Genomic DNA, 121,896 nt, shown 5'->3' with positions numbered 1-121,896 from the left:
CGAGCAATGGAGACCGGGGTGGCAGGAGAGCTTCGAGGCGTGTCCCCACTGGAGAACCTGGGACCTGGCGGATTCAGGCACAAACAGACGGTTAGGAGGACCATTACCTGGGTCTGGCTGGGTGCGTTGCGCTTCTCGGACTACATCCTCCACCTCCCACGTAACTGCAGCAACCACACAGGAGGAGGGAAGGATGGTCTCCGGCTCAGAGGTAGACTTCGAGTGCAGACTGGCGGGAGAGGGCATCAGGCTTAACGTTCCGGGAACCAGGGCGATAGGTAAGGGTGAAACTGAAGCGGCCAAGGAACAATGCCCACTGAGCTTGGCGAGAGTTCAGTCGTTTGGCAGAACGGAGAGGTTCTTATGGTCTGTCCAGACGATGAAGGGATGTTCGGACCCCTCCAGCCAGTGTCTCCACTCCTCCAAAGCCAGAACCACAGCCAGGAGCTCTCGATTACCCACATCATAGTTACTCTCTGCAGGAGAGAGACGTCGGGAGAAGAATGCACAGGGATGTAGTTTCATGTCATCTGCCGCACGCTGGGAAAGCACAGCCCCCACTCCCGAGTCAGAAGCATCCACCTCCACCACAAACTGCCTAGAGGGGTCTGGGTGAATCAGGACCAGGGCGGAGGTAAAGAGTCTCTTGAGGTGGTTGAACGCGGTATCAGCCTCAGGGGTCCAAGAGAAGAGAGAGACTGGGGAAGTTAGCCGGGTTAGGGGAGCTGCAACTCTGCTGTAGTCTTTGATGAAACGCCTGTAGAAGTTAGCAAACCCCAGGAATCGCTGGAGTTGTTTCCGGGTAGTGGGTCTCGCCCACTCCGACACTGCCTGGATCTTGGCCGGGTCCGTCTTCACCTGTCCCCGCTCAATGATGTAACCCAGGAAACTCACAGAAGACTTATGAAACTCACACTTCTCGGCTTTCACAAACAGTTTGTTCTCAAGTAGGCGACGGAGCACTAACCGCACATGCTGGGTATGTTCCTCCATGTCTCGAGAAAAGATCAGGATGTCATCCAGGTAAACGAAGATGAAGCGGTTCAACATGTCTCGGAGGACGTCGTTGACGAGAGCCTGGAAGACGGCGGGAGCGTTGGTTAAACCGAAGGGCATAACCAGGTACTCGAAGTGTCCCAGGGGGGTGTTAAACGCCGTCTTCCACTCATCTCCATCTCGAATCCGTATGAGATGGTAAGCATTCCGGAGATCCAGCTTGGAGAAGACTGTAGCCTGTTGCAGGGGCACAAAAGCAGAGTCAATGAGAGGAAGCGGATACTTGTTCTTTACCGTTATATCATTGAGACCACGGAAATCAATACAAGGACGCAGGGTGTGGTCTTTCTTTGCCATGAAGAAAAACCCCGCTCCTACGGGAGAAGAGGAAGGGCAAACAAGTCCGGCGGCCAGGGAGTCGTGAATGTACTTCTCCATGGCCTCTCGCTCAGGACGTGACAGGTTGTAGAGTTGACTAGAGGGCAGAGGAGCTCCAGGTAACAGATCGATGGCGCAATCATACGGCCGATGCAGAGGTAAGGTGAGGGCTCGCTGTTTACTGAATACCTCTCCCAAATCATGGTACTCAGTGGGCACAGAGGAGAGATCAGGAGGCTCAGGTGATGGAGAAACAGCGGACTCCCCGGGAGCCAGAGCAGATTGGAGGCAATGGGAATGACAGAAGACACTCCAACTCACCACAGTTCCCGTAGACCAGTCTATATGCGGGTTATGCAACTCTAACCAGGGCCGACCCAGAACCACAGGAGCGAGAGGAGAGGAGATCAGGTGGAGCTGAATGGACTCCCGGTGGTTTCCAGAAATTAGGAGGTTGAGGGGTACAGAGCGGTGGGTGACCCGAGCCAGGAGTCTGCCATCCAGTGCATTAGCGTCCAGCGTGGAAGGAAGAGCCTCAGTGGAAATACCAGCTTGGGATACCAGATTGGCGTCAATGAAATTAGCATCGGCGCCGGAATCAACTAGAGCAAGCACAGGGATGGAATCTTCTTTCCAGAGCAGGGAACTGCATACGAGTGCGGGGAGTTGAAGAGATGGTGGTATGGCTCATCAGTACCCCCACTGTCACTGACGAGCCTCCTCTTTTGGCCGGAGCGGACATGCTGCCAGGAAGTGACCGTCCTGGCCACAGTAGATGCAGGCGCCGGTCCTCATCCGTCGTTGACGTTCCGCTGGGGAAAGACGGGTTCGACCCAACTGCATGGGCTCATCCACGGCGACTACAGACGACTGGCTAGCAGTAGCACCGAGGGAGGCTGACTGGTTAGAGCTGCTACGGGAGGGGTATCTAGGGGTGCAACTAGGAGATGAAGCGGAAGAGCGGCTAGCTTTCTCCCTGCGGCGCTCTCTAAGGCGATTGTCAAGCCTAATCGAGAGGGAAATGAGGGAGTCTAAACTGGTTGTCTCATTCCTAGCCGCAAGCTCATCCTTAAGACTCTCGCTGAGACCGTTGAGAAAAACTCCCTGTAAAGATTCCTCATTCCACCCACTCTCTACCGCTAGAATTCTGAACTCTACTGCGTATTCTGCTACAGACAGAGAGTTTTGACGGAGAGAAAGGAGCCGTTTAGAGGCTTCCTTGCCTTGAACGGGATGGTCGAAAACCTTCTTCATTTCTGCTACAAATCTATCATACGAACTACAAATCTCAGACTGACTTTCCCAAACAGCTGTGGCCCAAAGAGAAGCTTGACCACTCAAAAGCCCAATGACATAGGCAATACGGGACTTATCTGAGATGTACGTGGAGGGTTGTTGTTCAAACACAAGGGAACATTGCAGGAGGAATCGACAGCAAGTCCCCAGGTCTCCTGTGTAGCGCTCCGGCGCCGGGACGAAAGGTTCCCTAGGGAGCGGAGCCGGAATGGCTGGCGGCGGAGGAGGTGAGGGACTGGCAGAGGATAGGACTGCGGTCCCGGTCAGGGACCGCAGTAAAAACTGTGCGGCGACTTGGTCCATTTGTCCAGTCAGCTGGGACACACTGGAGGTAAGTGACCGCAGGGTCTCTATCACGTCCCGGAGAGTCTGGTCATGTTGGCCCACGAGAGCACCCTGGTTAGCGATAGCTTGACGGAGGGTGTCAGTGTCTGCTGGGTCCATTCTTGGCCAGATTGTTCTGTTAGGGTGGTTGTTTTCTTGGACCCAAATGCAGACATGGACAGTGAGTCGGAGAAAAAGGAAAAAGGTTTATTGGAGGTTGGAATTGGGTGTAGGGGGATGAAGGCAGCCGGTCGGAGTAGAGGAGATGATCCGGACTGGGCTGGCTGACGAGCAGACGAGCTGGCGGGTTGGCAGACGAGCGAACAGGCTGGCTGGAGCTCGGGTAGGTGTGTGGTGAGCAGGCGGACAGGCAGGTAAGCTGAGAGACTGGCAGATGTGGCATGGGCAGGTGGAGAGACTCATAGGGAAATCCTGGACACAGGAGAGATACGATCAACACGTACAGAACTAGGTACACAAGAATAGTCCAGACATGAAAATGCAGAGCAACCGAGAGTGTGTCTACCACGGAGTTGGTGGAACAATCTGGCGACGAATGGAAGGTACGCCGGGGTAGATATACTGGAGGTGATGAGTGATGAGGTTCAGGTGTGTAGGTAATTCTGGAGCCCAGGAGCTGGGAAGGAGAGGGAGCCACGCCCACGCCACACACGACAGACACAGACAAACACAGAGAGACAAACCAGGGAGGCGGAGACACACAGGGGGCAGGGAACAAAGAGAAACACAAGGAAAACTAGAGTCATGGCACAAGCTCTTGCCGTGACAAATAAGGGAAGTATCAAATTCTTGCACAAGAAATCACGAGGGTACACCCTGGTGATATTTTCAAAAGCACGAAAAACAAGTATGATTTCGCAAATGCAAATACTGGCACACACTAAAACAGTGACTGTGTTTATCAAGCAACAGAATAACATTGCAAGTTGTTTCCATTGTTTGCCTTGAAATGTGTTTTGACCATCCACCGATGTTTCTAGTATTTCCTTTTATGTGTGCGGGCTTACCGTAAATTTAGTGCATGGATAATAATTAATATGTTTTCTATCCAGGTCATTTTTTTGATAATGGGGTGCCAGGAGCCTGAAGGTTTGGAAATGTGTGGGAAAAGTAAAGAAGGTTGAGTCCAATGTCGACAAAAAGTAGATATTCAACGAAGTGTCACTTGCCAATTTGCTGCATCTCTTCAGACTACGTGACTTTAACCCTGACCCCATTTTATTCCTAACCCCGACCCTAAAATTAACCTTAACCCAGATGTTCCATATCTAATTTTCCACATTGGTCACTGGTTTCAGAGCTTCTGCCTCTTGAGGACACTCAGGAGTCAAGCACCTACCAGTGATATTTTTGTCTGATTAAAAGCAAGGCTGGCAATACCAGGCTATTCCTCCTGTTCAGTTCTACAGCAGACAATTATTTCCCCTCATACATTCTCGTGATATTTGATTTAAGCATTCAAACCAAATTCTACTACTGTGCACACATAGGCCTTTAGATGTTAGCAAGACAAGATTTATTCAGGCAGGTCTACTAGTTTGGAGCAGATTTTGAATTAGTTTGCAGCAAATTCCATTGTATAGAAATTGATATCTTGCATTTATATTAATTTATATTTGGGGTCACCTTATATTATAATTGGATCCCTTCAAAAAATTAAAATGATCAAGACTATAATAATATCTGGCTGTTATTTAGAAATGAAAAACTGCTTTCAACGGCTTTTGGGCTGCACAGAAGCCATTGTCAAAGCCATGCATGACATTGAAACCTTTAAAAAAAACTGTAGCCTACTTGGAAATGTTCTTGTGATATTCCTGTGGTAGTTGATTTAGATATGCAAACCAAGTTCCATGGCAATGTACCACAGACCAACACACGGCATCATTTGTATAGCCTAATAATAATAATTGTAACCATGCTCAATTAGAATATTAATAAATAGGCAGCTAGCAGGAGAGCTAACCAATGTATGCAGCGGCTAATTTATGTAAGAAATATTATGGTTAGGAATATTCATTACTAAAAAAAACAAAATCTGACATCCCCAGACTACATTTAAATGAACGTCAAGGTCTCACCACGCTACTGGTAGCTCATTAAGACGTTAAACATCACGCTGTATAGCTAAATTAAATAGAAAACAAGATATTAGAGTGAATGTGAGACGCTCGCGCTGACTCCAAGCTACAAACAAACGGTTTGTGCGCTCACACCCTCAGCAGTCGTCGCTAGGGGGCGGGGCGTTCAAGCAGCGCTGCAGACATCATGTTCGGTTGTGGCCAATATATCAAGTTTGTAGTAGAGCTATTCGGCCTGTGACAAGCATGATCAAATAAAAAAAAAATCCACGTTTTCCTGAAAAATATACCTAGTCTGTATTTCATAAGATAATGCATCATCATCATGCAATCATTGGGGTCCTAATGATTAATGTTTGCTGACTGGGTCAAGGAGAGTTCCTGGCTTCCAAAGAATGGAGAAGTGACCAATGATTATTTTGGCCAAAAAGTAAATGTTGTGACACATCTCTCTACATGTACACACTGAGCTCTTCTAAGGCAGAGTTTGGAGTTAATGACAAATATTATCAAGGAATTAATTTATACAAAGGATCACTAATGTTGACAAAACTACAGCTTGGTTCTTAGGCTGAATTCATTGCAGGTGGTTGTTGAAGTTTTCATTCAATTTCAGCAGACATTATGCTAATATGCACCCCAACACACACACACACACACACACACACACCACACCCTCACAGCCCTACTTGGTTCCCCTTTAATTTATTGTTCATGAGCAAGTATGGAAAAATTGAAAAAATAAATAAATAAATAATCTACAGTATAAATGCCAAAAATTGAGCCAATATTTATACTACCACTACTACTACTATTGGTATTACTGCTACTACCACTACTACTACTGGTACTACTGGTACTACTACTACTACTACTACTGCTACTGCTACTACTACTACTATAATAATAATAATAACAGAAGATGTTGATGTCTGTATATTGACGGCGAAGAGTGTGGCTCAATTCAGAGTGTGATTCAATATGGCATTATCAGTATGGGAGTCAATGTAGCATTCAGCCCACAGGTGAGAGGCCATCTCTTAGTCAAAGACATGAAGCGACATCTCACTAAGCGTTACCTGACTGACTGACTGACTGACTGCCTGACCTGAATTTGCCTCATGATGCCCTCGGCTGCGCTGTGGGAATTACCTTAAAAATAAATTCTTGAAGTAATAATACAATAATATAAACTTTTATTTTTCGACCCATTCAGACACCTATCCAGAACTACTGAGGTTGATCTTTATGGCTAGATCAGAATCGAGTATGTTTGCACATACAAGGAAAGTGACTTGGTGTGGTTGGTGCATAGGCACATAAATATAGCAAGTACAAGAAATATCAAAATATTAACAAAATATTAACATATATACAAAATATATACGATGTATTGCACATGTTAATTGTATGGTGAGGTGGGAGATGTTGGTGTTGCAGGAACAACAGTGCATGTGTGTGTGTGTGTGTGTGTGTGTGTGTGTGTGTGTGCGCGTGCGTGTGTGTGTGAGTGTTTGTGTATGTGTGCAATGTCGTTTGGGTCAGCGGCAGAGTCAGTGAGAGGCAGGGGGCTTGTTTGTGAGCCCCACTGCCATGGGGAAGAAACTGTTCAGGTGGCGTGAGGTTTTGATCTTGATAGACCGGAACCTTTTGCCGGATGGAAGTCTTTAGAAGAGGTGATGACCAGGATGGGAAGGATCAGCGATGATCTTTCCCGCTCTCTTCCTGGTCCTGGAGTTGTACAGGTCCAGTAGAGACGGCAGGTTGCGGCCGATGATCTTCTCAGCTGACCGGATGATCCGCTGCAGTTTGCCTCTGTCCTTGGCGGTGGAGGCAGCGTACCAGACGGTGATCGATGAGGTGAGGATGGACTCAATAATGGCCGTGTAGAACTGGACCATCGTTTTCTGCGGCATTTTGAGTTTCTTTACTTGCCGCAGGAAGAACATCCTCTGTTGGGCCTTCTTGGTGGTGGCAGTGATGTTCTCCTCCCACCTGAGGTCCTGGGAGATTATTGTTCCCAGGAATCTGAATGACTCCACAGTGTTAACTGGGGAGTCACACATGGTGAGGGGGGCAGTTGGGGCTGGGCTCCTCCTGAAGTCTGTAACCATCTCTACAGTTTCAGAGCATTCAGCTCCAGGTTGTTCTGGCTGCACCAGGAAGCCAGGTGGTCAACTTCCTTCCTGTAGGTGGACTCATCCCCGTTGGTGATTAATCCAATGAGGGTTGTGTCGTCCGCAAACTTCAGGAGTTTTACAGAAGGGTGGCTAGAGGTGCAGTTGCAGATAGTGGTCAAACGTTTACATCAGACACCTTGGACACATCTGTAAATAATCTATTAACGGCACAGTGCCATTTTCTATTTAATGTAGACACTACGTCATTTATAACCTTCCCATTCCATTTGGGAGCTCTTGAATGGCAACCCATCATCAATCAATACCCACTGTGTAAACTCAACTAGTGTGGCAGGTTTTTGCTGCTGTACAACCTTTTTTATTTGGAATTTTGCCTTTATTTGACAGTTCAAAGTAGAGATACACAGGAAAGATTGGGGGATGACATACAAAGGTCAAAGGTCCCAGGCCGGATTCAAACCCATGACTTAGCTTTTACATGGTACATGCCTTAGCCCACCAGGACTGCTCCTTGTATGACCTTTTTAATGGAAAATAAGGGAAAATAAGGGAAGTATCAAATTCTTGCACAAGAAATCACGAGGGTACACCCTGGTGATATTTTCAAAAGCACGAAAAACAAGTATGATTTCGCAAATGCAAATACTGGCACACACTAAAACAGTGACTGTGTTTATCAAGCAACAGAATAACATTGCAAGTTGTTTCCATTGTTTGCCTTGAAATGTGTTTTGACCATCCACCCATGTTTCTAGTATTTCCTTTTATGTGTGTGGGCTTACCGTAAATTTAGTGCATGGATAATAATTAACATGTTTTCTATCCAGGTCATTTTTTTGATAATGGGGTGCCAGGAGCCTGAATGTTTGGAAATGTGTGGGAAAAGTAAACAAGGTTGAGTCCAATGTCGACAAAAAGTAGATATTCAACGAAGTGTCACTTGCCAATTTGCTGCATCTCTTCAGACTACGTGACTTTAACCCTGACCCCATTTTATTCCTAACCCCGACCCTAAAATTAACCTTAACCCAGACGTTCCATATCTAATTTTCCACATTGGTCACTGGTTTCAGAGCTTCTGCCTCTTGAGGACACTCAGGAGTCAAGCACCTACCAGTGATATTTTTGTCTGATTAAAAGCAAGGCTGGCAATACCAGGCTATTCCTCCTGTTCAGTTCTACAGCAGACAATTATTTCCCCTCATACATTCTCGTGATATTTGATTTAAGCATTCAAACCAAATTCTACTACTGTGCACACATAGGCCTTTAGATGTTAGCAAGACAAGATTTATTCAGGCAGGTCTACTAGTTTGGAGCAGATTTTGAATTAGTTTGCAGCAAATTCCATTGTATAGAAATTGATATCTTGCATTTATATTAATTTATATTTGGGGTCACCTTATATTATAATTGGATCCCTTCAAAAAATTAAAATGATCAAGACTATAATAATATCTGGCTGTTATTTAGAAATGAAAAACTGCTTTCAACGGCTTTTGGGCTGCACAGAAGCCATTGTCAAAGCCATGCATGACATTGAAACCTTTAAAAAAAACTGTAGCCTACTTGGAAATGTTCTTGTGATATTCCTGTGGTAGTTGATTTAGATATGCAAACCAAGTTCCATGGCAATGTACCACAGACCAACACACGGCATCATTTGTATAGCCTAATAATAATAATTGTAACCATGCTCAATTAGAATATTAATAAATAGGCAGCTAGCAGGAGAGCTAACCAATGTATGCAGCGGCTAATTTATGTAAGAAATATTATGGTTAGGAATATTCATTACAAAAAAAAACAAAATCTGACATCCCCAGACTACATTTAAAGGAACGTCAAGGTCTCACCACGCTACTGGTAGCTCATTAAGACGTTAAACATCACGCTGTATGGCTAAATTAAATAGAAAACAAGATATTAGAGTGAATGTGAGACGCTCGCGCTGACTCCAAGCTACAAACAAACGGTTTGTGCGCTCACACCCTCAGCAGTCGTCGCTAGGGGGCGGAGCGTTCAAGCAGCGCTGCAGACATCATGTTCGGTTGTGGCCAATATATCAAGTTTGTAGTAGAGCTATTCGGCCTGTGACAAGCATGATCAAATAAAAAAAAAAATCCACGTTTTCCTGAAAAATATACCTAGTCTGTATTTCATAAAATAATGCTACCACATGCTTCTGACATTTGTATTTAAGCTAGTAGCACAGTAAATTTAATTTTACTACTTCTACACTGTACAGTAGGCCTAGTCACGCTTACCAGAAATCCCTACTATCTCTGACACCTTCTGCCATGCATCATTTTTTTTTGTTTATGTCTCTGTAAACGAACAAGGACGGGTCATACAGCTCCGGGAAACCGGAGACCGCAACAATCAGTTTCTCCTCCATTGTCAGTATGGAACAAATATTTGCTAGGAACTTCAGTACATAGGGAGACGTTTACAGCGGGAAGAAAATCAAATCCCGATCTGCAATTGGTTGCTGCTTCAGCGCGTCGCTGCTAATTTGCATAAGGTTCACCTCAGCTCAACTTCAACTCGTCGCTCTGGTCGCTGGCATCGCGCCGCTCGCTGCTGCCACGGCGTCGGACGCCTCTCGTCGCCAGCTCCCATTGAAAATGAATGACTGCCGGCCGCTTTTGTAGCTCATGACGCTTTTGGTGTGAGCGCACAGGGGATCCAAGCGTAGGCGGAAGTAGGTAGACGTGAAGCCTCCCGCTTCGCTTGGATACTCTCTGCTTCAGTCTCGCTTCTTGTCGCGATATCACTGTAGATGAGGGGGAGGCGTGATGGTGTTTTTATGAATGTCATATGGTTGTATCTAGACTATTACGGGTATCATAACAGCAAACAGCACTATAAACAGCGAGCCCTGACCTGTGAAGCAATACATTTAATCGGGCCGGTTTCTTCTGAAGTTATCTGCGCTGAAGGATTTGAGAAGCCTAATCTTATTTAACAAACCAAATCTTTGCTGTTGAAGAAGGTAATTTATCTTTGTTGAACGCGGTTGAGAGAATCTGGACTTTTAACTTTTGGTAGATGCTTTTCGTTTTTCAAGGTTTGCCTAATCTAATGTGCTTTGCCCAGCCTGGATATATATTTACATATTCATATTGCTGCTTCTGACTCGTCGTACAAGGGTCTATTGTGTGTACAACAGTAGGCATTTTTTCTTATTTCTTTAAAAATCACTATAGCCTACTAGTGAGTTGACGACTTTATCACATTGTTATTTCCTATGGTATCATATTCCTGTTATTGTGGTGTAATAGTCTTGCTGTGATGTTTGTATAGTATTCATCTAAATGTTGTTATAAGATTACTGTTTTTTCTTTCGTAAGGATGACGTAACTATGGTCCACTCTTCATTTAGTTCACATTCATCGCAGTTTATCAGTGACAACTAACTGTACAGGCCTGTAGGATAGCTGCATAACAGTGACTTCACCTGTTGCGTAACACCAAAATAACCCTGTAAAGTGGACTATGGACATTGGGTGGCGATAGATAGCGCAGCATTTCACTTATGCAAACCTGTTGCAGCTTTCTTTTCTCCAAGGATCTCTGTTCAACTTAACTGCTTTTAGGTGGTGTGTCTGAGTAATCTGCTGTCTTCTCCGCTCCAGAACATGTCCCTGTGCGGCTGGGTGTGTGTGGTGACCGGGGCCTCCAGGGGCATCGGCAGGGGAATCGCTCTGCAGCTGTCTGAAGCTGGAGCCACTGTCTACATCACCGGCCGCCAGGAGAAGACTCTGAAACAGACCGCTGCAGAGGTGAAATATGGGGCTTTTTTACCTATACTATTGACCGCTGGCATTCTCCTGTTACCATCCATCAGGGATCAATAGGTTAGACTTCTAAAAATGCCAAACCTTCCCTTGAAGTCCCTTTTTGGTGGATGTATTGGTCAATACTGGGTGTTTTTGCTGCAGTAGTCATGCTTTTTCAGTCAGGCTTTGGCCCTGGTATTCACAGCTGATTTGCGTTTTTTCTCAATACAGGTGAAGGAGAGGGGTGGGAATTGTGTGCCAGTTGTCTGCGACTCTTCAAAGGCGGAAGACATCGAAGAACTGTTTGAGCGGATCAAGCGTGAACAGAACGGCAGGCTGGACATCCTTGTTAACAATGCCTATGCAGGGGTTCAGGTGGGTGTCATCACACACATGTAGTGTTTACTGTATAATGAGGCTATGAAGGGAACATCGGGGACGGAGCACCAACTATAAATTGCCCACTGTGTGATTTACCTGAGAGCTAACTGTCATCATGACACTTTATTCCAGGCTATCTTTGAGAATATGGGAAAGAAGTTCTGGGAAACGGATCCATCCATATGGGACTCCATAAACAACACAGGCCTCAGGTAAGTTTCTGTGCTTAGTCATGTCTGATTAGTCATGTGAACTTACCGGTAGTCATGGCCAGCTGACTGCTTAGTCATTTCCTCTTATCTACTGCCAGTTTCCTGGACTTATTATGCAAATTTGTTTAGTTCAGAGGGAATTCACTCTCTCAGTACTAGTTCTTACAGGTAGCTGACAACATTCTTTTAATATTTCCTCTACTGCCAGGGGCCACTATTTCTGCTCAGTGTATGCCTCCAGGTTGATGGTGGCGCAGGGCCGGGGTTTGATAGTTGTCATCTCGTCTATGGGAGGGCTGCGATATCTCTTCAACGTGCCGTATGGTGTCGGTAAAGCCGCAGTAAGTTCTCTGCTCGTAAAGTCCTAGATGTATGTAATCGAGAGCCAAGTTGGGCCGCAAACACAGCTAATTTAAATATTCTACTTCACTGTATCTCTCTGTGTTATAAGTCTATTTTTTTTCCAGTGTGACAGGCTCGCGGCAGACACGGCGGTCGAGCTGAAAAGCAGAGGGGTGGTGTCTGTCAGCCTGTGGCCGGGGGCGGTGCAGACAGAGCTGGTGTCCCAGTTCATCGTGGAGAAAGACACGCCACAGGGCGTAGATCCTAAGGTAGACTCTTGTTGACATGCCGTTACCCAAAGTTATAGCTACTTCCGTCTCTCCATGTTTGTTAATGTACTGGATTCCCTTTTCCTCAGTTCAAGGAAGTATTTGCCAGTGGAGAAACCACGGAGCTGAGTGGGAAGTGCATTGTCGAACTGGCAACAGGTAGGATTTTAAGAGACGGCTTTCACCTCACAGTCAGTTTGTTTAAAGTAGACTGCAATGAAATGCAACTCCTGGAGTCCGCTGCACTTTAGTCACAAGGGCTTTGTAAAAGAGGATTTGAGTAACTGTGTGGATACGTTTGGTCTGCGCATGCCATGCATTGTAATAAGCCTTAGGAAACTGATGTCCTTGTTGAGAAACACTCATCTGTTCAGCTGATTATTTTACATAATCATACCAAGTTTTATTTGCAAAGTAGGCCTAATCATCTAGCCATTACAAGAATTGACTTGCGTGTGATTTCTCTCTCTCCCTGAAAGATAAAAGTCTGATGTCGCTGACTGGGAAAGTCCTAATGACTTGTGACCTGGCGAGGCGCTATGGGATACAAGATATTGATGGTAAATTTATAAATGCTTCCTCAAGATTTGAACTTACCATTGTGTGCGATCACTGAATTCTAATATTTTGTTCACTGTTTTATTCCCAGGTCGGAGTGTGACTGATTACACCTCCCTAAAGTTCCTCGTGACCCAGGTCCCATACCTCTCCTGGCTCTCCGTTGTTGTGCCCTCATTCCTACGGGTGCCACGCTTTATGCTCACCCTTGCAAGTGGGCGATTCTAAACATGTCCTATATCAATGCTTCAGTGGCAGTAATTATATTGTGTTTCTACTGACTCTTATGGAGTTAATTCTATCTAAACCTATATCAGCCTAAAACGGGATAATAACACTATCATCTCCAAACAGATGTAAAAGACTTAGACTGGCCTAGATATGAAGGAAGGAATCTTGTTTTAATTACGTTTTCATTCACGCTTGTGTGATTACAAATTAATGTGATTCTATAGTATTTTATGTAAACATGAAGGATGGTCTCTATCATATTTTTTGTATTTTAACACTAATACTAATGTCAGCTGTGGGTGAAGCCACAGAATGTGAAAATGGGAATGTATTTTATTCATATGTAATCTATTTTCTAAAGCAGTATTTCTATCTATATCCAGATTCACTACGTAAAGGTGTTTGAATAAAGCTAATAGAGACAGATTTCAGAGAAATAAGACTGGCTTGTGGTTTGATTTTTTTCTGGAATTTTGTGCTTTCAAACTAAATATTTGTGTCTAATGTATATAATTGTTAAAATGCCATTTCAAGGTGGATTCTGTCATTGCAGTTTATAAAGTGGAGGATAGAATCCCATGCAGATGCGTAATATCTACATCTTATACATGTCCTATTGTGCAGGATTCATTAAATGTCAAGATAAAGCACACAGTCGCTACTTCTGATATGTAAATTACTCAGATAATTAAGATAAAACCACATGCTTAAAGCTGCCTGTAGTTTTAGGAAGAAAACCTGAACCTCTGAACCTATGTCAAAAAATAATAATAATAATGTGATACTTTACAGATCCCCATAGGGAAAGTATCTTTTCTCTTGTCCCCGCTTGTCCCCCTCCACTGGGAGGTCAGAGGTCAGAACAACATCCCTGAAGCTGGTAGGCATTCAGTGTATTGCTCAAGGACACTTCAAGGCACAGGGCCTTGCACCCATGTCCTCTAGTTGAAGGGCAGCCTCCTTGCTCACTATGCCACCCTCCTGCCGCCCAAAAAAGGTTTGAAATAAGCTATTGAACTGAGTAAATTGGAAACTGTATCACTGGAACACTGTGTGGTGGTTCTACCCTTCTACCTTATTTACACGACAGAACATTTTTCTTGGTTTACTGTTGGTTGACTTTGCCCAAAAGGTGATTTTTTTCTGATGTGTATTCCGATTTGAAATCAGTTATTAACATTTGATCTTTTTTTCTTGTTAAAACTCGACGATGTAGCTTTAAAACCTCTCTGAGAGTGACCTTTTTTTTTCTTTTTCTTTTTTAAGCTCAGTGGTTCCCATAGTGGGCTCCAGGGAGTCTCAGGGGTCCTTGAGGAGGCTCCAGTGGGTCCCTAGGAAAATGAGAAATAGTTTAACTCCTCTATTATTTCATTTCATTTTAAGTTAGAGCAGGATAGAGGAATGTTTATTTTGGATCAGAGGATTCACTATCCCCACCTACAGTGTAGACAGTTGTGGACAAAACCATATCCAACAACAGCGTCTCCGACAAAATCATATCATGGCCCTAATGTGCATCTATTTGGGGGGGGGGGAGCATGAAAATGTTTGGGAACCCCTGCACTAGCCTACTGCCAGGGCTTTATAATACAGGCGCCTCCCTCCTCCAATCCCTGGCCTGCTTTTCCGGGCTGGCACACCCTCCCTGCCGTCACTGTGGAGAGTCACTGGGGCCTGCTGGGTTTCCTGGTCCTCTCAGCTCCGCCTAGCCTCGATCTGGCCGGACAGGGGAAACACTTCTCAGTTTCAGAACAAAAGCAACAACGGACGGACCGAGGAGGACGAAGTAACGGCGACTCAAGTTCAGACCTCAACCCCGCGGATTAAAGATTTCGGCCCCTCTACGACAAGAACCGGTCCCGCGGCTCAACTCGCGCGAAAGGCGACAAACTTGGCCGCCTCGCATCTTTGTATCCCGACCGTAATCCCGTCGAGGTGCTTGATAAATAAGACAAGGGTCAAACAGACAGACGGTATTGTTTCCCTGGGCTTTCTCTTAACTTCAGCCATAAAAGGCGGACTGGTGGAGGGGGAAACTCTGGATTTCTTTTGTTTTCTTCTCGCCCGCGCGGATCTCTGGAATAAAAGGTCGCTTTGGCATTTTCGGTAAGTTTATTTTTATGTTTCAGTGAAGCGTGTCTGACGGCGAAGTGCGCCTGTGCAGTGTGAACCGTTTTAGTTAGTACGCCACAAAGGGGGAGACACTGGACTGTTATTGTCACTGGCACAGTGAGCAACTTTTGAGCTTTTTGTTACATTGTAGCACTGATACACAATAAACATTTGTAGTATGCGAAATTACAAACTGGCGAGGAAATTATCGGTGATATCTTCCCCGTTGTCGCCAACCTATAGTAAATGAATCATAATTGAACTTGTTGATGGTGATTATTAGCCAATGGCCCCTTGGCACACTTGCGTGGCACAAATGGCCTAAATAATCGGCCATGGCGTAATCTATTCACTGAATGTGCAACATTTCCCCTGGTGTCCTAAATAAATAAAAAAAATCTCCAAACACAAAGAGAACAGACTTATTTGTAAGGCACTGCCGTGTCGGTTATATTCTAATACCTGATTCATATAATTAGCTACTAATTGCAATGGGGCAGAAATAGCCATAAACACTATGGTTCAGAAGTAGAGTTGGATTATAAATTACTTGGATTTACTAACGCACAGTTTGTCATTTCATTTGGGATGTGTTCAAGTGTTGTCTATACTACACCTGTTGCATAACATATACATCAGACAACAGTGACACAATAGTGTTTGTTTTTCACTAGCCATTTTTCCACCAGGAATATTTCACATTTATTCACTGAATGTACTTTAATTCTGTTGCGTGCCTGACTCAATTCCTTGCCTACTGAGTATGACTAATGCAAGCTCATTGTCTCTTTCCGTAGGTTTCTTCTGTAGTCGTTTGCCTTCGTGAAGAGGCTACACTTGAAACTTTGAGGACTGAGAACTTGGAAGTGGAACAAAGCCAGGACTGGGAAGGGGTGAGAAAGTAGACTGTGATGGATTTCTTATGGACCCCCATTCCCCAAGTCCCCCACCCCACCCTACCCCACCCTTTGCCACCACTCCCCCACTCTCACAAAACAAAAGTCAGTCACCACACTTTGGTTCCAGGGGGGAGGGGAACTCAATCTGGACAGAGAGTATACGACTGGTTTCATTGCAAGGTTCAGAATAAGGAGTGCAAAGTAGGGGGGAAGGGGAAACAGCTGTTAGATAATTGACTTTGAGAATACAACAGAAAGTTTGCAAAACATCATGTCTGTTGGTTGCACTCTTCAGCATCAATTTTCCTGTTCCTTTTTTAATGTGTGTGTGAAGTTCATATAGTGACTAATGTTAAAAATCAAAACAACTTGGCAGTTGAGACGAGCAAAAAGCATCAAGAGCTAAATCAGTGATTTTTTTTGTTTGTTTTTTGTCTTTTCTAGGTAAAAGAGACCGACTTTGATATCCCAGATGGCGGCCTACAGTGAACGAAATGGTAGAACAGGACTAGGCGTGGACATGAAGGAGCCTTTTGAAGGCATAGTGACAAAGACAGAATGTGAAGGAAAGCGTGCGGGTCAGCGCTCCTCCAAGGATGTGCACCACTCTGCCAGCGCAGCTGATAGCAACACAAGCGGTGTGGCTAGTTTCAGCACAAACCACAACTCTGTCGTGTGCCTGCCTCTAGTGTCAGAGGGACTGAAGTTGGTGTGGACGCAGTCTGATCAGACTCGTGAACTTGACAGCATCCCAGAGCTGGTCCAAGCCTTTAACTTGTTTCCGTACCCCACATCCCGTGAGGTTAATGCCTTGGCCCGGGTGTGTGCCTTGCCACTGGACAAAGTCAAGGTGTGGTTTATGGTGCAAAGAATTAAATATGGTATCAGCTGGGCCTCGGAGGAGATAGAGGAGACACGGCGGAAGCTGGCAGTACCTGAGCTTTCCGGTGATGATACTGAAACAAAGGAGGAAGCCAAGATGAACAGCAAGAGGAAAAGTTGTGAGGAATTGATAATCGAGGACACGGACAGTGATCAAATAGAAGGTGCTCTCTCCAGCTTGGTGCCCCAGAAGAAGAAACCAAAGTATGAGTCACCAGAATCCTACAAACCAGCTAAACCCACTGTCCCATGTTTCAGCTCCTCTCTCCCACCACCTCAGGATTCATACTACTACCGCCCCCCAGTGGACATGCCAGCAACTACTGCAGCTGATGTTTCCCTAGACCTCTCGGAGCCGTCTTCACAACAGCGCCGTCACGGACGCTACAAAAAGTCCAAAGCTCAGCTCGCTGTCCTCCGCAGCAGCTTTCTGAGAGAGAACTGGCCTGCGGAGGCAGAACTTAGACGTTTGCAGGAAGAAACGGGGCTGAGCCGCAACGACATCCGTAAATGGTTCAGTGACAGCCGTTACCAGCTTAGGGTTGGCCGAGGAACCCTTGCGGCAGCCCAGGTCTACTCTCACCATACTGCAGCTGGAGTAAAAGATGATCAACAGCTTCAGCCTCTTCCACTTATTACTCAAAAGACTCGTCAACAGCTTAACGGTGTAAAGGCGCACGAGGGAGCCCGTAGCAATGGGATTAAAGACTCACATTTCTTTCAGACTTTTCTGTCAAACAGCCTGGAAGCATTTGGGGAAAGAGTGGTAGAAGTGGAGGCAGAAGGATATGAGGCTGTAGAGGAGATTTCTGGCAATGGGGACGATTTTAAAGATGAGGAACAAAGTGAAGAAAAACCCTTGCAATTGACCAAGACCAGCAAGACTGAGCCAGATGTTCCACAGCAACCATCAGGTATATTAAAAGCTTCCCCCTGCTCTTCCCCCTCTGGCACCCCACCACCAACAGCCTCACCTAATAAACGAGTTTCAGACCGCATGAACACATCAAAGAAGTCTGCTCACTCTGCCAAAGCCAGTTCTTCACAAACACCCCAGCGCCTCTCAGGGGCTTCCTCATCCACATCCCCCGCCCTCACGCCTGCTGGACGACCACGGAAGACCAAGGAACAATTGGATGTGCTAAAGCAGCACTTCTTACGCTGCCAGTGGCCAAAGAGCGAAGATTACACTGAACTTGTTAAACTTACAGGCTTACCCCGGGCAGATGTTATTCAGTGGTTCGGGGACACGCGCTACGCTGTTAAAAACGGTCAGTTGCGCTGGGTGCAGGGGGTCCGCGAACAGTTCTTGGCTGAACTCGCTACCCAGCAAAGTGGCAGTGGTTTAACTAATGGAAGTGGCTCTGGGGCAACCCCTAGGGGTGGGGGAAGCCGCAAACGAAGATCTCAAGCAAATGGAACAAGTGCCCAAACAGATTCCCCTGATATCCAACCACTGGTAGCGTATCACCGTTTGACGGGGACACTACATGAAAAAGACCTTGACACCCTATGCAAGAAGTCAAGAATGAGCTACCAGCAAGTGCGAGATTGGTTTGCATCTCAGGAGAGTGAAGAGATTGACCAAGAGCCTAATGTCACTGATTGAGTAAAAGACACTGGAACCAAACGTACAGAGATTTTTGGAAGTTAGTGGGGTGTTCCTTTTTTCATGGCAACAACTGTAGTTATTACTTTGGTTAGCATTGCTTTAATTGGAGCAGGTATGTAACATCCAGTCTTCCCAGTACAAGCCAAAAGCGAGGCTTCTTGTTTTATATGCTGCATTTCCTGCTTATCCTACAGTTTTTTACAATCACTTTGGCACTAATTTCAGAACCTTGTGGTCATTTTTCAAAACTCTAGACACAAAACTCAAAACGGTCATCACTTGTAACACAGGCTGTCCAATGTTCAAAACATTGCATTGTGTATTCATATCTTTAAATAAATCTTGCACTTGCAGAATCATTGGTTCAAATAACTAATTTATCATTAAATACCATAGGAACATTAATTTAGATCACCCACACACAAGATACAGATAGTTTCACTGTTTAGTTCGTACAATCATTAAATATTGTAGTACAAAATATGTGATACATGTTTCATTATGGTACTACACGTAAATACATCACTGTAAAAGGACTAGTGGAGAGAATACTACAGACAGTGGAATCATTTAACAAAATCTGAAATTTATTGATGAAATACAATAAAATCACAACATAGGTTTCTTTGAATCAAAGCAAAAATACAGTAATTAGCTACAAAAAAAAAGAAAAAAACTACAGTACTGTAAAACGTCAACTGCAGTGTTCCTCACCTGGCTTACTGTAAAAAGCAAAACAAAGGATTGATTACTGTACTTCAATATTTCCATCAACCCTGTCTTGTGGATTTGGCCACAGGTTCTCATCCACATCACAATGGATGTTTTCATTAGCCAAACATCTTGGGAAGAATCTTCGGGCATGGCGAACCCAGGCCCGACACTGGTCTTCCGTGATGTCATTGCATGCGTCATCCATGTTATTGCTATGTTGTTGTAGGTGGATACCACTCATTTCACCGTATACTCGTACCACAAGGTGAAATCAATCATCAGTAACAAGTTGGCAGTATTGGAAAAGCAATTACAAGGGCCTGCATACATACAGTAATGTCAAATCTGAAAATATGGTCTGGAAAAGAGGTACATGGGACCATAGAAACAGTGTCTGATACAGTAAAGAATGATGATGAAATATTACATCCATAGATAATGTAGTCCAATTGGTTCATGTTCCAGGGTAATTGTCAATGGATCTCATTATCCTGAAACTTTCATGATCTAAACATGGAATATTGTTCGTCAGTTTCCATAAAACAATGCATTAAGAGTAATGCAACAGTTACTTATCATTTTGAGCAGCTGTATCAATTGATAGATCATTGTAATGAAATGAATAGACAGTCATCTCAGATGTAATGTGTGAATTGCATTTTGAAATGGTAATACTTTGATGTTGTGTCATTTTGAACAGGTGATTTTAGTTCAATGAACAAATGATCTTAGGTTTATGTGTATTGTATCCAAGCATTGGAAGAAGTGTTAGAGTTTTGAAAAATGTGCATTTTGATCATCGGTTGTGAGTTTTGTGTCTAGAGTTTTGAAAAATGACATCAAGGTTCTGAAATTAGTGCCAAAGTGATTGTAAAAAACTGCAATATATTTGGACTTGAATTATACTTGTGCTGCCTATGTTGCTGTAAATAGGACAGTACCTTGTACACTGGTTTGATATATTTTTAGGCTTATTATTTCTGTTTAGATTATCTATCACTACTACAGATTTTTTTTAGTATGTTATTGTAGCAGTATAATTTATATTGGTTGTACTTCTGGTACTTCAGTGTAGCAGACAAGAAACTGCTCTGGGAAAATTATGACTATGATGATGAAATTGTTGACTGATCACTGTGTATAATCATTCCTTTACAGCCAATAATTCCTTTTCATGAAAAGCACACTGGACATCTACACTTTAATTTGGCATGTTGCACTTGGGTTTTAGAGCCTGCAGCCATTATCGTCATTAAATACATTTCTTTCACAAAACATGAATTCCTAACTATACAGTGTCATTCATTGATCCCTTAATATTTAAACCTTTTACCATGCTGTTTTCAAAAGGCATGGCACAACCAGCAAATACTGTTAAATCTAATTGTAATTCAAGTTAATGCAAGCATATTCCTGAAATGTATTTCTTGATTGTGTTTAGATGCTGTGCCTAAATACTTGATTTACACGTAGTTTGCATTGATCTGCGCCATTCAACAGTAAAAGTCAGTAATAACTAACAAATCAGCATCCACATCAACATCCGTGCAGATGACACAAGTTGCCAACCTTAATTTGGATTTGCACTCAGTGATTCAATCCATGTCAGTATTTTAGTGTCTCTGCCTTGATTTTTAATCTTTGTAGGTATGGGGGGGTGAGGGGCTGGTTATGGTTTCAACACATTCACCTACTGTAGATGAAACTGTCATAGTGAGGGAAAGTGACCTAGGTTTGAGGAGGAAAGGAGTTCTGGCAACAGCAAGTGTATAATCTAGACAAATTAAAAGACAGTGAGGGCCCATAAGTAACTAAGTAAAATAGGGTTTGATCAAAGAATCCAAAGCAAAATTAACATGCTAGTTCTATCAACTCAGAAAGCACAAATGTGTCACATTCAGGTATGTCAGCACATGTATTTAATACAATTATTTCTACCTTGCTGTTTGTTATTCTATTAGCCATGAAAAGTCAATGCAAGTATTATGTGTGGAAAAGTCCAAAAGACTTAAATGTCTTCCTTTGCCTCAGTTGTAGATATCTTTACAGTAGTTGTTCTCAACTTAGTTTTTTTTTTTTCTTATTTGTAAAAAAAAAAAAAAATTGGGAAAAAAATGGCACTCATTTAATGTTACTCTGTCTCATTTGCACAATTGTGTCACTGGAAACCAGTAAAAGATTTGCCTTTATAACCATATGTGCAAGCGATTTCTTTGTGTACTTTTAATGAATCCACTTTTTTGATTTAACTGATTTTGATTCATCAAATGTAATATTCATTAGAAGATGAATATTGATTCATGCAAATATTCAGTGTTGCAAGCAAAAAGCAATTGGCTGTGAAATTATTCAACAGAAACATTTCTGAAGTGTCCAAATTGCTGCTAAAATTTATTGGCAGAAAAAAGGAAATGAAATTCATTCAGGAAATCCATTCATTCAAAGGCCTTGTTCAAACTAGGATCATATGGCAGTTTAATTCCTCAACAGATGTAGAACAACTCGTAACATTAATACACACATCCATATAGGCAAAACAGATACAAACCACCATTACTCAACAACAGTGCAGGACATACAGAATCTTGTGTGCGCTGTTTCTGGGCAAAAACATAAGTCAAGAATGTGTGTTTTCCACAAAGGCTTGACAGCCCTAATGGCCAATGACTCCTAAAATGAGAAAAATCATCCAGAATCGTTAGTGGCCATTTCTTAAAGGCCTGGGTGACTGCAGTGATGATCCACTCAAGAACTGGAAATGGAAGATGCTTGGAGTCTGATGCGGAGTCCTGAGAATGAGAAAAATGGACAGATTGTACAATGTACAAATGTCATAAAATGGTTTATGGCAGAAGGTACTTGGAAAGTATTTCCTACCTGGTTGGAGTGCTAAAAGACATGGGTGTTCCTTTTTAAAATAGGGAGGGATTTTCTAGATGAAGTGCATTTCCTTTCCAAGTTGATTAAATATAGTGTATCTAGTGTAATTACATACATTATGTGCTACAGATACAATGTTTGCAACAACACTTACTGAGTCCACGTTCAAGAAGAGAACTATGGCTGGACATAGAGGTAGCTGATCCAGGTGGAGTCTGAGGAGAACAGAAAGAAAAGATGGCAAATGTTTCATTCATTTGGTACAACAAAAGTTAAAACCAAATGGAGAGATCTATTCAAAAATGCGAAATAGCCTATGTATTGTGGACAAGAATTATGACCGGATGTTCATCACTTCATGTGTTTAACATAGAGGGTCCAGTCGATGAATGTGGAACTTTGAACACAAAAGACTTGAAAAGTAGCGCTATTGTTAAAATTAAAATTCTTCAATTACAGTTCCCAAATCATAAAAATTAAGTTGGGCCTGAAAACAAAAGGTGTAGCCAATGTAACTAGGAGACTTACTGTGAGGGAGAGTCTCAGACCTCTGTCTGTGGCCCTCCCCTGGGATTCAGCTGAGCCTGGGTGACTGAGGCACAGACGGCATGTTAAAATATTCAAGCAACAGATGTTCTGCAAGGCTCCGTAATCTGATTTGTTTTTTGAGGATCAGTGTTTTGATATAGTGTAGATATGTGATGATGCAGCAAACAAAGAATGAAATCCATGTCAACATGACTTCGCTTGTATCATACCTCATACTTCGTGAGCGAGGGGTGACTGGTGAATGAAAACATGCATGATATGGCACAAGTAAGTTTACAAGCCTCTTAAACTTGAATCAAACGATATGAAATGGACCATCCAGTACAAAAAATACATAATCACAGCAAATCCATATTAATCATTAAGCCTACCTGGGGAGGTGACAGCCACTGGGAGTGACATCCTTTGAGCACTATATATGTGGCAAACAATTACTTCTCAGTCATTTTAGTAATTCTAACATAAATACTGGAAAGTTTGTCATGAAACAGGATGTACTGAAATGTAAGTTGGCCTTTACCCGTTTGTTTGGAATTGTCCTGGTGAAACCTGTGGTGGAGCAGGAGGTGTGCAGGTCAAATTAGATATCTAGTGTATTATCTGTACATTGGCATTTTAGGCAGTATCTTTTTGTTGTTATCAGCCTCTTGCAACACTTACCCTCCTCTGAGAAAGGGGCTTTTTTAATTCAGCATTCTCTCTTTTCAGCTCTGAAATTTGCCTACCGAAAACAGAAGTGGGGAGAATAGTAGCTTTGCAATGCAGGGTAACGCATACACCGGGGCAGAGGAACAGCAGTGAGTGTTAAAATGTCACCTGTAACCCTGCTCAGTGACCTCCTTCAGACGCCTCTCCAACTCCACAGATTTATGCTTGAAGTAGGCGGTGACTCTCTCCTTCTGAGTCTGCTGAAAAAGTGCAATCTGTGGGAGATGAAGGCCTCACTGTTAAATGTTTTTTCAGTGAAAATAAGTATGGGCCTATAAGAAATCACCTCTAGCTAATGGATAATAACTCAGGGCTTCACAATGACATGGTGATGCTGAGGTGATGCTTTCAGTGTTGTCAAATATCAATTGAAGCAATCCAGTGTAGACTGATTAACCGACTGACTCATCTGAAGTTGGGCATAGTAGTGCAGCGAATATTAAAAAAAGGTGGTGCAGCAGGAGAGCTTGGGGTGAATGCTGGAAGGAAGAAACACACACACCTGTGCTATGTGCTCCAGACGTGACTGAATGAGCTTCACAGGGTCTTTGAAAAACACTTTTTCCTGAGGCTTCATCTGAAACAGAAATTTGAGAAGATGTAATATGTTGACTATGTATAAAATAGGAGGGGCATCTCTGTTTCCAGCATCATAACCACCAATGAATATTCTACAAACAGACCAACCTCATCTGTGATGGGCAGATAATTGCAGCTGGCTCCACATATGTTGCACTGTTCTGTGGGAAAGGGCAAATGGGAAACGTTGTCTCACACTGTGTCAAATAAAAGAAAGCTGATGCTGAAGAATAAAAGTTAGCAGGGTTTTAGGCACAAAAGTAAATTAATGTTATGGCAAGCAGAGCAGATATAACTGTCATACTAGGGTTGATGCATCCTTCACAGCAGATATGGCCACAGCTGGATACAGCAAACTTCTGCCCTTTCCTCCTGAAGCACCGGTTACAGTGGAACCAATCCATTTTCAGTGCTTCTTGCTTCTCAGCCTGGAATTAGAGAAGTCCTGAGTCAGCTAAATAGACAGATCGCTGATAAAATAGGTTTCCCCTGCATATTAAGCTTTTAAGTGTTGTGATCACTGATACACAAATCTGATTAGGTCACAAAAAAAGATTTAGCCTAATGTCTTAGCAAATGGATTCTAGATGAGTTTCAGTAACAAGCTATTCCTTGCACTGGGGCTTCAGAATGATTTTTTTGGCCATAAACATCATGTAGAGTCATCACACCCTCATCCCTGCATGAAGTCAACCACAACTTCAAAACCACCTAGCTTAACTTAGCTACAACTGAAAGCCAAAGTCTCTCTCTCCCTCTTTCTCTCTCTCACTCACTCACACTCGCGCGCGCTCACACGCACACAAACAGAGAGTTAGAAGTTCAAAAGTCATAAGTTTAGGTCACTCATTAGCTCCAAAATGCTAACGTTAGCTACCAAACTTTTTGCTAGCTGCAATATAATATAATGGGGAAGAAATGTAGCAGCGTGTTTCGGATACAGACAAGAAGGTAAGAAACAGACGCTAACCTTGCATGGCATGGTGGCCAAAAACATTTGTGTTCTTAATCGTATTAACTTGCTAACATTACCTGTTGCCCTGCTCAGATAGTGCTATAACTGGCAGTGGCGGGACCTTTCAACAGTGCTGCATCCATGTCAGTCAACGCACGTGCTTCTCTAGCGTAGTAGCTACTCTAGGATAAAAGGATAGTTCCACTCCTCAGTTCTGATTGGATAAATGATGTTTGAAGGCATTGTAAAATTGGTAAACACACACCTGTGACCACATAACAGTAAAATTAACAACTGATGCAACCAAGAACTATACTGCTTGGCGGAAGAATAATATTTTATTAGTATTAGTATGTAACAATTTTCAATGACATACAATACAGTTATTGAACATTTTATGGAACATCTTTTTTTTTTTTTTTTTTTGTCATTTTTCTTGCCATTTTCGCCATTATTTGACAGTTCACAGTAGAGAGAGACAGGGAATTTGAACATCTTTTCAAATACAGTGGCCTTCACCTAACAACACTTATTGTTTTAAAATAACTGTCAATAGTACTAATCAATAGTCTCTCACAAGCATGGCCTCTTTCTTGTTGTTTAGACGAGGAATGCTTAAAACAGGTATCCTACCTTACTTTTGGCAGCGCTAAATGGAGTGAAGTTGCCCCTTGATACTGATTTGAAGTTACGTTTGCAGTTGATCAGCAGAAGTGTAAAAATGGTCTGGATTTCATTTGGCCAAAAGGACCCATCCCACACCATGTGATAGGCCCGCCCAGCATCTCTGACTGTGTCGGAACTGGAAAGGCCAGATGTTTGCATTTGGACACTGAAAGATGGATGATGACATCAAAACCATGACCTAGGTCTTTTGGGGCTAGCAAAGCTGATCCTTCCCAGCACCCTATGTCTGCCAGTATGTGTACTCAAGAAATCCAACATGTATCATAGTCAAGAAAGAGTGGAAAAACACTATGTTCACCTGTTCCACTCCATGCCATTGCCAATAATATAATCCATGGTCATTTTGTGTTAGATCCAATTTAAAACTGTAGTTTAATCATTAATCCTAGACTGTCTCTGTGGGAAGTCAGAAATACAGAATTGGTGATGTTGTAGGTCTACAAGTAGTATCCATTTTTTATGCTCGTGTCTCTGCTGCTTTGACGGAGCAGAAGGGATGGAGGGATAAAGAGGGGGATACAGCTCAGGATCAGCAGGCATTTGAGCAATAAGGCACCAGCTTGACATCAGGAATGAGCTGAAAGATTGGAGAGATTTGTTGGTTGAGCTAAGAATTGAACTCAGATACACAAAGACTGAGTTTGTCGATATGGAAGCCAGGCAGAGGACCAGTGCATTCATACATCACATTATGTACTGTGTACATTTGAAAGATAATCCAATAATCCAATGAGTGTCGTTCACAGACTCCCTTGTGCGCAGGTTGAATCATAATCTTCTTGATTCATAGCTCATGATGTTTATCTGGAAAACATGGAGGTCAGACAGAGTGTAGGAGAAACTCAGTTCGACCTGCTGGAAGGATAGGAGCTTTTATAAAGTGAATGTATAGATACAGGTTACATTTGTTTTGATATATTGATCGGTGTCATTTTCAGCTATGATATCCTCAGACTGTACTGAGAGCCAGTGAAAGGCAAGACAGAGTTAGTCAAGCTCTCAGGTAATATAGGTTCATAGGAACCCAAATTAAATTACTCTAACCTTTGATTGAATTCTTGAAATTAGATTCTGCTAATTACTTAATGTTCACAGAAACACTGTCCTTATTTAACTGGCCAAATGTTCTATTGTAAACTATATCAATCTACAGTAAACCGTCTTCCTTCACTTGTACAAGAATGTTCACACTATCAGGACGAGGTCTATTTGTGAAGACTGACAACCCAGTCACGGACTGTCCGTCTTGATTGGTGCATGCAAGAGGAGAAACGCCAGGATATGTAGTACTTGCAAGTTTAAAAAGGAAATAAGGGATCATCAGGATTACTCATCCAGTGCAGCTGGATGTGGGAGATGTTGCTTACAGAAACATCCCACTGCGCCTCAAGGTCAGCAAAATTGGTCAAAATACCTCAGTGGTTTTCTGCTGTCCTCAATGAGTCCAGCAGAATCAGTGCAATTTTGCACATTTTATAATTAAAAAACCAAAATAAAAAAAAGAAAATGGGCACAGCATATCGTCCTCATCCTTCTCTGGCAGTGATTGTTTCAATTATCCCAAGTCTTCAGTATAGGAGCTTCTTTCAAAAACTGCTACTTTTGATTTTTTGCACAGACATGTTTTGAACCCCCCCCCCCCCCCCCAAAAAAAAAAAACCCCAAAAAAAAAACCCCATGCGATTGTGTTGAGTAAATTACTAAAAAGATTAAGTGTCTAATCTGAATACTTTTCAGAGATTAACAGCTCACTTCATTAAGATGTTAATTATGGACAGGTATAGAAATGTTGGCATTAGCAACACTACATATCACCATGTTTTAGAGCTGCCATAACCAAAAAATGCCTTAGTTCGATTGTACCAGGTCTTTTCCATTCTTAGGTTAGGACCACATTCTTTACCAGTGATGCCAGACGTTCTGGTGTTTAGCTAATGAATCACTAGTGAAACACTAGTGTTTGTGAACTAACCAAAAGGTACCACTTGTATGTACAATTGTCCAGGCGCAGAATGATAACTGTAGATGTACATTGCTTAACAGCCCAGCCACAGGTTGTGTCAAATTGAGCCTCAAAGTTTTAAGTACATATTTAATACCTATAGCAGCCACATTTTGAATTTTGCATTTAGAAACAAGGGAAATGAGCCTTAAAACATTCATTTCAAAAGTTCAACATTTTATTGCCAAACAAGAGTAAAAGTCAGACTGAAGGAATGTGGGAACCAGACCACAAGGAGATGGATCCATTCCTGAAACAAAAGCAGTTTAGGAAGTTATTGTCAAATGTTTGATGAGACAAAAACTGCAATGGAAATTTTATTATGTTGCTTACTTGGGTCATCTTCAAGCATTCAAGTCAGTGACAGTAAGTGGCCCAAGGACTGCATTGTGTGCTATTCTGCGAGTGCCTGAAAAAAAAAACATTTTTAGTCGGTAGTATGAGACAGTTTAATATGGTAGACATGCATCCAAGTCATTTTGAAGAGCATTTCAGTACCTGATGCAACACTCCTTGTCCTCCTGGACTTGCAGCTGGAATCACAGCAGTCACACAGACTGCTGTGTGAAGGGTTATCTAGCAGCTCCCAGCTGTGTGCATGCAAGATTGGATATATTATAAGTTTTACATACTTCACAAGGCAGATGGACAAGCAAAGTTCCAAGTGATCTTTTTACCCGTGCTCTTTGACGTAGTGGCAGGCCTTCTTACTGTTGTCAAGACCACTGGGATCCCAGGCCACGAGCTTGCAGTGGATAAACACCTGTTGCAAGGCAAATTCAAACAGTCAAGTCTTTAATCCCTTGAGATGTTCTTTCAAGTCCACTCCTGACTCACAGACTGGGGAAATTGCAAGAACTAGAAAGTAATGCAGAAAATATGCAATATGACATTACCTCCTCTCCCAGAGCAAACTTAAAGGCTTGAAGGGACATGTGAATCTCTGATGATTTTTGTCTTGGTTCAAATTTTGAGCGCGTCGTCTTGCTGTCCACAAGACATCTGGATGGTAGAAAAACGTGAGTATTGTCTATGAATTTCACTGCATGAACACAAAGTTCAATTAGCCAGCGCTGACGTTTACATAGTATTCTTACCCCTTATTGGTGATTATGGTGAACATTTCGCTTTCAGGCTGCAGCTCCGGTGTATTGGCGGCCACGCATTCCTCGAGAAGCAGCAGCAAGGGCTGATGGGACGTCTGCTCCACGCTGGCCATGATGGGGATGAGGGAGCCGAGAGGGAAGGCAGTGGATGGAGCCGGGCCTGAGAAGTCGTCTAAAGCAGCAGACACAGGTATGGAAGCTATAGGCGTGATTGGCATTTTCAGTAAAAAGTTAGTACAGTGTGTAGTAAAGAGTTAGACCCACCATTCATAAGTCCCATGTGGAATACTAGATCTCCTAGGCCGTATGTATGAGGCACAACTGGGTCATACATGGGAGGGTACCACTCTCTGGGCCTGGATGAAACCAAAGGAGGAGAAAGCCACTTGTTTGCTGCAACACCTGACACATTGCCAATTTGCCATAGAGTTCTATGAACAAGAATCATTATGCTCAGCGTTAATTAACACTCAAATGTATAAGAAGCACATCCACCTCTCATAGGCACAGACAACCGGCTCAGTGAAGGGCAGCATGAGGGAATCGGGAGAAGAAATGTAGGTCAGGTCATTGGTGTACACAAGCTGATCCCCAGTCACCTATAGAGAGATCACACAAATATCACACAGCTGCACAAAAAACATTGATTATGAATAGTAACCAGCTGCCAATGTGAAGTAGGCTTCTTACCATTCTCCTGAAGTGACAGTCACTGAGCTCCACATTGAAGGTGGCCTCCTTAGCAGAGACGCTGGTGGGAAGACAGTTACCCAGACGGATAAGCGAGGGATCGTCCTGGGACCTGGTGTTCGTCCATGACAGCGAGACAGAGTCGGGTCTACAGTCCAGTTTCATATCTGTAAAGGGACACGTTAAAAAGTCAAGTTTCTACTGATGAAAAAGGACTTGACTGACTTCGATTTCCCACATTTCGATGCAATGATGTTACCTGCATGGACTGACATGGCAGCTGCCAGGCTCAAAAGCGCTGCACCTTGCCAAAAGAAAGCCATCATGACTGAACTCAGAGCTTCAGCTGCAACAGTTTTTTATTCCCTCTGACTGGGAGACAGCAATCAAGCAAATCTCTTTCACCTGGTCCACGCCAACGACTTCAGGTGCAGAAACGACCTACCTAATTATAACAAGCTTCAAACAAATTAATACCCTTAAACTCTTATTACATCATACATCTATTACATCTTATTACATCCATCTCTTTTCAATATTCTATAGTTTGATCTGCAGTAGTACATGTAGGCCTAAATGTGTAAGGATTATCCAAATAACACTTTTCATTGTGAAGTGATGCATTGAAATTGTATTACAGTTTTCTGTAATACAAAATGGAAACATGGCTTGCCAGAAACCCTGAACCACTATCCTTGGAATCATGTTGCAGACTGATGATGGAGGTAGTGTGAGAACTGTCATGCAAAAAAGCTGCAGTATTCATCAGAGCTGTATTTGTATCAGTAAGTCAATGTGCAGCTAATACAGTTAGGAAATATTGTTGCCTGCCAAGAGCATTCTTTATGGCAAACCTGCAAATTCCCTTTTAGAAAACCATACAAACTAGAGGGCACTCAAGAGTGCAAGCTTCTAACGCTGAACAATTCTCCAACTTGCTGTCAATTAAATTTTAAGTTAAATTGATTTCTTGACCCTGTGAACACACCCTTAGGATTTGGAATAGAGTCTCTATACAGCAGTTTTATAGTTGTGGCTAAAAACCACTAATCGAATGGCAGAAATCCTAGATCACCACCAAAATCTAATCAATTGTTCCTTGGCCCAAGGCCCCTCTGTACAAATTTCATCAGGTTGAGATGTCCTGCTGACAAACATGAAAACACTATAGAATTATAAGATACTGCTAAAACTCCAAAGGAGCAGAATCATCACATGAGTTTACATCAGGTTTATTTTTGCATCATAAAGTTTATATGTATGGAATTATTAGCAACAAGCAGCTAATTCACTTTTGCTCTGCAAATGACTGATTCAAGTGGACACAGATTGTTTTTTGAATTATTATTAAAACCACACAGATACACAAGGTTGATGTCCCAAAGCCTTGCAAGTCAGGAGGTTGAGGCCATCAGCTATTGCCACTTTTCTCTTGAGCAGGATCCATCGGGCTTCCCACAGCAAGCTTGGACTGGGCTTTTCCTGGAACAGATTGAGAATGACAATGAGAAACACAAGTCCATGTATCACATGCATTTGTTTTGGACAAAAGACCTTTACACCATCCAGTCAGCTGTGGAAAGATTAAGACGACAATACAGTCTTTGGCAAAGACTTCAATTACATCACTAGACAAACAATTCACACTACACCAACCTTGTTCTGCAGTCAAAGACTTGACTGACATGTTGTGGGTCCTTGTGTCAGAACGATCCACTATGATCAGGGGGCCGAACACAGAACTTTGAATCAGGCCCTGGGATTCTTAAGAGGGGAAAAAAAAACAAAAAAAACAATGACTTCATGGAGGAAAACGCACAACCCAAAATATCCCAAGTTGGTGTGAAAGTGATACCCGATTCAACTCCTCTCTTGGACCGGGACTTGCAAGTTGAGTCACAGCAGCTACAAAGGGCGTTCTGAAACGGGTCATCGAGGAGTTCCCATCTGAGAAAGGGGATCATCATGTCAGCACGGTATCGACTAAAGAATACTGACTCAACAGCCATTGGAAAGTTAACCCACGATTACCTTCCACTTTCTTTTACGTAATGGCAGGCTTTCTTGCTTTGATCAAGAAAATCAGGATCCCATGCCACCAGTTTGCAGTGGATGTACACCTGTGGGTACAAAGAAATGGAGTCAAAAGATTGGATTAAAAACATTGCTCAAAAGGAATAACTAGTATTCACCCTCTCACCTCTTCTCCGAGACCAAACTTGAAGGACTGCAGGTACAGGATGATTGCGGAGGAATGGTACCGAGGCAGGAACCTGGAGTTTCCCCTCTTGCCATCCAAAAGACACCTGGAGAAATCATCCAAACCTCACGGCTTCGCAGTAAAGCTCCTAGATTTGTCTGCGTCTTCGAAATTAGCATGATAAAGAGTTCTTCAATGTAAAGACTCAGTATGAGAACCCTACCCCTTATTGGTGATGATGGGGTAAACCTGGCTGCCCGGCTGCAGCTCCGGTGTGGTGGCGGCCACACATTCCTCCAAGAGCAGCAGCAAGGGCTGATGGGACTTCTGCTCCACTGCTGCCCATATTGGAATGAACGAGCCCAGGGGGATGATGTTGGTTGTTGCTACGCCAGATAGCTCCTCTGTAGGGAAGAGAGAACAATCACGGCTCAGAATTTGTCTTTGAATGTCAATCTATGTTGTGTTTTCTGCAGATACGGCAACAAAGTGAGAACTCGCCATTGAGGAGCGCCATGTGGAAGACCAGTCCGCCATGACCTTCTGCCACGCCCGATCCTGGGCTCAGGAACGGAGGAACCCACCCCTCTGGTCTGAAATACACAAGTTTGTTCCATTGTTTCTCACATTTCAGCAAGAATGAGCTGGAATTTCAAGTCCAATGTGAGCCTTTACCTTTTATAAGCACACTCAATGGGATATGTGAAGGCTGCAGGTTTTGGCTTTGCTTGCGGCCTGAAAGTCAACTCATTTTGATAGAGGAGGCGTTTTCCTTTCATCTGTGGGAAAAGGGTTATGACAGGTCATTAGGACACTGAAGTGGCTGAAAGTTATTGTGGTCAGGTACAGCATTTACATTACCAGTCTTCTGAATTTGCAGTCGATGAGTTTGTAGGTGAACTGGGCTTCCCCCTCTCCAGTGGACAGGACAGACAAATGGGACGGCATGCAGTTTCCAAGGAAGAGACGAGCTGCATGCGGCACCACCTCGGGGCTGACCTTCCATGTGATTTTTACCGAGTCTTTTAAACAGTCTACACCGATATCTGCAAACAAAATGTCACGATTCCAGTTTCTGTAAATTAAATTACAATTTGAAAATGTACATATGGTTGATAAATGTCTATTTTGACATGTGTGGTGTGAAATATACCTGCATTAGCAACGTTTGCGGCTACAACAGCCAAGATTGTCACACCTAGGCAAAGATGAGTCACCATGACTAACTGATCCAGAGAACAATGGAACTGACTCATTTTATAGACTCACCAACTAATTAGCTGAATGATCAACATCTGTGTGGAAATTGGACAAACACAAACTGAGTAGAGGTCGCAGACACCCATAGAGAATTTGTCTGTGTTTTGAAAATTTCACACATCTTTGTCGCGTTTATTTTGACATTTTCCAAATGATAGCTGCCTTCAGTTTAGAAAAGGTTGATTTGGACCGGAATCACTTTCTCATGCAGCACGACTACACACGGACAGTTGAGTATGTTACACAGGAAGTAAAATCGAGTCAGCTAGACGAGCAGGTTGTTGTTTGCCAGTTCACAGGGGGTGTATCGTTTAATAAATAGTTCATATCGTCTTGAATCGTATTGTATGCTTCATTCAACATGCTGATTAAAGTTAAGGTGAGACACGTTTTTGTTTTTTGAGACACATGCTAGGTAACGTTAGCCTACAGTATATCTGCAGTGCAGCGCCGGCTAAGCTTATGTTGTTGGTAGCTTGCTAACATTAACATACATGGCTCATTAATTCAGGGCCGGCCAATAATGTATTTCACGTTTATCTCAAACTAGGCTAAAACATTTGTTAATTTTTGTTGTGTTTATTGGCTCATCATTAATGTGAGCTGTCGAGTCAATTCATTAGCATGCTGCTCTTTGGGAACTATCTTATTCAGCATACTGTTATTGTCCTGTATAAGTTAGCTAGGATAATGACCATCACGTCAGAAGGTCAGTTACATTCGTGTGTGGGAAAAAATGGATTCGTTGTTTTGTAGATTTTGCCTTCTATTGATTCAACAATGCTCGCAGGGAAGGAAGAAGGGCGTGTAATGCAGAGTAATGTGTAATTTATGCGTTATGTGGAACAGAAACCAAACCTGGCGAGGATGTGATCGTGTTAACGTTGTGTTTCAGACTCTCACTGGGAAAGAAATAGAGATCGACATTGAGCCCACAGACAAGGTGAGGGCATGACATGAATCCAGTCCTTCATGAGATGAAAATACAGTAATCTAAATGTCACTGACTCTTATGGCACTGTGTAATTTCTTACTTTCTTGTCTCTGTATCCTCTCCAACCTACTGCCTGATGCACATCTTGTAAATCAAGGTGGAGCGAATCAAAGAAAGGGTGGAGGAGAAGGAGGGGATCCCACCTCAGCAACAAAGACTCATCTACAGTGGAAAACAGATGTGAGTTCCTCAACACTGAACCGTCTCACCCCGCAGACTGTCTTTATTTCTACTCTTGACATTTTTCTCTAAACTGTCTTCCCCAGGAACGATGAGAAGACGGCGGCGGACTACAAGATCCAGGGCGGCTCGGTGCTTCATCTGGTGCTGGCGCTAAGAGGAGGACTAATGTTCCACAGCCCCTGCATACACCTCGCCTCCTAGTCCCGAGTCCCCGTTGTGGCGGGGGCCAGCCGAGTGCCAACTCTTTCGGGTGTCAGTCACTGTCTCACCATGTTAACAAAACAGAGAGATCTGAAATCCCACGCTCCCGGGCCGAAGCAAATTAATCAAACCCACCACCACCACCACCAACAAAAAAAAAGGACTTTCTGCTGATTCCTTTGTAGATGTTTTTGTAACCCACCTATGCTTTTTTTTTTTGAGTTTCACCAGTAGACCCACCCAGTACAAGAGAGCAAGTTTGAGAACACTGTGGTTATTTTTGCTTGTGAATAAATGGTGAAGTTGATTTGAAAGTGTTGTTCTCGAATGCCTGTAGCTCAGGTACGAAGGCGAGTCACCGCTGAGGAGTTTGAAAACTGATTTTTTTTTTATTAGAAAATGACATGAGACAGAGGATTCAAAGACAACGTACACAACAAACTGAATTCTCCTTCTGGTCTTTTCCGTTTACTTTCTTAGTTAAGAGTAGTGATCTGGAAAACGGTTGGTACAGATTGCACTGACAACCGTTTAGAGTGCTATTGCTCACATCCAGTATCAATGGAGTGAATGATGTGTTCAGGAGAGGTCAGTGATGGTGACACTGCTGTTTAAGAAATTAGATGTTATCAATTTACTGATAAGGTAATATACTGTCTTCATCTGGAGGTGTTTTTTTTTTTTTTTCAACAATACTCATCCAAGTGTGTGGAATTTGGTCAACGAAGGGTTTCATAGGGGATTTTTCAAAGACCTAGACTCTATTCACATTGTGCTTATATACTGAACAGCTAAAATATATGTTTTGTAGACAGTAATCATATGCATTATTCCTCCTGTATCACTATACAGGCTTCAGACCAGAAAAAACACAATTGTTTTCATTCGATAACCCAATAAGAGGGACACTGTAAACAACAGACGAGGAGATACTGGTCGGGACGAGCGAGTGTCGCTTGGTTTGGAAACAAAACACGTCTATGACTACACATCATTCATAGGTAAAACAATTCTTTGACCTCAAAAAACAAAGAATAAAATTACATTTTTTTTCTTGTACGTGAGAATACCTCAGCTGTTGAGGGGGAACAAAAGGCACGGGGGGGGGGGGGACAGGCAGCTGAGAAGATGAGTGGATAAAAGAGGTAGGAAGAAGAGAGGAGCAGAGAATGACACACAAGGTCCTGCTTGAAATCCAACACCCTTCACTCTCAGGACCACCTCGTGTTTCCCCAATAGATCCAAAAGCATTGGATCAGGATAAACAGCATTTCTTGGTAGCCCGACTGTGGTCCTCATTCGTTACACCGATCCAGTGATTTTTAAATCAATACAGGGGAGCGTGAAGGCAACAACGTCGGGGAGGAAAGCTGGAAAATCAGATTGAAGGGAGTGTGCATGGAGTAGTGTGGGATGAAAGCTGATCAAGTGGCTCATATTGACCCACAGGAGCCATAATGAGCCACGTGAAAGGTTATTGATCAAATACAATCAGCAACAGTAGCTTGTTAGTCAAAGAAAACAAAAACTACTCACTGGATGGTTCTTACTGGGCAACGTTTGTATGATTGCACAATTCCCAGAAAAAAATATATCAATATTTCAATATGATACCTGCAGACAGGTGACAAGCTGATGAAATTGATGACCACCTGAACTTGATTCCAAAGCCTGTGCCATATCGAATAATGCCATCGATCTCATTTATACTCTGGGGGGTTTCAGAAGAGGGGGGAAAGCTACGGGGAATAATGTCTGGCTGAGTTCACACGCGAGGCTTCGCCGATCCTGTGAAAGAACAGTGTCCTACAGCCATATAAACACCAACAAAATCAGAGTTGTTTGAGAAACATCAGCTCGGACTGACGAGAACGTCGTACTGTAGTGTGGCTGATGTAGTGTAGCGGGGGGTTGACGGGAGAGGCGCTCCTTCAGCGAGGGGCGACGCCTGCCGATTCATCCACAGACTTGGACTTTTGCCGTAGTCTTGTCGGACCGACTGACGGCTGTCAGTGGCAGGCGGGACCGGGGAAGGAGTCGATCTGGATAGTATCCTGAAAGGCCGCTCCTTGGCTGGTGTAAGACATGCGGACCCTCATCTTCAGGTTCACCTGGAAGAGGAAGCAGGATGTAGATGGTATGTTACAGCTAGAATGGACTCTCCTTCATCTACATATGTGATGGGAAGAAAAAAAACGAGTACAGATTCTCTCCAGGCCTATGCCGCATTTGTGGCGAATTCCGTACATTTACAAGAGGATTGTGGGAGTGGTTTGAAAATTTGCAGCTAAGGTGTGAAGATTCATTATAATGTTATATTTTCACAAAAATCTAGCGTTTACTTCCTTTTATTAATTAGATACTGCTCAATAAAGAAGACTTAATGACTGCAGCAAGAGACAACTTTGCGTGTGTGTGTGTGTGTGTGTGTGTGTGTGTGTGTGCACGCCCACTGCAGACCCACCTTGTTTGGGTTGTTGAGGAGCACCGTCTGGGTCACTTTAGCCGTGCTGCGCGCAGGGAGAAAGTCCCCACTGGGGGCCTTCATGTGTAACTGCACACTCTGAGGGGGGGGGGGGGGGGGGGAGGAGGTGGCAAAGGTCAAATACAACTCCAAAGTTAAGAGCATCAAAACACACACATGGACGATGAGTCCCGTTTACTGCCCTAACACCTACCACTGACAACCTGACAACGGGGGCTGAAATTAACACCTGCCAAGCACCAAATGCTGGTAAAAGTGGTCTTCGGTGGGTCAGGGGTCACCCGCCACAGTGGGTGCTAACTTACTGAGATGATGACACTTGAACGCCTCGGTTATACACAGTCTTTAGTCTTTGCCTGTTCTCAAACTTTGTCCCTGCTGACCACCGTATACAAACTTTTCCCTCTTTCTCTGCTGCCTGGATGATTACCAAGTGTAACATTAGTTGAAACGCAACTTTATTCCCATGTGGCGAGGCGGTTCATGATGAATTACAAACTTGATCTATTGTGCGAGTGAGTGAGCCAGTTTTAAATTAAAACGCTACATCTGCTCCTGTCTCTGCACTGGATGCTTCACACCGCGCCTGATGCCACGCATGGAAAATGGGTAGGGCGATGTATTAGCATGAAAAATGGATATTAATTATTTTGGCCAGTAAAAATTATTCTTGGCAGGTGAGCCCAAATGTTAATTTCAGACACTGGAAGCTGACCAAGAAAGCTGGCTTGGCAGCGGACTTATCTTTTGGATAATTAACATAATGTGCATAGCGTGTTCCATTTAGATCGGGCTGGTAGTGGGACAAACCTTGGGCACTGCTGCCTGCAGGGTGAAGCTGCTGATGTCCGACTCAGTGGCGTTGGAGGCTGTGAGTGTGACCGTCAGGCCCGAGTCCGTCTCTTTTTCACACTGGAGTGTCAGAGTCACACCGTTCTTCTCGTACACCGTCACTGCGGGCGCTATGGAAAATACACACAGATACTGTTTGTTGTATGGGTTTAAAATCCCATATTACACCCATAAATATGTGGTATTTTGGTATTTTGCTGATGCCCTTATCCAGAGCAACTCACATGAGTCTTATTCTGCACACTCTCCCAAATCTCACATCCTCTTGTTTACTCGTCGTTTATTTCCTCTTTCTTCATTTCCTCTTTCCTTCACCTACCCTTTAAAGCGGTCTTATTCTCAACTACTTTGTGTGTGTGTGTGTGTCTCTGACCTGGTGCGAGGGGTGTGGGCTCCAGGCCCCCCAGCAGGTCCAGCAGGTCTCCTCCTGCGGTGCTGGCGGTGCTGCTGGCCGGGCCGGGTGCCATGCTGCCCTGGGCCGGGCTGGGCCGCAGAGGCTCCTCAGAGCCACCCAGCAGGTCCAAAAGATCACACACCTTCAGCAAAACCACAAACGAGAGGGGAAAACTTCAACTTGATTCGTCCAATTTAGACTGCTGCATTTTTATGCGTTTTTAAATCAGCAGTAAGCAAATGTGCCCACAAAATATGACATGAAAGAACGAAATAACAAGTGCGCTAGTGCTTTTTAGGTGCTTGGGTGGGAAGGTATGCATGACTGGAGTGAGTAAAACTACGCTGACTTTCAACTGATATGGGGGTGCGTAGATAATGAATTTTAATTTTGGGGTGAACTATTCCTTTAAAAGTTATCAGTGAAACCTTAAAATCAACAGGTAACCGATGAAGAGAAGCCAGAATCAGAAGGGTGTGATAGGTAAACGTATTCACATGAGGTATCAGTTGAGTCTTGACAAGAAGTTATTGCCAAATATCTCAACGTATTTCCATCATCATCATCATCATGTACCTGGTTAGCAGGCTCTTGGGCCGTCACTGGCTCTCCCTGCTTGAGTTTGGTCGGCTCGATCTCCTTGAGCCCCCCCCCTGCCGACTCTCCGTTGGTATGACCCGGGGAGTTCTTGTCCATCACAGGCATCCTCTCCAGCACCGCCGCCCTGGGGACAGAACAAACATCTCTCAGGTGGATGTATAGCCACTGTCACTGGTAAAATGGCTCACAGCTGTAGCCATAATAATACACATAACATCAAAATAGTTGCAATTCTAATTTTCTATGAGAAAAACACACATATCGCATAATCAGATATATCTGATTATGCGATATGTATGTTTTTCAGTACATGATGTTGCGTACCTCATGTGGTCATATTTTTTGAAGAGAGCATTGTATTCAACTGCCCTCTGCTGGAGCTCCACGTCTATACAGCTGCCATAGATGCTGACGATGCTCCTGATCCGACTGACAAGAGGTGGAGAGATGGGGGGGGGGGGGGAGAGAGGTAGTTAGGGGACGGACGGATGGGGGGCTGCAGCCACTTAGATGTTGTCTGTATCAGCAATGTAGAGAGCTCATAAATTCAAGAAAGAAAGAAAAAAAAACTCAGCAAGCAGCTTTGTAGTTGTCTGATATCTCCTTGACTCAAGCCCCTGGTGTCATTTTTAAAATACGTTTCTACGGTCTGGAAAGTGAGTTTTGAAAGCCTCAGCACCTGGCGAAGTAATCGTTGAGTCACTGATATTAATCAACATCCCTATCAACCCCCCACAGATAAGTTATGGTCATTTTGAGCTCTGCGGCAGAAAAACTATTACTACTGTGCTGTAGGGTGCAGCCGCTCACTGTGTGCTGCGAGCGACAGAGGTGATGCTTACTCCACATTGTCAGTGATGCGTGTGCTTAGCTTCATGGTGGCCGTGAGAGCGAAGCCTCTGGTCGCCGGGGACGACATGTGGGACTGTAGCACCGTTTCCAAGGCGTCCAGGACGTCGTCTTCAGTGACCTGAATGACAGATGGGAGAGGTTATGTTATTTGTCACAGTGCAGGCTCTGAACGTCGGCAATCAATTCTAACATTTACTTTTCTCATACAAAGACTAGGAATGCAGCAATGCCACCTTTTAGCTGCCAATACTAATTATGAGTACTTTAAGTATCAGTAGATATGGAGTGCTGAGATAAAGATGTAGACGTTTGTTTTGGGGTCACTGATCAAAAAGGACTGAGAGTTAATGCGTGTTTATCCATCTGAGGGATTTTTTCTTTCATGTATAAAAGAGGCCAAAAAAAACAAGGCACTGCATTTATTTCTGACATGTTATACGGGACTCTTGGTATCGGATTTTAGCACTGGGGAAATTCCCTGACACCGATGCCATATTTCAACCTGCTTTCAAGCGGGTATCAAATACCAGATTAAAGGAAGCTGGGCCTTTGCCATCAGGACATGTACTCTTTAAACAACCTTCGACTGGCAGTATCAGTGTCATCTTTTAAATCACTTCTTAAGACGGACTTCTAAAGACATGCTTTCATGTAGTGATGTTTCTCTTTCCGCTATATTTTGTTATAACCTTACCCTCCTGCTCCCCTTTCAGGAATCGCAGCCTGTATCCCACCCCCACCCTTATGACTATGTCTTTGTTTTGCCGCTGCCCTCTTCTTTTCTTGTGTAACCTCATTTCTTTGTCTTTCGTCTTCATTGTGAAGCACACTGCACATTTGTTTAAAGAAAAGTGCTGTACAAAGGATGTCATTATTAAAGTTATTAGCTGTAAGCAGCTGCATCCCTGACATAGATATTCTGAAATGATATAAAGTGAAAAGGGGCATTGTTGTACATAGCTAAAGAGATAAGTGCTGTATGTATCAATCAGTGATAGAGAGCAGCAAAACAGACATTTACTACTAAAATGTCGCAGATTATTACTTTAACTACACTAATGTGTACCTGAACCGGCTCCGTCTCGTCACACTCTCCTCTCAGCAGCAGGTCTCCGTACTCTCCTATACACCAGCACGCCACCTGCACCAGGGATTGCTGCACATGCACACAGAGCAAAAATGACACTTACACAACTGTGTATGCCCATTAAACTCACGCTGAAATATGTACTCTTAAAGGAATACACCAAGTCTTTGGTAGATCAGCTTACTTGTTAAGTGATGGGAACACTGACACCAAAAATACCCATGTGCCCTTGGTAGATCATCCATGCTAACACTGTAGCATACACTATGCTGAGTGATAGTAGGCGACTAGCAGTATCTAAAAAATGAGAAAATGAGCACTAATGCTAAATGGTAAGTAATCTTAAACACATGGATGATTTTGGTGCCTATGTTGTTATCACTTAATGGGTAAGCTGACCAATGGGCCGATCAACCAAAAACTTGTATTCCTTTAAGAGCAGGAACTGCACACACACACACCTGGGAGATGTCAGTGACCAGCGCCCGGTAGAGCTTGTGGACGGTGTAGGAGTGCAGGTCCGAGGCGGTGGTGATGAGCTGAATCAAGTTCGGCACCGTCTCGTCTCTCACGTCGCCCCCTGCCTGGCAGAGAGGGAATCAAAGTCACACACACGCACACACTAGTACACACACACATACAGAACTACAGTAGCTAGACAGCTGGGCCAAGTATTTGGGTCGTCCTACATTTCCACCCAGACACCATGACCTAACTTAAGGGTAAATTCCATCAAAGTTCGTGGAATTCATAAGGGGCCATTTACCGATGTGGATTAAGCCTTAATTTGTCCCAGATCTGTACCCTTACCCTTTCTCTACACTTGTCCATCCCTCTGAGAGAATAAAGCAAAGGATTAGTGTAAGCATTAACGTTTACACCCATCATGTGCTTTTTTATGTATTCCCTTACCTAGAGGGAGTGGGAAATGAACAGTGAGAATGGTACAGAGTGCCAAATGGAAAGCATTAGTCCGGGATAAAAGGCTTAATCAGGACCTGGTACATACACTTCACTGTGGCATAGTGCATCTATGATAGCATAAGACGACTCCAAAAAAGGTGGGTGCGGGTGCGAGACCCATCTAATAAGGTGGCAGGGAGGCAGGGTGGGTGGCACAGTGGCAGTCTGTATTTACCGTGGTGAGGACATGCAGGATGGTGTCAATGTGCCAGCGCTGGGAGGGCGCATACCTGACAGAGACACAGAGACACACACACTCAGTGGCGCTCGGGGGGCGGATCGGAGACATACACACAAACGCGAATCCGACCCCCGTCCTCTCCCTGCTAACATACACACACACATAGACCGGTGCATCAAGTGCTAAAGTGCTATACAGTAATAGACAGTGAAACAGAGAAGGCTATTTATACTCACAGTGCCATTGAAATAGACATGGGTGTCGTTGAGAGTGGAGACAAACACGGAGCAAGACATATACACACATACACAAGCTTCCAGGAAAGACACTTTCTTGTTATGGCCTTGTCACATCGAAATAGCCTTGTCACACTTTTTCCCCATTTCTTCTTTTTTTTTTTTTTTTCACACTGTCAATCCGAGCTTAGCGGAAGAGTGTGCACAATGCACTCCCATGCGCATGAATGTGTGTGTGCTCGCATGCGTGGATATGTGTTAACGCGGTGCATTCATGCATGTGCACATTCGCGCGTGTCGGCGTTTTTCCCCGTTACCTCTCGGCGGCGTTGAATATGCCGCAGGCGGCTTGGGACTTCAGCTCGGGGGGGCAGGAGGAGAGGAAGAGGAGCAGCTCCTTCATCATGGAGCGGATGTTGACGGCCGACACCAGGGCCAGGGAAAGCTCCAACGCACGGCTGGACGGTTGAACACGGGGCAGAGGAGACTACTGTTAGTGACTTTACACATAGTGGGCCGTCAGTGTGAAACCACCTGCTATTACTGTGAATGTGGGGCCGCTCAAAACACACATTAAAGTGTACATCAGAAGAGCACTGCCTCACAGTGTCAAGCTTATTGAGCATCAGTGGGGTAATAGCTGTGCTTGACGAGCAGAGAGAGGTGAGAGGGGTTCTGTTACCGTTTGACAGAAGCATCCTGGTCCTTCAGACAGTCCACTATGGTGCCCCGGTGGCGCTGCACTGCATTGTGGTCCGTCACAACGATCTTCTGAAGAGAGGTCATGGAAATATACCTGGACATGGGAACAATAACAGCCAGAAAATGAGGACATCAGCATTTAAGTTTCATACAGCATTGTTACGATGAAGCACTGTGAGTAAGCAGAATTCATGAAGGTCTACTTTGGTCAATTATGTTTGTTAGATTCTAAGTGTGTAGTACTATTTAAAATCAACAGAAGCAGGTGAAATTAGTTTTTCCATTTTGTTTAAATCAGCAGCTAACAATTTCACACAACAATTTCCTTTTGAGTGCTGCACAAATGTAGCTTTCTCAACTTGACAAGCCAAACAGTTTTCCTTCCCCTTGAAATGTCTTAGCCTCATGAGCTGATCAACTATTTCTGTGTGCACAGGGGAGATCTTATCTAATCAATACAGGCCTGGCAGCGGCAGGTCTCCTGAGGGATAAACCCGTCCTACCACTGTCACAAAGCCACGGGGAGAGCCAGGCAGCCTGCAGGTAAAACCAGACGAGCCTGCCAGGCCACATAGCCCCTATGGACACAAACCCGAGAAATAGTACCATAACAAAACCCCAAGGACCAATAACAGGCCTCCAAACTGGCTGATGAAAAAATGACATGGCCTGTAATTGAGAGATCAGCGTTTTACAGACAGGCAGCGGCCTTCTGGTGTGGCTCTGGAGAAATGGTTCCAGGGAAAGTGATTAGTGAGCTCCGACTGATAACAGCCTGTCTAGAGGGTTCTCCCTCGCTCTCTCTGGCTACACAGAGTTTAGCCGACGGCCTTGTGGAATGGAAACGGTAAAATGACCCTGAGAGATAAGAGAGAAAGGGGGGAGGTGGGAGGGAGAGACATAGGGAAAGAGAAACAGACATTCAGGGAGGCAGGGATGCAGAGTAAGGGGAAAAACGGCACTAACCGAATGTTCCTATCGTTGTTGAGGAGAAATCTTCCCAGGATGTTCACAGCCAGGACCTGTGACATACAGACATGAGAACAGAGGTGCATGGATATTTACTCTTTTTTGCCTACAACATAGAGACATTATTCAGTAGGTCAATATAGAACATTCATGATATGGATATACACAGTGACAAGCGATGCTAGCTCCTCACCCTGAGGCCGCTCTCTGACTTGATGTCCATCACAGTGAGAACAGTCTCATACAGCACAGCGCTGCCTGCAGTCTTACTGCTGTCTGTGTTAGTAGCCACCTGTATGGCAAGCCACAGACACACATCAGTACATCACTTATAGTACAGTATAGTATAGTATATCAGTTATACAACAACCATTCATCTAACTGATTCATTTATTTGCACGGACCAGATATTAAAAGTAATAATCTGCAACATTTTCATATAAACACATTACCATTTTGCTACTTTCTGTAATTGACTAATGCTGTTCTAAACACCGGGTGTCTGGTTAGTCTTTCCTGGGAAAATGTTAATTAAATGGTGGCAGGTATTACAAAACGGCTTATCTGAGTAAGTGAATATTGGACCTGGGCTAGTAAGTCGTTCATGGCGTCACTGGCTGCGTCGTTGTTGCGGCCGAGGATTCTCAGCAACCTCAGGATGCGCACCTAGGGATGGAGAGAAGGAAGGAGGGAGGGGAGAGAGAGCAACGGGACGGCAGTTATTTTGGTACTCTGAGTCAGCAACCACAAGAGGGAGGGACAGAGGGTGGGACCGAAACAAAACAAAGTGACAGAAAGAGAAAATCACTGGCAATGTATCGGCTCAGTGGACACAACCTGGTCATAGAAACAGGCTGCCACTGACACCTGGGAATACAGGGAGGCCAGGCCGTTATGAATGTATTATAGGAGCAAAACACCTGAGAACACCTTAGGGGGAGTGACGGCCCTACCGCAATTGCGTGACCAATCAGAAGAGCCGTTTAAGGCAGCTTTTTTCTATTTGTCCTGGCGATGTAAGAACATACAGTTTTCATTATACACACCTCAATAATATCTAATTTAATATCTTCATAGGTTGTGTTCATTTCAGACAGAATCTCGCTTCTTACTACACTGCAAGAACTATGACGAAGAGCGACTTATTATGACAAAATAAATCACACATATCTCCCCAGTGCTCAAAAAGTTCCTGAATCATGTGGCATTAAGATAAAATTGGTTGATTGTTGTCATACATTAAGGGAAATGGGCAGCAAAACTGAATGAATAATAACATTGTAGATAATCAGTTCTTATTTCATTGTTATTGTTTCATAGTGAATGTAATTACTTGTGGAATCCCTGTGTCATGCCAATAAAGCAGCCATTGAAATGGAAAAACAAAGAAAATTCATATTAGAAGTGAGTGCAGCTGCATTGAGGCCAGACTGACCTGTAGGAAGGGGTCACTGATTCCTGCCACGTTGTGTTCCGGGGAGTAACCCGACGTTACCAGACCTTTCATGATCTGGACCAGATCTGGCACCGTCTGAGATACACACAACACAAACACTTACGTTGTAGCGTACATGTAGTAATGCTGAATTGACAGGATGTGTGTGTGTGTGTGTGTGTGTATGTGTGTGTGTGTGTGTGTCCCTCCTACCTTCCGGAACTGCTCCAGTGTCTCTGGATTCCGCTCACACAACTCAGTGATCAGCACCACCGCACCGTGCAGCACACCTAGGAATGAGCAGAACCACAACCGTGACAAATAGTTGGAAACATCAGTGGTAAGACATGCTTACTGGTATTAAACATACTGGTAAAACATGTTCTAATGGATCTACTGACCGTGGTTCTTCTCTGAGAGGAGGGACCGAGCGGCGGGGGTGAAAAGCTCCCCCAGCTCCGGGACTTTTCTCACAATGTGAACGGCACACAGGGCAGCCTGGAATGGCAACGGGGGACATCATCAGCACCGTAACATCACTACAACTACAGTGAGCTGGTGCAGAGGGTTCAGCAACAGTGGGATCTGTTGGTGGGTTAGTTCTACTGCTGTCTGCGCTGATCCAAAACAATGTCTGAGAACAGTATTTAATAAACCGTAAATAGGTTAATAAGTGATATTACCCCATACTGAGATGGTGAGATAAAACTGGACGGATGAATGAATGGACAATGGGTTCACAATGACAGCTATTTGATTTGCCTGATCATTCACAGAGAAGCGCAATTGAGTTAATTAATTAATTTGGATTCATTTCTGAAGGTAGGAGAGGATGCAATCGACAGTTGTGTAAGGGTGCAATGGTAAAGTAATCTAACAAGCAGTGTTGGGGAAAGTAATTTTAAATGTAGGTAGTTACTTTACTTACTTACCCGAAAAAGTAAACAGTTATGTTAGAAAAGTTGCTCTTTATTAAGAGTAACTCACTAGAGTATTTTTGCATTACCCACTTCAAAAACATGCTGTAGCAATATGGCTCGTGCTGCCAAGTGTGTTGTCAATCATAGTTTTAAAATGCAATGCAGGACTGTTGCTCTCTTTTTAAAACAGTAAGCCAATCACATTTATATAAAGTGACTTTGTTACTCGAAGTACCACAGGATTTTCACTTTTTTCAACTTTTTTTTTTATTTGCGCAACTAAAAATGAAACAATATGAAATAAAAATAAAAGTAACGACACTAATTTTAAAGGGTAACTAAAAACGGATTACAAGAATTGAAAAACTAACATGTTAAGTTACTAGTTACCACAAAAAAGTAATCTGAGTACTCTAATGTGTGCCGCCAACTGGTAACAAACACTGGTAAGTAAGGAGTAATAAGGAGTAATATTACTTTTGAAATGAGTAACATGCAATATATTTATCCATATACTTTTATTGAGTAACAGGTTTTTCACTTAAAACTATGAAACAGTTGTTACAAGAATTAATTGCGGACGCCTTCTGCAGGAGGGCGAGAACGCAAATTCTCTATCATAGTTGGTTAAATGTGTTAATGAGCCGATCACAACATGAAATAAGGTTAGCTGAAGCCTGTGCTATGATGCTTTCACATGTCACTCACTGCCAGTGAAAATAACTGAATCGCAGTTGCTTTGTTACCTGCTGGTGTGAAAAAGATCAAATAAATAAAAGTGTGGTAGTCCTGACCTTCTTCTTGATGTAGGAGTTGGAGGCTCGCAGCAGCCTGTCGATCTCCGGCGCCAGATCCCTGCACATCTCAGCTGAGCCCATACAGGCCAGAGTGCACAGAGCCAGGGACTGCACATACTGGCTGCTGTGAGACAGGTCACTAAAAAACACACACAGATGAGAGCATATTAGAATATTCTACACTGTCTATTGGCTGACTTGCCCTGATTCTCTTACTCAGTCTTTTACCCCACTCGGTCTACTAAAATATCTCTATTTCTCTAATTCTACATAATTGTCTCAGAATGCAATCCGTCTAAATCCCTAGTCAAACTGGATTAGTTTAATTTGGGGAGGAGCTGTAATTGTAGCTGTTACCCATGGCATACAGAATTCTAATACAGTACGAATCTAACTCGGAGGTCATTTGATAATGTCATTCCATTCTGAATTGACATTTACGTAATGTAATAATGTGTTATGTTTCTGGCAGCCCGCAGATTGTCATAAAACGTGATCGTGATGTTTTACATCTGCGTTACACACTGTAATCTGAGGGAAATCACAAGGATAACTTGATCCTGTACAAATGGTGCTCTGGAATTACACACGTAGCATGTAAAAGTTAAATTACAGGACCTCCCGGCCCAATAAAATGAATCCAGTTGGAATAGGATTTAAGAATACAACTGTGGTTTGAGTGGTTTGGACTGTCCTTACTTCTTGATGGAGTTAGTGATGAGCAGGCTGGCATCCTGCTTCTCATCCAGCAGCATCATGGCTCCCAGGTATCCCACACGCTTCTCATTGTAGCGAGGGCTGGCTATCAGACGCACGCACTCCATCTGACAGGAGGAGAAATAACAAGCTTACATGTGAAGCTATTTGAGGAACATGACTGTGTTGGTGTGTTGAGCAAAGCAAAAAATAAAGCAGCTACCGTACAACCATCTAATGATAGTAATAGTCTTATACTTTATTAATCTCTGTAGGGGAATTCTTTTACTTCCCTCCACAGGGAGGTCAAAGGTCAGGCTCAGCTACAGAACAGAAACCTGGAGCCAGTGGGGATTCAGTGTTTTGCTCAAGGACACTTCAGCAGGGCAGGTGCTTGAACCTGGGTCCTCTAACCCAAACGACTCCATGACAGGCGTAATGAAAACTCCCTCACCTGACCGAAGTGAGCGGGGTAGCCCAGCATGTGCACGTAGAGCAGCTTGGCCAGGTTGTGGGAGCGCCCCCCATTGTCGGCTTGTCTGAACTGGGCCCGGATGGCGGCACACTCCCTCTGGATCACGCCCCGCTCCTCACCCTGTGTCCTGGCTGACCTGATGACCCGGATCATCTCCTGCAGACGCACTGATGGAGACATGGCTGTGTGTGTGTGTGTGTGTGTGTGTGTGTGTGTGTGTGTGTGTTGGGTGCGGTGGGGTGGGGATGGGATGGGATGGGATGGGGCAATCAAGGAAATGTTAAAAACAACAGTGTATTAACACAGAGAACAAAACCTACTTGAATTGTATTCATAGTTCTGTTACATCGCCACACGGCCATCTTGGTAGGGAAATAACAGTTGATTGTAATCATTTCACAGGTTGTTATAATCAAATGACAGCAACAGCCAGTGAGCTGTGTATATGGTAAAGCACCATATTGGTAGGAAATGCACGTGACATCATGGAAATACTATGAATTGTGCCAGTATTTTGCTTCCTGGATGGGGAAACCCGACAGGTGTGTGTGTATGTGTGTCGTTGGAGCTGTTTAAAGATAGTCGTGTTTAATGGCAAAGCTCTTCTGAATCTGCATTAAGTAAATGTGATTTAAAAAAGCCCAAGTTAATCAAAGAACTTACAAAACTATGTAAGAAGTCTGCAGGTAATGGCTGTTCATTTGGTGACAGACTGTAGTGGCGTTATTCATTCATAAAGAGCTGGCTCAATAGCAAGCTCCTGACAATTACATTTATATATTTGACAGAATATCTTTCAATTACCTAGTTAACTAACTAGTGAGCCTGACACACCCTGCCTCGATGATGCAGGAGAAACACCCAGTGAAATCAACGAGAGGCTAGCCAGCTAGCCGAACTTAGCTAACCTTGCAGATGCTGTCAAGCCTGCTGTGTGACTGCCTAGCTAAAGAGCTAGCTAGCATGACAGTTTATTTATGTGGATGGTTGAGCCTCCGAAGAAAAAACACAACGTACCTGTTCACTGTACAGCGACTTGCCAATATTCAAATCTTCAAACGAATTCAACCGACCCCCCCACAGATACTCGGCAATAATCTGTTGGCTGGAAACCTAACTACTGTATGCAGTCCATAGGGTTGCTACCAGTCAAGCCAGCCAGAATAAAAAAAGAGAACTTCCGGTCAAAAAATTCAAAATAAAACCCTTATCGATAAACGGGTTGCAATGTTCACTTACTTTAGGAGTACTACAACACATACTACAGTAAAAATAAAGACGATTAGGTTTTAGAATAGCTGAATTTGCCTACATCTTAAGTCCCCCTGTACCTACGCTTTGATTTATCCCTACTTCTAAACCTTAAACTACTCAATCATTTAGCCTCGCTAAATACATTTCTAAATGGTAAAAGGATACTGAAGGGAATACATAGAATGAAATTGTTAAATAGAATATAAACATATGTATGTACAAATATATGTATACATATATATATATATATATATATATATATATATATATATATATATATGTGTGTGTGTGTGTGTGTGTGTGTGTGTGTGTGTGTAGAGAGAGAGAGAGAGAGAGAGAGTGATAATATAACATAGGCAAAAAACAACTGTAATTTATGAATTAGAAGTTTAGGAAAAGTATGGATTATGGTATTCTTAGAGTGTGCATAGTAAGAGCAGTAGGATTTTTTCCAAAATGTTAGTGTTTCCACTATCTATTTTGATGGAATTTCTGTACTGCATACCCAAATAGTTTTTTTTAAAGACAGATGTTATGCTTTTATTTTGAAGGCGAAATCGCATATTTTCCGTTCTTATTCTGCCTTTTTCTGGCTAGCTTGACGCAGCTCAGCTTGCTAACGCTACCAATCACTTCCGTAATTTGATCTGTCACTGGGTGTGGACTCCGCCTCCTCTACGTCAGGTGTCCCAACAGGTGGATAAAATATGCATGAGGAGAGGATGCAGTCTGCAGCCCAAAGAACTCGCCACTGTATGCAGTGCAAGGCAGCGTGACCTTTACGGAAAACAACTACAGCAATCCCAATAACAGTTCTAGAGGGGCGCCATACAAATACAACAGCAAAAGTTTAAAATATCATGCAGATACTATAGGTAAAAATGATGCCACAGAAAATCCTACAGTAATACCACTGGATATTTCAAAAAATACCATAGAGTATCATAAGGTCACTATACACTGAGTACTGCAGACACACTATGTCCCTATAAGAATATTATAGTGATTTTTTATTGGGGGAATCGCTGTTTACCACAAGGAATTGCATTGATGGTGCAATGGACGATGGAGGCTGCTTCTCATTGTGACCTCTGTGTGTGCATGTGGAGCTTTCTTAATACTAGTGTTTTTTGGAAAAGCTAGAACAACTAAAGACGCGCAATAACTCCTTTTTGTTTCTTCCAGGTCTTCACTAGGGCCTGAAGTATCCCAGTATCCTCATTCAGTCAATATATTGATATATTTTCAAGGAATATAATTATTGATTTTGTCACAAATATTTCATAAGGATGGTACACCTGCAGTCAGACAGAGAGTGTCAGAATTTGAACTGCGGTCTGGCTGAGGTGTAAAGTCAATGTGAGCTTGAGGAGGGAAATATTTGTTTAATAGAAACATAATGTTCACTAATCAGCCAATGATCAACTTGTCATGATCATTATAGGATTTAGAGATCTACGCACCATTAAAAACAGAAACAAACACGCCATTTGCTCTCAAAAGCCTATTCTGGCTGTATGTATTTCAAAAGGAGACATTTTGACATAATTATAAATAACATTGGACTTAAATTACAAAGATGTGATGAATCCAATGAGAATAAAACAAACAAACCAATAGGAAAAGTCATTTCATGTTAGTGTTACGAGAATGATGTAATAATATGCATAATACATAGACCTTGAACATTAAAATTTGTTTCCACTCCCCCCAAAAATCATAGACAGACAAACAAGAAGACAATACCAAAGACAATACAAAAATGCAAACTTTTAAATTCTGATTTGAAGACAGGAAAAATGACCACGTGGGTCATAACTTCTGTTCAAAATAAGTGATATTGCATCTCAAAACGCCTGTTGCCAGGCAGAGTTACACTGAGGCAGTGGTGTTCAGGATTAAGGCCAGTCAAAGAACACCTCAAGAGACAGACAATCCAGTGCTACAGAATATATTCCTTGAGTGTTTACATTAGGTGAATGTGTTGCTGTTCCTCTTTCTGGGAGTCTTCTCTGAGCCTCTTTTTCCAGCCCCTGTGGGGTGTGAGCAAATGTCGGTGTGTCTGTTTGTGCAAGTGTTCAATCAGCTGTTTATGGGCTTTTCTTCCTCCCCTTCTCCATCCTTCCCTGCAGGCCCGCAGGGCTCCGGCCTCTGCCCCATGAGTGGGTAAACCACCAAACAGAACTTCTGGCACAGATGGGTCATCTTACCTGGAAGGCAATGGAAGAGATGGGTGAAATCATTTTTGTACCAGCAATGGCTCTCACTTGTAAATTCCTCATTTGAAGGACACTTGTTGGCATTCATCCCAAATAAAACATCCTTTCCACCAAGTGTCTGTACCTAGATGCATGTTCCTTATCATATTTTCTGAATCCACTTCACTCCTGGAAAAGTTTACTTTGTTGCATTTGGTTTGTTTAGGTTCAAACTGCCAAATTACAAGCCAACCAGGGCCTGTAATTAAAGTCACATGGACTCACATGGTTTATTGTATTTATAAGAACATCTACTCTTTACTAAAAAAGTCTTCCATAACCTTTCATTTAAAATAAAGGACTGTTCCTTACCAATGGTACTGTCAAAGCACTCTGGCTTGTTTTCCCAGTAGACTCCAAAGAAGTATACAGGGACACCGGTCATCATGATGGCCAGACCAATACCACAGACCAACGGCTCAGAGTAGAGGGAGAAGATCAGTAGGAAGGCCCAGAACAGCAGGTAGATCACAGGCCAGATGAGGCTCACCTGAAGGACGGGGGATGGACAGGTCACTCACTATAGAACTGCCATAGTGTTGTAAACCTCAAAAATCCCCGTGGCACACTTGTGTATGCTAGCTTAAAATGCAGTAAACAAAAGAAAAATAATTCAAGAGATTCACACAAGTTTCAGTGTAATCCTGACATACTGTATACTTCATAATTCCTGTAGACACATCAAGCTCCAGAATTAACTTTTTAATTCCAGATACTATTTGACGTTGAATGCAACAATTACAAACCCAAAGTGTGAGTATATCAATATTTATACGATACAGAAGAGACGGAAAATGCAAAACGAAAAGGTTGTAAGTCACATGGAAAATATATCTAAATAGTGAAACTTTGGATTGCTGATAAGCCACTCAAAAGTAAAAGATCCTAACCAATAAGTTAGTCTGACAGTGTCTTTACCTTGATAGGTCGATACATGTTGGGCTGTTTGAAGCGCAGCACAATCTGCCCGGCAACAGTGACGCCGTAGAAGAGGTAGTTGATGAAGCCCACGTAGTTGATGAGGGTGTAGATGTCACTGGTGCACAGCATCAGCAGAGTGGAGATACACTGAATGGGGTGACACAGGGGGAAAGTAATGATTTCTTCACAGGGAGAAGACTTAGGGCACACAGAGGACAAAGAGTAAATAATTACTTGTTTGTGTGTGTGTGTGGTAGGACTCACAGTGAACAGCAGGGCCGGGATGGGGGTGCAGCGGCCGACATGAATCATGGCCAGCAGGCGTGGAAGATGGCCTTCCCTCGCTCCAGCAAAGAACAGTCTGAGAGAGAGAGAAACAAAGACAACTCATCCTGAGAGAAGGGCCAACTGCTGCTTTGCTTACTGTGTGCGCTTGCCAGCTGAGAAACGGCTCAGGCAAGTGCAGCGACAAAACACAATTCAAGTGATTCTATGGGAGTACGAGTGCAGATTTACACCAAGGTGAGGAATGGGCAGATCAGGAGTAAAGCTGAGTTAGCAGAGTGGGACTGGGACCTGCTGTCAAATATCCTTCTAGACAATATAATTTTCCAACTTCCCAGAATCAAATATCCCTCTAGACAATAACATTTTCCAATGGAGGGTCCCCACTAGTGCGTTTTACTCCTGATTATGTTCTCACTTTCACCTAGTTTACCTCCGTTTCTCCTTGCGCAACCATAGACAAAAATGTACACATAGGAAATGAGACACAACTAAAAAAGCACAGTATGCACAGAAGCTGCAAAGAGAGGGAAACAAGGGAGGACGGAGGAGGAGACATGGGGGCGGGGGAAGCACAAACTGACCGCGAGGACGTGAAGAGGGAGCCATTGACCCCCCCGAAGGTGGAGAGCGCCACAGAGATGGGCATGATCCATGACATTACCCCTAGCAGCTTCTCTCCAAACGTCTGGGAGAGAGAGCGTTAGGAGCGGAGAGACAGAGAGAGAAGAAGAAGAGGAGGAGGAGGAGGAGGAGGAGGAGGAGGAGGAGAAAAGGGCAAACGGTTCAAACACTTACTAAAACAGTAGCAACTAATCAAGACATTTCAGAATGACATGTAACAGACTGAGAGACTATGCGTTACAAGCATTATGCGACAATGATGGACTCTACATGCATAAACCGCTCATTCGTTCTGATTGATTGATTTGGGTGACTGTGTGTCTGTTCTCACCACTGCCACAGCGTTGGAGGCCAGCAGCTCCTGCGGGCTCATGGCCGTGACGTAGGCCACGTTGGCGAAGACGTAGACGAAGGTGACCAGGGGGATGGAGATGAAGATGGCACGGGGCAGGTTCCTGGAGGATGAAGGACGAGGTACACAAAAAAATCTCATGCCGGCACGACAACATGGCAGCGCTTTCATCTCGTCTTGTCCCATCTGCCGGGGTGCTACATGCCATACGGTGGTGCACCGTATGGGGATTTCTGTGGCCGGAGTGCTTCAGTGTGATATTGCCATATTAAAACCTCTATGAGGGCTTTTTTAAACCTTTGATTCAACACAATAATTCACTTGCCCCGCCTCTCTCTAAAAACAATGGGCCTCATCAAAAAATGTTCTTAGACTTAATCTTTGATTCTATCATATGATTACTTCAAAGAGTAAAAAAAAAAACAAGAAAAGAGATAAAATAATATTAAACCAAAGTCTGTGGCTCTTGTAACTTGGATAATGCTAAAAATACTTTTAGCTTTTGATACAGAGTTAAAGAAAATCATTGAGACCCACTGATCGAAATCAATTCTTCATGAAACCATAACTTTTGTTTGGATTTAGTTGTAAGCGCAGAAATTGTGCATAAGAACCCTTTCTAAATATGTCCAACTGGCAGAAGTCACATGAGCAAACGCTTCCAGAAGGTGTGTGTGTGTGTGTGTGTGTGTGTTCACCTGTATGGGTCGACCAGCTCCTCCGTGACGTAGTTGAGGAAATTCCAGCCTCCGTATGCGAAGGAGCCTTGCAGGAAGGCCAGAGCTATCATGCCGACATCGTAGTCTCGGAAGGTCTCGAAGGCGTGCGCTGGCTCCAACCAGTAATAGTGACCTGGGAACCAAACGCAGACATGACCCACTTTCATCTGTAGCACCTGCTGACATTCACCACCACAACCTGAGCAGCAGAGGGCACCAGATACCGTCTGCTTTTACAGAGTGTCTGAAGGTCCTTCAACAGTCTCACACTGAATTATCTAAATGTCAAGGCATTTAAAGGTCTTAAATACAATTAACTATAGCCTTTTAAGTCTTAATAACAGTTGCAGAGGTCTTAAAAATACCACTTCTCTACCAGGAAATCCACCTGGTTATGCAGACCTATATTCCGATTGGTCGGGAGTTTTTCTTTACTTTTCAGATTTATTTATGTAGAAAAATTGTTGAAAAGTTTTATTCCAACTGCATTAAGATAGTCTTAAAAGTATTTAACTTGCTGAAACCTACAGTTACCCTGTTTTAGTCAACTCCTACTAATATTGACTGAATTGGCTTTTAACAAGCTCTGTCATGTTCCCCATGCTTTAGGTTTAGCCCCCACACTCGTCTTGGGTTTCATTATTTGATACAGTATGTTTAACTGTGCACAGATAAGAAGTGAGAATCAACACATGATCACATAAAAGTGTGGACAAAGTGCCTGAGATATATAAAGTCGGCTGCATGTCCAGCTCTCTTTCCACATAAAGCGGGATGCGAGGCGGCTAAGTCATACGAGTGAGCACGGCTTGGTTCGCTGGGTTTGGCAGTGTGGGTGTGTAGAGTGTGGCTGGGGATTATGAGCGGGATGAAGAGCTATGAGGGACTCTAATCCCTCTTTCACGTTGGGATCACTGAAATCCCGTGGGAGGCACGAGGGGACTGTATTGTGATGGTAGCTGAAGCGTTTCCTCTCCAACAGTCCTCAGTTTTTGCCATCTTGGAATCGTGTCTTGAGAGATAAAGACATGGACAAAGAGACAGATGGAGAGAGAAATTGAGAGAGAAATTGAGAGAGAAATTGAGAGAGAAATTGAGAGAGATTGAGAGAGACAGCCTGGACCAGCCAATCCAATCTACCTTTGCAGATCTGGACGATGCCCATGACTATGATGAGGCCCAAGGCCAGAAGCTTGCCAGCGGTGAAGACATCCTGGACCCGCGTGGCCCAGCGCACGCTGTGGCAGTTCACCCACGTCAACAGCACTGAGGACAGGAAGAGGACGCATGATAAACCAACAATAGGTCCACATTATACCAGAAGTTACAATCACATTTGTGATCTACAAGGTGGGTGAGGGAAACATATGCGCATAAAAATACATGATTCATGCAACCTATAAAGCTGAAAAAAGAGCTCATGTGCAACTTTTTATATTAACCTGGTACATATTTCACCACAGAGGCCTGGTGTGTGTCCTCAAAATAAAAAAACAGATACGACCCTTTGACAAAGTAGCCCCAGCAGAAAAACAGGTACGTCAGGCTGTTTGCCAGACAGCTGTCAAATGTCTGCAGGACCATGAAGAGACAAAACCAAAATTCCTGAGCCAGTTAGAGCATCCTTTGGCTCATTACATGAGACTGCCTGGGTCATGACAGACATCACTTGCCAGAGGCCTGCAGAGTGCTACCAGGTTCACCTGCTGCTCTGTCTCCCCCCCTCTCTCTCTCTGATTGATGAAACCTGGTCAAATGGCCCTGAGTACCTGCTATAATCTACACTAACGGGATTGTTCAGAACCTGCGAAAGTGAGCTGCAGAAAACCTCATACTTACAGTGACTAGCTTGTCTCCGTGGGCTGCAGGTTGAAACAGGGAGACGTGACACAAAAGTGTCAAGTAAAATTATGCTTTGACGAGTTCAATAGATTCCAACTGGGAAGCACTGCAGGAGACAGATGGGTTGAGGGGATTGCTTTTTGTACAAAATTCTCTTTCTTCTCTTTCACAGCTGTCTCAGCTCATGTAAATTCTGAGCACTTTAATATCAAAACAATACATTATGTGATAGCTTTTATGACAATACTAAAACACTCATTCGCACAGAGAGATTTTGCAGGCTATTGTGCTCTAGAACAACCCTTGACAATGGATAGGCAAGAGTTTTATGTAAAAATCCAGCTGTCTCATCAGCCTAAACCACAAAGTGCAGCTGCAACAGAGAAGAGCATCCCATCCCCCTAATTGAGACACTGTAGATTCGCCCTTATGGTTTTAGGCAAAACAAATCGAAACGTAACAGCAAAATATAAAACTGTCTCCTAAATGGCAGCGTGCAAGCGCTCCATCCAGAGAAAGCTGGACTCACTGACATTAGATCCTTGTCTCTCTCATCCCTTTAAGCATCACAGACCGGCCAGGTTGGTAAACATGAGCTTGTTGTGTGCAGTTTATTGACGTCACAGTCACGTCACGTCACATGATTTCTATTCAATGTTCTCAAACAGTTACCTCTCACTGCCATTTGGAGCCACCGTGTGAAGTTGAAAATGGGCTCAACACTCACCAGGGCCTCACTACGCGGTATCATGAACTGTATCTGTAGCCATAATGCAGACTTCAGCAGGCAAAATGCAATCGCTGCAATTTAATCTTCAAATGCGGCTCAATTTTATGACTCACGCAGGCAGACGGCAGCCAGCAGGCGAAGGCCGGTCTCCGGGGGGAGGCAGGAGGGGAAGAGGGGCTGCAGGATGTAGTTTGAGAAGGTGAGGGCGATCACAGCCTGGTTGGTGGGGTAGATAACCAACACCGCAATCCACAGACGCAGGAACCTGGGAGACAACGCAGGCAGCCGGTTAATGAGACACGGCAACAGACTCATGTCACACACCGGCGTGCGCACACACACCGGCACACAAGCACAACACTGTGTGAGGAGAGTACCAGCACTCATTAAAGCAAAATGGAGTAGGACAACAAAAAGAACTAATTGCCACATTAGCATACCAACTAACTGCATTACTCTATAATGTGCACTAGTGCATTGTTGTGAAAGACAAGAGAGATGAGCAGAACTGGGTCAGTGACATCCTGGGGTTGTTGGGAATACACAACTACGCTACAAGGGGGTGTTATTGTAATGTGTGCATGGCTGTTAGGAGGGAGTGTTACAATGTGACTGTATGTATGCGTGTGTGTGTGTGTGTGTCTCATTAATTACAAAAGGCTCACTGTAACTTTGCCAATTTCTGAGGCTGCTTTCATGTAGCATAATACCGCAAGAACCACATTGATTTGAGACACATTTTAATACAGAATCCCATGTAATCTCAAACATTCATTAATCTGGGAGCCCAACATCTTTCTCACATGTGCACTGGTATCACAAGTGATAACATTTCCATCTATATGGCCCCTTTTTCTCTCACCCAGCCAGTCCGCCGAAGATATCCTTGACATAGGAGTAGTCTCCCCCCGACTTGGGGATGGTCACGCCCAGCTCTGCATAGCAGAGAGCACCAATAGCAGTGATAATTCCAGTGACGACCCACACAATGATGGCCAGACCCACTGAGCTAGCGTTTTCCAGAACCCCCTTAGGACTCACGAAGATCCCCGATCCAATTATGTTGCCTGAGAGAGCGAAAAACAGAGAGGCACAGAGAGCAGATTAAGAAACAGATGCTCATCCAGGGACTGATGCTGTAATTCATGCAATATTTCAAATAAACCCTAAAAAAAAAAAAGCATGGAAAGTTACATCATCAATCATCTGTATCAGGAAGGGCGGTATTGCAGATTACATGTTCGTGAACAGGGAGAGAAAAACAAGGGCATGAAAAAATAAGCATAAGAAAACAAATGTAAAACATAGGCAGAGCAGAATGAGGACTATAACGGAAAGTGACCATTTCCTGCCACTTGATCCCCAGCTTCCTGTCTGCAGACCAATCACATGTAAAAACTGAAAATCCCCTTTCATCTACTATTGTTCGGTGTAATAGTTCTAGTTCTTGTTCTGGATCCCACCCTAGGAAAATTCATTTGTAATTCATTTGTACCTCTCGCTTGACTACTGAAGCACTGCCAGCATTAGTTGTGGTATATCAAGTATACTAAATGTGGATCTTTGCTCATAAAGGTCACATTCAGCCCATATAAAACCTATTGTGGTCAGGATCAAATTCAGGCTGGTGATAGTCAGGCTTTCCTGTCTGATAATGATTTTTTTCCCCCCATACAGCATTAACTCAGCCCCTTGAACAAAGAGAAAGGGCGGCGTACTCCGCAATTACCGCTCAGTAAAATCCATGTTCCATTTTGGATTGCACAGTGCAGCGATTCAATAAAAGAGATACAGCCAGAAGAAATGTGAAACGGCAAAAAAAGAATGAAATTGAAATGCTTAGAAATGGATTAACCCATGCCGAGTTATGAGCCTTTGCACTCTTTTATCCATAAAAATCTATTTATCATATCTGGGTCAACGGAAAAAGTGTGCAGGGTCCGGGTGTTTCTTGTGAATGGTGCAGCCGCTGCACTCCATCCATGCTACTGATGGTAATGGAAATTGCAATCTCGACACCGGCGGGCGAGCATTAGTGGGATTACTTTTTATCGACTTTCTCTGCATGTGGGAGGCAGGGAGGGACTGAGGAGGTGTGATGGCAGCCAGCGAATCCCTGCAAGCATGAAAGTGACATTGAATGAGCAAGAGCAAGATGTACGATGCTGCTTGTGCACTGGAGATTTGGCGAGCAATCAGAGAGAGAGAGGCTGAGGATAAAAATAAATATTCAATAGGGAAGAGATTTCACAGCCGGTAGTGTTCACTGCAATGCAAATGTCTGTGCAGTGTTGTGGCGGTCACACCCGAATTCAGCTACATTTCTGACATCCCCAACAAGTAAATACCTGTTGTGAATGTTATATTCATTTCAAATATAACAAACAAAATGAATGATTTGCATCATTGAAGTCATTTTGTGGGAATAACCATAAAAAATGCCATGACAGCACACAACGACTTGCTGGATTTTTCACTTGTGGTTGACACAGAATCAAGTTTAGATTCTATAAAGGATGTAGTGGAGGGTAAACCCAACTTAACTCAGTTTATCCACCATTTTAGCCTAACAAATCTTCCTGATGATAAATTCATGGCACACATCAAACTATGCAGTATCAAACTGACGCATGAAATATCAAACTGGTATATGAACATGGGGTCTCAAAGCAGAAATTCATGTTTCTCTTCAAATGTAATTGATTTTCCTCATACTGGTGGTTGTTTGCTTTGTGATGCTCGCTGACTGGAAGTCATGGCTCACCCACATTTTCATTCACCACTAACCTACTTACGGTGACAGAAGGGAACACCGCATGGCTGGACTTACCCACTATAATGCCACAGGCGCTGACCAGGCCGATCTCTTTTTTCAGAGCCACCCCGGAGCTTCCTGCCTCTTTCCCGGCGTCGGACTGGGAGTCTCCGGGCTCCGACTGGCCGCTGCTGCTGCTCCGCTTCCTCGGACCCGCGGTCATCCTGAGGCCCTCCTCTCTCCGATATTTCCCCCCTTTTGGTGTTCAGGTGACAGGTGCGACACCGCTCTGCCTACACCAGTAAACAAATGTGCAAGTGTAAGGCAGGCTATCACAATTTTGTTAAAAGAAAAAGCCCTATTTTACTACTTTCCTATCTGACACAGCATGCTCAAAGATGCTATTCCACTGACCGGACACATTCTCAAATACCAACAGCAATATCAAGACACTTTCCCACGCTTCCCCTTTGTTCTACAAATCTTGCTAGTAGCAACAATTAAATAAAGCTTCTGAATGTCAAACGTGCTGATGCCAGTGGTTTCCCCCTCTCTTATGTTGGCTACAGCGGTGCTATAATTAGAAACTACATCACAGCATTAATAATTCAATGAGTGCGACGCGATGAACCGGCCCACTGCCTCTGAAGTGGATCCAAAGTGACCAGATACAGACTTTGAAACCATGTGAGTTTGATAATAATACAAAAAGTGGCAATTAGCTTTAAGAAACGCCACCAAACTGGTAAACGATAAGATATTTAAGGTAAACGTTATTGGTTTAACAGTCCTAGTGGAGGGTTAAGGAGTATTGCCTGAAACATGACTGTGAGGGTTTGCAATTAACGTTAGTCTCAATATGACCCTCCAAATGTTTGTAAATTGAGGCAATTCAAATAACGGACACTCACCTTTTCAGTTGCGGCGACTTGAAAAAAAAATATTTCCACTTGAGAGCTGCCTGCTAAGTGACCGACTGCCTGTTCAGCATTATTTCTGTCGGCTGACCGCGATGAGCAGGATAACAAAAGACTCCCAGCTGACAGCGTCGACGTGAAATAGAAAAGCTTGTTATTTACGACCAATCAGCGCGTCCCAAACTGTCAACATGCCTCAAGCCCCGCCCTCTGTACGGAGGCCTGTGGTTAGGCCCGAATCCCGATACTTTGTTTGATAGCTATATACACTGATTGTTACTGAATTGTAGGCTGTGTAAATGGCTCAAGTGCAAAACTTGAGGTTTGTCACACTGCCACACTATCCAGTCAATGTAGTGGTGACTATAAAGGTTGGTGAACTGTATGTCCCCAGCTGGCATATTAGGCAAATAACCACCAACATAAATCCATATCAATGCTCTGTATTTTCAGAAAAGCATTAGTTTCTGCTTTTTTTCTGCTTCTCACCTACACAGTAACTTACATCAATTTGCTACTATTTCCCCATACGAAATAAATACATTTCACATACACTGTAGAATGTTTAGAGATTTGTTTCAAATACACAAACATTATCCTAAGATGCAGATGACATCATTAGAATTTTAGTCATTTCAAAACTTCTGGGTTTTTTTTTGGTTTTTTTTTGAGATAACAAAAAGGATATAAGTGGATATAAAGAATGTATCTCCAGTGTCCAAAATATAGGCTATTTGAATGAAGGTCATATACATATACATTTTTACAAATGTGTTTTGGCAGTGCCTTTTGCTACTCAAATTCTAATTCATACAGAAGAATTTTAGTTATAACTTAATCCGTTATATAAAAGCTAAAGCAAGCCACACACTAAGGCCCTACACTCTGAGGAGCTGAGTATGCATACTCAAATTATAATAGGCCTGTTTGGTACATTTTCTGTGTCACATGCATGTGCAGCTATGTGATATTTTTACATTTTATGACTACTTTATTGTCCAAAATAAATCCCAACTGTACCTGGCAAAGGTGTAATTAATCCCTAGAGACATTTCCTTCTTTTAATGCTACAAATGCACATTAAAGGCTGACAAAACATTTAAATCCTCATTTAGCCCAGTTATGGGCGTCATCTTCAGCAACTGCAGCTTATTAGATATGTGCCAACAAGTGCATGTTTCTACATGATAAGACAACATGGGGAGTGTTTGTGGGTCTTCAAGAGCAGACATGTAGTGAACAATTGTTTTTGTTTATCTGGCTAGCAGGTTAAGTGCTTCTAAAGTGGGCCCAGTGTTCAAATAAGACATCACCTTGGAGAATGAGAGGTACTGGAGTGTGTGTTAGGCTCCAGATATGCTCATGCTGGAATTACATCACGTTGAACAGGCCACTGGCAGCTGTGACTGAGAAGCATGTTATGTGCTTTTGTAGTGTCTAGGAGAGCTGAATTGATTTTGACAGTTGCACTGACACAGAAACAAGTGTGTAGTGTAAATGAAATGTGTTTACAGTTTGGAACTGCTGACTAGCCCGTGTTAAATCTATGTCAAACACCTGTAAGGAGCTTTGTGCCTCAGCTAATGGAGCATCAGTCACACCAAAATAAGTCGTTATAGTACACCTTAAACATGCAGCTTAGTTCTTCCTATTTGTCTACACAATGGGCTAAGGCAATGTTCGGGATACAACTAATATTGATTACTTTTGATGGGATCTCTCAGGTGACATCTACTGGACAGATCCCATGTTTGCGCATCAGGTGTCCATCTCATTTAAGCAAACAGATGTGAAGATTGCTCATGCTGTCATCCTGAAGCAATTCACAAACCTTTACAATGAGCTACATGGCGATCCAAAGGAAACCTACAGAACACCGTGGTACCAAATGAAGTGCAGAGCATACAGAGTACCTTACAGTTTGTCTTTATTGACAACATGGTTCAAACATACAGAAACAAACAATAACAAAAGGATGAAAAGATTGTGGTGTGTGACCTGAACAGCCTGACTTCCCTCTGACCCCCATGAGTGTTTCGTCTGTGTGTGTCAGCGTGGAATGTGTGCTTGGTAAGGCAGAGGTCCTGTTGGATTGAGTGTGTGTGTCTGTGAAGCCTGAATGGTACAGTCAAAACAAAACGAAAAAAAAAAAGCATGGTGAAGCAATGGCGAGGAGTTTGACAGTGTCCCATTAAACCTAATCTGAAAGAGCCAATCTCACTGGGTATGTGGACCCGTTTAACTGCTTAAAAACAAAACAAAGAACAAAAAAAAAACACGAGCTCGGTAAACGCTGCGTGTGGATGATAGTCCGTGCTTGCTGAAAATTGACTCCTACAACAAACTCAGCAACAAACAGACTCAAAAATCTGGTTTATCCCATTAACTATTACATGTGCCCAGGCTGGTGGTTCTCAGAGCCAGTCAGCGCAGAACTTGGGGGCTCACAAAAGAAGTCCAGGTTAACCGTGTACAGAAAAAGAGCTGGGCTACATCCACTTCCAAATGCCACCAAGTGCCTGTAAAAAATATGTGCGAGTATGCTTGTTGGTGGGTGTGCTGTTGTGTATGAAGGTGTTACAGTAGCAAAGCAACCTGAGAACATGAATGCTGGAATTTACACTCTCTGCGTGACCAATCAGAAGAGTCGTTTAAGGCAGCTTTTTCCTGTTTGTTCCTGGCTAAAAACATACTGTTTTCATCACACACACACACACGTGTCAATTTTGTAAAGTTATCCTCCTTATGATTCCCAGCAAGGAAGGAATACTTTATCACCTTTAAATATTTATAATTTCTCTTCATATTGGATGTGGTTAGTTAAAAGCTGGCTGGCTGCTAGACCTGTGCGTTCCGTTCTCAGGGTGAGAACGTCTCCACTCTTAACACCTCTGACAAGTTAATGTTGCCTTATTTATCAGCAAACGATACATACCTTGTAGAACATCACTTAAGACCATTTCCAGCCGCTGGAAAATGTGGCATACAAGTGATTAACCAAGCAGTTGTATTTTAATAAAATCTCAACTTTCGAGCTCCTGATGCATGCCGTTCTCTCTTGTATGAAACGGCAAGCTACATTTAAAAAATCTGGCAGTTTAATGATACCTTGTGTATCGGCAAAGGTGCATACCTGAGAGAATGCATTTGGAAAACTTTTATGAATGATTAGGGCCTTCTAATAAATTTGGCATACATCTAATCCACCAAGCAGTACTTAATTCCAATAAAATTTCAACTTTTACAATTAGTTCACACTGCTTGCTACAGGACACCATGATGTATGCAGCTGGACTGGGGGAATAGCCTGTGAACCAACTATAAAAGTTTAGATTTTATTGAAATTAAGTGCTGCTTGGTGAATCACTATGCAGAACTTTCCAGTGGCTTAGTAATAAGTAAATGATGTAGATGTTCTGCAATGTGTGTATCGTTTGCTGATAAATAAGCCAACATTAACTTGTCAGACTTTTTAGTAGAGCCTGGTGAAACATTCTCTGTGAGAACAGAACATATTGGTCTAGTAGCCGGCCAACTTTTAACTAACCAAATAAAACATGACGAGAAAAAAAAATTGGAGCAAATATCATATTACAAGTTTGCAGCTTCTATTCCATTCAATCAAATATTGACTTGCACATTCACTCTGTGAATCCAAATTTCAGACACAGGTGTGAGTATTTTCTGAGTGTAAATTCCAATATGCAAGCTCAAGTTTTGCTACTATAACAGCGTCATAGTTGAGCGTCGTCTTCACAGGCCAATGGTGTAGGAGCGTCCTGCTGGGTTGTGGATGGCGGAGCAGGACGGCTCGGTCACGGCCCACTCGTACCACACTTTCTTCCCGTTGTTGCAGCGCCAGAATCGCACCGTGACATCATCATCCCGGGACAGGGGGATGGGTTGCTATCGCATGGAAGAAAAAGAAGGGGTGAGGATAAATCAATGAATGCAATTTTGTTTTCTTTATTAAATTTAGTCATAATGGACTTCAGATTTTGCATTCATAGTGCACTCTTTAAAAAATAGAGGGTTTTAATGAGAGATGATTGTAAAACTTACTTTAAGGGGGAAAAGGATTGGGAACCAGGAGAACATTCCAGGTGAATGTGTATCCGGCTTGATACCTGCAACACACACACAATATAGACATGAAGTTTCAGGTTTTATCTCAGCATGACATGCCCTCCTCTTTCTTAAGCCGACTTACTGAGTGTGACATCTTTGTAGAGCGTGGTCTCGAAGTAGCCGGCAAAGCCGTGCAGCACTGAGTTACAACCCACTGAGAATCTGAGGCACTGATACCGGTTGTTGTTCATATCTGAGAGAAAGGAGGAAGGGTGGTCAGCACATTTGTAATTATGTCAAGGTGTATAGTGTACTTGTTATAGGATGTGTGATTAGTGTGTTTGTGTCTACCTGTGGTGGGGTGTTTGAAGGTGAAGCAAGCCTTGGGCTCAGCCAACTGGTGGAAGTTGTGCAGGCGCACGACGTAGGGAGTCTCGAAATGGCACTCGGGGTCTTTGTCGCGTTCCCGGCACCCTCGCACCTCGTTGTAAAGCTTAGAGGAGGACAGGGGAGCCAGGAAGGACGTGTAGGAACAGGGGATGCTCACTCCGTCATCTGGGAGTGACAGGAGAGGATGAGTAAAAGGGAAAGAGAAAGCCTGTGTGAGGTGATTGTGAGAGGCGAGGAAGCACGGAACATAATGGAGCGCAACATGAATCATTTTCACATTGCTTGGTATGGGAAATGTAAACGTAGGTCAGCGTTCACTATGACTCTGCGGCTATAGTGTCTACATATGTAATAATAAAACTTTTTTTTTTTAAAAAGGTAGCAACTGAAAAAAAGTTCAATCAAAACAACAGTGAAGTACCTTTGAGAAAGTGCTGCGCTCCGTCTAGGCACTCTGGGGAGAGTTCATTGTCACCGAACGATCCAAGCAGCTCGCTGACGATGATGTCAGCCTTCTCGGGCGCAGTCCACTCCCGCATGTCACATGACACCACGGTCACCTGATCGCCCCACTCCTCAAAGCGCCAGTTCTCCAGCCTGAGAGAGAACGCATGTCTGGGTCAGGTAAAGCCTCGCTGCAGTGACTTGATCACTCCCGCATTCAAACATCTAAGCGCCACTGAAAGAGGATCATCACACACACTGATAAATGATTTTCTCCAAATGCAAAATGACGCTTCGACTGTGCAGCAGTGGAAATGAGGTTAGGGGTTGCACACCTGCACCCACTTCAACTGGTGAGAATCAGCTGTTACAATGCTATTTTACCCCATAAACCAATTATCTGCTTGCAAGAGATGTTTTGGTTTTTTTTTTTTATTGTTGATGAGGTCACCGGAGGACCTAAAAAGCACCACTTGTACATGTCTTTTCAATGCGACTTTCATCATCTGATCACACCAGGATTAACTCCGTAGGTGTGAAAGCTCCCAAATCCGACTTTGCTCACATTGTGACCCAATGAGCCAGACCTGCCCAGTTAATGCCTCCTGGTGTGATCGGATGATAAAAGTCACAGTGAAAAGACAAGTGTCACTGTATTTTACCATATGAGGCAAATGGAGGGTGCATATGGGTATACACACATGTGTATGAGCAGAAAGAGTAATACTCCACTCACGTGACTACAGCATTGGGGTTCTTCTCCACGGCGTAGACCCTCAGCTTCCTGTCCGCCTGTCTGGCGGCCCGCAGGGACGCGTTGACCAGGGGACCCCTCCCTGCCCCCAGCACCATCAGCACCCTGAGGCAGAGAGACAACATCGTTTCAGAAAATGCTTCATGGCCTAGCTCACAACTGAAAGGTTGTCATTATTTTTCCATTGTGTTTTAGCCCTAGGGGGTCTGCGGAGGTACTGCAGGGGGTCCGCCAATTTTCGTCAAAATAATTTACGTGAAAAATGTAAAAATGTATTTTAGACAAAAATAATAATATTGAGTAAACTCCAAGTATTAATAGGCAATAAGATACTTTTGACAAAAACGATTTACAAAATGAATGATTCCCATGCAACCACGGTGCGTGATGCAGAGCCTAACATTACACGTGACCAACCGCCATTGAAAAAAATTAGCTGGCTTGCGACCAAGCTAAGTGTTGGCTAAAACGCAGTTCGGTGCTAAAATAATTAATAACTAGCCTACTATTAGGTTAATATGTGAAGTAGAATGGATCGCTTTGTAACAGTAACTAGGCCTCGAGCTCGGGATCCTACCGTTACTCCTTCCACCTCGTCTGAGACCACAGGTGATGGGGCTGCCCCAGCAGCACCTGCCCCAGCGGCAGAGGGTAAACGCAAAAGAGAGAAGTTCCAAAAATATTCAGAAACCTACCTAAAGTTTGGATTTACCTTCAAAGAAACCGAAGGGATTAAATTACCGGTGTGTGTTGTTTGTTCGTCGACGCTCTCAAACGAAAGCATGAAGCCATCAAAGCTGCAGCGACACTTGGAGAAGAATCACGGCCACTTGCAAGATAAAACACTGGAATACTTTCAGGCTCGTCTGAACTCTCTCCAATGCCAACAGACAATGATCATCAAATCTGATGTGAGGGTGCAATTAATCAAGAAACTAAAATTGGCGGAGGCGTTTGCATTACAGTTGGATGAATCTGTGGACATGTCCAAAGACGCACAGCTCTTGGCATTTGTGCGTTTTGTTGACCAAAACGAATTGTGTGAGGAATTTTTGTTTTGTAAGAAGCTTCCTGAATGCACAACAAGTTCTGAAATTTTCAAAGTGATTGATTACTTTTTCAGAGAAAATGACATAATCTGGGCAAAATGTGTTGCGATTTGTACTGACGGTGCGCGAGCTATGACTGGTCAAAAAAGTGGACTGATTGCGCTTGTCAAAAAAGTCGCCCCACAAGTTCTGTGGACTCATTGCATGTTACACAGAGATTCTCTCGCTGCCAAAGAAATGAGTGCTGAATTTGCTGACGTTATGGACACTGTTGTGAAGGCTGTCAATTTTATTAAGAAGAGTCAGTATTGGCACGCGTGTTCGAGTTACGCACAGCTATCCACAAGTTTTTAGTTGGTCAAAACCGCGCAGAGCTGGCTGCGGATTACAATGACAATGTCTGGGTCACTAAACTGGCATATCTGGCAGACGTTTTCTCAGAGTTGAACAGACTGAACGGTTCTATGCAGGGCCGCAGTACACATGCCATTCAGCTGTATGACAAGATGGAAGGCTTTCTGAAGAAAACAAAAAGATGGAGAGCGAATCAGGGGAGGTAACATTTCCATGTTTCCATCAATGGAGGAGTTGGCTGATTCTGCGGTGCTCTCGCCTGACGTGAAACGCGCAATTGTTGGACACTTGGAGGCACTCGAAAGTCAATTTGAAAAATACTTTTCTGAGGCTGAGTCCTGGAGAAGGGACAAGACATGGATAGTTTCCATTCAAACACAATGCATCAGACGGCTCAAACTTGACAGCCTCTGAGGAAGATCAGCTGATCGACCTATCCACAGACAGTACGCACAAGAATGTGTATGAGTCAAGGCCTCTCATTCAGTTCTGGATCTATTGCCAGAAAGCCTTTCACCAGCTGACAGCAAGGCAATGGTGAGCCTTTTGCCTTTTGCAACAACTTATCTTTGTGAAAGTGGATTCTCCTCCCTCACCTACCTGAAGAGTAAATACCGTTCAAGACTGCAGCCTGAGGATGATATGATGCTCTGCCTGACAACCTCCATCTCCCCCAGAATAGACAAGCTGTGTGCCACTGCCACTCACCAGGGTCAGTCATCTCACTGAGGTAGGCCTATGTGTCATCCTGAAGCTAAAGTTAAGCTAAATTTTTCATTGTAAAAAAAAAAAAAAAAAAAAAAGTATAAGCCTCAATCTATAATAATCATAATAATAATAATCATCATCATCATCATCATCATCATCATCATCATCATCAATAATAATTATGTATAAACGTTTTAGCAACCGTAAGCATAATAACTGAGTATATAAATAGGTTAATAAGGGATTATAAATATGTTATTATAGGCCAGGTTTAAAATGCAACACAGTTTTTTGTTTTTTTTTAATCTAGGGGGTCCCTGCTCTGTTTCTCTATCGACCAAGGGGTCCTTGGGCTGAAAAAGGTTGAAGACCCCTGTTTTAGCCTATTCCAATACTGGAAACAGTATTATCTGAATCTTTATCAGGGCAAGAGAGCTCTGAATGTTGGATGCAATTTCAACATATGAACTATTATCCTAACTGCAAAATTGATTTCAACACCGTTTCAAAATCTGAATGCAAACAGTGTTTTTCGCCATAGACGTGCTGGGGACAAATCAAGTTCATACAGAGACTAGGGAACAGCTACTCACTGAACGTTGGTGTCTTTCTGCTCCTCTGGAACTCTGTCTAGTAGACACTTATACACAGCCTGTAGACACAAGACAAGGCAGTCTAATCAATACTTCAAACCCTCCAACACATAAATTAGGGCCAGCATCTCTACAGCTATGGAACAAGTTTGTCCCAGCTCGATGAACAGAGCATGGCACCTACACTGCTGGGAGCAGGGGTTCACCACCCATGCAAATGTAAATGGATGTAAACTGGACGTAAATGTCTACATCCCAGCATAAGTGCTCAGATGGACTAGAATTGTGGTTTCTGGATGGACTTTTGTGTAAGGTTACTGAACCTATATAGTATTAAAAAAAAAGAGCACTGAATGTATGCACTGTGTTTTTGTGCTGTGGCTCTATCCCAAAGACAAAATCCCCCCTGTGGCTAATAAACTTCTAATCTATTCTGCCCTACACAGCTAAAGGGCAGGATCTGCATAAAAGCAAGACAGAGTGAAACTGAGAAAAATGACTTCATTTTCTTCATCTTCATTATCTCCTGTCCTGACAAAAGTGGATAATAGATACCGTTTAGTAACACCTATGAGTCTAGTTTTTGTTAAAATGAAATCTAAACTTGACGTTTGACCTTTGAAAAACACAAAAAGTAGTTACTGCTGTTTAACTTTGCAGCACAGTATTATGTTGTAATACTCTGAAATATGTTTCAATAGTGGGTGCAGTTGCCTCTGTGTCAGATGGTCTTACCTGTTGGTACTGTGAGTATTTAATAGGGTCCTTTTCAAACACTTCATACGTCTGAGACTCCAAGTTGTCCATAAGGGGCTAATGGGAGGGAGAACAGGAGAAAAAAAAAAAAAACAGTCAGTCATCTGGAAAAAAACACACATATCCAAATACGTGAACACAAGGGAACACACACACTCAACACACACCTGGAGTGGGGACTGCAGGTAGTCTTCGTAGCCCTTGGCGAAGAGCTCGTAGGCGTTGGGTGCGGGCCGGTTCTGGTTGAGGTATTCCAGGTACTGCAGGTAGGAGCGGAAGTCCTTCTCACTGTGGCGACTGGTGCCTGTGAAGATGAACTGGGCCTCCAACTGGGGAAGGAGATCGTTGAAGCTTTGGTCATTTAATCTCTTCAAAAACAACACTTCTGCATTTGGCTCCAAAATAACTGCTGGTGAAAATTATGAATTTGCACTGAATCGTACGACTTGCAACTACTGCTCTGTACCTTGAAAAGACGGAAGATTATTCGCTGATGAGCTTTTGACAAGACAGGGAAGCCCTTCTTATTGGTTAGGAAGATGGTGGTGGGAAGTACGGCTGCTTTGATCGGCTCCCCAAGCCACTTATCGATCACAGAATCGGAGGGCATGTCTGCTCCGACTTCAATAGCTTCAGGAATACAAAAAAAAATACATTTTCAGCATCAAAACATGACGACAACCATTCCTTCATGCTATTTTTGACATCGCCCCAGGTTAGTGTTTCACAGTGTGCTCGCTCACCGAGACAGACCCTCTTGTTGTAGTCACAAAGAGTTCTGAATGAGTGCCACCTAAAAGAGGAGAGGCAAGAGAACAAAATGAGCAAGGATTTTAAAGGAAATCAATAACATCTACTTTGGTATGGAGGCAGCGCGCAGCCTGCCCATGAAGTGTACTGGCAGTCAGACTAACCAGGTCCAGGTCTTCTCATCGACACTGTCATCCATGGAATTGGTTGGCTCATTCTCAATGAGCTCTTCGCACATGTCGTCCGGGGCCATCAGCGGGACGCGGATCCAGAACTAACCAGACACAAATAAAGACAGCAGTTACTTGACTTCAGTTGTCTGTGGAAAGCTGGACAGCAAATAAAACATGAACTGCAATATTCACTCCCAATTTGGCTTTTCTGCCATCTTACAGGAAATCTACACATGCATGTCGGATCTGTTTAAGGCTCTGTGCGTTACATTTGAGGTGTGGTGTCCAGTTTGGATGTGGTTTAGCAGCTGACGGGCTAGGTTGGCACAATGGGGGCCCTTCAGAGGGATCATAAAGACTGGCAGACCCAGGTAGGCTGAGAAGTTTAGCTCCTGCACCAGAGCCTGGGAAGAAACAACAAGGCAAAGAATGGAGAGAGCATGGAGGGATGAGAGGAGGAGACAGACAAGAGGGATTAGACAAGATCGGTTCATTCAAGACTACAAAACCTTGTGATCAAAGAACTTTCTTCAACATTAACAACCCAAAAATTGGGACCGTCAAACAAATGGTCCAAGAGCGATGTGCAACTTACAGCTTCTGAGTTCCGGCGTTCCGTCTCGATTTCTGAGTCTGCGTCGATCCATGGAGAAAGCTTTCCAACAATAAGAGTATTCCAATCTAGGCAAAGCAGGATGGATTAAGAATGTGAGAGCATTCATTAACATGTTACAAATACTTCTCAATCCCTTGAATCACCTACTCTCACAATAATAAGATCCATCAGTCTTACTGGCCTTGTCTTTTGCAAACCAAGTGTGAAAAAGGCTGGGGATGACATTTTACCAATACATTGGATCTTATGTAACAATCCATTGTGTTACTGAGGATGAGCACTTGTGTAGACATCTGAATTGGATATTATAGGGCAGGGAAGTGGGTTTTATCATTGGGGTTGTCAGATGTGCATTTACCATCACAGATGTTATGTTAAATTATAGCCTACCTCACAATGGCGCAATAGTAAATACTGACATCCCAGAATCACCCCTCTCAACAATGATCAGACCTAAACACCTGTAATCTACTTTGACATTGCACATACATCTAAGACTTACACTTAGGGACAGCTATGAGCCATCAGATCAACCATGAAGGAAGAAGTTACTTTAAAAGTTCTGAAAAGAAACAGCCTTATTGTCTTTCAACCCGGCAATCAGAGGTAATAGGTAGAAAGGATCAATACTCCCACTTGAAAACCAGACTATTTAAAGACACTGAGGCTGGGAGAGCTATTTCCGGATGTGATGAGTCCAATTCACACACACAAACTCCTCAGACAAAATACAAACCAGCCAATGCCCATCTAACGTTAGCCTAAATACAATATGTTCTCTCTTGTATAGAGAGCATGTTACGCCAAACTCATTCATTCAACATTCATTCAAAAATCAGGCGATTCAATGTGTCATTAAACATGATTTGGGACATTTTCTGAATGATAATCCCCACAATCACCTTCCACCAAAACACACTGTGGGGGGCAGAATAACATGAACCGATTCTGAAAGTTAAAATTCAATCGAAATCGGTGCCGCTGGGTGGATAAGATGTAAGCCGAATTTACCACTAAATCACGATGATTTGTAAAAGTCTTAATGTTCTACCAGGTGTGAACGTTTGCCGATACACAGGACACATTAAACTGCCAAATTTTTTTGAACGGAGTTTGGTGTGCAGCTCCCTCCATACAAGAGAGAACGGAACGCGCGGGAGCTGGTGACTGTCAACATCTGACATAATACTGGACAGAAAGCACTAACCTCTCCCACACAGCAGCAGGTCTGACCGGGTCTGGGCTCCGGGTCGGGCTTTAGCGGGTTCCAACTCAAACTCTCTCCTGAACCTCGGGTGGAACAGGGGCATGCACAGGAAGTCAAACCTGCAAAACAGAGACAGAAAGGTTCATATGATTTAAAATATCAACAACAGCTAAAAGGCGATGCTATCTCGTTAGCTGTCCCTTAACTAGCAAACAAAATTGTGATAGAACAGCCTATATATGTGTATAAGAAACACTGCCGGGGTGAAAAATCTCAAGCATCATTGTGATTGGGCACGTGCTATTAATTCACCGGTTAGCTTAGCAAGCACCACGTACAGAAATTATGCTAGCAAACCTGCGTGTCCCTCGCCTAAGCTCAGTTTTATAGAAAAAGAACTTGCAAAGTGCAACACTCTTCTCACCCAAGTTTAGCGACCGCGGCTAAAGTGTCTGCTACCTCCGGCACACAATTCAAATCTCTCCCGCAGGACACCCTGCTCCCTGTACTGGCGGACGCCATGATTTCGCCGACTGAATGGATGGACTGGGACTGTCTCGCTGTTTCGAGGAAACTGACGCCATCTTGGTTCTACGAAAAACGTTGCTTGTTGTTGGTGGGCAAAGCGATTTAGAGCCAAAATGACATCACAAGTCATCCAGTTGCATGTTCGTCAATTGTCGCGATACTGTTTGCACCTGTAGCCGGCTTCAGCTACAAGACAGACCCGGGTAGGTTTTACAGTAGATCTACAGACCTGGGAACAGCTAGTGTGGGTCAGAAGAGAACATAACGCAGGGGCTCGCAAATGTTTTCATGTCAAGCCCTCCAGATAGATGCACATTGGGCCATGCACCCCCATTTGATAAGAATTTGTCTGGGTGACCCCCATTTTAGAAGATCTTTTTTTGTCAGATATGATTTGCCAAAGAGCTGGACACTTTACTGTACTGTAGGCAAACGGGTAACAGTAGAGAAAGTAAAACCTCTGATCATAACAGATGTTCCTTATTTTCTCACTGTGCCTTCTTCAAATAAAACAGTGTTGAAATTAAAGTATTTGTAATTTTGCTCGGGGACCCCCTCCCACCCCTGGGAGTGCCCAGAGCCCACTTTACAGACACATCAATAGGCCTAGTCTGGTAGAAGCGGGTCTGTCAAAAAATGACAGGAAATCAATGAATGAGGAGAAATCTGTTTGTTCATTTCTTTGGGCTTTGTGCACTGAGACCAGGCTTATAATCACTTAAATTCTCACAGGAAATACTGAAAAAGTGATTGTAAAGAAATAATTGTATTCACTGCAAGAATATGACATCAAGATGTCATATTCAACAACAACAACAACAAAAAAATGTGTGTATGAATTGCACATTAGTTAACAAGCTGACTCAGCAGAACTCATAAGGTTTGTAGAGAGTGGCTTCTCTGGATATCACTTTCACAGCAGGCGTTATCAAATATCGCTTATGTCAAGTCAAATGCCTTTAGGTGTACGTGTGTGTACATGTGTGTTTCTGTGTGTGTATGTGTGTAAGCATTGTCACGAGCAAGCCGTGATGTTCTGGAGGACTATAAAAGGGTCACCACTGAGGATTTTCACAGTACATGATGCCAATGTAAGGTCGCACATGAGACAGCAATTCCTACAGAGAACAGTTTTGGATTTGTGAATTTCTTTGATTTCCCAGAGGATGGATTCTGGTTTATTCTGCGCTTTGTACCTGTCTGGCAAGAGGAAAGACATTTCATTTTGTGACTGAGGAATCTATCAGTATCCACTTCACTCACATAACTATGGCTTTAGAAGACATTTGCAGCTTCAAGGACCTCCCTGTGCCTCACAAGCGGCTGACTCCTGCTTCACTTTTGGAAGGCACAACCTCAGCTATTCATATGACTGACCAATACAACCTCGGATGGAAGACGCTGACATCATCTGAGAGGCATGGTGGGGTCCCGCTGCACTTTTTCATACCATCTTTGCCAAACCGTTTCCACACCAGACTCTCGACCCTCGCCTCTCCACCCACCCGCTCAGTGACAGTCCGCAGGCCTTTCCCTCTGTCTCACGGCACCACAACCCTGGGCTTCATCTTCCAAGGTGGGGTCATCGCCGCTGCGGACACGCGGGCCAGCGCCGGGGGCCTTGTCGCCTGTCCAGCTGTCTCTAAAATCACTCCCATCCACTCCCACTTGGTGGTGACCTCCTCCGGCAGCGGTGCGGACTGCGTGCTGTGGGAACGCATTTTGGCAAGAGAGATCCGGCTCTACCAGTTACGGTACGGACGCTGCCTGTCCATAAGTGGTGCCGCCAAGCTCCTCTCCTTCATGCTGCACCCCTTTAAAGGGACGGATGTGTGTGTGGCCCTCACGCTGTGTGGCTGGGACACGGAAGTGGGGCAGAATGTAGACTGGGCAGCGGGGTCAGCGGGGTCAGCGGCCCTGAAACAGACAGGAACGTCCTTAAATGACGATAGCTGCTCAGCTGCTGTCAGTAACCAAGACGATACTGCGATGCATTCCACATCCCCTAACAGTGGCCCAAAGGTGATATACGTGTGCAGCGATGGCACCCGATTGCAGGGAGACGTCTTCTCCGTGGGCTCAGGTTCTCCTTATGCTTACGGGGTCCTGGATAGAGACTTGAGGTGGAGCCTGAGCAAAGAGGAGGCCGTCTCCCTGGCCAGAGAGGCTGTGTTCAGAGCCACTCACAGGGACGCCTACTCAGGAAACAACGTGGACCTCTTCCACATCACGGCCCGGGGATGGAGGCGCAGAGAGAGGGAGAACCTGAAAGAGGAATATTACAGAGACATGGAGAAGAGAGTGAAGATAGTGGAGGAAAGGAAAAGAGGGACAAATTAATTTGCCAGCTACCCCAAATCTTCGGCTTTCACTTTCTTTCAAATTCAGATCTGTCAGAAAGCTTGGGTTTCATTTGAATGGGAGTAGGGGTGTGTGTGTGTGTGTGTGTGTGTGTGTGTGTGTGTGTGTGGAGGGGAGGGGGTTAGAGAAATCGGGTTGTAGTGAATGGTAAACCCACCTAGACTCAGTTTACCCACCTTCTTATTTGCAGAACAGAGTTTATCCACCTTATAAATAAATCTGTATGACATTAATTCATATAATATATGTAGTACCAAATTGATGTAGGTTATATGAGGCTAGGGTCTTTTGAGGGGAAAAAAGCACAAATTAATGCTTTTCTGACAATATAAATGATAATAATTGATTATATTGGTGGTTGTTTGCCTTGTGATGATTACAGACTGGAGTTGACTTTTTTATTTATTTGTACCACTACATCACAGCAGTCGGATTCTAATTCTGTAGCATCATTTTGGTCCGTCACATCCCTCCATGGCCACAGAGGCGCTGTTGGAGTTTGTCATCAGAATTCAATGGATTTTCCTGACCATAAACGGCGGAAGTTGCTTGCTCATGATCAGACAGTTTCAAAGATGGCGCTCGCTAGTGTGTTGAACAGTGATTCTGCGGATTTTTCATTTGATTATAATAAACCCTTTGGTTTTGGCTGTGGACTCGGACAGAGCGACTTGGGATATGGGGCTACGCCAGGAGACAGTCTTAGTTTTTCTGTTAAAGCTTCCGTGAATCCCGCGGAGGAGGATGGCCTGGAGAGGAAAATAGAGTTTCTGCATGGAACCACCACCTTAGCATTCAAAGTAAGTAAGCTAACGGCTAGCTAATTGTAGCTAATTGGCATTACAAAACCCTCTAATGGATTAACAGGTGTCATAATTGTCGAAGTGGACATTTGATACGTTTTTCATGCTTTAAAAATCGCGTTTCAGTGCTTGCATGACGCTGCTCGCATTCCCTAGGTCTAACGGTTACTAACGTTAGCATTCCCAACACAACAAACTGCTTTCTCATCGCGAGTGTTTGTTTAGCCATTTGTCATGGCTTTGTTTTGACATTTTGGCTGCAAAAGCAACCTAATTAGCTGGCAGTATCTTCTCTATAAACTAGTTCTGTAATGTTCCACTTGGCCTTGGCAGTAATGTCAGTACTTATTGTGTTCGTGTCACATGGAAACAGGCGTAGCAATGCTGCCTTGTGTCTCTCTATGAACCTGAAAGAAATGTAAGACGCCTTTTTGACTCCTCTGTTGTAACCCCCCCCCTCCTTTTGCCTCTCTCCTGTTGCCTCTCTCAGTTCCAGCATGGTGTCATTGTTGCGGTGGACTCCAGGGCCACAGCAGGCTCCTACATCGCCTCCCAGACAGTGAAGAAAGTTATTGAGATCAACCCGTACCTGCTGGGTACCATGGCTGGAGGAGCTGCAGACTGTAGCTTCTGGGAGCGCCTGCTGGCCCGCCAGTGTCGCATCTACGAGCTTCGCAACAAGGAGCGGATCTCTGTGGCGGCAGCCTCCAAGCTGCTGGCCAACATGGTGTACCAGTACAAGGGCATGGGCCTCAGCATGGGAACCATGGTGTGTGGCTGGGACAAGAGAGGCCCAGGTAAATAAAACGGCTGTACGACATATGACATGCACACCTGACCTGGGTCAATTAGCAAACCTTTTATAGTTTGTTTTAGCCAACCTGGGTGACAGATATCGCTATATATTACAATATAATATGTGGCAGAGAGTTTAGATGAGCAAAGGAAACTGAAAATCTATGGAAAAAAATATGGACACAGCTTTTTCAATAAAATTTCATTCTCTCAGTCTCAGCACTAGAAAAATACATCCATTGTGACTGAAAATGGTTTGCTCATGCTGACTGGTTTGAATTTAGTAAATTTAATTCCAAATGTAATTGTCAAGAATACCTTGGTTAGGGATCTGTATGAAACTTATGAGAAGAAATTCCAACCTCATGCAACCTGCAAGTTTGCAGTAGTCAGTGTTGCAATTTTGATTGGGGTTTCAGTTGTGCAGGTGTATTTTAAAGTTAATTTAGTGTCCTTTTCTGTGATCAACAACTTTACAAAATTGCAAATTTTTTGCAAATACTGATTCAGGTCTGATGTACACGCACACAAACATACCCACCACACATTAATTACCTACTCTTGGGATTTGCTTTCCCTTCTGTTTTTTGGGTGGATTATATTAGGGCGTGCTAATTTTGATTTACTGCTCATCTGATGAGTTAAATCACTTAATTTGTTGTTTAGGACAGATCACATGCTGGGATCAGTTTTCCTCATTCTCAAATGTTGTGATGACCAGCTCTGCTGCAGGCGTACGCCCCCAGCAAATCGTCTCACATTTGAGGCCACTGATCATTTCCCTGTCCGAGGATGAACAGGAATGGTTAGCTGTTCTTAAACTTAAATCTGATATATTAACTCTTTGGTTGAAATTTAGTGTCAGACTCAGCACCTACTGTGTCTTGATCTAAAAGAAAACAGACTATCCCTATTCTACCCATTTTCAACTCAAATAATTTCAGTAATTTTTCTTTATTTCCTAACCATAAAATGTATCCATCTTTTGTACACAGAACTGCCAATTCATGTAATTTTCCTGTTTATATAGAAATGTATCAAAATTCTATTGCACGCTACATGTGCTGGTGCAGTGAAGTAGAAACAGAATTGTAGTTGCCATTGTCTCTCACTAGATGGTACTGCAACCACTCTCATGGCCCTCCCCTCTTTGTACTCGGAGCCTCTGAGCTGTGGTTTTTGGATGCCATGCAGTGAGAGGCCGTACATCACAGGAGGTGTGCTTAAAGAGGCCGCCACAGTGACACAGTAATGGGAAATCGATGAGGCTGGGACTGCAGGCCAGCGAGAGAGCGGCGCGATGATGGACGTAGGGTCTCAGCCCTGGACAATTGGGTCGCATGCATAATGCCCGTACACCCGCCGAGATCGATGGCGGCTTTGTCCAGAAAGCAGAGAGGTCTATGTGAACAATGACGGCCCCCGGTGTGCCAACCAACGTAAATGACATGTGTTAAATCCCGGGCAATCAATTGGGGAAATAATGATCCCTGTATAAGTTCAATAGGAGCAGAGGCCCGCCTTGGCCTCTACAATGCCGGTGATTGAATGGAGAGGTAAATGTCATGTAAATGAAATCAATCGCGATTAAGAGGGAAGCTCATTAGCCAGCTACAATCATGTCAAGAGCACTTATTCCACTGATGGAGTGTCTTAAGCTGCATGCAAAATAAATCTAATAAAAAGTAGGTTGAGGAGCTTGACAAATATGGCTGTAAGTAATGACGTTAAACGTTATGACACTGGCAATCAGGATGCAGTTAGTGCCTGGCAGCTTGGTAGTGGCTTGGCTGTGGGAGAGAAGGCGACTTGCTGTCTGCACTCAGCTCAGCGCCCTCTACCACTTACTGCACGGACATAAAATGGTCTGTAATAAGGTGTTACGTGATTAAAGTGGGCCCAACTGGGAAGCAGACTCATAAAAAAAAGAGTATAACCGTGTGGGATATTATTGCGGTCAAATCTTTCACTGATCCGCAACCGCATCAGAGAAGAACCATGGGGATAAACATGAGTAGTCACAGTTTTACAGCTGCTCCCTTGTGAGTGAACGAGCATCCGCCGACCAGGCAGGCAGCATCTTGATGTAATGGGTCTTTTTTTTTTTTTCTCCCCCTTCAACCGCTGCTCTCCTTCACTCCGGAGCCAGCGGTGTGTTTCAGTGAGAAGGGCAGATGACGGACAGACAGCAGCCCATTTGATGCCAGCCAGCTAGCCACCCGTCCATCTCACCGTGCCCCTCACCTACCTCTGAAAGCTGTCAATCCAGCCAGCTGCATAGGCCGGTGTTGGGGGGGGGGGGGGGGGAAGACTCCTTAACCACCTGTCATTTGATTGATGGAGTGGAAGGAGCCTCTCTTGGCCGCCGCCGCTGGAATGTTCCGCCATCCAGGCAGCGTGCCTCCGCTTCTGCTTTAATGTGGGCCTCATGAATTTCAACCCCTTTTTGTTTGCTGAGCACTCATCGCCGCCCTCACTTCCCATGTTTCTCTACGTCACCGCTTTGCGACGCTTAGACCGTCGAGCAATATCACATCGGGCTGCACAAAGACCCCAGGTGTGTTTGGAATGGAGTGGATGTGGGAAGTGTTTTTTGGTGCCGCTGTGCTTCTATACTTGGACCTCCTAAAGAGTCCTCATCCACCTCCGTCAACTATGCTACTCATCACAAGAGCCTGCCTTTAGAACTCTCTCTCCCTGCCTATTATGTTTTTAACGAGTCCCTTACAGTTTTCAAGAGGCACAGGCAGGCCTCAAAATGGCAAATTACCCCCGTGCATCGGCAAGCACCGGGTGATTATCATGGCGAGCTAACGACAGGCTGAGGAAGCTGCAATTTGCCAGTTGAAAGCGATGGTGAACTCCTTTTTTTTTTCCAAAAGCAAGTGGCTCTCTATCCCTAATAGACTGTCACTAGTTTAGTTGGGGAACTGTGCGAGCGATGATGTGCAATCTGAGGGCATTTTGAAGTGTTTTTTAATGTGGATGATGAGCGATAGCAGTGGATATTAGGCAGTTTTGTATGTATGTGTCCCTGTGCCTTTTTGTGTGTGTGTGTATCATTTTCACAGGTTTCGCTTTGTGACGCGCTTAGAAAAACATGCCTTTTTGCAGGCTGCCTTTTCACCATCTGCAGGTCTGCTGTGGGCGAGCTCGCAGGCTGGTGCTAGTCACCCGTTCCACGTCACTCTGTGATCAGGCCTAGCGAGTGTGTCATGGCGTGGAACAAAATGTCTCGCACGTGTCCGCAAAGCGTGGTGCGGAGCAAACTGTCCCTCACAGGTCCAACAGACCATTGTGCATAAGTCTACGACGCACATGTGAGTGTGTGTGTGTGTCGATTCGGGGTGGGCTGAGCGCACGCTTGCATGTGTCATTCAAGCCTGTGTACATGTGGAGATGTGGGAAATGTTTGCGTAAATGCGAGAGGGGGGGAGTGTGTGTACTTACGTGGAAAGATAGGAACGCATGCGTTGTGTTCATCCGACGACCGCAGGATGTGAGCACGCTGTTGTTTTCCCTCCTCCCTCGTGAGGTGTGAGGTGCGGTCACCTGCGCGGCTCGGGTTGCGGGTCGATAGTTAATTTTTGGTGTGTTTGCAGGGATCAATAAGGCCTGGAGCGGGGCCCCGGGGCGGACAGCGGCGCGGCCCCGCGCCGCGTCAGCAGGTTCCGCGGCCGGCTTCATTTTACTTGGAGAGGATGCAGCTGTTCATATCTGCCGGCCTTATTTCACTTTGGAGAGGATGCAGCTGTTCATGTTCTCTCTCTGGAGGACACAGCCCGTGCGTGCTTATACGTGTGTTGTGTGAGAGTGGCGGTGTTAAATGTACACCATCTCAGTTTCCCTGACACAGCTCAACACCTGAGTCAGGAGAACAGAGGAAGCTTTTGCATCGAACGCGACTCGCTCTACACCGTTTCCTCCCACCTCCCCGCATCCCACCCCCACGCGCCTTTGAAAGTCCCACCGTATTGACCGCTTTGCCTTCTCGTTCCTCTCTCCCCCAGGACTGTACTACGTCGACTCGGAGGGGAACCGGGTGTGCGGCGACCTGTTCGCCGTGGGCTCGGGCTCCATGTACGCGTACGGCGTGATGGACAGCGGCCTGCGGCACAACCTGACCGTGGAGGAGGCGTGCGAGCTGGGCCGCCGCGCCATCTACCAGGCCACCTACCGCGACGCCTACAGCGGAGGGCAGGTCAACCTGTACCACGTCCACAGCGAGGGCTGGACCAGGGTCTCCCAGGAAGACGTGCTCATGCTGCACCAGCAGTACAAGGAGCAGGCGTAGTCATGAAAAGCAGAGCACAGCGGGAGGCGAGGAGCGGGGAATGAATGAGGGGGAGGGGAGACCTAGGAATTCACTCTGTTATCAAATGTTTAAGATGTTCTGAAATGTAAGTAGGGCTGGAGACATGAAAAGAGAGCACTCATCTGCCAGATTGATTTCCACTACATAGCCGCCGTGACCCATTTTGACTTGTTGCTAGCTTAAAGCTTCATGTTGTACTTTATCTTTTTATTTTTTTTTTAACAAAACCAGTAAGCTACAGTTACCCCACACAGAGTATGATTTGAGGGGGTGCAGTGTCTCACAGAGGGGGGGGCCGATGAGTCAAACATGCTTTAATACAGTGTGGGAGTAGTGTGGTGCCTGCCCTACATACATTTCATTTGGATCATACCCTGGGAAACTACGTCTTCTTTCTCAATAAAACCTGTGATGTTTTTTTTCCAAGACGAATGCGTTTGTCATTTTGTATGAGTTCTCTGGTTTTTACCTTTAGGTTACAGTATGTTAAGTTATAGTCTTTCTCAGCGTGCACTGTTTATGTAAATGCAGAGTCTCATCTCCTAACCATCCTTTGATGTAGTTATTTTGCCACTGTTTTTGTTTACATTTCAGTCATCTGTTCCTCCAGCTGTTGGGATTTGGAGGTACAACCGCAGCCTCTTCTGTCTCCTCTATATGTTCAGTGTTTATTAGTGGGGAGTAGCGCTGTCTAAATAGCACTATTTAATTGCATAGCACCAGCATCAGTAATTGTGCCTCCTGAGTTGTAACAGTGTGTTTTCTTCCCCTCATTGATAATGTTCCCTTCCTCCACTCGCGTTGCACAAATACGTCTTTTAATTGGAAGGGGAAATTTATATTTTAATTCCTCCCCGACACACTTAGCTTCTCCACGCGCAATGTTGTGTGCCACCCTGCCATGGTGTTTTACAATGTAACGACCTGCGCTGGCAGTGTGTGCCCCTCCAGCGGTTTTTATGGTTGGGAATAAACACTAATAAAGGGGATGGGTAGACATCGAAAGCCTTGGCACCTTGAAGCCATGGTTAAAAACTAGTTTCACAGGTGACTAGTTGGCAGATGGAATAGAAATGGGATTTCGATAAATGGAAATGAGCTGGTCTCGCCTGTGATGCTGCTCTTGGTAAATGAAGTGATGGGAATTGCGCCGTCATTGGAAGCACATGCAATCAAAATGACGCTGCACATGTTAGTGGAGGTGGGATGAAATGGAACAAATTTGGGTAAAAGGCTCAAAATGATAACGTTCAGGAGGACAATTTTTCTAAAGCAGGCTTCAGAGGGTAAAGGATTGATTTTTGCATAGGGAGTGAATGTCGCTATGCAAATTATATCCTTAAAATAGGGAATAAAGGCTAGGTCCTTCAGTGCCATTAAACATCGAACAGGGCTGCTTTGTCGTTTAAGCACAGGGTAGAAAGGCCGCCCTCGATAGAAATAGGCAGCTTTTACAGGCTACAATTTTAGACCATAATTGCTTGATAAGGTACTATTTGAGCATAAGAGTTCCCGAACATGTCTAGGTGCATTGAGTGCGTTAGATTTGACGGGTAAACTTTAATATCCTAGTTTGTTATCCAGTGTAATACCACAAATTAATCTAGCTGCCAACACATTATATGGGAATTTGCAATGCAACTCAAAATAAGATGTGATTATTAATAGACCTGTAGCCAATGATATATGGCCTGGTTTTTTAAGCCATGAGTACAAACCGAAAATGGGTTGCAGGAGTACTTCTAGTGGGTCCTATGTGACAAAAGCAAGACTACATTTACTCAATTTGCATCCGGGTCTGAACCAGACTTAAGAACCGCTGGCCTATTGTGCAATATCAGTGTATTTTGTATGAAAAATTCATACATTCATAAGTAAATTGTATTAAAAGTAACAATGATGGTCACAGCAGCTTACTACAATTGGTTTAGGTAGGGAATTATATATAAACATACAGGTATTTATAGAAACTTCATAACAAAACTTAATGTAACCATCCCAAGAAAGAAAGCGAGATTTACTGGGACCAACAAAAGGCAGATGTGTTAGCTATATGCCTTCTATAGGCTCTCAGGGAGGCGTAAAGCTGAAACATCAGCAATTTGTTGGTCCCAATAAATCTCTGACCTGCTGCCAGTTTGCTCCTTTTTCTTCTTTTTTGGGGGGGGAAGTTATCTGGGAAAGAAGCTCTCATTTTCGGGTTTTGATTTGATTCAATTTGCTGTAGGATTTAGGCCTCAGCTATCTGAACCTCCAATTCCTGGTGGAGTGGACAGTCCTGTCTGCCCTTTTGGCCCACCCAGTCATGTATAGTGTATGGTTTTCCACCATGTTCTTCCCCAGCCTGTGTTTGTGTGTGACCTTGGCGTTGCACCAGGAGTGTGCTGGCAGTAGAGCCGGTCTTCTACACCTTTGGCATGCAGATTGCAGGTTGTCAACAGGTATTTTCAGAATAGCCACTATTACCAGTACCAGCGTTCAAAATATTTTCCACAAAGCTTTACACCTAGGGCAAGATGGTGACACTGGGGAGGCATGACAAATTGAAGAAAATAGCATTTTGGTTTTTTTGAACCTAAATGAGACGGAGTGCTATGAAAAAGACCAGCTGGCGACATTGGAAGGTGCCAGCACGATGATTTTCACACTGTCAGAAAATAACCCCTATGCCCACATTATGCCATCTGTCAGGTGGTCATATGTGATTTCGCTCCCAGGCACCAGATCAGATCACAACACGGTCCTGAGGGTGGCCCGACAACCTTTTAGATTCACACACACGCCTCCCATGTGAGCTGTTATTTCGCATGATCTGAAGCTCGGCCTATGTGATGGGATCATCAACGAGAGGGAAAAAAACAAAAACACCAACAGCGAGGGTGCATGCCTTTGGTGATTGAGTATTCAGGAGCTATTATTTATTCCCGCTGATGCTTTACCCCGTCGGTAAAACAAATGAGAAGTCTATTTGGCTTGGGTAATGACTCCCGGCTTGCCGCCTCTTGTCCACCCCGAAGGCTCTCCGGGTGTCATATAATCAGTACACCCAAGTTCTTAAATGCGCGCCAGTTCTCCTGACAAACAACAAAGCTGGCGTGAAGATAATTGCGTTTGTGCTCCCCGCGCGCGCATCCCCTTTCTCGCTGGCGCGCGAGGCAGCCGCTGCCTCGCCTCGTTTGAGAGGTGCTGTTTTTCATCCCTCGCGATGACAGCCGCGCTCTTGTCATTCCCGCCGCGTGTTCGCCACGGCCGCCTCGCTCTACTCGAGACTGTTCCTTTTTTTCTCTCTCTCTCTCTCTCTCTCTCTCTCTCTCTCTCTCTCTCTCGCCCCCCTCGTCTTCTCCAACAATGTTTTTGGCAATTGCTTTTTTTTTTTTGACGCGATTAATTCAGTGACACGAATGAATAAAGCCCGACCGAGTAAACAGTGCGGCCCCTTGAGTTGTGTCCAATCTGAGTCAGTACTCTGTCCCTTTCCCAGCAGCCTTATAGGCACTTAGGAGCTTCTGCCAACACCACTATTGCTGCTCTTGATGATGATGATCATGAGGGCGAGGATGAGGAGGATGATAGCCCCCCCCCGCCATTAGTGCGGACTGTTCCTCAAGAGGCCCGAAGCGGTAGGCTGTTTATCCCTTGTCATGACACCTGACTGTATAAATGGGGCCTGTCTGTTTGTTTTATCGTCAACAGCGGCAGGCCTGGCCTCCCAGGCAAACAGAGACAGGGTCAGGGAGACTACGGCTAAAGACGCGGCAGTAAGAGCGATGGTGGCTGCCACGGTCACTCCACTTACTCCCATGTGGCTCCTGGCTTTTTTTATTGCATGGCGTCCTTTAATATGTGGTGACTAAGTCCCTCGGGGCAGAGAAAAGTGAATTGCGGATTCTGTTGTTCCACAGTATCAAGTGGGCTTTCTCTGGCTCCTCGCTATTTCGCCGCTTGTACACCAGCGCCGGTTGAGCACTTAACATTTGTTAGGATGACACACCATTTGGGTGTTTTCTGTTTCACTGACCTCACACAGTGTTTTGTACATGCAAAAATTACATCTTTATTTGTTGTAGTTTTAAATAGTGGGATAGGGAGGCAGTGATTTATGTAAATCATCGACAAGTATGGCATCTATAGCGTCTATGGAGCACTATTTGGAACTGTAATACTTTCCTTCTGGATGTTTCTTCTTTGCAATTCTGAAGGAAGAGTCGGGGACTATAGTGTGGTGTTTTTTATTGGTTTGAAGTGTCACTCAGAGCTGCAGGATTTCTGACAGTCTGCAGCAGGCCCCAGCGGAAGACCCATCTCAAGAGGAACAAACTCTGCCAGGCTTGAAGCCCTCTCTCTCCCTCTCTCCCTCCCTCCCTCTCTCTCTCTCCTCCTCCCTCTCCCTCTCTCCATCCCTCCATCCCTTTCCTGTTCTCCTAGATTTCTACTTAATCCCCCCTGTGGCGCCCCGTCGCCTACCTCCCTCCGGCCCGATCCTGCTCTGATCAATGCCATCTCCCCCCCCCCCGTGAACCGCGGGGGAAATGGAGGCATTAATTAACCACCCCAGAGCTCGTTACTCAGGCTCAGCCCTTTCAGCTTCCTGGCTCTTCACTGACTCTGCAATTGTAATTCAGCTGGGGGCCGGGGACGTGAGGGTAATAACAGAGGGTACCCGTCCAAACGGACGATCGCCCACTGATAGATGATCCACTGGGCCGGACGTGACGGAACTGACGGGAGGAGGCCGGGGCGACTCTGAAGTGATTGACACACAGCTTTGGCACTGGGATTATGTGTGAGAGAAATAATGTATGACTTTTCTCTCTTCCGGAGCGGAGATGGATGCCAGAAATGAGTAATGACCTCTTGGAAGTTCAGCTTCTATGATCGCAAACAATAGTCCAGGTTGTCAGTGCTGTGGGAATGACAGAATCGAGAGCATTATGACAATGAGAAACTAATGGACTAAATAATGGAAATGGCAGTTTAATTACGAAATCAGAAGCCGGCTATGAACAACAATATTGTAACATTAGAAATGCCCTGATTGGTCAGTATTGTTCCTCGCTGCCAAAGATTGAAAATTAAGGTGGATTGTTCTCTCTCTCTCTCTCTCTTTGTGTCTCCCCCTCTCTCTCTTGTCATCCTTTCTTCTCCCTGCCCTTTTGTGTCTTGCTTTTCTTCTGACAGTTTGAGTGCCACAGTCTTGAGCGCCCAGCAGTTGGCCTCCTCAGTGTTACCCAGCCTCTGATGTTCTCATGTCAGCACTGCGGCAGAAAAAACAACAAATATTTATCTGCCCAGCCGCTTCTTCTCTTCCTGCATTTTCCAGCATTTCCCATTTCATGTCATAGCCCGTATTCCCCCTCTCTCTGTCTACCTCTCTATCAGTGCTATACTCTGTATCTGCCCCCTTTCCCTTCTCCTCCTCTCTCCTTTCCCCTTCTCTTTCCCTGCCCCACCATTTTCCACCATTCGCCCGCCCCCCCTCTGCCTCTCTCCCCTCTCCCTCCCTCTCCCTCCCTCTCTCTCCCTCATGCCTTTCTGTGCTCAGGACCGATCTCCTCTCATTACATTGATGGCGCTGATGATTCAGTTGAGTGGCGCTCTCTCTCTCTCTCTCTCTCTCTCTCCCCAGCGCCTCTCCAAGGCCTTTCCTCTGCAGCCTGCTCATGCAGCAACATTTAGCAGCGACAGCAGCCTCAATTCTCTCTTTAAGGCCACAAGGACGACGTGACACTCGGTACTCGCCCCCACGACCTCTTGATATTATCATGTAGGTCACGGGGAGATGTGTGTGCTGATGTGCGTGTTTTCATTTTACACATTTAGCTGGGACTCTGCAAGTGCAAATGTTGTAGATGTGAGAAATTGCTGTGAGTATTTCTGAGATGCAGCGGGGGGTAGTCAGGTGTACATTTGTAGGTGTTGTGGGTGTGTGTTAAGGATGGGACGATATGCTTATCTCACGATACGATTCGATACACGATATGGGGTTCACGATTTGATACAACCATGATACGATGTAAAAATGACAACAAAGTCTGACTGTGCAGAATTACGTTTATTTCTGAGTCACAAATCTTTCTAGCAGTGACATTGGCTTGCTAGAATGTAAACAACAATTTAGGAATGTCATTAGAAAGTGTAAATAATATAATTTGGATGGAGAGCTTGTGAAATTGTGATGGGCAAACTGTCTCATTTGTGATTACTACAGCAGAATAAAATGTAGCTAATATCACGATACATTTTTCTGCCCCATGATATGTATTGTCACATTTTTGTATTGCGATGTATTGAATTTCGATATATCGTCCCATCCCTGTGTGTGTGGGTAAGCGTGTGCGAGTGAATAAGGGAAAAAGACTGGAAGAGTATTTAGATAGGTGAAATTTTTGTTTTACTTGTTTCTTTCTGTGCTCGGGTGCAAAAGTGCACCTTTGATCTTGGCACTAGCCTGTGTGAGTGCCAGCTGCAACACGAGCCCTGCACGCTACCTGCACCACTGCCATCTTCTATCACTTATCCCTAATGGCCCATGTTTCACATGCTCAGAATTAGCTGCACTGCAATTGACTTTGGTTATCCTTGACTCCAACTGTGATCAGTACTGCACTGTGCTCTAATGCAAGTGCTGCAGGTTTTCAATCCATGATACACATTGGCATTAAAGGAAAAATCCACCGTAAAACACTTTAACACACTTTAACAGCTATTGGCAATGTACCTTGCAGTCCTGGGTCCATTGTTTGGTGGTGTATTTTTCTTATTCCCATGGATAACTGGCCAAATGCAGACAATGTGTTGTCACACCGAGATATTTCCAGCAGCTACAATGAAGTTCGATAGCAGGAAAAATTTCAGCTAACTAAAACATCAATGGTAAACATCAGGTTTTGCTGTCAGTCTAAAAGAATGAAAGAGGAAGCGCTTCTTTCTTGACTCACCATTTTGCACCAGAACTTCAACAATCATACAAGGAGAAATCCATCATAGACAAGGCAGAGAGACCAATTTCTCCACTGACAATACCCTCAATAGACCAGAATGCAGTGCAGCGACAAGACCTGTTGTGTTTTGAGTAAGGGGCACGACTCTCACTTTTCTCCACTGGAAAAACGCCCACTTTGCTCTCACTATCGTTATCGATCGCTCCACCTACACATGTAACCCACAGCTGAAGGCAATAAGTTTACACCTGTTCTCTGGAGGTTCTTGAAAGCCATTCTGGGAAATGTAGGAAATCACTAACTCAATTAAAGTGGAAGTAGACGAGGCAGGTTGAGGGAAAGTGAGTACACCGAAAAACACGCGTTGACCATCACAGATTGGTGATATTTAACAGTGTAAGAGCATCTGAGGGTGGATTTTTCTTTCAAACTCTACTGTGGTCCGTACCTGACATTAAAATTCTTGCTGAGTCTATGCACCACTTTCCGTATGTCCTCTCTATTTCTTCCGAGCCGGCTCTGCTATTTCCCTCCCCTTTTTTCCTCTTGTTAAAACACATCAGAGTAAGCCTCGTCTTTGCTGTGCCTTTGCCTCTAATCCCCACAGTGCTTGTTATGGCTATACCCTACATCTAACTATTCAGCACCGGGGTTTCTTATTGCTTTGGGAGGGTCTTCCAATGCTGCTGCTTGTTGTGGATATTTACTACAGCGTCTCCCCGCCGCTGCTGTATTGTTGTTTTTCAACACAACCTTGTAAAACTGTTCAGGTGTATTTATACGGCGTCTCGTTCGCGGTAAGCTGCGCCGCCGCTGTCCCCCGAACATAAAACATTAAAGCGCTCGTCTCACCTCTGTGCGTGGCAACAACGTCTTTTTGCATTCTTTGTTACTTTCATCCGCCTGTGTTTACCACATAAATCTGTTTTTTGTTTTCTCAAGGCCGCGCGCATTATCACGCCATAGTCGAAACAGAGATATAGACGCTTTTATGCTCTCGTTCTTTATCTTAACCTTTTGCTCGCTATTGTACCCTCGCCTTGCTCCCATAAATACATGTAAGCTCTCCGTCAGACTGACAAGCAAAAACACACACTCCCGCGCGACACCGCCGTAGCTCACCTCTCCCAGCATCCTCATTCCTGCGGGCGATTTCGCAATGATTCGCAGCCCCCCCCCCCCCTAATTTAAATCCATTTGTTTGTTTGTTTGTTTTGCCTCTCACCTGAGTCTCGGGGTAATCTCTCTCTCTCGGCTGCGATCCGGCGGCCTGCTGCAGCGCGGGCTTTCATCTCGGCTAATTGGGTGTGATGGTCTCGGCGGGGGAATTTGGGGGGGGGGGGGGGGGGATGCCGCGGCTCTCGGAGGGCCAGGCGTAGAAGACGAGGGGTTAAAACGCTGAGTGGGCTTAATGAAGGGTTAAAGCGGCGGATGGGAGGAGAGGGCAGGAGGGCTAACCGGCGCGCGAAGCCGCATCGCCCGCCTCCTGGTCCTCTACCTCCTCCTCCTCCTCCTCCTCCTCCTCCTCCTCCTCCTCCTCCTCTTCTACCGTCTGCTGCCAAGACCCCAGGCACTAGCCAAGGCAATGGAGAGGAGATGGTGGCAACTGCAGTGTATGCTATGCTTCTTAACATGTAATATGCAGTATGTGTATCTGTGTCTATGGTAGTGCCTCTGCGTTCGTTTGTGTGTATCTGGTGGATGGTGTGTGTGTGTGTGTGTGTGTGTGTGTGCCGGGTAGCATCTGTGCATGAACGCTCGCTCTCACTTATTTTCCATGTGGTTTCATCTAGTCCGTTGGGGTTGGTTTGGGGGTGGGGGGGTGGGGGTGGGGGGGACACGGGTTTTTCTGATGGTCTTCCACTTGGATACAGTTGGCCTGGTGCCCAGCAGCAACCCCTCTGACCTCCTTCTTTTTCCCCTGCTCCCTCCCTCCATCCCTCCATCCTCAGCTGCAAGTAGGGCTTCTCTGTAGCCACACCTGAGGTCTCAAGGCACCGGCTGCTCCGGCCAGGTGTGTCCCTGATACCAACTGAGACGCACACACACACACACACACACACACACACACACATAGCTACAAAGAGAGCGAGCGTGCATGCTAATACACATGAATGCACGGAAGACGCACCAGTGGACGACTCCCGTTCTCGGCGTATGTATTGCACATTGTTTCTGCGCTTTTATTCAATATTTGAACAAGCGGAACATCAGAGAGAGCGTCCCGTCAGCGCGCCCTCTATTCCCACGTCTCTCCCTCTGAAGACCGGGAGCGCACTTTGACATCACTCTTCTATCTCTAAACCAAATATCGCCCTCTCCCTACATCTGCCACGCGCAGGCTTTGTAGCGGTGAAGGTTATGTTAGGTGTGTGTGTTTTTTGAAAATGTCAAAATTCCCATTTTTTTATGCCGTTCCATGCCCGCGCTTTAGGTATTCATATCAGGCTAAGGCGGCGGTGGCATGCATAGCAAAATATCTGTCTGCCTGTCTATCTGTCTGTCATTACGCCCATCTGTGCATCTGTATGATTGTCCAGCATGCCTGTCAGACTGTCTGCCTTGCCAGTTTTTTCTTTTTTTTCTCCCCTCTCTCTTATTCTTCTAGTTGACTCTTGCCACATGTGTCTGAAGCAATCACTACTCCGAACGTCTCCTCACCTCAGGCTCTTGGTGTTTATCTCCCTCTGTCCCTGAATTTGTCTCTGTGTGTGTGCGCATGTGTGTGTGTGTGCTTACATCTGTTTGTGCCTGTCCGTTCCCATGTGCGCCGCCGTCTGCATGTTTGCGCGTCAGTCTTTCCGGCGCGCGTATGCGGCTGCCCTGCGCTCGCCTGTCAATCAAACTGTCTCTCAGCAGGGCTTTAGCTATCTGTAACGGCAAGGTCACGGTGACTCAGACACACACACAGAAGCAGGTAGAACTACCACTTAGCCTTCAGGGCAGCGGTACAATGCTCCTTATTCCTTCCCCCTGTTGGAGAAAACCTGCAGCACAGGGCGAGCAGCGAGAGGAGGGAAGGGGTAGCAGGGCGTACCTGCTCCTGCACATGTACACACACACATGCGCACACATACTGTACACACACACACACACACGCACACACACAAATGCTGAGACAAAAAAAAAAAGATGCATAGGTACACTTCACAATCAAACACAAACACAGTTTGGTCCATCAGGCAGGCACGCACTCCCACACACATAAATACACTAACAGATGGTGGGTGTACTGTGCGCACACACACACACACACACACACACACACACACACACAAATTTGGCTATCTAAGCAGATGTGTACACGTACATACACGCACATGCACACACACAAACACACACACACACACACACACACACACATACAGAAACACACCCGCTTCAAGAAGAAACCATCTTCAGAAATGGCTTCAAAATGTGGGCACACGCACATAGGAACCGGCATACAAGCAGATGCGCGCGAACACACACACGCAAATCAGCGCGAGAGGAGAGAGGGAGTCCGCCCCGTGTGCGTGCGCGCGTGTGTGTGGCGTCGGAGGAAACTGAGGGGTCCTGTGTACAGAACTTGGATCTCGACCACATGAAGCGCGGAGCAGTGGGGGAAAGAGATGGAGGTGGAGAGCGAGGGAAAGAGAGAGGGAGCAGATGGGTCAGCCATCTGGTGGATGGAGGAAAAGCGAGGGAGATGAAAAGAAGAGGGAGGGTGCGCTGGAGAGAGGGAGAGATAAGGGGAGGGTGGTGGCGGTGGCGGTGGTGGTGAGGGGGGGGTATGGGAAATATCTGTGTGTGTGTGTGTGTGTGTGTGTGGACGGTGGAAAAGCGTGGGCGAGGGTATCGTATGTGCGTGGGATTGCGCACGTGGGATTGTGTGCAGCAGGGTTTGTATAGTCAGCCGAGACTCAGGTGCCAGCGGATGGTACAGTTGAGTTGGTCTGGCACACTGTTGAATGCACTAATGTATATACATGGGCATGCCTGCACACACACACACACACACACACACACACACACACACACAGAGATATGGATAAGTCAAGACCTAATGACACATGTATGCATGTTTTAAAATAGGAATTCAAACTACATACATATTGGAAAAACAAGGACACACACAGACAGACACAGACAGACAGACACACACACACACACACACACACACACACACACACACAGACATGGATAAGTAAGGACCTAAAGGCACATGTATACATGCTGTAACATGGGAATTCACATGGCATACAAGTTAAAAAACAAGGACACACACACACACACACACACACACACACACACACACACACACACACAGACATGGATAAGTAAGGACCTAAAGGCACATGTATACATGCTGTAACATGGGAATTCACATGGCATACAAGTTAAAAAACAAGGACACACACACACACACACACACACACACACACAGAGAACACAAAGAGCCTGTAGTGATTACTGAGATGTAGCCCAAGGCGTGACATGGTATGTTACACACCAATACAGCTAATTTACTGAGGCGTAGCGAGAGAGAAAGGAAAAAGAGATGAAACTGGGAGATAAGTAAGACAGGCGATAAAAGAAAAGATAAGTGATGGGATTGAAAAAGAGGGGGGACAGACAGTTTAAAGAGAGAGAGAGAGAGAGAGAGAGAGAGAGAGAGAGAGAGAGAGACAGGACAGAAAGAAAGAAAGAGAGACAGAGAGAGTGATGAGGCAAAGTGGAAAGAACTGAAAAGTCTGGCAAAGACAGAAAAGATCAAAGAAATGATGCTTCCAAAAGCCCAGATGTGATGAGACCAATTTATTGTGGATGGCAAGAAGCCGGGCTCCACCAGTAAATTGCGCCCTGGCAACCAAAGCAGTGCCGAAACAATAGCCGACGACAGAGAGAGCGAACGTGAAGGGGGAGGGGGGAGGGGGGGGGGGGAAACGACTTTACACGGAAGAACGGGACGGCGTTGCATTCCGGTCACGCAGTCCACTTTCATCACAGTACGAAATACACTAATGCTGTAATTATTGTTAATATGATCGCAGGTATGGACAATTTATCATTGTTAGCTGCTCAGCCGCTGCCAACTCAATTCTCCGCGTTGGCTGGGTGGAAAACAAAAAAAAATTAACCAGCGTATAATTTGTTCAAACTTTATTTTCTCTCTGCTTGGATGCGCGGTGATTATGGTCATTACTGTGATTATCACTCACTTGGCTCTTGTTGTTTTTGCTGCTGCCGCCCGCACGTCTTTTCTTGCATGTTTGTCCCGAGTGATTGCGCGGATGTTTTTCTTTCTTTTCTTTTTTTCTTTCTTTCTCTTCCTCTTTCATTTGTATTATTGCTATGTAAGGGATGGCATTCTTGCAGGTGTGTGTACTCTTTGTTGTTGTCTCGGTATTCCAGTGTGGTGGTTTACCTTGGGGGCCGTATTGACGCAGTGCTTTTACCTGAGGAATGTAGACTAGAAGCAGGTGGTGTCTTCCATCAGCTGGCAGTTCACACTTGAGCCTGTGCGACTGGAGATGAAAGCGGGAGACACACACACACACACACACACACACACACACACACACATTTTCAGACATTTCGCACATTAACAATGCATAGAAAGACAATACATACCAAATTCGGTTTGAAATTCTGATGAACTGTTCATTTATTTATAGCGGCTGAACGAGATGTTCATATGGTATTCACTGCCGTTGTTTTTGTACACATTTTCCTAAAGTTCAAAATGTATTTCTTAGGGGGTTTTTTTGTCTCTGAGATCCTCACAAAGTACTCTCATACAGAGGAAGATATTCTATGAATGTATTATGATGTAAAATTCAGATAACGAGGGGAAATCTAATAATACAATAAAACATTCTCCTCCTTTGTGTCACTGGGTCTAAATTGCCGGAAACATATTTTACAAGTTACTCAAACTTCATGATGTTGTGGGAATTTGAATAATATTATCATTTCAAAAGTTTATAATTCTGTCTTGTTGTAATAGCCAAGATTAGGTCCTGCAAATACATTCCTCTGGGATTTTCGGGTATAAGTTGAACACAACTCTCTGAGCACAGTCTGGCTCCCTGAGTCTTCAAAGAAATCATAAATCATCACTCTCCTGCCACTATATATAAAACTACAGAGGAAAAACTTTTCAGCTGACTGTTGAAAGACACAACATCATTTTGAAAGGGAAATATTGGGGAAGGAAATAGAAACCCCAACAACAACCTAAGATGAAGTTTGAATGACATGTAAAATGTTGAAATGAGGCCATTTAAAAGCGGCATGTGTAGCATTTGACACTTCAATGTATCATTATCAAATTAATTGTAATACCTTGGTATAATTACCATAAACAATTGAGACCATGGTGGAGATGATTGGTAGCCTCTGTCTCACACCAGTGGTATTATTAGTGCAAGTGTTAAAGGTCCCATATGGTGTAAAACAGGATTCCCTTTGCCTCTGTGATTATAAAGGAGTTGGATGGTCTATCTAAACATGGTGAAAGTATCAAAACGCACGGTCGCCAACTAAATCCACACAATCCATATTAGAAAAGCGAGCCTCTAAACGAGTCGTTTGGACTTCTGTAACTTTGTGGCGTCACAAAGGTTCGCTCATTATCATTTTTGTAAGAAATAATAGACTAACAAAGTGTTTTTTTCAAAGCGGTTGAGTGGTGAATTGAGAGTTTTCCCTACCTGTAGCTGCCGGGCTGCGGTGTCTCACGTTTCACTCTTGAAACGGTTAGCCAATCAGAACAGAGGGATCGTTAATATTAATAAGCCTTAAAGACACAGCGACAGAAACAGCCTGTTCTTGGTAAGGCTCAGAGAGATGCTGGAAAATGAACATGTAAAAATGGATTGAGAGTGTTTTTGGTACATGACACCACACACACAGCTTTGAATGGACCCCAAGACACAAAATAAAACACTGGAAAGTGGAGAATATGGGACCTTTAACACCTGCTACAAAGAGGATGTTGCTATTCGCTCCATTGGCACTGGAAGAACAGCGGTCTCTTCCTGTTTTGTGCTGTAAAGCAATACCCTTTTGTGCCATAAAGCAATACAGCAGATTTCCTGTGAAATATGGATTGCTGTAAAATGCTGTGCAGAGGCCGGTAGAGGCTGCCAGTCTTCTTAACAATGGTTTTCTTTGTTTACCGTAATTCTACTAATGTCTAAAAATCAACCTGGTAATGATTTATTGATGTTAAAATGCTACACATAGCACCTGTAAGTAGAGTGAGGCAAGACTGAAGCAAGAAGCAGAGACTGAAGTACTGGATCTTCTCTGTGACTTCACCTCGTCCAGCTCCGCCAGGCCGCGTAATCCGCCGCTGCAAACTCCGCGGGCTCAGCCTCATTCGACTGGGAACCTCTCGTGCGTTTGGGCAAGGGTCCTGGAGACTGGGCCACGGAGCCTCCGTCATCATGGGAGCCGGTTGCGAGCTGGCCGGGAGACAGGCAACTGAAGCCACGGCCGCTGGCCAGACTCCCGCAGGCGCTGGCCCGGAGCTGCCGGAAGATGCAGCACAGAGAGCCCAGAGGCCGGGAAGCAAACAGAACGCCAGCGTTTAGCAGATATTTGACAGCAGAAGACGTGTCTATTCAATCTCTGCAAATTCTGTTACAATGAAGGTTGCAATGATAATGCGCAAGGTCGGTTTAGAAATGAGGTTTCTGGAGTGTACCGTAACTACGTGCAATGACATCTCATTTATCAAGTGTTTTGCAGCGAGGGTGCTCGGAACATCGGCCTTTATTGCTACAACCTTGCAAAACCACTGATTTATATGACAAGGAGGTAATTATTTGATGAAGTCACCGCAGATGAATTTACTAATTGACAAGGCTTTGAGGAATAGAAAAGCTTTCTTTGAGGCCGAGCAGCTCCTTGGGTGCGCATAATTCTTGGACAGGATCCAGGTTGGACTAAGCATTTCAGTACATGCACATTCAGACGCATAAAGTTAATAATCGGTTGACATCCGTGTATGACGCTCAGATAGCATATCATCCCTTTGCAATGTCTATCTTGAGGCAAATTTGCCTAGCAACAGCACACAGGGGTGTTGGATGTGCTGTTGGTGGATGCCAGCAGTTATCTGAGACCCCATCCAAAACCACCGCTCAACTGTACCTCAATTTGTTTCAGTAGAAAACAGGAAAACGTTAAAACACGCGACGTAATCATGAACTGAGTTAATGTAGAATAGATCAGAAGCAATAGATAAAATGAATTTGACCAGCAGGGTTTCTGATATATAAAGAGATCAGTCAGTCCTGCAGCGAATGACTACTTTTTCCCTATTCAAATTCAGTCCAGGATACATACCATAAATTGCCGCCAGATTTGAGTCACGAGATTACGCTTCAAGAGGGATTTTGATGGATTAGGTTCATTCCATGCATGATCGATGAAAGAGGGTATTTAACCTGCCACAGAATCAACTTATGAGGTGAGCGGAGAGAGCTCTCCGTATAGCCTAAGGTGGTGGTGAAATGTTACGCTCGCTGCGGTGCCTTAAATTAGGCTGATTTAGCTGGGGGCCGGCGTGTTGTGCATGGTTCCTGTGCTCCGCCGGAGCTGTTGCTGATGATGTTAACATCTTCTGCTTGTAAGCCCGTTCTGGCTTTTGTTTGGATATTTTGCCTTTGAGATCCAGCTGGTAGGCGGCTCCTGTTCCGAGGCAGCATCTGGACGCATGGTCCCTAGCATGCATGTGTGCTCGCCAGTACGCGCGCTGCAATTTAATATGGTCACTGACACTGCTATTATTCATCATGTAATTATGTATGTAATTTATTGACTGAGTAATCCGATTGTCCTGCTTTATCATTAACATAATGTTTATCACTGCGGCGGTGACCAGGCGTGATCCCTGTCGGCACTGCTGACGGCCTGGATGTCTGTTTCCAATAAGCGTGTGTCATTGCGTGTGTGTGTGTGTGTGTGTGTGCGTCTGTGTGTGTGTGTGTGTAGGTGTGTGTGTGTGCTTTTCTTCAATGACTATAATGTTCTACTGAGCAAATATGTTTAGTCTATTATAGCGAGGTATTATTTGGCCTAATGTAATGTGATGTGCAACAGAATCCCTTCTCTCCCCCCACACACACACAATTATCCTCCCACCTCCACACCTCTATCCGAAAACATCTTCCCGTGGCTATGTGCCATACATTTGATGTGTTTGTTAGTGGGTTGTTGGAGCACAGATTTTGTTTTCTCATCACATCCAACATATGATTTCATACTTTTTGGTAATATTGCTATGAAAAAAAAGAGGTGCTTCAGTGCAATTTGTGGGTTTGTGGCAAAAAAAATGACCTGAAATTGCATCTGTGCTTCTTGCAGCTTAGACAAAAAGGGGGTCATTTAAGTTCTACCTAAACAGATGCTCACTATCACACACCAAAAATAATCCTCAGCGAACAGTCCTAGACTAACTATAAATATGCTGTACACTTGAAGTTTATGGGGCTTTCATCTATGGGTAGTGAGGTAATATAAATCCCATCAAGGTCTCGCTTAATTGACACATAGCGCATTTCCCCAGCCCATGAGAATATGAGAGTTTTGATGTTTCTACTTAAAAACACAAAGGGTCTCCTGTACTAAAGTGAAGTTCTTTAAGACTGGTTCCAAAATGCAACATAATACATCTGAAATTGGCTCGTTAGGATCATATTGGACGGTCTGGTAGGATAGGATTGTACAAAATCTGTATTTTATAGGACTCTCTCAGTCCTATTTGACTCTTTTGGATCCCACTGGTGAATGATAACTAAGCACATTATCCAGCAAAATCATAAAACACAGCTAACAATCTGCTAATAATCAGAAACAAAGAAAATTACACATGAAAGCTAAATATATCAACAAAAGTTTTACACTTTCCATTATATTTTGGCCTTCAAAGCTAAATAGAAACATTATGGGTATTTCAGCTAAGTGAAAAGTTTGCTTTGAGGCCAGGGATGGAAGAGTATAGAGCAACCAAATATACCAAGAATAATTAAATGTGCAAATTTGACCAGGTGGGCAGCTAAAGAGAACTAAATCAAACACATTTTAATGTAATTCCATTCCGACAAATTAGAGGAGCTTATCTTCTCCAAACCCACAGGATCTCCTGCAAACACGTGGGCTAATACATGCAACGTGAATTCCAGATATTTCAGAGATAACCCTGAAACATTCTGACTGCATTTTGTAATTGGATCCGCATGGTGCGGATGCTATTAAAAAGAGAGCCGCACTTCAGTCAAATAGTTATTTAACAATCCAGAAGGACATTCCTAGTTCTGGTGCCTTGGTAACAGCAATGGCTCCTCACAGTGTGAGATGAAATCCAACTGGAATCAAATATATTTTGAAAGTGTTTAGTGTCCGACTGGATTATCCGATAAGACTGTTAGGTAGAAGTCCAACAGGGTTTTGGATTGTACAAAAAAACCCTGCATGAATCTTAAAGGACTATAACAAGACCGGTTAACGATCAATAAAAATGAATCAAACCAAAAAACTAAATCTTGATTCTTTCCTTTAGCTCTGCCATTATTATACCAAGCTACACAGAGGTACTATATGCCTGCAATTATTTCCAGGTATGTGAAGGCTTTGGCTTGCAGGAGAACTGAACTGCCAAGTGGCACCAGCAAGCCTACTATGCACAAATGTGACCAGCTGGACCGCTAAAGACCGCTAAATCAGACACATTGTAATGCTATTCTGTGAATGTTTTCCACCATGGTGTGCCGGTGTGAAGGACGGCGTCCAGATTTAGCACAGCGGAGCCGCTTTCTCACCCACACCTCTCCTCCTTCTGCCCTTCCTCTCTCTCTTTCTCTTTCTCTCTCTCTCTCTCAGTCCATCCCTTTTCTCTCTTTCACTGATCGTCAACAGCGATTCAAAGGCTGAAAACAATTGACCGAAAATAATCTGTGCCAGTTGGATGACTGACGGGGGAAAAGAGGCAGAAAGGAAAAAAAGCAAAATAGCAACGCATCCATATGTGGTCATTTGCATTCAGACAATCGCTTGTGCACCCTCACCGGCACAAAGCCCTTGTCATATTCATACCTGGAGTCTTGCCACCCACACACACACCCGCACACACACACACAAATATACAGTCCACTTGGTGTTTGTGCCCCTGTCTGTCCATGGTATTATTTTGAGGGCGACAAGCAGGAGGAGACTTCAAATGATAAATGCCATGCCAAGATGAGTGGATGGGAGGGGAGAAGAGAGGAGAGGAGAGGAAGAGGAGAGGAAAGGAGGGACGAGGAAAGAGAAAGCAGATATGAGAGGGGAAGGAGAGGAAAAGAGAAGATGACAGGGCCTGAGGGAACAAACATCACCTCCTGTCTGGCTCCCTGACAGCGAGGAGCAGACAGGTGGAGAAAGGAGGAGGGAGGAGGAGGGGGAGGAGGAGGGAGGGAGGGAGGGAGGGAGGTGCGGAGGTGCAGCATCCTTCCAGCCGAGAGAAGGGCATCTGTCCGTCTCCGTCCGCCTCGGACTGGGGCGTGCGGCAGCTGTCCGAGCCCGCCTTGAGTGTCGTGCTATTAGACGTCGTACCTGGCCGCGTCTCGCCAGAAGATCCGGAATACATCATGCATCTGTCCGGCCGTCTGCTATCCTCACGCTATCTGTCACTCTGCCTGTCTGTCCCCGTGTCTGCCTTTCCATGAAGCCAGGAAAAAAACAAAAAAAAAAATACAGTCTGTCTATCTATTCCTATTGAGCCCGCTCCGTCTTCTCTGTCTCTCTGACCACCTGCTTGTCTGTCTCGATGCAAACTGTATCTGTATTGCCTCCCTGTCAGTCAACGCATCATCATTGTCTGTCTGTGTGCGCTGTGCATATGCCAGCACCCGTCTGTCTCTCCGCTCCCTGAGGAGCCTGTACTGGTAGATGACTGGAAGATATAGTGGGATCAAAGCTCCCTGTCACTGTAGGGAAGACCTCCCCCCCTCCCCCCTGACACACACACACACACACACACACACACACATCACAGCGCCTGACAGTGTCCTTCAAAACACACATGCTGTCAAGACCGCATGTGCGTACACACCACATGTAGGTCACATGCACACACACACACACACACACACACACACACACACACATATATACTGGCATAAATAATGTCTGGAAGCGGGAAAGGGGTTGAGAGAGCAGTGGATAAGTCTGAGATAAGGTGGTGTGTGTGTGTGTGTGTGTGTGTGTGTGTGTGTTTGAACATGAGTGAATGTGAGCGAGTGTGTTTGAGTTTCATGGCTGGTTGTTTTCCACCTCCGTAGATCCCTAGGGGGGGTTAGAAGTGACTGCTGGTCTGGGGGGCTAAAGAGTAGCTTAGTGCTGGACTGTGTGTGGATTTACACAGAAACAGGGTGAACCTGGGATTTGAACCCAACACCAGCTACATCTAATGAACACTTAAAGTAAAGTCTGCGATAAATAAATGTCCGTTTGTGGTTTTTGCAGCAGCAACAGCGGTTTGTTCGGAATAAACAGAAGAAGAAGAACTGGGTAGTTAGCATGAGCAGCGATAGCCACCATGGCTGAACAGTAGGGATGGAGAGTTGACTCCAAAAGAGTTGATTCTTGATTCCATCACGTCGATTCTGAGAATCGATTCTACTAATAAACGGAATCGGAGAAACCGTTTCAAAAATGAATTTGTAATTAATTAATTCAGATTTAGGCCTATCTATAGGCTACTAATCTGTGTTCGACTGCCTTGGTCTGATCCATTTCACAACAAGTGGGGAGGGGGGAGAGAGAAACTCAAGGTGTATCGTGTGTGTGTATCGATTTATAATCGATTCCATCAATTTCATTACAAGGAGTCGGAGTTGGAATCGACACCAAAAAATGTGGAATCGTCCATCCCTACTGAACAGACAAAGAAGAGAGAAACTCAAACTGCATCAACAGAAAACCCAAGCTCCGCCCACACTGTTTGATTGACAGGTGATCTCTGGGAAGTGCAGTGCAGAAACACCACAGCGATGAGCGCTTTAGCACTTCTAAGTCTTTCTGCTTTATCAGATCCTATACAATGGAGAGAGAGACGTGGCGTGACATGCAACAAAGCTAAATTGGAACCTGTGATGTTGCGACTACATGCTAGCTTGCCGTGCCACAAGGCCGCCTGCTCTCCACAGCGTTTAAAAGCGTATTTTCTGTTCCAGCCTGGTTGTGCGCTCCTTAGCCAGCTCACTTCGCCTGCCAAACACATGTATGGCAAAAGCGACTCTCCGGGCTACGGCGAAGCGCGGCGCATCCAGGCAGACATGCACCCTGGCTAGAGAGAGAGGAAGTGGAGAAGCGTTCAAAGCAACGCTGTACCCGTCAAGGCCTGAGGGACACACACACACACACTCACACACACACACTCTCACAATGTAAGCACCCGCTCTATCACACGCTGACTAATAAAGAGAGCAAAAGAGGCAACTGCTCTCTCTCTCTCTCCCTCTTCCTTACTCTCCCTCGCACACGCACACACGCACACGCACACACACACACACACACACACACACACACACACACACACACACGCGCACAGAGAAGCACACAGAGTCTCTCCCTGGTGGATAAATCAGTCCTTTCATGCTCTGTCGTCTGGCTGGCCCTGTTCTACTGTGTTTCTATAATAGAGAAGGAGCAGTCCCTCTTTTTTACTATTCTAATGGTCACACATACATCTCCCTCTTCCTCCTCTCTCTCTCTCTCTTTCTGTCTCCCTCTTCTTCAAAGGGCTTCTGGTGGAATCAATCTACAAGTACACTGTAGACTGAAGATGGAGGACTTACAGCATGTGTAATGACTGGGGAGAGTATTTCATGCAGGCTAATGAAATGTGCGTGTGTGTGCGTGTGTGTGTGCATGTGTGTGAGGATGACGAGGTATAATTCGTTTTTAAATGATAAGGGTATGGAGGTAATAGCTTTTTGAAATAGGACGACGACGATGACGAAGATGGTCTGATTAACATGAATATAATAAAGTTATCACCGGCCTATTATCAGGTGATTGCTTAAAAGTGATGATAATGATGATGATAATGATGATGATGGCGCCCTTATGAAAAAGAACTGTAATAATTCCGCAAGAAATTTTTAGAAGGACACCATACAAAAAAACACAGCAAAACTGTTAGTCCCTATAGGAATATTATAGGAATATTATAATGATGGCATAGGAGATTAAAAAATACCATTAAGTATTATAAGGTTACTATTATTTCACTATGGAGCAATACAGACACATTATAAGTCCCAATTGGAATATTATAGGAATATTATGGTGATTTTTTTTGTTGGGATGATGATGATGATGATGCTGATGATGATGATGGTGGTGGTGGTGGTGGTGGTGGTGATGATGATTGTAATGGTGATGATGATGATGATGGTGATGATTAATGATTGACATAAATAGCCTACTAATAATAACCTCAGAGAGAGCGTTGATCAAGAGAAAATGCAAGAGAAAGGGAGACAGGACCGAAAACATTAGAGCTAGTGAATACGTGATGAGAGATTTTAAGAGTCGCGTTATTACTAGGGAGCGAGAGAGAGAGAGCGAGAGAGAGAGAGAGAGAGAGAGAGAGAGAGAGAGAGAGAGAGAGAGAGAGCGCGATAACAGCGTTTGTCCTGCTCACATTGGACTCAGTTTTGTGACGGGCAGACGGGCAAAACCGGCGACAGCCGGAGAAACTTGAGACAATCGCGCCGAGATCGACATCCAGAGGTAAATCCAATCACGAATTGTGTCTAAAAATGAGATGATCCGTCATTGCATTGCATGATATATTTTTTTAACGCTGGGTGTTCGGCTCCAGTGGATGAATTTCAGACCCAGTTTCTCCTTGCTTGCTTATTTGGGAATCGCGTTTCCCTCCGTCTGCCTCTTTGGCATCGTCGCTTGACATTCAGCCGAGATTATCGTTTCCAATTAGAATGACGGTGTGTGTTGGACCGCATGTGATAATCACGCATCGATTTGCCGGGTTTCATAAATGTTTCAGCGAGATGAAGGCACGGTGGGTAATTCTGACGGTGCACCGGGTCCGTGCGTATTTTTGCGAGACCCCGGAGGGTTCAGCTGGATTTTCGAGATTCTAAAAGTATCTTCCTATCGCTCACTGTGAATTCTACTGTAAACTAGTTACACTCAATATTATAAAGGAGAGACAATGTCGTGTAATGAACGTGCGGTCCTAATTGGGAAGCTCCTGGACATAGAGACTGAGGACCCGGGCACTGGCGCACACCAATATAACCCATCATGTGGGGGGGATTTCAGCCCCATAACGACTGATTAATTGATTGATTAATTATTTGGTCGAGGCTGCCAAACGTGCGCGTCGTCCTCCGAGTACATAAGGGGGGGGGGGGGGGGGGGGGGGGGGGGGGATTACTTTGCCAAAAAAGGTGCAAATTGGAGCGGCGCAAAAATTTTTACGCGTCGATCTCAAGCGATTCCTGACAGACGGCGTGTGCGTGTGCGCACTTGTGTCTGTCTGCAGCCGTTAACGGAGAGCGGCTTGGGGGGGGGCAAGCGACCGACAGACTGACACATACCGAGCACCGACACCCCGGGGCAAATATCTTACCTGCCTGCCTGCCGTATGCGCAATTTCTACCTGGTTCAGCGCGTCCCTAATGAAGTTGATCGGCTCCGCGTCGCTTCAGAAGCCCCCGCTTAATTGCGCCCATTTATTATGAGGCCCTAAGTCGGTGATAATAAGTATTTGGCTACAATTCCAGAGGTGTCGGTGGTGCGCTTGTGCGTGTGCAAGAGGCTCCCTTTTATGGTGTGCACAATCAGAAATGGAATATTGTGCGTGCGTGTGTGTGTTTGTGCGTGCGGCGTGTGGATCGTGCGGGCTCTTACGCGCCCATTGCCCTTGTGGGAAATACATTTGCTTAGATTTATGACCTGCCTTCTCAGGTTATATCGATTAATGCAGCCTACTGTGTATTATATTTTTGTATGAGCAAGAAAAGTGGGTCTGCTATATATATATATATATATATATGATTTTAGAGTACACCGCCTGCTTTTGATACAGTCATTCCTGCAGCTGGGTCAATTCTCAGTGGAAAAATCTGTGCACATATAGCCTCTTGTTGGGCATATACATCAGAACGAGCGATACTTGAATGGCTGACACACACACACACACACACACACACACTCACACATTTGGGCCTTAAGCGAGTCCGTAATGGCTCTGATCAGTGTGAGACAGCATGTTTATGTATGTGGAAGGCTCATGTATTATACATTATTTTTTCATTATTCTTATTTTTTTTTTTCATGTATTATACATCACTGTGATTTTGTTGCGCCGGAGTATATTGGTACAATCAGTTCTGTGTGTGTGAACGTCATGCCTCTATATGTGTTTATGTGTCTGTTGTGTGTGTGTGTGTGTGTGTGTGTGTGTGTATCTCCGTCACTATGTGCGTATCTGTATCTTTGATTGCGTGAGCACTTTCCTGCAATTTTCCCCCGGACCAGCCTTGGCATGGAAAGGTTTTGGAGAAAATGGGACAGGGGAGATTGGACGCACGTTCTCCCCTCTGCTAATTCGGTTAAGAGAGAGCACCGCAATCTGTGTGTCAGCATTCAGTTAGTAATTGTTTACACCAAATAGCTCTTGTATTTACCCAGATGGGGACCAAAGAATGAAGGCAGCAGATGAGAGGAGGGAGGAGGAGAAGAGGAAGATGAGATGAGAGAGCGAGAGAGTAGGGAGGTTAAGAGAAATCTAGGGAAGGGAGGAGGGAGAGGTAGGTGAAAAAGAGGGGAAGAGATGAAGGGTGGACAGAGGTAGGGGTGGGACAGAACATGAGGAGAGATTAGGAGAGCACCGGGAAAATGAGAGGAGAGCGGGGGGGAGATAGAGAAAAAGGGGGGATGGAGAGAGAGAGAAAGACGGGGGAGGTGGGGGGTGGTGGTGTAGTGGGTAGGCCAGCTGCCTGGAAACAGACAAGGCACACTGACTCAGTGACTTATGCCGGCGATAAAACTGCCTGAAGAATGGAAGGCTGAAAGAGAGGTGCTGCTGTTGTGACAAGAGAGGGACACACCGATTCCCATTACCGGACATTACTGTGTATTATAGCAGACAGTAGAAAAAGGGAAGATAGAGAGGGAGAGAGAGAGAGAGAGAGAGAGTTTGTGGGACACTGAGAGGGAGAGAGAAAGAAAGATGGGCACAACACAAGCAGGCTCAGAGAGAAAAAAGTGCCAAGGACATAAAAAGGTGGATGCGAGTGAAAGAAAAGAGACAAGAGAGGAGAGGAGAGGGGAGGAGGATGCGCTGGGGGAATAGAATTTGAAATTCAGGCTCTTGAATGGAGATATTATTCAACTGTTATTCCCAACAAAACTTATGTAACCTTGTTAGTTGGCGCTGCCGCCCGGAGTGCTGCGTAATGTATTTGCCGCGGAGATAGATGACTTGCCTGTCTTCCCCCTGTAAGGACTCCCATCACACCTCAAGTGACACATACCTCCGAAGACGCCTTGAGACGCTTCTCGGCGCGCGCGTCACCCCCTCGGAGCTTCTGTGGGAGAGAAATAATGGCTTCAGATGCACAGGGGCCCCCCTATGGGAGACGCACGCAGGGAACGCGGTAAACGATCAATGAGCCTCCATTTCCTCTTTTGATTCCCCTCCTAACGAGAACGGGGAGACCCCCCAGACGAGCACCCGCGGGGGCTTTTCCTATTCTGACGGAGCGACGGACGCCTACCATTCATTAGCTGACAATTCGGTGAAATGAATCAGACAACATGGGCCTCCCAGGGATCTTCATGGAGAAAGAGAGAGGGGGGGGGGGGGGGGGGGGGGGTTCTGAGCTTCTCAGCGCTCATGACATGAACATTCCCTTGGGCCCTTTTTGCGCGGAGAGATAATGCGTAATGGCAGAATTCCCTTCTTTCCGATTGTTTTGAGAAAAAAAAAGGAAACAAGGAGCTTCCAGGATCTAACGTCGCCTCAGATCCTACTCGCTACTCCCTCTACTTGCTTTGCAGGCGAGGGAGGAAGAAGAAGAAAAAATAAAAATGGAGGCGGCCTTTTAAAACACTCTGCAGAGTTGCTCTTCCTCTGGTGTCAGCCTTCTGAAGGGGAGAGTGAAGAGCTTATGACTCTGCAGCGACTCCGCCAGGGAGCGATCCTCAGCTCTATCATCCCCAAATGCCTACTTAGAGGAAGTGACGGAATAGCAATTTTTCATCCATACGCGATGCTCCCTTTGACTGCGGATACAAGCGAGTGATGATGCGCCGTGCCATCCGCGATGCTGTTTGATAGCGATAACGCCATCTGAGGAACACGAGATGAGGAGACATCAACTGCGGACGGCGACTTCCAAAGAAACTCGCCGAAGATTCGCCAGATTTTCGCACCTCCCAGGACAACTGTGGGGATTTTTTCGCTCGGAACATCCTTCACGCCTGTCCCGGGGTCTCTCCTTTTGCGGCGGCGCGTCCCCGGTGTCCTAGCACGCCGAGGTTAGCGCAGGACGCGTCGACCCCAGCCTGAGCGGTGCTATGGGGAGACATAGAGCCATTCTCTCCCTGGTAGGGGAGGGGAGGGTCATTTAGAGGAAATGGCTATGTCTAGAGGAGCAGTGTTTTTCCCTCTGTGGAGGCCTGTGGGATGGGACGCTGCAGAGTCTGTCACGGTCTGATTGTTCGCAGACCAGCGTGGCTGTTTACTCACGTGCGCGCCCTGACGCAGGCACACACACACACACACACACATACAGAAAAGGGCACACACACACCGAAAACTCATATATAATCACTTTCTACCATACCGACTTTAGGCATTGTACATGCGCGCTCACAAGCCCGCTTTATTCCGATTTTTCCCAATTTGCCACCTTCGTCGAGAAGCGAGGGGATGGAGGCGCGTTCGCTATATCTGCTGCCGGCAGGGGGTCTCTATTACTGGCGGAGTGGGCTGAATTTCAGAGCGGGACGTTCGATTGGTGTAGACAACTCCTGGCTAGCTGGTGGATGGCTGTTCGGATTGGTGGGATGAAGGGACTCTCTAGTGAAGATGTACAGCAGTTCGCTTCACTGGAGACATTATTATATAGAAAGAAGGGAGGCCGCTCCGGGCTGAGTGTGTGTGTCTTTCTGTGTATTTACATTCCTACCCTGCTGTGTGTGTGCAAGGGAGAGACAGAGAGAGAGAGGGAGAGAGAGAGAGGGCAAGAGAGACAGACAGTGACAGAGAGAAAGAGCTTTTTCGAGTGTGGGCTGTTTGTGCTGGTTTGTGTATGCTGGTTATGAATATACTGTCACTGGCAGAGGTATTGGAACAGTGAGCTCAAATGAATCTTTTCTCTAGTCAGGAATAGACTGCCGAATAATGATGCCGGGCATTTCCCTACATTTTTAAACCTCCGTTGGAAGGATGTCAGCGGTTGCACATGTCAGTCGCGCCGATATGACGTGTGCCTAAGTATAGCAGGCAAATGAACACTGAATAAATGCAGGTCCTTTGAGGTGAAATGAATTTGGCTGCAAAACTGCAAAGAATAAGCCTAAAACACATCCACGTCAAGACATTTTTTGTCTATTCAAATAGCAAAAAACCAGCCTGTCATGCCCTAATTTTACCCTTTAGTGACTCAATATGTCTAACTTAGGCCTCTGCCCTACAGCGCTCCAATGCATTGTGGAATACAAGGTTGACTTATTGATTTACTAACTGTCTCTGCCTCTGCGCTAGGACAACAGCTCCGAATCCTCCCAATGTAGCTCAAATTACAAAGGCTCAGTTTAATAAAAATGTCCTGGTTGAATTGTGCTAAAATTTCTTATGGAGATCCAGCCAGGGAAATGAGCTCGCTCAACAGACTCCTTTAGATCATGAGTCATAGTGTAGGGAGGGACAGAGCAAATCAAAGTATGTCAGTTACAGTCGATCTCCCATTACTTACTGTACAAGAATAATGCGGGGTAGAATACCACACCGAGGCTCAAATCCCATTGAGCTGCACTGAAGTGGAGGAGGCTGCAATTAGATTCACACGGTATTTGCCAGTCATAATATTCAATGTTCAGTCATATTTCCTCTTAAGTATTAGCATTGATGTTATGTCTTTGTTGCAAATCTGATAGAACACTAATTTTCAATTTCATAATTTCCCTTCCCTTTTACTTTATTTGTCCCTGTCGCCCCCAGTACTTAAACACACATGAAATTGAAGACACTGACTGGAGCCACTTACATAATTCCACCTTGGTTTAACACAATTTAGAGAGACTTTAATAAGCTTTGCAACAAAAGGTGCCAATGAGTGTAACCATCCTTTTTGGAATTAAATTTATCACACTCTGGAAATGAACTATTTTTCCCCCCAAACAATTGCTTTTGAACGGAGAAATATAATTTGCTCAGTCTCCTTAGCACAGAATGCAGCTCATTACTTGTGTTATTTATCATTCCCAGCCTTTTGGCTCCATCTTTATGCCAATAATTCTCGGGGACACAGTGTGTGCCTGAGGTGTGAGTGATTATGTAGGTAGGTGTTTGCTTGGGCTGGTGCTAATGTGTATTTGCATGGCTGCATGTAGCACATCAGCTGCAGGCCGTGCGCCTGTGCGTGTGTGTGTGTGTGTGTGGCCATGACAGAAAGACCTACAGTATGTTCATAAAGCTCCCACCCCTGACATAGGACTCCAGTAGGAATTGAGCAAATCCTATTGTAAATTTGCCTACTCCACGAAGATAATTGGCTTATTCCTGTGTTAAATTGGCCTGTCCTACAGGACACTGAGTGGGCTTAGCACGCTCCGTGTAGACACTCTGTCTGTTCCTCTGCTTCTCAGGGACTTAGAGGGGTATTACATACTGAATTACTGTATGACGGTGATGAGCCGATAGCCGCGGCGCTCAGACCGGGCCTCCTGTACGGGGACCGTCACAGGAGTCAGCGAGGGCACGGGTTCGACGCCCACAAGGGAGCTCCTCTCCTAATCGCCTGCTGCTTGATGTGCGAGAAGCGGCTACACAGAGCCGACCGGTTCAGGAGCGATCCGCACATTGAAGACTTCAGAGCTACATTTCCCATGCCTCATGAAGGCCTAAATTTCCGTTTTTCACGCCTTCATATCTACGCGGCGGACGGTTCGGGGGCTTCCATGGAGAAAGTCTATCTGCGCAGCCTTACCTAAGTCATTATCCACACATGAAACACCATCTGGGTTTCACTCCGTTACTTTGAAGATGCCTTCCTCATCAGCCTTGCGCCTGAAGGAACCACCACAGATAGATGTGTGTGTGAGCGAGCGTGCATGTGGCTCCTTTCATGCCCATTTTAACCCCGTAGTTCCTCGTTAACCGCACTAACAGCGGTTGCCCCTGTGTTTCTCGGGCCCTCCAGGCAAACGGTTTAGCGATGAAGCCGGCTCCAGCTGATCCAGTGGAAAAGAAGAAAAAAAACACACCAAAACGCTCAAACCAGAAAACGAGAGATACAGAGATGGATGAATTGTCAGCGGATGTGCAGCTGTTCGCATATGTGTGTATGTGTGTGTGTGTGTGTGAGGGGAAACTAGAGAGCTAGCACGCATAATTCTGGGACATGACCGAAAACTGTCTAGTTAGAGTGCATCAGGAAACGGATGAAAGGGAGAATTCCCTGCACGTGGTGAGAAGAGAGGGAGAGAGAGACGCAGCTCAAAACGCCTCATCTGTATGAGGCCTGATGGCTGCTAAATTGAACAAAGACAGCCGAGAGACAGCGAGCGGACCGGTACAATATCTGTTCAAACCGCCGCTCTGTCTCTGTGTGACACGCCGGACATGCTGTGAAGTGAAAGGGGTTGAAAGCATCTTCTTAAAGGTTGACTGATAATATTGAGCTGATGAAATGGCAGCGCCGCGGGGAGGCTTTTTTTGATGCTAAAAATACAAAAGGCAAAAGGGAAATATGTCTGTTCATGCTTATCTTCGCTTCAGATGGATGATATATTGTGCTGCTTTGTTTGGTGTGATGCGGTGAATTCTAGTATTGGTGAATCAGCTGGCATTTATTTGTTTCTGACAGTGATTTAGCGTATGTTTGCGTGAGCGTCGTGTGTGTTTTTCCGTGTGTGTTTGCGAGGCTCTCCGGCCTCGCGAGGGGAGCGCGAGGTTCATCAGGAGCGTAATTAATGTAGTGCGGTTCAGTTGTCATGCGTGATATTTCAGCGCCGCGATCTACTTGAGAAGGCTTTTTGATGAATGGCCAATTAGAAGCAGACTCCTCATGCCTGGTGGCTGACTGATCTCTTTTTAATGGCACTCCTGTTTCTTTGATAAAACGCAAAATGAATCATCGATACCCAGGCCTCGAGGAGCAGCGAGCGCACATTTTAATTGTAATTGGGTGTGTAGCGGTGCAGCGGGGGTCGGGTCTGCGTGTGTGTGTGTGTGTGTGTGTGTGTGCATGGCTTTTGTGGTTATGGTGGTCAATCCCCAGTCTTCCTCTTATGCACATGGCTGCTCTTTCAAAGCGTTATATAACTGGCTCTTTGCATTCATCTCCATCCCCCTATTTTCATTGATCTAAAAAAATTTACAGTTCAAGTACAGTAGAGCCCGGTAGCCTGGCTGTGTGTGTGTGTGTGTGTGTGTGTGTACTTGTGTTTGTTTTCAAGGCTGTATGGTGCTTATCTACCCTGCCAAAAAAACTTTTGTTTTGCCTTCACCCCCCACCCCCCTCATCCTCCTCCTCCTCCTCCTCTTCCTCAAGCCAAAACGCATGTCAGTGTCACTCATTTTTTTTTTTTATTTGTTTGATTTTTATTAAAGCGCACTTCAATTAGGCCTGGCGAGCTTCCCTCGCAGAGGAGCGCGCTTAAACTGTGTTGCCGCCGTTTTGATGCTTTAATCAGGAACTCTCATTTTATATGCATAATTAATGTTACCGAAATGGGAAAGAAGGGAGTGGGGGGAGACAAAAAAAACAACAAAAAAAAAGCAGCCTTAAACGTTCAAAGAAAGAGAAAAATGTTTTCTTTCTTTATTTCGGCGGGTTCCTTGGGAGGTGGGCAAGATGTGTTCACTGTTTCTCGGGGGGGGGGGGGGGGGGGGGATAGGGGGATGAGAGAACTGTTTGAACCGAAACGGTGAAAACAAAACCCGCCGTAACAATTGAGCGAGCTGCTAGCATCTTGAACCGACGAGCTCACCGGGAGCTTCTCGCCACCCGACGGGTACCAAAGATCTTCCGCCGTGCCTTTTTTCTTTTTTTTAAATCATTTTGCCGCAGTGTTTTCCCGGCTCTGGAGATCGCCCGGCTTCCCCACAAGCAAACAGAACCGGTTCAGAATGAGGTGATTAGTGTTGTCAAAATGTCACCCGAGCCCCCGCTGGTACCGGAGGGTCGGGACAATAATCGTATAATTCGGTGTGTGAAACTGGAGGAATCTTTTTTAGCTTTCCTGCCAGAAAATAGCATCTGCGAGTCTTTGCTCTCCTAGGTGTGTGTGTGTGTGTGTGTGTGAGAGATTTCCCCAGCCTCGCCGCGCGACGTGTCGCGGGGGCCTCCGGCTGAAATTGCGAGCCAGACCTTTAACACTCGGCCACAATGGAGGCTCGCTCGGTAGGTAGGCACTTGGGGAGATACAGGGGGGGAATCTTATTTTGTGGATTTAGACTTCATAAACATCATTATCATCTCCCTGACCTTGAGTCGCTGCGCTGTTCAGTGGCGACCTCAATTTTGTCAGCAGCCTTGAATGGCGATGCGCGCCGTCTCCCGGGCACGGGGGCAATCCAGTCAACAAAAAAAAGGAATTTCAGCGAGCGGAGTGCGTGGCATGTGATGGTGTGCGCACGAGAGAGAGAGCGTGTGTGTGTGTGTGTGTATATGTGTGTGTGTGTGTGTGTGTGTGTATACGTGCGCTGACTCAGTAATCTTACCAGCCTCCTGCCCGGAACAGTCAGCATCTTTCTTCCAAACAAAGTTTTTTGACTGTGCCACTGCCAGATTTAAACTGTGTAGAACATTAGTGTAACAGCCCACGCACTTAGAATACAGATTTGTTCTTGAACGCGGGCCAAATGGCCTCTATTTTTTATGAGCCTTCTCTCTACCAAACGTACCGTCTTGAGACTAATTATCACGGTCGCACTCAAACACAAAGCTCGTTTATTATTGCGTTGACATCACATTTGTTTTGGCCTGGCCTACATGGCAGGGACTTCACAGCGCTGCAATGCTGGAATCGTGTTTGGGATCTGACGGAGCGCAGGCCGGATGGAGGATCTGTTGTACACGGTGTGAGGCGGAAAGGGCGTTTGTTCGGTAACAGAGGGGGAAAGTCTCATCAGGTTCCTTCTCTCTTCAACCGGACTGTATTTTTGGGGGAGGAGGGTGACGAAGTTAGCAACACACTGGGGAGTCATGCTATATTCCCGGGAAGTCGCTTTCCTCTCCCGGTCCTGACCTAGAAACGCCTCGGCACTTTTTTATTACCATAATACCTTCCCCCAGCATATTGTATCAGTATACTGATTCCAAACTATTTTTATTCCCACTGCAAGACTATTAATAAAAGACTAAGAGTAATGGCGCTCTGACAAAATGGAACTCGAAAGAGTTCTTGAAAATTTAAAAGAATTTCTAGTAATAGATGTATAATTGATTTTGTCGTTTTAGCATGATAAAGGATTCTTTGTTCCAGCTTTTTATCACAGTCCAATGAAAGGGAAAAAGTGCTAGTTCATCTGAATATATATTGTAGTATCAAAACACAAATGCTTCCTTAATGTGATGTATGTCCTGTTGAAACAGGATGTTGGGGGCGGGACATAATGCGAGGAGGGATCATTCAAAAGTGTAAACCAATGGGAAATCAGTTAGGGAGAGAGAGGCAGTTTTATTTGATGGGAGGGGTGGAGGGGCGGGACTGTTCAAAAATCTGTGATGGTTTTATTGGTTGGAATTTTATGTACGCCTCCTGGTACATGATGATGTCACCACTGAAGATTTTCTGTTTTCCATTAAGTAACCATAATGAGATTTTGATATAAAAACACAAGAAAACAACTTTTTTGTCATTTTTTTTGGCATAAATTGTCAAATAGGTGTATGGTATGACACAATGATCTAAAAAAGTGAAAAGGTCATTTTTCATTTCAGTGTGACTTTAACCAATCCACCAGACTTTCTACTACTGCTTGCTGACTGTGTTGCTTACTCACCTCTTGCCGCTGGTAACACATGAAGAGTTTTCCTCGCAGCAGCACAGCCTCTGCCTTCAGTCTGGTATATTAAACTGATTCTAATCTATGATCATAGGCGGAGGAATTCAAAACACAACATCAATGAACTGTCAGTGGCAGATGGATGACATGCCCACACTGCTAACGTTCTGCTGACTGCTGCAAACTGCCTCACACTTTTTGCAGCACATTTGCAGCAGTACAACATTTTTTGTATTTTTTTGATTGAAATGCATATGAACGAATGTCTATTTAGAACGTTTATCGGCCCATTATAATTGGGCCGATCAATTGGTGCACCCCTAATATTACCTGGATCAACTGTGCGATCGTCTTGGCTGCGTTTGATTGCTTCTGGCTGATGTGTTGTGGAATCAGCTGTTGATTCATTCCTGCGTCGTCTCAACACCACACACACACACACATTCCACTGTTCTGGTTTTGTCACTCTCTCTTTGCATGCGACCGCACAGATATGTTGTGACACACGCAGTATGGCACATGTCAGCGAAGACAAAAGTGTGCACACGAACAGATACCCCTCTGATGTGTGAGTGCGCACACACACACACACACACACACACACACGCACCTACACACACTATCACAACCCTGAAATGCATCCCCCTCCCTCTACACACATACTTGCAGGGGGAACAGCTGGAGATAAAAGCAAAGGTGCAGTGTGTGTGTGTGTGTGTGTGTGTGTGTGCTGGTGTGACACATCTGGGTAAAGCGACACGAGAGCTTCCTGACAGATATGGGCTGAGCGGGAGCCTGTTTCGTGTCGTGCTCCGTCACGCCGCGGCTCCTTCCACATGCCTGCCCTGCACCGCCTGCTCGATGCTGCTGCTAGCTGTTTGGGATAGCTAACCTGATGCTTGTGTGTGTGTGTGTGTGTGTGTGTGTGTGTGTGTGTGTGTGAGTGTGTGAGCCAGTGCATCCACAGCTGCACCGTTAAAAGCACTAGTGATACCAGGCCGCGGCTGTCATTGCCACAGAGGAGAAGGGGAAAAAGGGGAAAAGGTGTGTGTGTGTGTGTGTGTGTGGTGGGTGGGTGGGTGCATCTTAGCATGACATTGGGTCCTTTGAAAGATGGAGGGTGAGAGATTAAAAAGAGATGGAACAAGGGCGTGGGTGGGTGAGGGGAGAAGAAGAAAGGGCCGCGCTTGAAGGTGTGTGAGATGAAGAGAAAGTGCAGTTGATGAATGAGACTGTGTGCGACTGTGTGTGTGTGTGTGTGAGTGTGTGTGTGTGTGCGCCCGTGACCATGGAGTCGACATTGAAGGACTGTGTGTACACAAATGATTTCCATTTTGGTGTTATATCCCATTTCTCTGTTTTCTTTGCCACCGCGCGCCGCAAGGCTGGTTTACGACTTGCTGTGTGTGTGTTGCTTTACGGTGACATTTCTCCAGCGCGCCGTTTATGATGTCAGCGTGCGGGCTTGCGTACACATGTGTGTGTGTGTGTGTGTGTGTGCGTGTACGCGGGCTCCCTGTGGGGATCGTATTTCGGTCGGTCAAGCCCGACAGATAGCGGCCCGCCGTGCTCGTCACATCTATTATTGAGGGGACGGGAAATTGATCGGCACTAACGGCGCCTGTTACCCCTGTCTCCCCTCCGCCGCCGCTCCTCTCCTCCTTTTTCTCCTTTTCCTCCTCTCATCGCCACTACGCTCCCTGCATTGTTTGTCCTCCATCCATCCCTCCGTCTCTCGCCGTCGGACTCCCCCTTGTTTTTTCATCTCTTCCCGGTACTTTTTGCCTTTACGTCTCTTCTTCGCCAGCGTGTTGCATCTCTTCCATGCTCTTCCTCCCTATCTCCACCTCCGTCCCTCTCCCTGCTCTCCGTAGATTCCTCTTCTCTCTCTCTTTTTCATTTTTCCCCCTCTCCCACGAGCATTTTCGCACTCTTTGGTCTCTTCGGCGATTCTCTCACGCCTCGTTTTTGGTAATAAAACTCCTGTTTTTGGGAGGTATTTGGGATGTTTTTTTTTTTACTCCCTGTGTATTTTGACTTCTTGTTTTCCATCAATCTCCTCTTCTGTCGGAGTTGTCGTTCCACGCCCCACTCCTCTTCCCCTTCAGCCCCTACAAGTGAGTTAAAGCCCTTTTCATCCATCTCCCCTCGCTCTCCCCTCTTCTTCCTCATCAGTCAGAAATCACCGCTCAAGCTCACCTTTGATCTCTCTCCCTGGGAACCCTTCACCCCGTCGCCGCAGTCAAGTGTTTTATTTTTGTTGTGCGACAATTCACCCCGGAGAAGAAGAAAAAAAAACACCCCACGTGCCGCCAGCCAACACGGCTGTTTGGAAGGAGTATGCGGCGAGGAGGGGAAGAAAGGCTAATTTGAGCTCAATTCATCACAGCGAGATTGCCCCGCATTTATTGATAATTGCTTTTTTCCGTTTAAAGGGATGGTGTTTAAAACGTCAATCGTGTAAACATGGAGAGATGCAGCTGTTGCCGCAATTAACTTCTCACTTTCCCTAATGAAAGGATTAATCCGCCAGCAAATCTCTCGGCTTCCTTTCAAATGCCGAGCCTCCATTCAGCCGGCTGCCAGGGGAAGAAAGGCGGCCCGTGTCGAGCAAAATGGGACTATCTATAACCAGAGCCAAAAGTCACATTCATCTGCTCCGCTTGGTGTCGCGGCGTCAGGATCCCAGTGCTGCCGCGAGACAAGAGAGGCCCTTAACCCACCGCTGTTTGACGATTTCCTGAGCGCGACTTTCCACGAGTGTGTGTTTTCACACGCCTGCCGCCTCCGCCCCCCCGCCCCCGCCCCTCCCGCCTCGCACCTTTTCTTCCCGCCGGATCGCGAGCTTCTGCGCCCCCGTGTCTCCGAAAGCACACCGTCGACTCTCGTCAGAATCCTTCAAAATGGACGGCGGGGAGTGTTTTGCTGTTGGCAGACAGCTGAGAGAGAGAGAGGGAGAGAGAGAGAGAGAAAGAGAGAGAAAGTGAATAGCTGTCTCCTGTTGGAATAAGATGTGTCTGGCCAGCCGATGGTGAATGACAGCCTGTTGAGAACGGAGCGGAGCTTAGGCTAAATCTTTGGGGCTATCGATCGGCGGCTATTGATCGTTTTTTTTTTTTTTTTACCACACGGAGACGGGCAGACCGAGAGACAGGTGTGGAGATGACCAGATAGATCAGATCCATGACGAATGCCAATCATTCTCCCTTTTTCCGGTCCTGGCATCGATCAGGCAGAGGCGCTTGTCCTGCGATGTCGGGCGACGTTATTGTCGAGCGACGGCTTTAGATGAGTGGTTTTGAGTTATGGTGAGCTGTGGTGAATAAAAAGTTGGGTGTGCTGTTACCTCCATCATAAGTAGGGACGGGACGATATATCGAAATTCAATATATCGCAATGCAAAGGTGTGACAGTACGTATCGTGGGGCGGAAAAATGAATCGCGATATTAGCTCCATTTTATTCTGCTGTAGTAATCACAGATGAGACGGCTTGCCCATCACAATTTCACAAGCTCTCCATCCAAATTATATTATTTACACATCATGACATTTTTAAATTGTTGTTTAGATTCTAGCAAGCCAATGCCATCGCTATAAAGATATCGAATCGTATGGTGAGATAAGCATATCGTCCCATCCATAATCATAAGGCACCTCATCTACCAATATAAACAAAAAAAAATCTATTAAACTTACAGAAAAGCATTCATTCAAGTATCATCATATACCTTACATAAGTTCGGTGCGACTTTACCATGAAGTGTACCAAGAATTTATCTCATAAAAATGTATGCCAGCCTACAAAGTTGGGTAAACACCCTGCAAATAAAGAGGGTAAACCTCATTAAAGTGGCCTTAACCTACACTAAATCCCTGGTTATTAGTCTATTGATTGTATATAAGAGCACTCTGGGTAAAAGAACCATTATTGGCCAGACATAAAATGCTATGTGTTAAATGGCTGCTCTCTTGTTTAAATAACTGTCTCTATGGTTGAGGAGGACCATAACAATTTAAGCGCATTATTCCGTCTTGTTTGTTTTGCTATTTTGGGATCTGTAGCCTATTTTCCCTCATTTAAAAAAAAAACAATCAATATGCATACCGCACAGAAGAAGTGTCTGTGCGCCGCGTATTGTTTACCGAGGCAGGTATTATAGGTGACGGGGTACAACTCTTGATTTATCATAAAGGCTGAATAATCGCAGCCGACGGAAGAGAAAGACTTTTATCTGCGCGAGGGAGAGAGAGCGTTTATTTGGGCACATCTGTTCGCTAATATTTCTGCCTGGTTTACGGTTTGTTCTGCTCGAGCTAAATGAAGTGATATTTGAAGGGGGATTAAGCCGCAGCGAGCGCGCAGATTCATAAACAGCTACTGTCTTGATCCTCTCGCTGGCGGACCCCCCAACCCCCCCCCCCCCCCCCCCCCCCCCCACACACACACACCCCCCCTCCTTTATCTTTGTCATTATCGCCCGTCCCATCCCTCCGTCGTAATCTCAATCCGGGTCTCCTCCTCCTCGCACCGCGGCAGTGGCCCGACTCATTCTAAAGCCCGAGATTACACAACTGTCCTTCTCCATATCTCCCCTTCTTCATCTCTCGCTCTCCGCCTCTCTCTCTCTCTCTCTCTCTCTCTCCACTAATCCACGTATCTTATCTTCCACCCTTGACTTTCTCCCAACTGTCCACCTAATTCTCTCTCTCTCTCTCTCTCTCCCCCCTCTCTTCCCTGCCTTTGCTTTTTTTTCCCTACCCGCCTCTTTCACATTTGAGGTTTTATTGGCATGACAGGCAATGATCAGCAGAAGCTAAAAAAGCGTGATGGGTGCACGCAAGCACACACACGCGGGCATTCATAGCTCAGCATAAAGGCATGCAGGCACGCACACACACACACACACTCTCTCTCTTGCACAGCTGAATGAGCATTCTCTCCCTGCGTGCTCCGCTCTCTCTGTAAAGGGAGACGGGAAGGAGAGAAAGCGGCCCGGCTTGGACCTCTTCTCGCGGCAGATAGAAACTAATGACTGTCTGATTAATTCATTAGCCTGACACTTTCTTGCCTGGTGGAGTCATGGCTGTTTACTTTTTTATTATAGACCAACCTCACTTACACACCCGGCTCTCTTCTCTCTCTCTCTCTCTCTCTCTCTCTTCTCTCTTGCCTTTCCCTTTCACTTTGTCTTCACAGCCTGAGAAATAATAGAGAAAATGATGGTGTGTTTTTTTTTTTTTTCCGGAGGCGCATGAGCATGACGAGAGGAAGAATAAGTCCTATAGACGAGTGTCCTGGAGTGCTCTTTGGGCCGGCTCTCCAGCGTCTAGTTTCTTCTTATCTTCATCAAATCCTTTCTCTTCCTGACAGTCTCGGCCGGCCCACCGCTATAGAAGGCAAAGACATGCCAGTGCTTTTTTTTTCTTTTCTTTTCCCTCTCTGCGTTATTTGGCGGAGGCAGAGTTGAACCGAGGACTTCCGCGGTTTCAAATTCACCCGGAGCTCCTCGGCGGCTTCCAGGTGAATTCGGATCGATCCGTTTGCCGATTCGGATCGATCAGAGGCGCCTTTCCCGGCTCTCGGATTGGCTGAAGGGGGGATTTTGAGGAGCGAGATGAAAGAGTGCCGGCACTCCCCCCTCCCACCGCGAGGTTACCTAACTCGCCGAACGAAACGAGAAGAGTAAATGGATTTTGAGGGAGGGGAAAATGAACCGGCCGAGGGATTGGAGAGCGAGAGAGAGAGAGAGAGAGAGAGATGTCCTAAATGAGAACAGTAACCTGTAGGGAGCGATAAGAGCCAGCAGATGGATAGAGCGATAAATAGACAGATGGGTAGTTAGATAGATGGAAGGGGGGCTGATTCAGTGGAGATGGAGAGCCGGGGGTAGATGATGGGCAGATGGGGCAAAGAGATACGGCGGGAGAGAGCGGCGAAAGTTTCTCCCTCGCGCAGGCGCTTTTCCGCATCTTCCCGCTCCGCCAGTCAGTCTCTATTCTCTCCTTTCCCCGTCTCCCTCGTTTGGCCTCCTTCTCCCACTGTCACTCACTCTCTTCCCCCTCTCTCTCTCCATCTCTCTCGCTCGCTCTCTCCGTCTCTGCCGCCACTGCACTCACGGGATATTTTTAATAGAATTAGGCTGCTCTTGTTATCAGTGGAGCGGGTAGCCACGGAGTGAGGCGAGATTGAAACAGCGATTTCCAATTTGAGATTGTGTCACACACATCTCCCTGTGCCCAGATAGCATCGACGAATCACCCACCACCATCTCTCTCTCCCTCTCTCTCTCTCTCTCTCACTTTGTCCCTCTCTCCCACTCTCTCTCTCTCGCTCGCTGGGTATTTTAGCCACGCACAGGCCTTCCTCAAACATCTAAATGCATACAAGCTCTCTCTCTCTCTCTCTCTCTCTCTCTCTCCTCTCTCTCTCTCTCTCTCTGTCTCTCTGGATTCACTGGCTTCTCCTGACAGTTTATCTCCTTGTCTCTTCCGCTCTCATCCCCGGCCACGTACAGTACCCATCTCTCTTTCTCCTCCCAGCCCCTGTCCGCCGAGCCACTAAGTACCTCGAAATGCAAGTCCTCTCTCTCTCTCTCTCTCTCTCCCCTTTTTACACTTCACCCGCGTCTTTGCCACTCCTCCCACACTTGTTCCTTCCTCACATCTCCACCCCCCCCCGTTTGCCGGTCCTCCGCTCCTCTCCCATTCTTTCGCGTCACGCCGCCTCTCTCCTCCGCCTCTCTACTTCCTTTCACCGATTTCCGCCCCCCCCACCCCCTACCCCCCAGCTCCCCCACTCTTTCTCTTTCCATCTCATCCCTCTGCATATTTCCCCTCCCTTCATCCCTCATCCTCCGCTCTCCCTCTCCCTCTCACCTCATCCTCTCCTCTCTTTCTCCGCCGCCTCGAGGCTTTGAATCCCTTTGACTTGTCTTGTCAGGTCTATGGATTTCTGTCTTACCTCTAGAGAGAGAGAGAGAGAGAGAGAGAGAGAGAGAGAGAGAGAGAGAGAGAGAGTGTGTGTGTATACATATACTTGTACACTCCTCTTTGCTTGTGGCTGTGCTGTCTGTGAGCTTGGTAGTCTGTGTGTGAGAGGCAGGATGGATGCTGTGTGTGTGTGTGTGTATATGTGTGTGTGCGTGGGTGTATGTCAGGTCCTTTACTGGTGCCCCTCACACTCTTGGCCTGGGGGTCTTTTCTCTTCACCACAATGCCACCGCTCCACCTTTTGAAAAAAAGCTCAATAGAAGCGCTGCCTTACCACGCAGGCCCCTCTTTAATGTCTCCCTCCATTAACCAAGCCAGCCAGGCAACCTTCAATCTCCCACTCCTGTTTCAGAGAGCCTCCCCTCTCCATGCCAACATTCTCTCATCACGATAATTGGCAAAACCCCGATGTGAGAACCTCTCCTCTCGGGTTCTTCAAGGAGCCGACTGCAATTTTGTGCCCGGTGGTTGCTAAGATTTTGACCCCTACGCAAGGAAAAATCTGTTTTTGTCTTCCGCCTCCTCCTCCGTTCGCTCTCTCTCGTGTGTGAACTGAATAGACCGTGGACTTTGGATGATGATGATGCGCTCAGGGCTTGCGTGCCGCGCGAGGAGGTGCGAAGTAAAATGGGAACAGGAGGACAGGTCCGAGGTCGCCGTAGTCAAATGGTGGCGGTGTGCGGAGAACAGTATGGATCAGTGAGGCGGCGTATAGGCCCCAAACGTGTGCCGAGGCTTTTTGAATTATTCAGGTTCTGAATGTGTGGGTTAATAGTTCAAAGAAGTGCCGTAGGAAGCTCCCAAGCAAGGTCTATGGAACGTGGGCACGGGCGTGCAGCACACACCCACATGCATGCATGGAAGCACATGTGCACACACACACACTCACAGACACTCACACACGCACACAGGAGCAAAGCAAAAAGAGAAATTATCTTTCTTCTTTCATTTGCCAGGCTATACTTTAAACAATATGCGCTGTAGGCTATAGTCAGATATGGTCTCTTATCTGGAGAAGTGCCCTCAAACTTATGAGATGATAATCAGAGTTGGCAACAGTCTTTAAATGTCAGCTGTTAAACACCCACCAGCACCCACACGAGTGCGTCTCCCTCCTGTAAGCTATAGGCGAGCCCAAGCGAGTGTGTTCTGCCACTTACTGATGTGCTCTCTCGTTTTTTGATTTCGCCGTCGAGCTGGCTCACATGTCGGGGGAAAAACAAACAGCGCTCTGAGACGGAAACTATTTTGCGCATAATTGCGCTCGGATATCCACTGGCTAAAGGAACTTTTTAGCCTAAAGACTGCTCGAGGCGTTTAGGCGAGGAAGAGGGAGAGAGGAGCGAAGGCGAGCCGCGGCTCTGGAGGCGAAGACGGATCCTTCGCTCTACGCCTTTCTTTAAAACCGACTGTGTTTTTGCGTTTGTCGTTGTGTTGATGTGCATGCTAGGCTGTGTGTTTATGTACATGCTGTAATTGTATGACTGTATTGTATGACTTAGGATAGGTCTCATTTGGTTTTCAA

At 45.0% G+C, this 121,896-nt stretch overlaps 11 protein-coding genes across 11 annotated transcripts; 5 read left to right on the top strand and 6 right to left on the bottom strand.

Moving 5' to 3' along the window:
* The first annotated feature begins 10,066 nt into the window (after window positions 1–10,066).
* On the top strand, window positions 10,067–13,436 carry dhrs1 (dehydrogenase/reductase (SDR family) member 1). The gene is made up of 9 exons (XM_071906165.2): window positions 10,067–10,232; window positions 10,876–11,022; window positions 11,251–11,394; window positions 11,533–11,612; window positions 11,821–11,953; window positions 12,080–12,223; window positions 12,313–12,382; window positions 12,703–12,783; window positions 12,873–13,436. The coding sequence occupies exons 2-9, from the start codon at window positions 10,879–10,881 to the stop codon at window positions 13,007–13,009; spliced, it is 933 nt and encodes a 310-aa protein (XP_071762266.1). The 5' UTR covers window positions 10,067–10,232; window positions 10,876–10,878; the 3' UTR covers window positions 13,010–13,436.
* A 1,300-nt stretch (window positions 13,437–14,736) lies between these two features.
* On the top strand, window positions 14,737–18,873 carry homeza (homeobox and leucine zipper encoding a). Its single transcript, XM_071906162.2, has 3 exons — window positions 14,737–15,118; window positions 15,922–16,017; window positions 16,468–18,873. Exon 3 carries the CDS (start codon window positions 16,496–16,498, stop codon window positions 18,512–18,514), a length of 2,019 nt encoding a protein of 672 aa, XP_071762263.1. The 5' UTR covers window positions 14,737–15,118; window positions 15,922–16,017; window positions 16,468–16,495; the 3' UTR covers window positions 18,515–18,873.
* Window positions 18,874–22,288: 3,415 nt separating this feature from the next.
* On the bottom strand, window positions 22,289–24,351 carry LOC139917105 (E3 ubiquitin-protein ligase RNF212B-like). Its single transcript, XM_078287620.1, has 9 exons — window positions 24,252–24,351; window positions 24,056–24,108; window positions 23,871–23,945; window positions 23,477–23,583; window positions 23,321–23,381; window positions 23,181–23,209; window positions 23,032–23,072; window positions 22,877–22,894; window positions 22,289–22,326 (listed from the first exon to the last, which is right to left on the bottom strand). Exons 1-9 carry the CDS (start codon window positions 24,349–24,351, stop codon window positions 22,289–22,291), a joined length of 522 nt encoding a protein of 173 aa, XP_078143746.1.
* Window positions 24,352–27,935: 3,584 nt separating this feature from the next.
* Window positions 27,936–29,713, bottom strand: zp3f.1 (zona pellucida glycoprotein 3f, tandem duplicate 1). Its single transcript, XM_071906163.2, has 9 exons — window positions 29,647–29,713; window positions 29,388–29,554; window positions 29,193–29,296; window positions 28,962–29,053; window positions 28,689–28,869; window positions 28,488–28,593; window positions 28,269–28,354; window positions 28,090–28,181; window positions 27,936–28,000 (listed from the first exon to the last, which is right to left on the bottom strand). The coding sequence occupies exons 1-9, from the start codon at window positions 29,711–29,713 to the stop codon at window positions 27,936–27,938; spliced, it is 960 nt and encodes a 319-aa protein (XP_071762264.2).
* Window positions 29,714–30,743: 1,030 nt separating this feature from the next.
* LOC139917111 (zona pellucida sperm-binding protein 3-like) lies at window positions 30,744–32,959 on the bottom strand. The gene is made up of 10 exons (XM_071906164.2): window positions 32,741–32,959; window positions 32,449–32,633; window positions 32,263–32,366; window positions 32,089–32,180; window positions 31,811–31,991; window positions 31,588–31,693; window positions 31,419–31,507; window positions 31,243–31,334; window positions 31,044–31,151; window positions 30,744–30,869 (listed from the first exon to the last, which is right to left on the bottom strand). Exons 1-10 carry the CDS (start codon window positions 32,841–32,843, stop codon window positions 30,799–30,801), a joined length of 1,131 nt encoding a protein of 376 aa, XP_071762265.2. The 5' UTR covers window positions 32,844–32,959; the 3' UTR covers window positions 30,744–30,798.
* Window positions 32,960–33,082: 123 nt separating this feature from the next.
* On the top strand, window positions 33,083–34,532 carry nedd8l (NEDD8 ubiquitin like modifier, like). The gene is made up of 4 exons (XM_071906160.2): window positions 33,083–33,226; window positions 33,743–33,790; window positions 33,939–34,021; window positions 34,108–34,532. Exons 1-4 carry the CDS (start codon window positions 33,209–33,211, stop codon window positions 34,223–34,225), a joined length of 267 nt encoding a protein of 88 aa, XP_071762261.1. The 5' UTR covers window positions 33,083–33,208; the 3' UTR covers window positions 34,226–34,532.
* A 62-nt stretch (window positions 34,533–34,594) lies between these two features.
* ap1g2 (adaptor related protein complex 1 subunit gamma 2) lies at window positions 34,595–49,012 on the bottom strand. The gene is made up of 22 exons (XM_078287511.1): window positions 48,887–49,012; window positions 47,849–48,051; window positions 47,398–47,522; window positions 46,696–46,837; window positions 45,383–45,479; window positions 45,195–45,271; window positions 44,982–45,077; window positions 44,132–44,212; window positions 43,740–43,838; window positions 43,544–43,599; window positions 42,558–42,671; window positions 42,193–42,333; window positions 41,634–41,688; window positions 40,957–41,079; window positions 40,475–40,564; window positions 39,399–39,526; window positions 38,881–38,985; window positions 38,533–38,680; window positions 37,936–38,098; window positions 37,521–37,672; window positions 36,690–36,788; window positions 34,595–36,336 (listed from the first exon to the last, which is right to left on the bottom strand). The coding sequence occupies exons 2-22, from the start codon at window positions 48,047–48,049 to the stop codon at window positions 36,235–36,237; spliced, it is 2,394 nt and encodes a 797-aa protein (XP_078143637.1). The 5' UTR covers window positions 48,050–48,051; window positions 48,887–49,012; the 3' UTR covers window positions 34,595–36,234.
* A 1,759-nt stretch (window positions 49,013–50,771) lies between these two features.
* slc7a8b (solute carrier family 7 member 8b) lies at window positions 50,772–60,605 on the bottom strand. Its single transcript, XM_071906752.2, has 12 exons — window positions 60,521–60,605; window positions 59,685–59,902; window positions 57,717–57,921; window positions 56,968–57,119; window positions 55,423–55,548; window positions 54,262–54,415; window positions 53,543–53,666; window positions 53,172–53,275; window positions 52,567–52,663; window positions 52,300–52,449; window positions 51,694–51,871; window positions 50,772–51,333 (listed from the first exon to the last, which is right to left on the bottom strand). Exons 2-12 carry the CDS (start codon window positions 59,830–59,832, stop codon window positions 51,206–51,208), a joined length of 1,566 nt encoding a protein of 521 aa, XP_071762853.1. The 5' UTR covers window positions 59,833–59,902; window positions 60,521–60,605; the 3' UTR covers window positions 50,772–51,205.
* A 1,831-nt stretch (window positions 60,606–62,436) lies between these two features.
* Window positions 62,437–72,916, bottom strand: prmt5 (protein arginine methyltransferase 5). Its single transcript, XM_071906747.2, has 16 exons — window positions 72,813–72,916; window positions 72,389–72,507; window positions 71,161–71,246; window positions 70,835–70,969; window positions 70,557–70,666; window positions 70,386–70,435; window positions 70,109–70,272; window positions 69,810–69,971; window positions 69,622–69,699; window positions 68,887–68,945; window positions 66,165–66,287; window positions 65,406–65,581; window positions 64,946–65,149; window positions 64,737–64,847; window positions 64,589–64,653; window positions 62,437–64,432 (listed from the first exon to the last, which is right to left on the bottom strand). The coding sequence occupies exons 1-16, from the start codon at window positions 72,908–72,910 to the stop codon at window positions 64,280–64,282; spliced, it is 1,893 nt and encodes a 630-aa protein (XP_071762848.1). The 5' UTR covers window positions 72,911–72,916; the 3' UTR covers window positions 62,437–64,279.
* Window positions 72,917–74,185: 1,269 nt separating this feature from the next.
* On the top strand, window positions 74,186–75,256 carry psmb11a (proteasome 20S subunit beta 11a). Its single transcript, XM_071906749.2, has one exon. It carries the CDS (start codon window positions 74,186–74,188, stop codon window positions 75,254–75,256), a length of 1,071 nt encoding a protein of 356 aa, XP_071762850.2.
* A 596-nt stretch (window positions 75,257–75,852) lies between these two features.
* Window positions 75,853–81,618, top strand: psmb5 (proteasome 20S subunit beta 5). The gene is made up of 3 exons (XM_071906751.2): window positions 75,853–76,077; window positions 76,571–76,877; window positions 80,886–81,618. The coding sequence occupies exons 1-3, from the start codon at window positions 75,853–75,855 to the stop codon at window positions 81,167–81,169; spliced, it is 816 nt and encodes a 271-aa protein (XP_071762852.1). The 3' UTR covers window positions 81,170–81,618.
* The last annotated feature ends 40,278 nt before the right edge of the window (window positions 81,619–121,896 follow it).

The sequence above is a fragment of the Centroberyx gerrardi genome, chromosome 13 (assembly GCF_048128805.1).
Source record: "Centroberyx gerrardi isolate f3 chromosome 13, fCenGer3.hap1.cur.20231027, whole genome shotgun sequence".
In the NCBI taxonomy this organism is placed as follows: Eukaryota; Metazoa; Chordata; class Actinopteri; order Beryciformes; family Berycidae; genus Centroberyx; species Centroberyx gerrardi.
This window is presented reverse-complemented; position numbering and strand designations above follow the sequence as displayed.

Coding starts and splice junctions, on each gene's coding strand:
- dhrs1 (XM_071906165.2), top strand. CDS start 10,879: ATGTCCCTGTGCGGCTGGGTGTGTGTGGTGACCGGGGCCTCCAGGGGC. Junction 11,395..11,532: donor ATGCCTATGCAGGGGTTCAG/GTGGGTGTCATC, acceptor ACTTTATTCCAG/GCTATCTTTGAGAATATGGG. Junction 11,954..12,079: donor ATGGTGTCGGTAAAGCCGCA/GTAAGTTCTCTG, acceptor TTTTTTTTCCAG/TGTGACAGGCTCGCGGCAGA.
- nedd8l (XM_071906160.2), top strand. Junction 33,791..33,938: donor ACATTGAGCCCACAGACAAG/GTGAGGGCATGA, acceptor TTGTAAATCAAG/GTGGAGCGAATCAAAGAAAG. Junction 34,022..34,107: donor ATCTACAGTGGAAAACAGAT/GTGAGTTCCTCA, acceptor TGTCTTCCCCAG/GAACGATGAGAAGACGGCGG.
- prmt5 (XM_071906747.2), bottom strand. CDS start 72,910: ATGGCGTCCGCCAGTACAGGGAGCAGGGTGTCCTGCGGGAGAGATTTG. Junction 69,700..69,809: donor ACCTGCAGTCCCCACTCCAG/GTGTGTGTTGAG, acceptor CCCTCCCATTAG/CCCCTTATGGACAACTTGGA. Junction 66,288..68,886: donor CAGAAAGACACCAACGTTCA/GTGAGTAGCTGT, acceptor TCTCTGCCTCAG/GGTGCTGATGGTGCTGGGGG.
- ap1g2 (XM_078287511.1), bottom strand. CDS start 48,049: ATGTCTCCATCAGTGCGTCTGCAGGAGATGATCCGGGTCATCAGGTCA. Junction 45,480..46,695: donor ACTCCTACATCAAGAAGAAG/GTCAGGACTACC, acceptor TTGCCATTCCAG/GCTGCCCTGTGTGCCGTTCA. Junction 37,673..37,935: donor GCCCACACCCCTCGCACCAG/GTCAGAGACACA, acceptor TATTTTCCATAG/CGCCCGCAGTGACGGTGTAC.
- psmb5 (XM_071906751.2), top strand. CDS start 75,853: ATGGCGCTCGCTAGTGTGTTGAACAGTGATTCTGCGGATTTTTCATTT. Junction 76,078..76,570: donor CCACCACCTTAGCATTCAAA/GTAAGTAAGCTA, acceptor TGCCTCTCTCAG/TTCCAGCATGGTGTCATTGT. Junction 76,878..80,885: donor CTGGGACAAGAGAGGCCCAG/GTAAATAAAACG, acceptor TCTCTCCCCCAG/GACTGTACTACGTCGACTCG.
- homeza (XM_071906162.2), top strand. CDS start 16,496: ATGGCGGCCTACAGTGAACGAAATGGTAGAACAGGACTAGGCGTGGAC.
- LOC139917105 (XM_078287620.1), bottom strand. CDS start 24,351: ATGGATTGGTTCCACTGTAACCGGTGCTTCAGGAGGAAAGGGCAGAAG. Junction 24,109..24,251: donor TGAAGGATGCATCAACCCTA/GTATGACAGTTA, acceptor CCTTTCCCACAG/AACAGTGCAACATATGTGGA. Junction 23,584..23,870: donor GTCTGGAGCACATAGCACAG/GTGTGTGTGTTT, acceptor CATCTCCCACAG/ATTGCACTTTTTCAGCAGAC.
- psmb11a (XM_071906749.2), top strand. CDS start 74,186: ATGGCTTTAGAAGACATTTGCAGCTTCAAGGACCTCCCTGTGCCTCAC.
- slc7a8b (XM_071906752.2), bottom strand. CDS start 59,832: ATGACCGCGGGTCCGAGGAAGCGGAGCAGCAGCAGCGGCCAGTCGGAG. Junction 52,664..53,171: donor TCCCTCTTCACGTCCTCGCG/GTCAGTTTGTGC, acceptor TCTCTCTCTCAG/ACTGTTCTTTGCTGGAGCGA. Junction 51,872..52,299: donor ACATGTATCGACCTATCAAG/GTAAAGACACTG, acceptor CCCGTCCTTCAG/GTGAGCCTCATCTGGCCTGT.
- LOC139917111 (XM_071906164.2), bottom strand. CDS start 32,843: ATGAGTCAGTTCCATTGTTCTCTGGATCAGTTAGTCATGGTGACTCAT. Junction 31,992..32,088: donor CCACATGGCGCTCCTCAATG/GCGAGTTCTCAC, acceptor TCTTCCCTACAG/AGGAGCTATCTGGCGTAGCA. Junction 31,508..31,587: donor AGTTTGGTCTCGGAGAAGAG/GTGAGAGGGTGA, acceptor TTGTACCCACAG/GTGTACATCCACTGCAAACT.
- zp3f.1 (XM_071906163.2), bottom strand. CDS start 29,713: ATGATGGCTTTCTTTTGGCAAGGTGCAGCGCTTTTGAGCCTGGCAGCT. Junction 29,054..29,192: donor GTTGTCTGTGCCTATGAGAG/GTGGATGTGCTT, acceptor GGTTTCATCCAG/GCCCAGAGAGTGGTACCCTC. Junction 28,870..28,961: donor CCACATGGGACTTATGAATG/GTGGGTCTAACT, acceptor CTGCTGCTTTAG/ACGACTTCTCAGGCCCGGCT.